Here is a 144,179-nt window from a genome sequence, read left to right on the forward strand (position 1 = left end):
CCATTCTAGACACCTAAGCACCAGACACATCAATGAGTCCATCTTGGACTTTCTGGCCCAACTAAACTCCCAGCTGAATGTAGACACATGGGTGACCCCAGCCAACACCATGTAGAGCAGAAGAACCTCCCAGCAGAGCTCAGCCAACCCACAAAATCGTAAGAATATAAGTGGTTAAATCGAATGGTGGTTGCCAGGGGATGGGAAAAGGGGGAAATGGGGATTTGTTGTTCAGTGCGTATAAAGTTACAGTTATAAAGGTGAATATGTTCCAGAGATCTGCTGGTCAACATCATGGTATAGTTAACATACTGTGCTATGGACTTAAAAATTTGTTAAGAGGGCAGATTTCATGTTAAGTGTTCTCAAAACAACAACAAAAATGCAAAGGGGCACAAGGAAACACAAGAAAACTAACGTTTTAAATATATTTGTTACTTTGATTGTGGCAGTAATGGTATCACAGGTGTATGATATGTGCAAACCTATCAACTTTTATACTCTAAATATGTGCAGTCTTTTTAAATCAATTATACCACAATAGAGCAGAAAGAAAGAGGGAGGGAGAGAGACAGAGAGTGAAAGAGAGAGAGAGGAAGGAAGGAAGGAAGGAAGGAAGGGAGGGAGCAAGGGAGGGAGGAAAGGAAGGCCTCCATCTTTCAGACAAGCCTCCCCAGTGCCACCTGCAACATCATTTACAGGAATACTTCAGTACCTTCCAAATAAAGCAGTTCAAAGAGGAGATGTCTTCTGAATGTGAAATGATCCAGCTATTTAATGCAGATTGTTTTATGGTATTAATAAAATTGAGTGTTCTGGGAAGTGCCTTTTAAGTGCACCAGGTCTAAGTCCAAGGTTCTAGAAAGCTTTTCATTTAAATGCAAACCCACTGGAAATGTGAGCCATGCCAGCATTAAGGAGATGTCCAGAAGAATGGGTAGGGTCCAAACAGCCTAGTTCCCCTGGTCCATGCATCCCTATGGTCCATTTCATCCAGGAACGCTAGATAACATTCAAAAGCTTAGGGGGTGGAGAGCTGGGGAGGCCGGGTGGGAAGCCAAAAAGGAAAGGAAGGTAACTACTGCTTGCCTGCAAATGAATTCAACTCAAGAAAAGCTGCAAGGTAAAAAGAGGAACTGGAATTTTTTTTTTTAATTAGTTTGGAACCCAGTCATCTGTGACGAGCTATGACTGTGGGCAAGTCACTCTCCTTCCGTGAAGTCACTGGAGATAACAGTACTTAGCCAACAGAGCTCTTGTGGAAAACAAGCGAGGAAAGGGGGCCGGCAGTGTTTTGTGAAACACGAGATGCTGTACGAATATGAGGTATTGTTATCACCCGAGCAGCAGCTGCTGCTATAGCCTTAGTGATCAAAATAGCAGCAATAAAACAAGGTAATACTCCTTAGTGGAACACTTTGGATTTTCCCCACAAGTAATAGATGCTCTCTGATTTAATTCCTGAGAATTCCATGTGAGCATGCGCCAAGTTCCCATCAGGAGACAGAGATCACACCCGTATTTTAACAGAGAAATTTTATTATAAAGACTTGTTATCTTGATATAAAATTGTTAAGGTGGTAACTAAGTGAGCTACCTGACTGGCCTGGAACCAGGCTGGTTGCTAGGATGTGGGACCTTCAGTACTAGGAGGTTCTGCTCTCTCGGCTCCTGCCCTCTGACCCAGACGAAGGGTGGGACCACTTCTCTGCCCTCCCCAGCACCATGACAACGCCCAGGAACCGTCCAGGGCACTGACAGTGACATCTGCAGGCCTGATAGTCGGTTGTGTCTGTGGCCCTCTCCCAGGGAGCCTTGCTGCCTGTTTTGCAAACTTCTAGACAGCTGGGCTGAGCGGAGCATTAGGCAGCTTTAAAAATTGACGTGGGTGATTATTCCTTCATGAGCCACCCTAAATCCAACAGCACAAGGCCAAGGGCAGACACGTGGCAGCCGCCGACTCCCTCTGCTGTTCCTTGTGGATTAGAGCCCCTAAAAGAAGGCGCAAAGAACGTCCAGCGGACAGCACACACCACTCGCCACCGAAGGAGGCGCCACCAGACCACGGCAGCAGACGTGTGCCGGGACGTGTGGCTCCAGATGGCCCGCAGCAGCCCCTCGTCCTCCCCCCACAGCAACAACCCTGCACGCACCTCCGCCTGAGGACCAGCAACAGGCACGGAGACGAAGAGCCGGTGGCTGCAGCCCCAGCCTCCATCCCTGCTGCCCTGAGAGGTGGGAAACCTCCCTCCAGGGGCTTTTATTCACTACTTTCCCAATTAGCACATTATTTGATCTTATTTTCTCCCTTCCTCCTCCTCCTTCTATTCTTCTCTTTGTCTATTTGTCCTTCCCTCCATTTATGCCTGTTAATCTGTTTTCCCCTTTCTAGTGGGTCCAACCCCTCTCGATCTGTCTGTTGACATTTAGATTCGTCTCTGTGTGTGTGTGGATCTGTCTGTCCACATTTCTCTGCATGTGTATACATAAGTGTGTGTGTGTGTGTGTGTGTGTGTGTGTGTGTGTGTGGATACACACAAGTGTGCCCTTCCCTGATGCTTTCTGTCTCTTGTGGCTTCTGTGCCTCTCCTTGGTCACCACTTGCAGCTCTAATCTTTCTGGGTAGAAGAGTGCCCTGGAGTAGGGGAGGACTTGGTTTTATTCCCTTACTGCCTCTGCCAATGAAAAGAGGAAGTGGAGCAAAGATTAATTCAACTCAGGACAGAAGTACAGGGTCCCAACCATGTGCTAAACAATGAACTGCAGATGAACGGTTCAATCCTGTGCATTACTTACTAAGTGCCTACTATGCACCGGGCCACAGGCTCACTCATTACTAGAGACTCAAAGAGGAATCAGATGGGGCACATGTGCTACAGATCCCATGGTCTGGTGAGGGAGGCATACCTGAGAAAGATGCTGCAAAAAAGGAATCTAGGCTCAGGATAAAATCGCCTTCCCCCAGAAGACTGTGAGCACTCGGACTCTGAATACTCCCGTACCCCCCTTTTTGCTGCTCTCTGCTTTGTTGCCTGGAACTTCAGCTCCACGGGTTTCCCTTCAGTACTTGAAAAAGCAGGCACATGGAGGAGACCTTCAAGATGGCGGAGGAGTAAGATGTGGAGATCACCCTTCTCCTCACAAATACATCAAAATTACATCTACACCTGGAACAACTCCTACAGAACACCTACTGAATGCTCACAGAAGACCTCAGACTTCCCAAAAGATATATATATTTTTTTTTTCCTTTTTCTCTTTGAGTGTGTATGTGTATGCTTCTCTGTGTGATTTTCTTTGAATAGTTTTGCTTTTTACCATTTGTCCTAGGGTTCCGTCTGTCCGTTTTTGTTTATTTGTTTGTTTTTTAACTATAGTTCTTAGCACTTGTTATCATTAGTGGATTTGTTTTTTGTTTGGTTGATCAAGGGATCAATCCAAGAAGAACACGTAACAATTGTAAATATTTATGCACCCAACATAGGAGCACCTCAAAACATAAGGCAAATGCTAACAGCCATAAAAGGGGAAGTCGACAGTAACACAGTCATAGTAGGGGACTTTAACACCCCACTTACACCAATGGGCAGATCATCCAAAATCAAAATAAATAAGGAAACACGAGCTTTAAATGATACATTAAACAAGATGGACTTAATTGATATTTATAGGACATTCCATCCAAAAACAACAGAATACACTTTCTTCTCAAGTGCTCATGGAACATTCTCCAGGATAGATCAAATCTTGGGTCACAAATCCAGCCTTGGTAAATTTAAGAAAATTTAAATCATACCAAGTATCTTTTCTTACCACAGTGCTATGAGACTGGATATCAATTACAGGAAAAAATCTGTAAAAAATACAAACACATGGAGGCTAAACAATACACTAATTAATAACCAAGAGATCACTGAAGAAATCAAAGAAGAAATCAAAAAATACCTAGAAACAAGTGACAATGAAAACACGACAACCCAAAATCTATGGGACACAGCAAAAGCAGTTCTAAGAGGGAAGTTTACAGCAATACAATCCTACCTCAAAAAACAAGAAACATCTCAAATAAACAAACTAACCTTACACCTAAAGCAATTAGAGAAAGAAGAACAAAAAATACCCAAAGTTAGCAGAAGGAAAGTAATCATAAAAATCAGGTCAGAAATAAATGACAAAGAAATGAAGGAAACAATAGCAAAGATCAATAAAACTAAAAGCTGCTTCTTTGAGAAGATAAACAAAACTGATAAATCATTAGCCAGACTCATCAAGAAACAAAGAGAGAAGACTCAAATCAATAGAATTAGAAATGTAAAAGAAGTAACAACTGACACTGCAGAAATACAAATGATCATGAGAGATTACTACAAGCAACTATATGCCAATAAAATGGACAACCTGGAAGAAATGGAGAAATTCTTAGAAAAGCACAACCTTCTGAGACTGAACCAGGAAGAAATCGAAAATATAAACAGACCAATCGCAAGCACTGAAATTGAAACTGTGATTAAAAATCTTCCAACAAACAAAAGCCCAGGACCAGATGGCTTCACAGGCGAATTCTATCAAACATTTAGAGAAGAGCTAACACCTATCCTTCTCAAACTCTTCCAAAATATAGCAGAGAGAGGAACACTCCCAAACTCATTCTACGAGGCCACCATCACCCTGATACCAATACCAGACAAAGATGTCACAAAGAAAGAAAACTACAGGCCAGTATCTCTGATGAACATAGATGCAAAAATCCTCAACAAAATACTAGCAAACAGAATCCAACAACACATGAAAAGGATCATACACCATGATCAAGTGGGGTTTATCCAAGGAACGCAAGGATTCTTCAATATATGCAAATCAATCAATGTGATAAACCATATTAACAAATTGAAGGAGAAAAACCATATGATCATCTCAATAGATGCAGAAAAAGCTTTTGACAAAATTCAACACCCATTTATGATAAAAACCCTCCAGAAAGTAGGCATAGAGGGAACTTACCTCAACATAATAAAGGCCATATATGACAAACCCACAGCCAACATCTATCTCAATGGTGAAAAACTGAAACCATTTCCACTAAGATCAGGAACAAGAAAAGGTTGCCCACTCTCACCTGTATTATTCAACATTGTTTTGGAAGTTTTAGCCACAGCAATCAGAGAAGAAAAAGAAATAAAAGGAATCTAAATTGGAAAAGAAGAAGTAAAGCTGTCACTGTTTGCAGATAACATGATACTATACTTAGAGAATCCTAAAGATGCTACTGGAAAACTACTAGAGCTAATCAATGAATTTGGTAAAGTAGCAGGATACAAATTTAACACACAGAAATCTCTTGCATTCCTATACATTAATCATGAAAAATCTGAAAGAGAAATTAAGGAAACACTCCCATTTACCATTGCAACAAAAAGAAAAAAATACCTAGGAATAAGCCTACCTAAGGGGACAGAAGACCTGTATGCAGAAAACTATAAGACACTGATGAAAGAAATTAAAGATGATACAAACAGATGGAGAGATATGCCATGTTCTTGGATTGGAAGATTCAACGTTGTGAAAATGACTATACTACCCAAAGCAATTTACAGATTCAATGCAATCCCTATCAAACTACCACTGGCATTTTTCACAGAACAAGAACAAAAAATTTCACAATTTGTATGGAAACACAAAAGACCCCAAACAGCCAAAGCAATCTTGAGAAAGAAAAATGGAGCTGGAGGAATCAGGCTCCCTGACTTCAGACTATACGACAAAGCTACAGTTATCAAGACAGTTTGGTACCGGCACAAAAACAGAACTACAGATCAATGGAACAGGATAGAAAGCCCAGAGATAAACCCACGCACATACAGTCACCTTATTTTTGATAAATGAGGCAAGAATATACAATGGAGAGAAGACAGCCTCTTCCATAAGTGGTGCTGGGAAAACTGGACAGCTACATGTAAAAGAATGCAATCAGAACACTCCCTAACACCATAGAGAAAAATAAACTCAAAATGATTAAAGACCTAAATGTAAGGCCACACACTATAAAACTCTTAGAGGAAAACACAGGCAGAACACTGTACGACATAAATCACAGCAAGATCCTTTTTGACCCACCTCCTAGAGAAATGGAAATGAAAACAAAAACAAAAGTGGGACCTAATGAAACTTAAAAGCTTTCGCACAGCAAAGGAAACCATAAACAAAATGAAAAGACAACCTTCAGAAGGGGAGAAAATATTTGCAAAGAAGGCAACTGACAAAGGATTAATCTCCAAAATTTACAAGCAGCTCATGCAGCTCAATATCAAAAAAACAAACAACCCAATCCAAAAATGGGCAGAAGACCTAAATAGACATTTCTCCACAGAAGATATACAGATTGCCAACAAACACATGGAAGGATGCTCAACATCACTAATGATTAGAGAAATGCAAATCAAAACTACAATGAGGTATCACCTCACACAAGTCAGAATGGCCATCATCAAAAAATCTACAAACAATAAATGCTGGAGAGGGTGTGGAGAAAAGGGAACCCTGTTGCACTGTTGGTGGGAATGTAAATTGATACAGCCACTATGGAGAACAGTATGAAGGTTCCTTAAAAAACTAAAAATAGGACTTCCCTGGTGGCACAGTGGTTAAGAATCCACCTGCCAATGCAGGGGACGCTGGTTTGAGCCCTGGTTCGGGAAGATTCCACATGCCGCAGATCACCTAAGCCCGTGTGCCACAACTACTGAGCCCACGTGCCACAACTACTGAGCCCATTCTCTGCAATAAGAGAAGCCACCACAATGAGAAGCCCGCATACCCCAACGAAAAGTAGCCCCTACTCACCGCAACTAGAGAAAGCCCACGCAGCAACGAAGACCCAACGCGGCCAAAAATAAATAAATAAATAAATAAATAAATAAATTTATAAAAGCTAAACATAGAACTACCATATGGTCTAGCAATCCCACTACTGAGCTTATACCCTGAGAAAACCATAATTCAAAAAGAGTCATGTACCACAATGTTCATTGCAGCTCTACTTACAATAGCCAGGACATGGAAGCAACCTAAGTGTCCATCGAGAGATGAATGGATAAAGAAGATGTGGCACATATATACAATGGAATATTACTCAGCCATAAAAGGAACGAAACTGGGTCATTTGTAGAGATGTGGCTGGACCTAAAGTCTGTCATACAGAGTGAAGTAAGCCAGAAAGAGAAAAACAAATATCGTATATTAACGCATATATGTGGAATCTAGAAAAAATGGTACAGATGAACATATTTGTAGGGCAGGAACAGAGATGTAGACGTAGAGAACGGACATGTGGAAACGGGGGGGAAGGGAAGGGTGGGACGAATTGGGAGATTAGGTTTGACATAAATACACTACCATGTGTAAAATAGATAGTGGGAACCTGCTACATAGTGCAGGGAGCTCAGCTCGGTGTTCTGTGACGACCTAGATGGGTGGAATGGGGGGTGGGAGGGAGGTCCAAGAGGGAGGGGATATAGGTATACATATAGCTGATTCAATTCACTGGACAGCAGAAACTAACACAACATTGTAAAGCAATTTTACTCCAATAAAAAAAAGATATTGATACATGCACCCCTATGTTCATTGCAGCACTATTTACAATAACCAAGACATGCAAGCAACCTAAAAGTTCACTGACAGAGGAATGGATAAAAAAAATGTGGTACATATACACAATGGAATATTACTCAGCCATAAAAAAGAATGAAATAATGCCATTTGCAGCACCACGGATGGAACTATAGATGATCATACTAAGTGAAGTAAGTCAGACAGAGAAAGACAAATATCATATGATATCACTCACATGTGGAATCTAAAATATGACATAAATTAACTTATCCACAAAACAGAAACAGACTCACAGACATACAGAACAGACTTGTGGTTGCCAAGGGGCAGGGGGAGTAGGGGAGGGGTGAATTGGGAGTTTGGGATTAGCAGATGCAAAACAGTATATATAGGATGGATAAACAACAAGGTCCTACTGTATAGCACAGGGAACTATATTCAATATCCTGTAATAAACCATAATGGAAAAGCATATAAAAAAAAAAAAAGAAGAAGAAGGGCTTCCTGGAAAAGGTGATGATGAATCTGGAAAAATATGTAGATGTTAACCAGATGGAGAAATGAGAGAAGGGCATCCAAAGCAGAAGGCATATCATGAGCAGTAGCACGAAGGCAAACAATAACCAGCTGGGCTGTGCAGGAACCCACAGCAGCACAGGGACTGGTGCAGGTAGAGGAGCTGGCAAGTCGGGAAATGGTCGCGTCATAGAAGGCCTTAGGAGCCAGGCTGTGGGGAATCCTGTCAGCCCCTCCCACTGCCCTCAGCACCCGCTGTGCCACATAAAGCTTCTCCCTGCACGTACCTGTGCTCTCTGCCCGCAGGCACCCTTGGACCAGTGGAGCCTGCTGGGTGCTGTGTGGGGCAGGCCACAGCGGCAGGTAATTACCAGCCCTGGGAGCGCACTCAGCCAATGACCAATGGGATTTTGGAGAGAAAACCTGGGTTTATAACCCCTTCAGTTGGGCTTCCCTGGTGGCTCAGTGGTTGAGAATCTGCCTGCCAATGCAGGGGACGCGGGTTCGAGCCCTGGTCTGGGAGGATCCCACGTGCCGCAGGGCAACTGGGCCCGTGAGCCACAACTACTGAGCCTGCGCGTCTGGAGCCTGTGCTCCGCAACAAGAGAGGCCGCGACAGTGAGAGGCCCGCGCACCGCGATGAAGAGCGGCCCCCGCTCGCCGCAACTAGAGAAAGCCCTCGCCCAGAAACGAAGACCCAACACAGCCAAAAATAAATAAATAAATTAATTAATTAATTAATTTTAAAAAAATCATAAATTATAACGCCTTCAGTAACAATTCTGGGGCACATGCTACGGTCTCCCAGGCACCCTGCAGGTGATCTGCTCACAGGCACATCCTTCCCTGTCTCAAGTCCCTACCCCATCTTGTGTTCCCTTCACCCCCCAAATAAACTGCTGGTGTTTGGTTCTTCGTCTTAGGGTTTGCTCTGACGCACCCCAACATGACTCAGGCTGACGCAGCCTCCTATGGGCAAGAGAAAACCCCCAAAAGCCTCTGACAGGAGCGACACAGTCAGACCCACATTCTAGAAGGGCACTCTGGTGGTTGGTTTGGAGACTAGGTAGGAGGTGACTGGAACGGTCTGTCTAGAGATGAGGAGGGTCCCAGCGGGATGACCACAGGAGGGGAGAAGAGTCAGGGTCAGGTTCAGAAACACAGAGAAGAGAGGGCTCCGATTGATGAGGTGAAACCCCTTCCTTCAGGAGTCAACAGACTCCCATAATACGTGTGATGGAAACCAAGAAAAGGTGGGATTTGGCACCAAGGGGCCTCAGAGCGAGACAGCTGCCTCACCTAGGCAGGGGGCCAGGAAGGAGGTGGCCAAGGCATCCCCGAGATGGTAGCACCCAGATGAGCGGTGAAGAATGAGTCAGAGCCTAGCAAAAAAGTGGGGGAAAACGGGGGCAGGGTGAGGAGTGACTGCTCAAGAACCACCAGTAATCAAGACAGTTGGGGTGCAGAACAAATGGCGGGGAGCCCCAGGTGAGGGCAAGAGGCACACGCCACAGGACCCCCTGCTGTTCGTGCTCTGAGTCCAAGCCTGCACTGGGCTCCACCAGGACACAGGCCCTATCCTGAGGGTCAAGTGCCAGGAAGCCACAGACCAGACCCCCAGAGACGTCTGAGGCTCCCCCAGCCCTGTGTGGGGACATGTGTGCACAGCTGGGGTGCTGACTTCTCCCCACAATTTCGCCAGTGGCGAGAGCTCCATCCCTCGTTTTGCTGGGACAAGGATGCCAGCAGATGTCAGGGAAGTTCACACAGCTCGAGATGGAGGTGAGGAAGAAATTCCAAAAAGGCAGCCCACACAGTGCAAGATACTCAGGCAAACATGTAAAAGCCCTGCCCACCGAAACTTCCCTCTGGCTAAAATAGAGCAACTTTGATTTATTGATTTCTCTCTTTGCTCAGCATCTGTGCAGGTGGCATAATAGACTAAAAAGATGGCCAGGAAAAGGGAAAGCAAAGAGAAGGCTGGGTGTGGATGAGTCGAGTACAGAAATCATCCCCTGAAGGAAGCTCTGTGAGGAGCACAGCTGGCTCATTTTCTCCCCCGACTGGAGCGCCACCAAATGGCTCTTCACTTTGACCAGCACCAGAAGACTTGCTTCTGAGAAGCAAGGAATTCTGAGGAAGGAAGGAATTAGCATCTGTTGACAACTTTCTGCACTTAACAACTGCCAATTCTGCAAAGTGGGGGTTATGATTCCCATTTTACAGATGAGGAAACAGCATCAGAGAGGCCCAGGAACTGATCTTAGGCCATTCAACTTGTCAGCTGCAGTCAGAACTCACACTCGCAGCAATGATTCTATATTGTTTTTTACCTAGAAGAATAAATCTGACTTGCCCTGGGTTTGGAACATTCTTAACTATCCTTCCTACCCTGTTTAAAATTGCTTGTGTAAACCAGCTCATGGTTTAGTGGATATTTACAAATTTTATAAAGTCTTTTGTTTTTAAAAATAAACTTTTAAGAAGTACTTCAAGGAGTATTCTCTACTTTAAAAAGACAGAAAAGCGATACAGAAGATATATTTTGGTATATAAACATATCTCCTAATGTCCTCCAAGAGGAGGAATCCTCAAGGAATTTATTCTAAACCCCTCATTCTCCTCCCTATAGTATTTTAGGAAAAGTGGGCTTTTGGAGTCAGACTTGGTTAAGATATTGACTCTGCCACTTCATAACTGTGTGGGACACAGGACAGTCACCCACTCATGTAAATCTAGTACTTCATAGGTTTTGTTATAAGGATTGAATATGATGACATAAGTACGATGCCTGGCACATAGATGACAATCCATTAATCCCTTCCCAGTCTCCCCCCCTTTTCCCCCACACAACTTTCCCCTCCCTGGATGCTGTTACCACCTCCACAAACCAGCAACCTCAAAGATGACACAGCTCTTCGTTGGCTTATCCACAAACCCCCTGTTCCACTCTGTACCTAAATGTGTCTAGAGGGTGTTCCCTTAAATTCTGTTTGAATGACCTAATCTTGGTGGTGGGGGCAGAAAAGAAGCAGATGTCAGCCTTTGCGGGGGGTGATGGAGTCCCTGTTGCAGAGAATGCCGTGCATCCCTAGTGGACCACACTAAAGTACAGGGAGCAGGGAATAAGCAGGCTTTGGCGTAAAATAGAAAATGAATCATATAATTTTTTACTACACAGTACAGTAAACTCTAATAAAGAAAGTTTTAAGTCATTGGTCAAATCCTGCTTGATTAAGTAATGTAAATAAGCTGGGTCCAAGGAAATGAAGTTCTCCATAAAGGTGTGCTGGCCTCGGGAGGACAGTGGGGATACTGGTCTTGCCTGGTGAACCGGAGGGTCAGGAACACACTGGATGAGGGCTGAGCCCCTGGCAGGGGTGGAGCTCTGCTAGGCACAGCAAACTTGTGCAAAAAAAGGCCTGGAGGCCCAGCTGAACCCAGATAACAGCCCCAAAAAGTTGGCCAAAACTTAGGAATCTAGCAGCTTACAGGTCACATTGCAAAAGGGTCACTCTGTGGCTCTCAATACTGCCTGCAAGTCAGCATCACCTGGAGACTTGTTCAAGCCCTGATGCCTCAGCCACACCCCAGGCCAATTAAGTCTGACTTCTTGGAGGTGAGACCATGCGTCACGATTTTCAAACACCCCACGTGATTAAAGATGCTGGTTTCGTGCAGCCAAAGCTGTGAACCACTGCCCTAGAAGCCAAAAGAACAATAAAGAAAGGGAGCAAGTAAATGTGAAGGAAACAGGGCAGTAACACTGACCATGATCCGCCCTGCCCTTTGGCTGCCCTGGGCCCTAGGATTTTCTCTCAAGCAAATGCTTCTCCTGCTTAAGAGTCGAAGTTTAAAAACAGCCTCTGATCTAAAGGAATAAGAATATGATGCTACAACACACTACCAAGTCAAAATATATGACATTCCTAATTAGATATTTAAGCTAGGGGAAAATGGTAACCTGTTGAAAATGATAACACAATTCTAAATACTGTCTGTTTAAAACTTTATAATAGTTTTGTATGAAATTGCAAGAAAAGCCCTTAATTCTCCTTTTTACAGAAAGAATCAAAGGAATAGTTTCTTATATTAAGTAAAATAAAAGTTCAGTGCTTTATTTCTCAAAAAAAAAGGGTCACTCTGCCACCTCACATCCGCTCTGGTAGGGTCGCTAGCCATCCCGCTTTATCAAACCTTGGGAGCACCCAAAACTAGTCAAGACTGGGAGATCATGAAGAGCAGAGGTTGGGTGTACTTCCATCTCTCACTTTTCATCAGCAATACCTAAATAAACAGGCCTTTTTCTCTTCTCAGCCTAAGTCTGGGGGACCATGCCGGCAGGATGAGAGCAGGGGACACATCTGAGGCTGTCTGCAAATGAAGCAAACTTCAAGGCTGTGCCTATCACCTCCGGCCCCAGCTAAGCTCCGGCACGCACGTCCCTCAAAACATCTTCTACATCATTTCAAACCGATCCTTAGGAAAAGTCAACGTCGGAGAGGTGGGAAAACAGCACTTTGGGAACCAGAGAGGCCTTAGTTCAAACCTCAGCCCTGGAACTTCCAGGCTTGTAACCTGACGTAATCACATAGCCTTCGGGTAACCAACTGTCTCTGTTTGCCCAGGACTAAAGGGGTTCCCAGGATGCAGGACTGTGAGTGCTAAAACCAAAAAAGTCCTAGGAAAACCAGGATGAGCTCGTCCCCCTACTTAAACTCAGAGGTCCCATCTGCCCGTCTGTAAACATGTACCGAGGTGACCTAACATGCATGGAGACATGGAGATGGTGAAGACAAGAGGACTCACTGGTGCCCGAAACATTCTAAATCCTCACTACTCCATCCGAGAGATGCTGCCTTGCTTTTTCAAAGAATCAAAAATAATGAGCGAAAGGAAAAATAAGCAGGAAAGCAACAGAGCTGGTGAAAGAAACGAGGAACAATGAGAAAAAGGGAAAAGCAGAGGCAGCAACCACAGCCAGCAGCCCATTAACATGGGGCCCTTCTGAATCCTGCAGGAATCCCACATGGGCATAGCAAGAGGCATGGGACAGAGTGACAGAATAAAAACGGCTCCTTCGTGGGGCACTCAGCTCAGAAATGATCAGAAACGATGCTCAGGGCACCGTCTGCTCTGAGACCTCCTTTTCCTTCTTTTTTTTTTTTTTAACATCTTTATTGGAGTATAATTGCTTTACAATGGTGTGTTAGTTTCTGCTGTATAACAAAGTGAATCAGCTATACATATACATACATCCACGTATCTCCTCCCTCTTGCATCTCCCTTCCACCCTCCTTATCCCACCCCTCTAGGTGGTCACAAAGCACGAGCTGATCTCCCTGTGCTATGCGGCTGCTTCCCACTAGCTATCTGTTTTACATTTGGTAGTGTATATATATGTCCATGCCACTCTTTCACTTCGTCCCAGCTTACCCTTCCCCCTCCCCGTGTCCTCAAGTCCATTCTGTACCTCTGCATCTTTATAAGAAAAAAAAAAAAAAAAAAAGGTTATGAAGAACCTAGGGGCAGGACAGGAGACCTTCTTTTCATCTTTCTCCCTAAATACTGGCATAGCCCCCACCCCCACCAGCGCCTGCTCCTGAGCCGGCAGGAAGGGGGCTGCGTCCTGTCCCGGTTGCCAAGCCTCCTGGAGCCAGGACCACGGCACTGACAACATGTGTGTCCAAGTGTTCTTCCAGGTGACATCTACACTGCGTGTTCTCACTCTCTGCCCATGTCCGGCAGCCATAAGCTTCGGCTACAACTGCTTAGTCTCCGGGCACTGTCAAGTGGAGGTTTCAGCTGCTTCCTTTTGAAAGAGACTCAACTGTTGTCGCTACCTGAGTGTCAAGTGCATCTCTCTATGCTGAAAGGCTACTGGGGACACGGCACTTGTTCAAATAGGAAACGGGTTCCAGATAAATGAGAGGCCTCAGCAGGGTCTCAGCAATCAGGAAGGCAGCTGTTAGCATTATTCCAAGGAGCAAAGAGGTCCCCTACCTTGGTCCTCTCAATGCTGAGAATTTCAGGGCACTGCTAGCAGGGATCTGGGAAAGAGCACTGGACCAGCAGTCAAGAGATCCAAATTCTGGTCCTGGCTCTGTCCCTACATGGTCATGTGACCTTGGGTGAGTCCTTGAAATTCCCTATGAAGGTTCCTCACCTATAAAATGAAGATAAAGATAAGGCTAACAAATTCCCATCCAGTCTACTGTTCAGGTTTCTTGTGGGGAAAGGGGTATTAAATCAGTTTATAGACACTAAGACAGTTTTGATAACATTAAGGTAGCCAAAAATTGGAAGCAATTCAATAAGAGTGGAATGCATAAATAATTGTGGTACATTCATACAATGAAAAACTATGCAGAAATTTTAAAATAACAAACTACTGCAGAATTTACCAACAAAATAATGGATCAAAGAAGCCAGATATAAAAGACTACAGATTGCATGATTTCATATATATGAAGTTCAAGAACAGGAAAACTAATCTATGGGGATAGAAATTAAAATAGTGGTTACTTACAGTAGGGACAAGGATTGAGTGGGAAGAAGCACAAGAGAACCTTCTGGGATGTTGGAAATGTTCCATATCTTGATCTCGGTAGTGGGTACGTGGGCATTCACGTATGTAAAAATATGTAGTTGTATACTTAATATCTGGGCACTTTAGTGTATGTCTGTAATACTTCAATTTAAAACTCTCTTCAATAAATGGTGTTAGAAAACTGGACAGCCACATTCAAAAGAGTGAAACTGGACCACTATCTTACACAATAGACGAAATTAACTCAAAATGGATTAAAGACTTGAACATAGACCTGAAACCATAAAGCTTAGAAGAAAACATAAGCAATAAGCTGCTTGACACAGGTCTTGGTGGTAATTTTTTTAATCTGACACCAAAAGTAAAAGCAACAAAAACAAAAATAAACAAGTAGGACTACATCAAATTAAAAAGCTTCTGCACAGCAAAGGAAACCATCAACAAAATGAAAAGGCAACCTACTGAGAGGGAGAAAATATTTATAAATCATGTATCTAATAAGGGGTTAATATCCAAAAAACATACAGAACCCACACAACTCAATAGCAAAAAACGAGCAATCCAATTTTTAAATGGGCAGAAAATCTGAATAGACATTTTTCCAAAGAAGACGTACAGATGGCTAAAAGGTACATGAAGACATGCTCTACATTATTAATCATCAGGGAAATGCAAGTCAAAACAATGAGACATCTCATACCTATTAGAATGGTTATTATATAAAAAGACAAGAATTAACAAGTGTTGGCAAGGATGTGGAGAAAAGAGAACCATTGTGTACTGTTGATAGGAATGTAAATTGGTACAACCACTATGGAAAATAGTACGGAGGTTCCTCAAAAAATTAAAAATAGAACTACCATATAATCAAGCAATTCCACGTCTGGGTATTTTTCCAAAGAAAATGGAAACACTAATTCAAAAAGATATATGCACCCCTGTGTTCATTGCAGCGCTGCTTACAATAGCCAAGATATGGAAACAATCTAAGTTTGCACCAATGGATGAATGGATAGAGAAATTGTGGCATATATATATATATAACAGAATATCATTCAGCCATTAAAAAAAAGAATAAAATCTTGCCATTTGCCACAACATGGATGGACCTCAAGGGCATTGTGCTAAGTGAAATAAGTCAGACAAAGAAAGACAAATACCATATGATCTCTCTTACACATAGAATCTCAAATATGAAAAAAAAAAAGTTCATAGATACAGAGAACATTGGTGGTTGCCAGAGGTGGTAAGGGGGTACGAAATGGGTGAACTGTTTCATTTTTCTTTTAGATAAATTGAACAAAAATAAATAAATAAAATATAAATAAATAAAAGTATAAAAGACTAGCCAGATACCTGAATCACTATGCTGGGTAGATTCACAGTTAGGAACTTTGTTCTATGCTGATTTGTCCTTGTCTGTGACCTCAGTAAAGCTTGAAAATTAAAGTGCAAAATATACAGCATTTCAAAATGAGAGGCAGTGCCATCTACTATTTAAAAGCAAAAGGCACACGTGTATTCACACACAAAAGATGCTGCCAGCTCTTGGCTACTAATAAAGATGAAAATTTCTAAATGATCTACTGCCAGGCTTGATCTCGCTGATTTGTTTCTGATCCAAGCGGAAGGAAAGCAGAGGCTCTGCAGTAAGATGGAAAGTACAGCTCGGTTTGACAGAGGGAAATATGATTAGAATGCACCCAGGCGGAAGTAATGACTTGCCTCCGCCCCCAGGACCAGCCTGCCCTCCCGCCTGTACCCACAACAAGCCTTGCATTGCTAACAACAGGATGCTGGGAGGCTGGTGGCATCTCAAATCCATCCTGACTCATCATGTAATCAGGTAATACACAACCTGAAGAGCCCAGACATTTCCAGAAGGATGGTGCACACAAGCACATAGCACAAACACCTCCATGCTCCAGGAACTAAAAGAAATTCTCTCATTAGATTGGTTCCCCAGATGAGCCTGGGAGAGAGATTCGGAATGGTGTGGTTTATTGAGAGGGTGCTCTTGGAAGTAACCCACGGGGAGTGAGGAGAGCAGAGAGTTCAGGAGAAGGGAGGAAGGGTGTCTGTGGTCTCAGCTTGACAAAAGATCCAGCTTGTGGAAAGCTCTGGAGCATGAATTACATCACAGTTGGTCAATCATTCACTGCAAACCGTTCTCTGGTGGGGCAGGGATGGGTGGGTTCTTTTACCTACCAGGTGAGGTGGCCACAGCAGCAGAGGGCAGCTCTCCAGAAGAGAGGGCAGCTATGGGCCATTAGCAGCCAATGTTCACAGCAACTAGGGGAGTGGATCTCGGGATCCAGACCTGAAATACCACCTGCATGCTGACAACCCCAGGTTCCTATCTCTAGCCACACCTCTCCCCTGAACTCCAGACTCATAAAACCAATGGCCTTCCCAACATCTCCAGGTCACGTCTGATTGGCCTCTGAAACTGCATTTGTCCCACACTGAACTCCTGATCACCACTCCAAAACCTCTGCATCTTCCCTTGTCCATAAATGGTTGATTCTACTCTTCCAGCTACTCAACCTTTATCTCTCTTTCACTCACTCTCCAGTCCATCAGCAAATCCTTTTGGATCTACCTTCAAAATAGAAGGCAGAATTGGACTACTTCTCACTCTTCCATCACCACCATCCTGATCCAAGCCACTATTGCATCTTACCTGGAATATTGCAGTGGCTTCCTAACTGGTCTCCCTGATTTAACCTTTGTCCCCCTAAGGTCTATCCTCAACACAGTTGCCAGAGGGGTCCTGTTCAGGAAGTGGAACAGTACCACACCTCTGCTCCAATGGCCCCCATCTCATGCAGAGGGAAACCAAGGCCCTTAGAAACCATAAGGCCCTGAGTGATCTGGTGTCTTACCCCTCAACCTCCTCCCTTACTGCTCTCCACGCCAGCCACACCACCCTCCTTGCTGTTCCTCAAACACTCAGGGGGCCCTGCTCCCCCCTCAAGGCCTTTGCACTTGCCATCTCCCCTGCCTGGAAAGCTGTTTCACCAGACAGCCTCATGGCTACTCCTTTACTTCCTTCCCATCTCAGCTTAAAAATCACCTTCTCAGTGACAATTTCCCTCATCATCCCAAACCCTCCCACCTCTACATTTCATATCCCCCTTTCCTGATTTAACTGTTTTAAAAATTTATTTTACTGAAGTATAGTTGATTTACAATGTTGTGTTAGTGTCCGTTGTACAGCAAAGTAATTTTATACATATGTATATTATTTTTCATATTCTTTTCCATTATGGTTTATTATAGGGTATTGAATATATTTCCCTGTGCTATAGAGTGGGACCTGTTGTTTAGTTATTCTATGTATAATCGTTTGCATCTGCTAACCTCAAACTCCCAGTCCATCCCTCCCCCACCCCCGATTTAACTTTTTTATCCTTAGTATTTGTCACCATCTAAAATATTTTACTTATATTCTTGCATATGATCTGTTTCTCCCAGTAGAACATAGGCTCCACGAGGGAGGGGATCTTTGGGAGTTTTCCCCTCCATTACTGTAACTCCGGTGCCTAAAACAGTGCCTGGCACAGAGAAGGCATGCAGTAGATGTTGGCCAAGTGAATGCATGAATGAATAAATGCATGAAGTATATAAATATATTTATACATACATATATAAAATATTTAGAACTGTGAATAATTTTTTAATCTTCTTAGTTTAACTCTCTTTTAGGATTGTTCTAAATTTTCCACATTCAACTTTATCAATACATATATAATTTTAGTGTTTGTTCATAGGATTTTTAAAAATAATCCCATCTTAGAAAGACTCACATTCTATTGCTTCCACTGGCTAACCAGAAATCCTCATCCCAAGAACAGTCGCCCCTGTGACCTGCCAAATATCAGATTAGCCTGTTTCGCCCTCAGCTCTTGGGAATCCAGAGTGATCAGCATGAAGCCAATGGGTGGGAGATGGCAGAGGAGATGGCACTGGGACAGGGGGAGTAATTCCCCTCCCAGGTGCTTGCAGGAACCCATCACATACGACCACTGTTCTCACCATTGGCCTCACCTAAAAACACGTTAGAAAAGCAAATTCTTGGTCCCCATCTGAGACCAATGGAATCAAGCTCTGGGGGAAAGACCCCAGAAGCCAGGGTTGAATAAAACCTGTCGATTCTGATGCAAACTCAGTATTGAGATCACCACACCTAAGCCATTCAACACGGGACTGCAGGCAGGAGCAGGGGGTGGAAAACAATGTGGGGTCAATATGGGTGGGGGAAGATGGGAGAGGAAGCAAGTGTCTTCCTTGGTTCCGTCAGGGAAAATATGGCAACTGCCAGAAATGTGATAGATTTGTCAAAAGTATGTGAAAACGCCTCAAGAATCGGTCTGAGTCTGTGTTTGCTCACACAGTGTACCCTGTGCCTGGCACAGGGCCTGGAGCTTATTAAATATTTGTGACTGAATTAAAAGTGAATGTATGAATAAATTAGCTCTATAAATTATGTAACATGACATGGTTTCGTTTGTGCTATGATGGTAAAAACTGAAAAATGTTCTTCAAAATTGGAAATGACAACCCAGAAACCCTCTGAGCACCTTCTTGCCAAGGTGCCCAGCCCTGGGACCTCAAAACCCTCGGGGTGGCGCAGTGGTTGAGAATCTGCCTGCCAATGCAGGGCACACGGGTTCGAGCCCTGGTCTGGTAAGATCCCACATGCCGCGGAGCAGCTGGGCCCGTGAGCCACAACTACTGAGCCTGCGCGTCTGGAGCCTGTGCTCCGCAACAAGAGAGGCCGCGACGGTGAGAGGCCCGCACACCGCAATGAAGAGTGGCCCCCGCTTGCCGCAACTAGAGAAAGCCCTCGCACAGAAACGAAGACCCAACACAGCCAAAAACAAACAAACAAACAAACAAACAAACGCAAAGTTTAAAAAAAAAAACCCTCGGGGCCTCCTCCATCTCTTTAATCCTGAGATGCCTAAATACTAGGTTGCCAGATAAAAAGCAGGGTACACAGTTAAATTTGAATTTCAGATACACAATGAATCATTTCTTAGGATAAGCAAATCTCGACTATTGCATAGGCTATACTTATTCTAAAAAAAATTATTTGTTGTTTATCTGAAATTCAAATTTAACCGGGCATCCTGTATTTTTATTTGCTAAACCTGGCAACGCTACCATGGACTCAACTCTCTCCTTGGAGCAAGCCAAGAAAAGCTTCTCCACACCCTGTTACTTATGGGAACGGTGCAAGATTACAGGGTCCTGCTGCTCCTTTCTTCACCCCTGGAAATGCATAGGGTATCTCCCTCCCAAGGTTCAAGGCTTTGCTCACTTGGATAACGTGCTCATGTTCTCCCAGGCCTGTGACTTTATTCTCTTTGCTTTGACTCTTTATACCATCCCTACCTCCAGCTTCCCATCATCCTTTTAACTCCCTCTTGCCCTTTGAGCCTCATTACCTCTTGGTGGAAACCTTCCCTGGAAAACACACAGACACACGCAGAGAGTCTGAGTTAAACTCTGCCCTCTGTGAGTACAAGCGCCCATCCTGGCAGTTAACTGCCCCCGCCGGGTGGGAAGCACATGTAGATGCCCGTCTCCTCCTCTGGCCACCTGATCCTTGCAGCGGGACTGTGTTTGTTCACTGCTCCACTCCCCACACTCTTCCCACTACCTGGCTTTCAAAAGATGTTTGATAAATAAGTGAATAAATGAATGTACAGTAAACGCTTCGGGAAAAAGCATCCGGGTCTTTGGAAAGCAATCAAGAACTAGTGGGGAAATGGACTTGAGGACACAGGGAGGGGGAAGGGTGAGCTGGGACGAAGTGAGAGAGTGGCATGGACATACATACACTACCAAATGTAAAATAGATAGCTAGTGAGAAGCAGCACAGGGAGGTCAGCTCGGTGCTTTGTGACCACCTAGAGGGGTGGGATAGGGAGGGTGGGAGGGAGACACAAGAGGGAGTAGATATGGGGATATATGTATATGTATAGCTGATTCACTTTGTTATACAGCAGGAACTAACACACCATTGTAAAGCAATTATACTCCAATAAAGATGTTAAAAAAAAGAAAGAACTAGTGGGGAGGGAGGAGTCCTCACAGGTGTCTGGCCTTGGAAATCTCTCTTCCTCAGGACAGGTCAGTGGTCTCCAAGCCAGGGACACCCGACTCACCAGGAGGACACACAGGCCCCTGCACGGCAGCCCAGGGTCTAGCCAAGCACTTGGCAGACAGATATGCCTGCGGTGATTCTCCCTGACCAGTCAGACCGTGGGCCTGAGACCTGGCAACCAACCTTGGCCATGCCCATTGGCCAGCAGCTTTGCCAGGGCCCTCTCAGAACTGGTCTTGAACCACCTGGGTTTTTTTTCCCACCATTTTGCAGGTCCTGCTCCTCACTCTACGTTTGGTCTAACTTAGTGCCCATTAAACAAGGAGCCAAATTCTGCTCTTCACTCAGCCTCCTCTGAACTCCCAGCCCAGGAGAGCATCTCTTTGTTTGATGATAACCTGGGTTTCCCTCCTACTCGCTGTGTGGGTCCTGAGCACCTGTGCTTTATGCCATTCCATGAAGCATTCCCAGTTAAAGCCTGGAGAATAATTCTCCACCTGCAAATGGAGAATTATTCATTCAACAGCAGTAGCAATACTAGATCACAGGATGGGTCATTAAATCACTGAACATGTACATCCAGTGCCAAAAAAAAAAAAAAAAAACACGCTTCTGAAACATTTATGGCTGAGATTTAAAACTGCTGGAGTTGAGACATTCAGAGGTAAGTGTCCCAGGACTGCCTTCAGTCTGACTCTGAGGCCTCAGCTCAGAAGCAGGGAAGGCAGCTTTCATCACTCTCCAGGTGATACCCAGGAAAGAAATTGGTCTCGAGAGGCGACAGAGCAATCTGTGTGGCTTCAAGATGAGGCTAGAGAATGCAGAGAAATTTTGCTTCCTCTTCTAAGCTTTGAATGTTAATTCTCATCTATAGAGAAGAAGAAGGGCCTAGTTATCAGTAAACAAAGTCGGACTCACCCTCTTTTGTGTCTCTACCATGGTTTGTTGGTGGTGGTGGTGGTGGTTTTTTTTTGGCTGCGTTGGGTCTTCGTTGCTGCGCACGGGCTTTCTCTAGTTGCGGCGAGCGGGGGCTTCTCATTGCAGTGGCTTCTCTTGTTGCGGAACACGGGCTCTAGGCACGTGGGCTTCAGTAGTTGTGGCACATGTCTCAGTAGTTGTGGCTCACGGGCTCTAGAACACAGGCTCAGTAGTTGTGGCGCACGGGCTTAGTTGCTCCACGGCATGTGGGATCTTCCTGGACCAGGGCTCGAACCCATGTCCCCTGCATTGGCAGGCAGATTCTTAACCACTGTGACACCAGGGAAGTCCTCTACCAAGTTTAGAATGTGGTATCAGTGAGATGGTCTTGCTGCTGAGGGTGGCTCCCATTGGAATTGAGGAACTACTCTGCACTCTTTTTAGATAAGTTGGCCCCAAGATTAAGCAACACGACAGCCACTTCCTGGTCACCATTCCTTTGTCACTAGAACCACCTGCTGGTGGTCCACCATCTCCTTTTCCTTGGCATCGTCCACCTTTATCTTTTCACTGGTTGACATATGCAAACCATGTAAGTCCAAAATTCACTTGCTCTAAGATCAAGACAAGAGAAGATGAATCCAAGCAATACCACTGATGGCAAGATGTCTAGCAAAGCCCTCCAGGGCTACAGTTGCCAAAGACAGATGAACTCAGGTAGGGGGACCAAAGGGACCCAGACCTCTGGCTGCAAGTCAAAAGCCTGTGCCTCTCACAGTCATCCTATAGATTCCCATGGTAGAAAAGGACCTAAAATTAGTAGGGAACTGATGGAGGAACCATCAGAGCTGGGTCCTTTGCTTTCTTCTCCGAGTCTTGTTCAGAACGTGGTGGGGGCCTGGGGAAGCAGCACACGCCCTGCTCTCTGCGTGTATCAGTCACCAGGACATCCAGAAAGCTCCTGAGGATCTTTTAGTTGTACGACCTTCCTTTTCTCTTCTCCGTACAACTTTAAGACCTTAAAAGGTCACGGCTGCTAAAGACGGGTGCAGGTATCATTCATCCTAATGAGGTGGGTCCGGGGGGAGAAATCCCTCAGGCCATGTCCTGCTCCAAAGGTGGAAATCTCCTGCCATCCTAGAGTCCAAGCCAGACACAGGTCACGTGCCTTCTCACAGAAGCCTCCTCCTCCAGCAAGAGCCAGATGGAAGTTTGTGGAGTCACTTGCTGAGACATGAAAACCTCCACAAATGACGCAACCCCCCAAACGACAATTCAGGTAGAGGCACTTTTTTCACCCCTAAATAAGTATAAAATTGCTTCAAATCTCCATTTACTCGGGGATACGCATTCCTCTTGTTCCAGATTTTGGGGAGGGAGCGTCAGTTTTCTCACAAAACTAGGCTGTACCTTTCGGATGTCAGAGCTTCCAGAGAAGAGAAATGGCTACTGATCCCTCATCCCCAGAAAACCCCCTGCATCCCTACTCCAACTTCCTCATGCTCAGCAGAGGACAAGACACGTGGTTTACCCTCCAGTCCCCCAGGAAGATATTCTTTGGCTCCTTCAGAAGGTGGGAGAGGGACTTCCTTGGTGGTCCAGTGGTTAAGACTCCACGCTTCCAATGCAGGGGGCATGGGTTCGATCCCTGGTCAGGGAACCAGGATCCCACATGCTGCACAGCCAAAGAAAAAAAAAGGTGGGAAGGGAGGTAATACTGATGGGGCACTTGCAATATGCCAAGCACTGTGCTGGTACCATCATTCCTCTACCTCACTAAATGCCACACAACGCCAAGAAGTAGGACTTACTGTCCCATTTTACAGATGAGGAAACCGAGACAGAGAGGCCCAGCACCCCCAGCTCACAGTGGTAGAGCCAGATGCTGATCTGAGGCTGGGACATGAAGAGACCCTTTCCTGGATGGCTCACAACTTGTTTTGTGATTTTCAAAAACTCACTTAAACTCCCTGTGGGAGCTATTAATATTATCAACTCTCCTAAATTGGAATAATCTTGTCTGTTCATCTCCCTGTTCCCCATTTCCTGGTCCTGCAGTGCTGCTGAATTAGATAACATCTACAAAGCTCTCTGAGTTCCTTAAAGGGAAGTTTTGATAAACACAAGTTATTAATCTTCAAAGCACCCAGAGTTTTGAATGAAGAAGTTATAAAAATTATGATAAAGTCCTGCTGGGGCTGGATAATGAAAGGAAGCTTTATTGAATTTTCAAACACTTCCTTTTCTGCCAGAGAGTAAAGGTGAACCCCTCCAGCTAGAATGGGCACTAATTCCAATGCTCATCCCCGGCTCTAGCTCTTCTCTCTTCTCATGTAAGGGAAGGTCAAGTGCCTCTTTCCAGAGCCTTCCACAGTGGCTACATGGCAATTCGGAGCAGCAGGTGCCTCAGGCTTCTGAACAACGCAGCTCCATCATTCTCCGGCTCTGCCTCCCAAGGTGCAGCCGAAATGATGCTTCAACAAGGCTTGACAGGAGAGAAGATGCCACCGCTGATAAGATCCAGAAACTCAGTATTCAACAGGTGTCCACTCCTCAGCATCCCACTCTCCTCATGCTGACAGTGTGATTATCGTGGGTCAGAAAAGGACCTAGCGTTGTCCACCCAAGCCCCACAAGCGAGTGGGAACCAAGCTGTGCCTCGTCTCTGAGTTTGTGCTGTGAGGGGAAGAGGGAGGAGAGACAGAGGCGGGAGGACGGATGACGGAGACTCCTCTGGGGGTCCAGACGGCACGGTTGGTCCGGATCATGCAAATGCTTGCCCAGGGGCAAGAATGCAGGGGAGGGAAGGGGCGCTCAGTGGCAAAGCCGTCATCTCACTGTCAGTGACCCCCTACTACATCCCTTACCTTAGCCTTCACCTTGGCCCTGGGTTCATGATGCAACCACATGGACAGTGGCTACTGGACATCTCCGAGCACAGCCCAGCGCTCAGAAGGCCCTAGTTACCTCCCCTACCTTCAAGGTCCCATCAAGCCAGCTGAGATAATCCTCCTGAGGTGAGGGTGTAAAAGAAGGCACCTAATCAACACACAAGACTCGACAGGTCTGACCCACCTGCAGGAGCTACCAAAAGCCTCATTTTCATAAAACCTATCTGCCCTCCTAGGAAGAATGGCAAAGGGCAATTCTGGGGGATCGGTGTGTGAACTCCAGGATGAAGACTCTTGAAAAAATAGAAAGAACAGAGACATCTCCTGTCTTCGGGAGAAATATAAACAGGAGAAGGGACTTGTCCAGAGGGAGGGGAGAACTGAATTAAGCGGTCTGGGCTCTTTCCTGAAACAGTGGTTTAAGTTTGGCAGAGATGACCATCTCTGAGGACAGTATTTGGACCAAGTTCCTTGAGAGAGAGGAAGCTATAAGAAAGTCTAAGGGTCCAAGGCTTTCCCTTTAGAAGCCAAAACACTTAAGAGGAACAAATCCTTTGCCATAGTCCAACTAGACCTTCTACGGTCCCCACCAAATGGGGTCCCCAGGCCCCTGACACAGAGATCTGCACCCACAGTAGCTATAGGAAAGCTTCCTGGTCTCCAATAAAAGTGCAGGTGCTTTAGAGACAGAAGGGACTGGGGCCTAAATCTGTCTACCTGGGAAATGATTCTACCTCAGAGTCAAAGATCATTGTTGCTAAACCTTCTGTCATGCAAAAATGACCGTGCCATGTGGCTTCTAAAGCAAATAACTTATTTTCATTACCATTATGATTATTATTCATCCTTGACTGTGCACGTTAAAACCTAAGAATTTTAACAACACACACGGATGTGGATCCAGATGTTTCTGTGCCCTTGAGCAAGGTGCTGAGCCTCAGTTTCCTTGTGGATAAAATGGAGGTAATAACGGCACCTCCTTCAGGGTAACATTGTGAGCTTTGACTTTGTTAACTGCATGTGAACCACTCAGCCCAGGGCCCCCAGCACAGGAAGTGCACCCAGTAAAGGAGAGTCGCTCTAATTAGTGACGAAACAGCAAGCAAGACAGTACTAACAGTGTGAGAGGAATCTGGAGGAAGGAGAAAGATGGTGGCTGAAAAAGGATCCCCTTTCTCAGGTGAGGGCAGCTTTTTAAGGTAAGAAGAAAAGGATGACCAAAAGCCAGAAAATAAGGTCACCTGGCTACGTGGAAGATGAGCCAGGCCAGAATAAAAAGGATTAAGAGGCCAGAGAAATGAGGCTGCCTTATAAAAAGGACCTTGAACTCAGGCAGAAGGGTTGGGCCAGCTACAGTGGGCCATGGGAGGCCCCTGCTGAGGTCCAGGCTTTGGGCCACCTGTATTCACCAGTACACATCCTAGGTGGAAGGGCCCACCTCTGTGGAAGGACCCCATCCTCTGTCCTCTCTTCAGCCCTCCTGGCAGTGGGTAGTGCCCACAGCACATCGTGCTACCCAAGCTCTGACTCATCTGGGGACAGGAGGACCCCCTAGGATGCTGTGCAGGTCCAAGGCCAGAGCTCCCAGCGGGAGTCTCAGAGATCTCAAAACCCTGCGGTCATTGCTTGACCCAAAAATAATTGCCAAACTACCTTTTCTACAGCACCAGCCCAGGGAGTGAGCCCTGGCTCTCCTCCACTAACTACACAGCTCACCTTGAAAGCCCACTCCTGGAGAAGGAGCCAGTTTTTCTCCACCTCCAATAAAGAAAGCCTCGATCTATTAAGAGAAACGTCCTGCAGACCAGGGTGCTCGGGAGGGGCTGCCTTGATTAAAGCAGGGTGTTCTGTCAACACCCTGAATATGCTCTCTCGGTTTGGGGCTGTTAGTGCAGCGCAGAGGCAGCAGGCGACATGAATTGCCTTTTATCTAACTGGAAAACGCCCACCAAGTTTAGAAGTACTCATTTAGACAGGGAGATCAATAAAAGAAATGGGGAGCGGATGGCCGTGGAGGTGTTTGGAAACGAGCTGGTCCTCTCTACATCTGCTTAATAAAGATTAACTCATCCTGGTTGTAGCACAAACCCGGGCTACCCTCTTGGCTCCAGACGCCAGCAAGTTCCATTTGTTTTCCACGAGCAGACATTTCTCAGGAGCAATGGGCAAGAGACCCTTTCCCTTGCCTTCTCTTTATCTGAATTCAAGAGTTCTGGTGGGAGGGAGGGCAGAGGCAGAAAGAAGGGCCTTAGGAATTAGACTAGGATTTTTCTAGCATCTTCCCCAAATGGTATTCCCTTGACCCAAACTCAAGTGGAATAAAACAAAAAAGCAGAGATCCACAGGAAATGGATAAGAAAAGAAAGGAGAGATAAGTGAGGAGAGACATCAGGCCCCCTTGCCATTTCACATCATTTTACTGTGTATAAATCCCACTGCACAATAATGAATACTTTCTGAGCTTCTGTGTTAAGAACTCCTCAGCTGAAACCCTCTTTTCCTCCTCTCTCTCTTAGTTGTCACTGAGTTAGGAGCTCTAAAATGTCTTCCTTATTCCCACATTGCCACCCTTGTGACCTTTTCTCCACCCTTGTCCCTGCTGTCACCACCCCCACCCCTGCCTTCCCCATCCCCATCCCCATGCTATACATAGGAGGCTGAAACTGTGGAGCCCATCTCTCATTTCAAACACAAGCTTTTGTTCCAGGCCACAGCACTGAAGCCGAGTCCCTTCAAAGGGAAAAATGCTCTGTGGCTGAAGGTCCAGAAATAGAAGTGCTCTGTGTGTGTGTGTGTGTGTGTGTGTGTGTGTGTGTGTGTGTACATGCACACGCACTTGTACATGTGCTAGGCTGCAGGTATTTCACTTACCCTGGGGAAATTGTGAGAAAGCTGAGAACCCTGCTTTTGATTTATGTGCCCCCCTTTGACCCCTGCAGAAGTTCCTCCCTGGGCAAGGGCTGCGGGAGGGAACCTGCTGGCTCTCAGCTTTAATAAAGGCCTTTTATCTTGCACAGTCCTTGCACAGGCTCTCATACTTGGGCCATGGGTCGGTTGCCATGGAAATGACTGCAGAGTCACAAATAAGGCGGTATTATGTTCTCTCAGCAGGACCAGATGAGAGCTAGAAGCTAGAGAGAGAAAGAGGGAGAGGGAGACAGAGCTAGAGAGAGACAGAATAAAAATACCTCCTATTGGTAGTGAGCCAGAAAGAAAGCACAAACAAAGCAATGGGGAGCTGCTTGGGAGAAAGCAGGTTTCAGACAGGGTAGGAGAAATGGCATTGTTTCCTTTGAGGGAGGGTTCTCATTTCTAGAGGGAGGGAGGAAACCCTGTTCCAAAGGAGCCCATGCACCTCCATCTCTTCTACTGGCTTCTTTCTCTCCCTCTTCATTGGGTAATGTTGCAAAAAACCTGGAAAGGAAGGACTGGGGTGATACAGAATGAGGCAGGAGTTGAAAGGGGGTAGTAGGAGGTGAGTCAAATTATTTCTCTTTTCCTCTCTGCTCCATGATGCAGAAAGGCCCTGCCCTGATTCTCAACAGAAAACTAAAAGCCTCTTGGTCTGTGACACTCTAACAAGTTTCATGCCAAACGTCCACCCTTCTAAAAAGCCGTACGCCCTCCTGGATCTCAGCACCCTTATTAAGATATTTCTCCTGAGCCGAGTGCCTCTGGAGAGAGTGATCACATTGTCCTCCCAAGGTCACTTGTTCATTCAAAGCTTCATTGGTTTCCTCACTGTGGACAGCAGTTTAAGAATCAAGACCTAGATTCAGACTCAACAAGCTAATAAAAAGCACCAAGCTTATTCCAGCTAAACCATGAGACTTTCTATAAGGCAAATTCTCCTTTTGCCACACTTGTGTTTTTAATGGATATGTAGGTATAGATTTCAATAAGCAACAATGCTTTAGACAAAATATAAAAAGGTTTCCTATGATCTCTTGATCCATTATCAAAATAACCAGATTTTTAAAATTATTACAATCGTACATGCTTTCTCTGAGCCTCACTCTTTTCGTGGTGGCCACTACAGCTAGCTCTGCCTCGGTCTGGGGTCTAGACAAACTGAGCAGCTTCCTCTGTAATATGGTTTGGGTAGCGCTAAAAGTCTTGCCAACCTAAAATTTTCTCCCCTACCAACTAATATCAGTGCCTAAAACCCCACATTCATGTTACCCCTTTCTGTCTTCAAAAGATCTGTCTATTCAAAAACACAGATGTTAGGACAATCTTCCCTAACTTTTCCCTGTGAATGTGTTTTCAGATTAGCTGAGGAAATGGGACATGGATGAATAAATTCTGATGCATACAAGGGGGGACAGATAGAGGAGTATTTCTGTCCCCCGTTGTATGCATCAAAATTTATTCATCAGAATACTCACATCTGTCCCCTTGATAGTCAAGGAAATGATACTATTTGTCCCTAAGGTATAAAGCTGCTCACTCCTGGGCCTTCCCAGGATGGGACCAGGAGCAGCCTCAGTCAACATGGAAGCATAAAGAGTTTCCAAACAGCTGAAAGAGCATGAAACTTTCTTATCTCTCTAAAGATTCCCTGGCTTGGCACAGTGACTCCAGACCCCTCAGGATCCCTACCCCATCTACTTATTTCCCTCCACTGTGGAGTGGGAGATGGAGGGGTAAGCCTTGAGCTAACTCAAAAGGTCAACTGCAGAGTCGGGTGGGGGAACCCCAGGCAGGTAGCCAGCAGCCAGCTTAACTAAGATCTCCCTAGGTTCCTGAGCAATGGAAGAGTAGAGAAATTACTTTTCTGATTGGGACTGGGAATAATTTGGTCAATCAAAAACTTAGCTAAGGCAGGGAATCATAAAAAAATAAAGTGATGCATAACACCCTACACAGTTTGTTGTAACTTAAAATATAAGCATGCATTTTTCTGCTAACTTTTTATGTGGGGCCAAGATGTGTTCTTTGAACATTAGAACATTGATAAAAAGTTCTCCGTCATCGTTCTTCAAAAGCCACATTCATAACTCACATTTTCCATTTCTTTCAAGCAAAGTAAAATTTTAAGGACAATTATGAGGTAATCTGAGCACAAAATCCTTCCAAATTTTTCTGTATTTCTGCAGTCATTTATAGTTGTCTCACCCACACCTAATTCAATAGCGGGGGGGGGGGGGGTTGGGGTTTTTTGTTTGGTTTTCTTTTAAATATTTATTTATTTTTATTTTGGGCTGCGTTGGGTCTTTGTTGCTCCGTGTGGGCTTCCTCTAGTTGCGGCGAGTGGGGACTACTCTTCGTTGTGGTGCGTGGGCTTCTCGTTGTGGTGGCTTCTCTTGTTACGGAGCGTGGGCTCTAGGTGCAAGGGCTTCAGTAGTTGTGGGGCACGGGCTTCAGTAGTTGTGGCGCACAGGCTTAGTTGTTCCGCGGCATGTGGGATCTTCCCAGACCAGGGCTCGAACCCATGTCCCCTGCGTTGGCAGGAGGATTCTTAACCACTGCACCACCAGGGAAGCCCCATAGCAGTTTTTTTAGCACCTCACATTTATTGAGTATTTTCAAAGCATGCAGTTTTGTTTTCATAGAAACAGCTCTCTTTCCATACTCAATGTTCATTGGTTTACATAATATTTAATTAAATTGCATGTTAATGTAATGAATTGGTTTAGTAGAGATTGGTTAAGAGGCTGATATTTTTTCTCTGAAGGCAAACTCTCATCCTAAGAAGTTGCCTAGAATTGACCTTTAAGGCAAAACGCATTTTAAATATCAGAGGTCAATTATTATAGATTGAGAATTCTTTGTGTAACAAATAAGAAAATAGCTTCTCGGGATACAAAAATAATTGAGGTAAGGTGGACATCTGGGGTGAGAGAAGGAGGTCACCAAAGCCTCTCCCTGAAAGCAACTAAAATACAGGAGGATATTACCAAAACAGCTATTTCAGAACCCTGGAAACCAACCAAAAGCATACAGCAAACTGAGAAGATTTATTCATCAAAAACCACTGGATTTTCTACAAACAATAAATGCTGGAGAGGGTGTGGTGAAAAGGGAACCCTCTTGCACTGTCGGTGGGAATGTAAATCGATACAGCCACTATGGAGAACAGTATGGAGGTTCCTGAAAAAACTAAACACAGAACTACCATATGACCCAGCAATCCCACTACTGGGCATATACCTTTAGAAAACCATAATTCAAAAAGAGTCATGTGGGCTTCCCTGGTGGCACAGTGGTTGAGAGTCTGCCTGCCAATGCAGGGGACACGGGTTCGAGGCCTGGTCTGGGAAGATCCCACATGCCGCGGAGCAACTGGGCCCATGAGCCACAATTACTGAGCCTGCGCGTCTGGAGCCTGTGCTCCGCAACAAGAGAGGCCGCGATAATGAGAGGCCCGCGCACCACGATGAAGAGTGGCCCCCACTTGCCACAACTAGGGAAGGCCCTCGCACAGAAACGAAGACCCAACACAGCCATAAAATAAAAATGAATAAATAAATAAGCAAAATATAGTTAAGAAAAATATATTAAAAAAAAAAGAGTCATGTACCACAATGTTCATCACAGCACTATTTACAATAGCCAGGACATGGAAGCAACCTAAATGTCCATTGACAGATGAATGGATAAAGAAGATGTGACACATATATACAGTAGAATATTACTCAGCCATAAAAAGAAATGAAATTGAGTTATTTGTAGTGAGTAGGATGGACCTAGAGACTGTCATACAGAGGGAAGTAAGTCAGAAAGAGAAAAACAAATACCATATGCTAACACATATACATGGAATCTAAAAAAAAAAAAAAGGTTCTGAAGAACCTAGGGGCAGGACAGGAATAAAGACGCAGACGTAGAGAAAGGACTTGAGGACACAGGGAAGGGGAAGGGGAAGCTGGGACAAAGTGAGAGAGTGGCATGGACATATACACACTACCAAATGTAAAACAGATAGCTAGTGGGAAGCAGCCGCATAGCACAGGGAGATCAGCTCAGTGCTTTGTGACCACCTAGAGGGGTGGGATAGGGAGGGTGGGAGGGAGACAGACGCAAGAGGGAGGGGATATGGGGATATATGTATATGTATAGCTGATTCACTTTTTTACACAGCAGAAACTAACACAACATGATAAAGCAATTATACTCCAATAAAGATGTTTAAAAAATCTAAATTAATATTTATTTTAAGAAGTTGTTTCAAAATAAAGCCTCATATTTGAAAACAAACAAACAAACAAAAAACCCACTGATTTTGGAGAAGAACAGTTGGAATCTACAGCATATTTGCCCAGGGCTGATCCCATCAAGCTCCCTTACTCTCTCAGATCAGTTAGCATAGTAGTTCTAACAGGTAGAACAGACTGTATGACCAACAGCTTCAGTGCCAGAAAAGGATGACTTAATTTGGAGCTGGAGGTGAAAATCTGGTGCTTGGTGAATAATAAGCAGCAATCTCAGTGGTGACCAAACAAGGAAGGTCAGTCATTACAACAGTCTGAGGTGGTGGTCCTATTTGGAGCAAACATCAGCCTAGAGGACTAGTCAGAAATTTAATAGGGAAATGCAAGAAATGAACACTCATAGAGGCACCTGATAATCTTTCCACCTATCTCTGGCAGACCTGGAGTTGGCATACACGTGCAGGAGGGACCAGAGGGAGCTTTATAAAGAGTAAACGCCAGGGCGACTTTAAACTGCCTGAACTTTGGATGCATCCTCAAAACAACACACAGATCCATCAGCATTGAGTGGAAGCCTGCTGGCTAAAAGTATATAAACACAATCTCTGAAGAATCATTGGCTGGCCCCTAAGCTATGCTGACACAAGGACAAGACCTAGGAAATCAGGCTTAAAAATAATATATTAATATATTAATTTATTATTATACTTATATATGTTTTTTAAGTGAGCAAAGACATAAGCAGCCACATACCACAAGGGAGATAGATTTCATAGGAAAGTTACTAAACAAACAAAAACCCTGAGGGGGAAAATTCAGAATCAAGATTTGCCACTATATAGTACCTAAAATTTCAAGGTTTCAACAAAAAATTATGAGACATAAAAAGAAATAGAAAAGTGTGACCCACATGCAGGGAAAAAGCAGACAAAAAGAAGTTGTCTTTAATTTATAAATTTATATATACATATAATTAATAAATTTACAGTAATCTATTAAATCATGGATTATGGATGAGCGAGTGTCACCAAATAACAAAATATAAACTTTTACTTGAAATTTAATTTTCAGCTTCATGTGAAATAGAATGGTGTGGATTCCTATAGTCGTATATGTAACATGGAGAATATGTTGAGCTAGATATTTGGAACTCTATAAACTTTGCGAGAAAATTAAAATGAAGCCAACACTTTCTTTCCTTGTGAGTTTGTTATCCTGGGTTTTTTCAAGTATTTTTATTCCTGTACTTTCAAACTCTAGACCTAGATTTTTTTTTATAACCTGACTGCAAGTCAAAGATATACACATACTCCTACAATGAGCCTCCCTTGGAATATGCAAGAAGATTAAACAGCTTGTGAAATAAAAACCCCATGTGTGCCAAACATGTGGGTGTATTCACTTCTTAATTCGGCATAACCGACATGATTTTGTCTAAGGCATAATTTCAGTGTGGGGAAAATACCAATGAGAACTTCAAAGATACTCAGTAAATTCTCATCAGTTTACTAATAGTATTTCTTATGCTTTCCGTTGCCTGGAATAGGAAGACTTCAACTTTCTTTGTAGCATGTGTTGGCAAAGAAGAGAATATATTCTAATCACATCCATCAAAAGCTTTGAGACCGAGAGTGGGCATACAGATAGTGCTTCCAGGTCCGGCGCAAAGCTCAGGCCCACCCACCCTGAGACTGCCCCAAGAGCCACAGTGGCTGGCCGCAGTCTCCAGTCAGCTTCTCTTTACCAACAGCCCCTGACGGTGCCCTGCGGGCCTGGCCCCACCCTGTCCACTTCCACGGCATCCCTGCAGAGAACAACTCCCTACTCCTGCCAGAGACCTGAACGTGCACACAGGTCCCCAGGCTGACTTCCTCACAAGCCTACCAGCGGTAGCATCCATCTACAGCTGCTGATAACTCAACTATGGTAGAGAAAAAGTTTCTCTTCTGTGATTTATGATGATTGATGAAGACTGTTCTAAAACACAAAACTGCCAGGCAAATGGTTAAGAACACGTTCATCTGTAAGCAGATGAAGAACATCCATTTGAATTCAAAAAGTCAAGGTACTCACATCAAATAAGTCCCAGGGATTCATTAAAGGAAGCCCGGCAGCTCTCTATCAGCTATCACGAATGCCTGCAAGTTGGAAAATTCAACTTTTTAACAGGTGTCTCGTGGTTCAGAGTGTTGACCCAGGTGGGCCCTTCCCACAGCCGTCTGAACTAGCTACTCAAGTCACTGCGCAGCCCCCAAGACTGGGTGAGTCTAGGGCTAATAAATTAACTAGTCTGGTGGGTGAGAGCCTTCCTCAGTCCCCCCGCACATGCGTTACCCAGTCTTATGCTTGCCAAGCTCACGGACCACTTATATCCAGGAAGCTCTCAGAAGTCTCTTCAGACGTCAGGCAAGCTGCCAGCTCCAAACAAATAAAGCTTGCATATGCAATCTAGACCCATGTTTTATTTAAATTCCAGTGTTCTGCTCAGAGGTCTCCTGGTTCCCCTGGGCCCACTAGGGCACTGTTGCTCTGGGGCACTTCATCCAAGTTTCTACCTCTGTCACAGCTTCCACAAACCTTTGAGGTAAGGTGAATTTACATGGGCATTTCAAAAAGCAAAATTTTTATACTTTTCAGAGGTCTTTAAAATTCTCATTTCAAATATTCTCTGAGAAGATTAATCGCATTCATTTGCAGATGGAAACTGTAAAAAGCTTTAACCCTTTAAGCCTACAGGACTCCCAGGAAGGAAGAGGCGAGGCGGGCCTGGGAGACAAACCAGGCAGGGCTGTCTGCCCACCCCAGCCTCCTCCGCTTCTGTCACAAGACCTCTGGCCTCTCCACACAGGCCCATATCTCCCACAGGCCTCTCCCCAACTTTTCTTGGAATTAAACTGGAGTTGAATAGTTTTCTGATGTATAAAAGAATGCATGGACATTGTTCAAAACTGAAGAAAGAAAAGCCATAAATATGCCTACCATTAGCAATAACCATTATTGATATTAATGTTAATAATGATTCATTTAACAAATAAAATTAATATATTTACTATTTCATTCCAAATGCATACATGCATTTTATATATTCTGTTATGTAGGAAACCTACTGTGTTTTACGTCCTACTTTGTTTTACGTCAGTATTATTTTCTAAGCGTCACACAGCCTATCAAACATTCTTCAGAATCACAGATTTTAGTGGCCACAAAAAATTTGATCCTATGGACATACTGTAATAATTAACTTTATTTAATTACACAAGCAATATATGAAGTACAGATTTAAAAAAAAAAAGAAATAAGAATCACCCACTCTGCCAACACCAAGTTAACATATTGGTGATTGCCTCTCTAGATTTTTTAAGAGCATATAAGTACAAATAAAGATAAATGTGGATTCTACTATATTTCTTACTTTGTCATCTGATTTTTAGTTAATAATATGTACTAAACATTTTCCATTTCTAATAGTTATTTTTCTTTGTTATTATTTTAATTATCATATTTCATTGCATGGATAGACCATGATTTCCTGTTTTAAATATTTAACTGACTTCAATTACTAGCCATTATTAACAATGCTTCTTCATCTTTATACATAAATCTTTTTCTTAATAAATTTATTTATTTATTTTTTGGCTGCATTGGGTCTTCATTGCTGTGCACGGGCTTTCTCTAGTTGCAGCGAGTGGAGGCTACTCTTCACTGTGGTGCATGGGCTTCTCATTGCGGTGGCTTCTCTTGTGGAGCATGGGCTCTAGGCACGTGGGCTTCAGTAGCTGTGGCACGTGGTCTAACTAGTTGTGGCTCACGGTCTCACTAGTTGTGGCTTGTGGGCTCTAGAGCACAGGCTCAGTAGTTGTGGCTCATGGGCTTAGCTGCTCCACAGCATGTGTGATCTTCCTGGAGCAGGGCTCGAACCCATTTCCCCTGCATTGGCAGGTGGATTCCTAACCACTGCACCACCAGGGAAGCCCTATACATAGATCTTTACATGCATACCTAATTCATTTATTAATAAAAATTCCTAGAAATGATAGTGCCAAAGAATACTTTTCATTTGTTAAGGTTTCTCGGTCATATTGCCCAACTGTCCTCCCAAAAATTGACCCTCAGATCTGCCATCAACAGTGTTTGAGCGTTCATTTTCCCACATCTTAAACAACCCTTAACATTATAATTGTTTTAAATTTTTTTTCATTCTGATAGCCAAAATAAGGTCTTTCATTATTTGAATTTGCATGTGTTTACCATAAAGATTGAGTTTTTTCAAACCTTTCTTCTTATTAAAATCATCCAATTTGTGGTTAGGTTGTTCGTTGTTTTCTTGTTGGATTATAGGTCTCTTTATAAATTAAAGATATTAACATTCTATCATATATATTATACTTTCTCTAATTTGTCATTTGTCTGCTAATTTTTTACTTTTTTTTTTTAATATTTCCATAATAAAAAATAAATTTCAGGACTTGTGGGTTCTGGAAACATGGTAGACTGAGCCATTTTCCCAGCTCTATTCAATACAAACACATAGAAACTATAGATCGAAAGAAAAAATATTAAATATATAGCTTAGGTTAAAAGAAAGGAGAAATTGCTTGGTGCCAAAAGCAAAGGAGCAGGATAAAACCATGTGCCAATGTCATGACACTCGAGAGGCATGTCAAACTGAACACAGGCCCTAAGGATCTTGTGCTTTAATAGTTCCATAGGAATGTGAGGTACGGCTTTAAATCCACAGAAGGTAGAGAGCAAAAGCAGAAATGATTCCCTAACGTCAGACCATGGAAAAGCTATTATCTTCATAAAAGAAAAGACTGGCTCTTAAATCAAATGAAAACCCACTCTGTAGCAACTCTTTTCACAATCCAGCATCCATGAAACTGCTACAGGAAGAAAGAAAGGAAATGTAAGAAAAGCTCTGCTGAAAATGAACTCACAATCCAAAATTACAAGCCACATTCACTAGTCACTGTGACAGTGACCCAGTATACATAAAAAATGGGCACAATAGAACTTGTGATAAAGAACAATCTTAAAAGACTCTTGGATGATTATCTTTTAAATGATTAAAAAGATAAAAGAAGAAATACAATCATATGAAAGCAGAAAATATGAAAAAATAATTGGCAAATGAACTTTCAGAAATTAAAATTTCACTGCACAAGATTAACATAAGATTAAACATAACTGAAAAGTTAATTAACTGGAGTAGAGAGAGGAAGAAATTAATGAGACAAAGAGGTAGAAAATGTCAAACAGAACTTTTTAAAAGGAGAGTAGAAAAGCAAAGTAATATTCTAAGAGATAATGAATGAGACTCTTCTCAGATTAATGAAAGACATGAATCTTCAGTTAAAGTATAATGAGCTCTACAAATGATACATTTTTAAAACCCTACCCATAGGCTCATATTGTGAAAATTGAACATCAAAGTCAAAATGCAACACCATAAAAGGGACTTGAGGGAAAAAAATAGATTATCTATAAGAACAACAATTAAACTGACAGCAGAGTTCTCACCAGTGACAACAGAAGCCAGAACACAATAGACTAAAACCTTTAAATGACTAAGGGAAAATAAATTTCGTCCCAGAATTCCATATGCAGCTAATACATGACTCAAGGAGGAGGGGGAAATAGTCACTTTCAGATAAAGGCTGAGACTTACATGTCATAACAGAAATATCTATTAAAGTAAATAATACAGGAAAAAGAAAATTGAACCCTAAGACACGAGTGAGAGGCAAGAAGCAAGGGTAGGGCTTCCCTGGTGGCACAGTGGTTGAGAATCTGCCTGCCAATGCAGGGGACATGGGTTCGAGCCCTGGTCTGGGAAGATCCCACATGCCGCGGAGCAACTAGGCCGTGTGCCACAATTACTGAGCCTGCGCGTCTGGAGCCTGTGCTCCGCAGTAAGAGAGGTCGCGATAATGAGAGGCCCGCGCACCGCGATGAAGAGTGACCCCCACTTGCCGCAACTAGAGAAAGCCCTCGCACAGAAACGAAGACCCAACACAGCCATAAATAAATAAAATAAATAAATAAAGATACATGAAATTGCTAAAATTAAAAAAAAAAAAGGAAACAAGGGTAAGCAAGGAAACTGGTAAATAAATAGGTAAAGTTATGCAAGCACTGAATGAAAAAATAAAATTAGTAACAACAGTAAGGACTTATTTGGAGGACTTAAAACAAGTAGAACTAAAATTCTATAAAAAAGAAACATGGGCATGGGAAAAGGGAAGATCAGAATTAAAATGTTCTAAAGTGCTTGAATTATTCAGGATAAGGTTATTGTTGTAGTTGTTGTTTTAATTAACTATGCACGTTAAAAATTTAAATGTAACCAATAAAAGAAAAGAAATAGAATAAATAAATTTCAAAAACAGTTGAAGTTAAAAAGGGCAATAGAGAATATTTTATTAACCTAAAAGAAAGTAGAGAAGAAAAAAAAGCAGAGAAAAAGCATGGTAAATAGAAAACAGAAAATAAAATGGTAAGTATAATTTTAAATATAGTCATAATCTTATAAATTAGTTGGATTTAATGTGTTAAAGAGAAATCCTCTGATTGAATATTTATAAATTTGGCCATATGCTATTTACCAAAGACTCATCTGAAACATAATGAAATATAAATGTTAGAAGTATCAATATATGTATGGGAAGAGATATCTGGGTATACTGAACTAAAGAAAAAATAAAAAGCTGGTAAAACAGCATGAGTATCATAAAAGGAAGACTAAACAAAAAAATACAGATATAGATATGTAACTATGTAGATATAGTTGTAATCATTACATAAGGATAAAAGAGGCAATTCACCAGTAAGAATAATAACTCACACTTATGGAACACTTACTATGTGCCAAACACTGTTTTAAGTGCTTTTTATATGTATTAATTTATTTAATCTTCACAATGATCCCCAAGGCACAGCCCATCTTACAGATGAGAATACTGAATTACAGGAAAGGTCCAGAGCTAGTCAATGGCATAGGTATGATTCAAACCCAGCCAGTCTGCCTCCAGCGTCTAAACCCTGCACTTTTTGCTAACAGCACAGCTTCAAAATATATGAAGCACCCATTTACAGAACTGCAAAGAAAAATTAGCAAATTCACATCATAATAGAAATTTTAATATGCATATCTCAGTACCTAATTAAGCTAATAAAAAATTAGTGAAGATACAGAACACAATTAAAATACTTGATCTAATGGCTCTATATAAAACACCATTCCCAACAATTAGAAAATACATATTCTTTTCAAGAAGCATAAAACATTTATAAAAATAGATCACAGAAAATGTTGCAAAGCAGTTCGCTATATAAATCCCAGAGAATGAAAAGCACAGAGGCCATGATCTCTGACTACAGTGTAATTAAATTAGAAATCAATAACAAAAAGATAACCCATATATTTGGAAATTCTGAAACACACTTTTTAGTACATTAATGGTCAAAGGACAAATCGTAATGTACATAATAAAATCTTTAGAAAAAATGATGCCAAAAATACTGCATATCAAAGTTACAGAAGGTAGTTAAAGTACTAAGTAAATGGTAATTTTATATTCTTAAAAGTGTATATTAGAAATGAAGGAAGATTAAAAATTTATGCACTTCATTGTGCAACTAAAGGTAGGAAAAAACTCAAGAAGATATAAATGGAGAATTGATAAAGTAAGAGTAACTAATATAATACACAAAAAACCTCTTATAAGTTGTTTCTAGAAGTTTTTATAAAATTAGTCCTGAGGAAGAAGAGTACAAGCCACCTCAAACACAAACTTGGGAGATCAGGGTCTCCCTCCATTCACCACTGTGTGACCCGTCAGTGGGTTTCTTAATCTCTCTGGGCAGCAGTTTGTACATCTATAAAATTAGTCAGTTAGATCAACTCAGAAACTTTACTCTTCCAAGACTCACAGCGACCATTTACTAAGAAGAATACATATGGAATTATAAAGCAAACGGCAGCTATAGGAGAAATGTCTTTGGTCCTGATGCAAACAACTTTACAATATATATAACCAGGAGGTGAGGAGACACAACCTATGGGCAGCTCCTCCCTTGGTGCCACCTGAGATTGGGCTAGGAAAATGGTAGCAAATTCCCAACTGAGCAAGGAAACAACTTAATTCAAAATCCTGCTCCTGGAGAATTCATAACTACCAGCTGTAGAGGTTCTAAGATTATTGGATCCATGTGAGTCTGAAGTCCCAAATGTATGGCAAGTTCAGGACGTGCACAGTAAAGAGTAAACACTCAAAAATATTTTTGAATAAATGAACTAAGATGATGCATGAAAGGAAGTACTGATCTAGACTTTACAGTAAAGCCAGTTTAATTAATCACTCAGTTCACTTATTTAAAAAAAAAAAAAAAGTTGGACTAAATGCCTAAGAGCCTAAGTCTTTAAATTAGACTAAATCGTGGCTGACAATGATGGATACATATCCTGACTAACTAGAAAAATGGACTCCAGCCTTTCTCATGTGCCTGTGGATATTAGGGCAGGAAAGGGCCACAGAAATCACAGGTGGTGTGAATGCAGCCCAAAAGTTTCTTACGACTTCTCTACCTAGCGAATGACAGATTGAATGCAGTCCACGATTTGACAAAAAGACGCTCACCATGTGGACAGGTTCCTTGATAAGTGGAAGTGTGCTCTCTCTTTTTTTTCTTTTTCAGAGTTGCAAGGATCTTTTTTTTTTTTTAATTTTATTCGAGTATAGTTGATTTACAATGTTGTGTTAGTTTCAGGTGTACAGCAAAGTGAATCAGTTATACATGTACATATATCCACTCTTTTTTTAGATTCTTTTCCCATATAGGCCATTACAGAGTATTGAGTAGAGTTCCCTGCGCTACAGAGTAGGTCCTTATTATGAGTACACCATAGCATCTAATTTGATCTGTCTGTGTTAAATCAGGTTTGTGATGAGTCTTGTTTTTAAAGGGATGAGGGGGTAAAAGTGTGCTAACAGCACTGAAGGTAACCAATGCCCTGTTACACAGATTGGTGCACAGGTGTGCAAAAAGCTCCAAAAAGTCAATCTATAATCTTAAACTCATAGAGTAATAATAATAAGCATCAAAAATGTAGGAACCTATACAGATTCAAAAAAGGACTTCCTGCCCTTTCCAAAAACATGAGGAAGCCCAAGTCAACCCAAAAAACTTCAGCTAATGGGGTTCTTCCCCTGCACGACTTAAACATGTGTGTCCTCCCAGAGCAGACCACTCCCCAGTGGTCAATATTAACCACGGAGGGGAGAGAAGCCCAGTTCCTTGTACCATTAATGCCACTTTCCCCGTGTCAGTGCTCCCCTCATTACAGGTGAACTAACATTAGAATGGAACATTTAGGGTAGATCTAGAAGAATAAATTTGACAGTTTTCAGTTTCCTGTCTCAGACCAGAACCGGAAAGTCAGAAAACATCTCTCTGGGGAACAAGGCTGTGTAATTCTTTTGGAGATGGTGTGGCAGCCTCCCAAAGACCTAACTGTTTAAAAGATCATCTCCTATCACTTATATGTGGAATCTAAAATATGACACAAATGAACCTATCCACGAAACAGAAACAGAACCATAGACATAGAGAACAGACTTGTGGTTGCCAACACAAGTTGTGGGGTGGGGGGGGCGGGAGGGATGGAGTGGGAGTTTGGGATTAGCAGAGGCAAACTATTGTATATAGAATGGATAAGAACAAGGCCCTATTGTATAGCACAGGGAACTATATTCAATATCCTGTAATAAACAATAATGAAAAAGATTGTATATATGTATAACTGAGTCACTTTGCTGTGCAGCAGAAATTAATACAACATTGTAAATCAACTATACATCAATAAAATTTTTTAAATAAATAAATAAAAGAACATCTCTAACATGCCTTGGCTGTGCTGAGCTTTCCTGAGCACTCAGTCTACAAATGGTCGGTGTGTTTGGAACATTAAGCAGGGGCCAAAACCTTGGGCATGTCACCCACTGACCCTTCCAGGAGCCTGAGGACCAGCTGCTTCTTGGTGACATGGGTCTTGGCTGAGAAACGGGTCCCTCTTTTCCTTTATGAGATTGTCTCCCTCTTGCTTCCTGCCAGCTTTGTCCAGCTCCCCAAGAGGAGGGCTCCTTCTGCCCAGTGGTAAACCATCTCCTCTGAAATTCGGCCAAGCCAGCCAGAAAAAAACAAGATCCAGGATTTCCTCATTCAACGGAGACAGAAGACAAGAACTTTCAAATTTGCTTCTTCAATAAAAGCCCATAAGGGGACTTCCCTGGTGGTCCATGCTTAAGAATCTGCCTTCCAATGCAGGGGACGTGGGTTCAATCCCTGGTCGGGGAACTAAGACCCCACATGCTGTGGGGCAACTGAGCCCATGTGCCTCAACTACTGAGCCCATGCGCCTCAACTAGAGAGACCACGCACTCTGAAGCCCACACGCCGCAACTAGAGAGAAGTGTGTGCACCACAACGAAGAGCCCACATGCTGCAACAAAAGGTCCCGCGTGCAGCAACTAATACCTGACAAAACCAAAAATAAATAAATAAATATATATATATATATATATATATATTTTTTTTTTTTTTTTTAAAGCCCATAAGTCACCATTTGCCCTCAATTCTCTACGCATCCCTTCAAAATGCTGGAAACTAATGGGAATTCATCTTTACAAGGCTCGTGTTCTTACGCTAAGAAAAAATTTAAATGTGAAAACACAAAAGAAGGATGCTTCTTTTTGTCTCTGTTCCCTTCCTTGAGGCTCTTATTCTGCCTTCCTCTCTCCCCGCCCCTTTGACTTCCAGATATGCATTGGGCAGTCAGCACAGCTCCAAATTCCACAAAGTCATGTATTTTTTAAATGTCGGTCTTTAAAGGGCACCACTGCCAATGGTTCAGTCGCATTGCAGGGATTTAATCACCTAAATGAAGTACACTCAAAGAAATGCATGTTGGGCTTTTTTTCTTTCCACAGCTCCACTTCAATTTCTATTTTTCCCCCTCTAATTGAAACTAATTTCCCTTGCTGTTTTGTGTTACAAAACACCTGGATGGGGTTATTATTCTGGAAAGGTAATTATAAAATCAGAAGGCTAACCACGATGCGGATTTCCTAAATCGCAGGTGGCAATGGTAGTAAGTGCCAACGAAAGGGAAAATATTCACAAATGCAGGCTAAATTCTCTTGCAGAGAAACCCCCACAGGCCTAGCAATGCCCCAAATCAGGTGATGCTTGAAGGCTTTCATTGTGACACACTGTCCAGATCCCCCTGCAGGACTAATGAACCTAAACCTGCACCTGCACCTGCATTGAGAGCTCCTGGCAGACCACCTCATCTCTCAGCGCCCCCTGTGGTGACTGACTTGTCCAAGGTCACATATACTTCTGCAAGCAACTGGCTCCATTGACTGGTCCTCCCGGACCTTCTCATTCCAACTTGGGACAACTCTGAAGGGCCATCCCAGCTTCAGAGCTCCCCGAGGCACCATCCTGAGGATTCCATTGACACTGACACTTCACTGAAGCTGGACATCACAGCCCAGCTTCGCCCTCTGCCCTGTCCTGCTCCTGCCCTTTCAAGGTGTAGATTCCAAGAGCACTTCCTAGAAAGCCCCCTGCACACTCAGTCAGCATCAGGGCAGGCTTCCTGGGGAACCCAACCTGCAAAGAGGGGAGACAGAGTTGGATAAAAAAAAAGCTGACCTGACATTCACTGTATCTTCCAATCAAGTCAATCAACACTAATCCATTTATTTCATGGCTAAGAGTTTTTTAAGACTCATCAGTACCAGCTCACTAATGGCTGCTCACATTAGTCCCAGCCTAAAGTCCAAGAAAAAACAGATGACAGCCCTGGGAAGTCATCAGGAAAAGGAAAGCTAATTGGCAGCATGTACGAACAGCCTCAAAAACATTCACATGCTTTGACCCAATAAATTACATTTTTATGGGATATGCTTGTATCCCATCTGGTTCCCCAAATTGCTGGAGGTGGCTTACAAAAGTGCTTATTATTCAGCAAACCAAACTAAATAAATCAACAATGTGAGGCAAAATAAAGACAACATAAAGGCAGCGGTGAGGTGAGTTTGCAAGAGTGGCTATAAGAACAGGCCAGATAAAGGCCTTTAGAGGCCCCCATCCCCATGCAGGCAACTCAAAGGCAATACTAGACCAAACACAAAACATACATCTTGCATAGAAATGAAAATAGCTCTTTTTCTAGACGTCCTGCTATTAAATTCTCCATGGGTATACGGAAAATGAAAAAGTATAGCAATAGTGTTTGAGGCACCTCATCGTGTGTTTGAACCACCTGGTGGTAACCCAGCCTGCTGAGGTTTTATACCACTGCTGAGGATGATTTGGCTTTGGGAAGAACTCTGGCTGGTTAAGCAATACCATGTTGTATATAATCAATGAAAACAAGGCAGTGGCTGAGAAGCGGTGAAGGTGCACCTGGGACTGTGGCCTGAGGAGGTGGAGGAGATTCGGTCCCGCCATTTAGTTCCTAGAGCATCTCTCCCCCCAGGGGGCTGAGAGCAACACTCCAAACACAGCTCAGAAATAGTCATTTTAAAGGGACCAGAACATAAACAACAAGGTCCTACTGTATAGCACAGGGAACTATATTCAATATCCTGTGATAAACCATAATGGAAAAAATATTAGGAAAAGAATGTCTACATGTGTGTAACTGAGCCACTTTGCTGTACAGCAGAGATTGGCACCACATCGTAAATCAACTATACTTCAATACAATTTTTTTGAGAAAAATAAAGAGGCCAGAACATGTTGGTCTAAGTTGTCGTGGTCCCACTCGATCCAAGGATAAAATGGAGAAGGTCTAAAGGAGTGGAAGGCCTGAATCCCTGTCTGAGCCAGCTCAGGCTGCTCTGACAAAATACCATAGACCAGGTGCTTAAACAACAAACATTTATTTCTCACAGTTCTGGAGGCTGGAAAGCCTGAGATTTTGTTCTTGGTGAGGGTCCTTTTCCTGGCTTGCACTGTATCCTCACATGGAAGAAAGAGTAGGCTCTAGTCTCACTTCCTCTTCTCATAAGGGCACCAAACCCATCATGGGGGCTCCACTCCCATGACCTCATGTATACATAACCACCTCCCAAAGGTCTCACCTGCAAATACCATCACATTGGGAGCTAGAGCTTCAATATACGAATTTTGGAGAGACACAGACATTGAGTCCATGACAATATCCTTTGAACAGTCCTCTAAAGGTTATTTTCCACACCAGACCTTTGACAAAATTTGGGCAGCCGAGTTTTCAGTTACATTCTCTGCCAAATAGCTGGAGAGCAGATGCCTTCTGTCTGGGCAGAGCCCTGGGCACTGACATCAGTTGACACACAGGAGGGCTTGGAGGTTCCAAGGAGAAGAGCGCCTGGCTAAGAAAGGGTTCTCCCTTTTTCCAATTTTCCCAATAGAAGAATGAACGGGCAAAGTCTTGACATATTTGGTCATGGAGTTGTATGTTACCGTGATTCTTAGTCTAAAAAAATCTTTTTAAGCAGGAACCACAAATTGTTAAATATAGACTTTAATGTTATTTATTTAATGTTATTAAGAACTTTAATGTTTTTGATGTATCCTCTAAGAAACCCTCCTAATGCTATTTAATGTTATTAAGAACTTTAACGTTATTGATGTTAAACACCAGTAAAGCACCTATAACTCACAGAATATTATTGAATTTTTAGATCTAGGAATATATCCTTTAAAAATCTTCCTAAATGTCATAAAATAGTGTACACAAAGACATTCATTACAGGTTATAATAATGATAACCTGGAAACAACTTGGATAACCTTCAATAGAGGAACACTTAAGTAAGTAAAGTAGTAGGAATCAAGAACAGTCAATAACAAATATTAATTACTAATTATGTTACAGTGTTTAGTAAAAAGCTTATAAGGAAAATTGCATTTGCTGTGGAGATATAACTGTTTTAAAAGCTAACAAAACCCATGCACATAAAAATGACTAGAAGGATATATATAAAAATGATGATAATGTTTGGTAACAATAACTGTATAATTGTATTTCTTTATTTTTTTAAATTTTACATTATCTTTCTTAAACTTTTATTGTAATAATAGTTATATAATAAATTTGCAAGAAAAAAAAAAGATGTGGAGAATATTCAAAGGCCTGACAGATTCATAGAATTTCCAAAATGGCATCCAGAATGGAGCACAAGGTAGAGTTCAGGAAGATCCACTGATTGATTAGGGCCAGCCCCAGTGCCTCCGAGGACCCCACCACAGTGAAAGAACCCACACTCAAGTGAGAGCTGACATCCTGACCAAGTGAGGGACCTTCCTTCCCAAAGAAACAACCCCAGGATTTGATTCAAACTCAGCTGTTTCCTGAGTCTCCATTTATTTCCTAAGCCAATGTCTGAATTGAACCACTGCTGCATCTCAGTCTCACCAAAGCCTCTGTCTTCAGCAAAAAAAAAAAAAATGCAGTCACTATAGAAGAAAAAATAATAAATGAAAAGGGCAAGTCTCACTTTCCCTGCGTGAAATCTCACAGCAATTTCTGGAATGGAAGTGGTACTGCCTCTAATTTCCCCTGGGGAGCCTGAAGCAGGGACGAAGTCCTTGTCCCTACAAAACACTGACTGCCTCTCAGCTATGGAGATATATTTTCAAAACTAAACTTCAGAACCTATGCTTTTGAGCGTCGGGACGGAATATTTGAAGTTGGAGCTGTTCTGAACAACCAGGACTTCTGGTTCACAGTAAATGGCCCTTCCTCAGCTGGTGACCCAGGCGCTGCCCCCATGGTACTGCATATGAGAAATCCAGTAGCTGTATTTTTCAAAACCCTTTGGAACATAAATGGACAAAATAGTTTTTAAATTACTTCTAGGTATGAGACAATGAACAGTAGGACGCAGATGCCAAAATGGTAGAGTTTCTAAAATATTTTAATGGTTTGCGTGGATGAGGCAGCAGAACGTTTGAAAGCAGAGCTGTTGAAGGAAATCCTAGCTGAGAAGCTGTGTTGGTCACGGCTATCACTGTGGTGCCGTGTTTGTGAAGGGAGCAGGGAACTCAGGAGATACTTGAAATGCCTCCTTAGGGCTGAATTTCTGAGGCAATAAGTACACCGTGAACAAAATTTATCCCACAGGCCTCCACATTTTACATCCAGGGTTCTCCTACAAACAAGCTATTCCCTCCAAAATCCTCTCCTAACCACTGAGAAGCCAGTCTTGGTGACTGGATCTTTCTTGTGATGTAAATCCCATGGATAGGGTACTAGCTTAAGCTGTCACTAGCCCCTTTTGCATAAGTCCCAGAAGTTTCCTGATTCAAGTTTTGTGAGACGAAAAGAGGAGGTACAGTGAGGCCACTGATTGCCTGAGAGGCTTGTGGACAGAGGATCATTGAGGAGACACAAGGGGTCCCACGGTGGGCGGGCCCAGGGCACTAGGCTGAGCCTCACCCATCCTGCTGCTGGGATCCAGCTTCCCTACCCCCCTCATCACCAGCAGGGAAAGGACCACTGGGCCTGCATTCATCACCCATCTCCACCAAGCCTCTGTGCGGCTTCCCTGAAACCCAGAAACATCTGGGGCAAAGTATATAAAGGACAGCTAAGGGACTTCCCAGACAGTCCAGTGGTTAAGACTCCACGCTTCCACTGCAGGGGTCCCAGGTTCGATCCCTGGTCAGGCAACTAAGCTCCCACAAGCCCCACAGCGCAGCCAAGGCAACTAAGAACAACTCCAAGGATTCTGGAGCGGGTCAGTGAAGGAGACGAGGACCCCGTCCCCAAAAGATGGAGCTGAGGAGGACTAGATGGTGGGACCACAGCCTTTCCTGGAGTCCTATGATCACAGGCCCACCTTCTCTCAGTCACATATGAGGACACATGTAAACTCAGTGGACATAAACTAAACCGTAATATCCGTGAGAGCAGGCATCATGCCTATTCACTCACCACTGTACCCGCAGCTCAGGGCCCGCCATGGAGCAGAGCCTCTAATGAGTTGCTGCATGAAAGGATAAGCCCTCTTGGCCTTCAGGGTCGATTACGGCTTCCCTGTCGTCCCTGTGGTCTCTGCACACCCTCCAGAAGCTGCTGGTGTTGCAGAAAATAGATATCTTTGCAGAACACCAGTCTGCTTTGCTTCCCCCCAAGGAGAGACAGAGTGTTCTTTGGTGGATCATAGAAACTCAAGAGCCATGATGTGGAGTTACAGGGACAGGCAGATGGTCCAGACCCTGCCCAAGCCTAACACAGGACCTGCAGCCTTCAGAAGATAGAGGTGGTCCCGCCACAGCTCACCTTTAGGTTGCCCTAAAAATGTCCCCTAGGCTCTGATCTCCCGTTGTCTCAAGGGTCGTCCCTGCAGCCATCATCCGGCACCCTACCTATGCTCTGCAAAGTTCACTTAGCAAGACTTTGCCTTTTCTGTGTTTTCCCAATTTTTTATAATAGGCCTGCACTGATTTTATAATGGGAAAACCCACTCTATTTTAAATTGTTTAAAATAAATTCAAGTTTTCTAAGGTGAAAGAGAAATTTTGCTCCAGTTACTGCTCATGGCTGTGAATCCGGGGAGTTTATTTTGGTACCATCAACACCCACTCCGAAGTCCCATATGGCCTGTGCATAAGTAAATACATTCTACTTTTTTAAAGGGCTGTACACAGTTTCACTCTGCATTTCAAATAGAAATATAAACTTCTCAGTTGTTATGAGAAAAAAAAAGAAAAAAAAACCTACCCAGGATCCGTGGAACTAACCCTTCCTTTCTTCCATGTTTCATCCCAAGGACATGGAGATCATTTTTCAAGGATTTAGCCATCGATTTATCTGAGCTACTTCGCTCTGCCCCTTACAGAGCCATTCACAAATTTGTGAAATACCCAAGATTTGCTCTCAGCGCTCCCCTTCCGCACCTGTCCCCCTTATGATGCCCCTTCATTCTTATATTCATGAAACAAATGATCCAGTGCCAGCTATTTGCCAGCCTCTGGACTAGGCTCTGGGGATACAGCAAGGAACAAACAAATCAAAAAATTCCCCGCCCTGAAGAAGCCTGTGTCAAAAACAAAGGGAATTTCCCGGGGATAAATCCTCAGGGATATTCAAACAGGACAGCAGGCAGCTGGGCAAGACCCAGGTCTGTCCAAGGGGGTTGGGGTGTTGGGAGGAACCCTTACCCAAAAAGCTGAGTCTGCAAGGGAGGAATTTCAGGGCCAGCATTCTCCCACCAGGGCCAGCACTGAGGACAGAGGGCCTTGCTCACAGCACCAGATTACCCTCCAGGCCAGCCAAGCCCAGACCTAAGTCTCCCACAAAGCAAGGGCACCAAAACTTCATTTTTGAAAACATTCACAGTTTCTATTTTAAAAGAAGCATCAAAGTGTCATGGGAAAAATCAGAACTTTGCTTGACTTCTTAACACTAATTTTACAACTTAATTTTTTTCTTTTTATTCAACTACCTAGGGGTAGAGGAAGAACCATAAACATTTTAGTTCTTAGGGCTTCCAAAATTACTCCTGATGTGGCCTTGGCTTCATATTACACTGGTTGTGTGTCACCCTCCACTCTTAAGTGTAAAATCAATGTCCCCAACCACTGACCCCAAAAACAACACTCCCCGGTCTGCCCGACCAGACCCCCTCCCAGCTGAAGCTTTGCCCTTAGCCTGGCCTGAGCAGCTGCGTGTCTACCAGCCTGAAATGAGGCCTGTAAACTCTTCTCCCTCTCAAAGTCCCTCCTCTAAGGAGCTTACATCCTGGCTGTTTTCATTTGCATGCAAATCTTAAATAAACAGCTTTCGTAGAATAAACTTGGCCTTTAAAACACAGATACTCACACTTTTTCTCAGTCTCTCTGCCTCATCCCTCTTCCTCTTCCAAATACCTTTGTCTCCTTCTTGTCCTCCCCACACGCATGCCTCACTGCCCCTGAGCCATTTCCCTGGGAGAACCATCCTCCTGACGGCCTTGCCGCCCTGCCCCTGCTCACCCACAGTGACTCGCCAGTTTCTCTCTGTCCTTCTGCAGTTGAACTTCTCAAGCCCATGTGCTGCCTTTCTGGAGTTGCCACCAACTCACCCCTTACCTCCTGCACACTGGCCGCCCCACCTCGACCACAGCCATGAAAGCAAGGCCACCGCTGTCTCTATAAAATCACCAATGGCCTCTTGGTCATTGAATCCAGCACCATTACTCAATCCCGAATCTCTCTCTCAGAATTCTGACACTACCTCTAATCATGTCAATAACTACTGTTTACTGAGCTCTTAAGATGTCTAGATGGCATGCTAAGCCTTTCGTGTTCATTATATTATTTCATCTTCACCAGCTAAAGAGGACCACAGAAGAGGGACACTCCACTGAGAGTGGGGGGAGGGGGGGGTCTGTCTCCTTGCCCTGACTCTAGAGCTACTTTGGCCAATAAAACACAATGGAAGCACAGCTGTGCCAGCTGCCAGGCCTTGACCTTAACAGGCCGGCAGCCTCTGCTTTCTGTCTCCTAGAACACTCGCTCTTGGACCTCCGAGCTGCCATGATGGAGAGAGCACACAGAGCAGACCTCATGCAGAGGGATGTCCCGCTGGCCCCAGCCCCTCGAGCCATCCCAACACAGGTCCCAGACCTTCTGGAGCAGAGACATGTTGTCCCCACCTGGCCCTGCCCAAAATGCAGATTCACGAATACAACAAGTTGTAAGACATTAAGTTGTGAGTAGTGTATGCTGTAATAGATACAGAACATAGAAGTTACTATTACTATCACTTTTATTTTTTATTATTGTACTATTTTTTATCACTACTATTACTCATTTTATGCTGAGGAAATGGAGCCTCAGAGATGTTCAGTTCGCTGCCCGAGGTCCCACAGCTAGTCCTCTCAACACCTCAACCCTGTCTCGGCACGAGGATGCTCCACCTTGAAGCTTTCCCTCCCTTCAGTCATCTTTCTTTGCTGGTGTGCTGCCCTATAGGATGAGGATAAAGCTAGATAGTGCATGCAAAGTATTCAGCACCGGGTACCACATAATAGGCAATGAACAAAAGGTCTGCCAATAAACGCTATCTTTACCCTTGTTGATTGCATACCATTCCCTGGCCATTTGATTCTAGGGAGAGATGATCTAGGTGCCAGTCTGCCTGACCCTGCTGACCAGTCAGGGAGTTCCATCCAGTCCCACTCTCAGCTCCATCCCTACCCTCTACTGCCAACTTCCCACTGAAAAGATCCCCTGAGGGTGGTCAGGTCTCAGTGCACAGACAAGAAACTCCAAATTGAAGGCATCAGCCCCCATCCTACTCAGACTGGAGCCCGCCTCTCTGGCCCGTTTCTCTCAGTGGCAATGCCGATCTTCCCATTTCCATGCATAAAAAGAAGGCAAGTTAATCCTTATTAGTTATCTATTGTATAAGGACCTACTGTATAGCACAGGGAACTCTACTCAGTACTCTGTAATGACCTATATGGGAAAAGAATCTAAAAAAAAGTGGGTATATGTATATGTGTAACTGATTCGCTTTGCTGTACAGCAGAAACTAATGCAACATTGTAAATCAGCTATACCAGCCGACCCCAACCTTTTTGGCACCAGGGACTGTTTTTGTGGAAGACAATTTTTCCACAGGTGAGGGTGGAGGGGATGGTTCAGGCAGTGATACAAGCAATAGGGAGCGATGGGGAACGGCAGATGAAGCTTCGCTTGCTCGCCCACCACTCACCTCCTGCTCTGCGGCCTGATTCCTAACAGGCTGCGGACTGCTAGCAGTCCGCAGCCTGGGGGTTCAGGACCCCTGAGCTATGCTCCAATAAAAAGTAAAAAAAAAAAAAAAAGAAGAAGAAGAAGAAGGCAAGTTCAGCTCTTACATCTTATTCAGCCCTGACATCCAGCCACCAGGTTCCTTTTGTAGCTTCCTTTGCAAAGTCCATCCTTCCCCATCTCTCCACTTCATAGATACCACGCTGCTCAGGCCATCTTCACCCCACCTGCGGAACCAAAGCCTCCATCCTCCTCTCTCTGCCCCGCCTGAATCTAGTCCCTTCACACTGTCACACAACTAGTCTCACTAAAATATTGGGTTGTCCAGAAAGTTCATTTGGGTTTTTCAAAACATCTTACGGAAAAACCCGAATGAACTTTTTAGCCAACCCAATATAAGACTCTTAGCTTGCAGCTGTCCTCTAAAATCCCTAAGGCCATGCCCACAGGTTCAAGTACAAAGTCCTCAGCTTGATGCTAAAGTGACTCCACTATGTAGGCCCACCTTACCTCCCCTGCCCACCTTGGCCATCACTACAGCTCAGCAGGCACCCTCTGCCCCTCTGGAAGTCCCTCATTTTCTGTCATGATGCCCTCTCCCACCAAGACAAGGTTATGGTGGAGAGAAGGTAAGAACGGGATGGAGCCCAACATCCAAGAGGACTGTCTACCTCATTCATGAGGCCTGCCACCCCTCCACAGCTCCCTGATCAACCTGCCCTTGAACCTAGGGAATGTGGAGCGCCTAAGAGAACTTGTTTTGCCATTTGGTTTGCACCTTCTTGCATTGTTAATTACCTGGGCCACAGTATCTTGGACAATAGAACTAGGCAGACAGCAGGTTGTTTATATCAAATGAAATGAGAATTGAAATAGTCCATCCCAGTCTTGCCCTCACCCCTATTCTTTCTCATTTGGGAATGTGGAATAAGTAAATGGATGCATATGCACCCAGTTGAAACATAGATAATTGAGTAAGAATGAAGGATTCTCGAGGAAGACCTTCAAGATGGCGGAGGAGTAAGAAGTGGACATCACCTTCCTCCCCATAAGTACATCAAAAATACATCTACATAGGGAACAACTCCTACAGAACACCTACTGAACGCTGGCAGAAGACCTCAGACTTCGTAAAAGGCAAGAAACTACCCACGTACCTGGCCATGTGGCTGACAGGGTCTTGGTGCTCTGGCTGGGTGTCAGGCCTGCCTCTGAGGTGAGAGAGCCAAGTTTAGGACATTGGACCACCAGAGACCTCCAGGTCCCATGTAATATCAATCACCAAGAGCTCTCCCAGAGATCTCCATCTCAACGCTAAGACCAAGCTCCACTCACTGACCAGCAAGCTCCAGTCTTGGACACCCCACGCCAAACAACTAGCAAGACAGGAACACAACCACACCCATTAGCACAGAGGCTGCCTAAAATCATAATAAGTTCACAGACACCCCAAAACACACCACCGGACGCAGTCCTGCCCACCAGAAAGACAAGATCCACTCTCAGCCACCAGAACACAGGCACCAGTCTCCTCCACCAGGAAGTCTACAAACCCCACTGAACCAACGTTACCCACTGGGGGCAGACACCAAAAACAACGCAAAATACAAACCTGCAGCCTGCGAAAGAGAGACCCCAAACAGAGTAAGTTAAGCAAAATGAGAAGAAAGAGAAATATGCAGCAGATGAAGGAGCAAAGTAAAAACCCACCAGACCAAACAAATGAAGAGGAAACAGGCAGTCTACCTGAAAAAGAATTCAGAGTAATGATAGTAAAGATGGTCCAAAATCTTGGAAATAGAATGGAGAAAATACAAGAAATATTTAACAAGGACCTAGAAGAACTAAAGAGCAAACAAACAATGATGAACAACACAATAAATGAAATGAAAAATTCTCTAGGAGGAATCAATAGCAGAATAACTGAGGCAGAAGAACGGATAAGTGACCTGGAAGATAAAATACTGGAAATAACTACCACAGAGCATAATAAAGAAAAAAGAATGAAAAGAATTGAGGACAGTCTCAGAAACATCTGGGACAATATTAAACTCACCAGCATTCGAATTATAGGGGTTGCAGAAGAAGAGGAGAAAAAGAAAGGGACTGAGAAAATATTTGGAGAGATTATAGTTGAAAACTTCCCAAATATGGGAAAGGAAATAGCCAATCAAGTCCAGGAAGTGCAGAGAGTCCCATACAGGATAAATCCAAGGAGAAACACGCCAAGACACATATTAAACTATCAAAAATTAAATACAAAGAAAAAATATTAAAAGCAGCAAGGGAAAAGCAACAAATAACATACAACAGAATCCCCATAAGGTTAACAGCTGATCTTTCAGCAGAAACTCTGCAAACCAGAAGGGAGTGGCAGGGCATATTTAAAGTGATGAAAGGGAAAAACCTACAACCAATATTACTCTAACCAGCAAGGATCTCATTCAGATTCGACGGAGAAACTAAAACCTTTACAGACAAGCAAAAGCTAACAGAATTCAGCACCACCAAACCAGCTTTATGACAGATGCTAAATTCTCTAGGCAGGAAATACAAGACAAGGAAAAGACCTACAATAACAAACCAAAAACAATTAAGAAAATGGTAATAGAAACATACATATCGATAATTACCTTAAATGTAAAAGGATAAAATGCTCCAACCAAAAGACACAACCTGGCTGAATGGATGGATACAAAAACAAGACCCGTATATATGCTGTCTACAAGTGACCTACTTCAGACCTAGGGACACATACAGACTGAAAGTGAGGGGATGGAAAAAGATATTCCATACAAATGGAAATCAAAAGAAAGCTGGAGTAGCAATTCTCATAGCACACAAAACAGACTTTAAAATAAAGACTATTACAAGAGACAAAGAAGGACACTACATAATGATCAAGTGATCAATCCAAGAAGAAGATATAATAATTGTAAATACTTATGCACCCAACATCAGAGCACCTAAATACATAAAGCAAATGCTAACAGCCATAAAAGGGGAAATCGACAGTAACACAATCATCGTAGGGGACTTTAACACCCCACTTTCACCAATGGACAGATCAACCATAATGAAAATAAATAAGGAAACACAAGGCTTTAAATGACACGTTAAACAAGATGGACTTAACTGATATTTATAGGACATTCCATCCAAAAAAACAGAATACACTTTCTTCTCAAGTGCTCATGGAATATTCTCCAGGATAGATCATATCTTGGGTCACAAAACAAGCCTTGGTAAATTTAAGAAAATTGAAATCATATCAGTATCTTTTCCAACCACAGTGCTATGAGACCGGATATCAATTACAGGAAAAAAACTAAAAAACACAACCACATGGAGGCTAAACAATATGCTACTAAATAACCAAAAGATCACTGAAGAAATTAAAGAGGAAATCAAAAAATACCCAGGGGGCTTCCCCGGTGGCGCAGTGGTTAAGAATCCGCTTGCTAATGCAGGGCACATGGGTTCAAGCCCTGGTCCGGGAGGATTGCACATGCTACAGAGCAACTAAGCCTGTGCGCCACAACTACTGAGCCTGCGCTCCAGAGCCTGCGAGCCAAAACTCCTGAAGCCTGGGCGCTTAGAGCCCATGCTCTGCAACAGGAGATGCCACCGAAATGAGAAGCCCACACACAGCAACAAAGAGTAGCCCCCGCTCACTGCAACTAGAGAAAGCCGGCCCACAGCAACAAAGGCCCAACACAGTCAAAACTAAATAAATTTTTTTAAAAATACCTAGAAACAAATGACAATGAAAACACGACGACCCAAAACCTATGGGATGCAGCAAAAGCAGTTCTCAGAGGGAAGTTTATACCACTACAGTCCTACCTCAAGAAACAAGAAAAATCTCAAATAAACAACATAACCTTACACCTAAAGCAATTGAGAAAGAAGAACAAAAAACCCAAAGTTAGCAGAAGGAAAGAAATCATAAAGATCAGATCAGAAATAAATGAAAAAAAAATGAAAGGAACAATAGCAAAGATCCATAAACTAAAAGCTGCTTCTTTGAGAAGATAAACAAAATTAATAAACCATTAGCCAGACTCATCAAGAAAAAATGGGAGAAGACTCAAATGAACAGAATTAGAAATGAAAAAGAAGAAGTAACAATTGATACTGCAGAAATACAAAGGATAAAGAGAGGTTAGTACAAGCAACTCTATGCCAATAAAATGGACAACCTGGAAGAAAGGGACAAATTCTTAGAAAAGCACAAACTTCTGAGACTGAACCAGGAATAAAAAGAAAATATAAACAGACCAATCACAAGCACTGAAACTGAAACTATGATTAAGAATCTTCCAACAAACAAAAGCCCAGGACCACATGGCTTCACGGGCGAATTCTATCAAATTTAGAGAATAGCTAATGCCTATCCTTCTCAAATTCTTCCAAAATATAGCAGAGGGAGGAACACTCCCAAAATCATTCTACGAGGCTACCATCACCCAGATACCAAAATCAGAAAAAGATTTCACAAAAAAAAAGAAAACTACAGACCAATATCACTGATGAATATAGATGCAAAAATCCTCAACAAAATATTAGCAAACAGAATCCAACAGCACATTAAAAGGATCATACACCATGATCAAGTGGGATTTATCCCAGGAATGCAAGGATTCTTCAATATACGCAAATCAATCAACGTGATACACCATATTAACAGGTTGAAGGATAAAAACAATATGATCATCTCAATAGATGCAGAAGAAGCTATTGACAAAATTCAACACCCATTTATGATAAAAATCCTCCAGAAAGTAGGAATAGAGGGAACTTACCTCAACATAATAAAGGCCATATATGACAAACTCACAGCCAACATCATTCTCAATGGTGAAAAACTGAAACCATTTCCACTAAGATCAGGAAAAAGACAAGGTTGCCCACTCTCGCCGCTATTATTCAACACAGAACATAGATTTGGAAGTTTCAGCCACAGCAATCAGAGAAGAAAAAGAAATAAAAGTAATCCAAATTGCAAAGAACAAGTAAAACTATCACTGTTTGAAGATGACATGATACTATACTTAGAGAATCCTAAAGATGCTAACAGAAAACTATGAGAACTAATCAATGAATTTGGTAAAGTAGCAGGATACAAAATTAATGCACAGAAATCTCTTATATTCTTATACACTAATGATGAAAAATCTAAAAGAGAAATTAAGGAAACACTCCCATTTACCACTGCAACAAAAAGAATAAAATACCTAGGCATAAACTGACATAAGGAGACAAAAGACCTGTATGCAGAAAACTATAAGACACTGATGAAAGAAATTAAAGATGATACAAACAGATGAAGAGATATACTATGTTCTTGGATTGGATGAATCAACACTGAAAATGACTATACTACCCAAAGCTATCTACAGATTCAACGCAATCCCTATCAAACTACCAATGGCATTTTTCACAGAACTAAAACAAAAAATTTCACAATTTGTATGGAAACACAAATGACCCAAAATAACCAAAGGAATCTTGAGAAAGAAAAATGGAGCTGGAGGAATCAGGCTCCCTGACTTCAGACTATACTACAAAGCTACAGTAATCAAGACAGTATGGTACTGGCACACAAACAGAACTATAGATCAATGGAACAGGATAGAAAGCCCAGAGATAAACCCACACACATATGGTCACCTTATCCTTGATAAAGGAGGCAAGAATTTACAATGGAGAAAAGACAGTCTCTTCAATAAGTGGTGCTGGGAAAACCGGACAGCTACACGTAAAAGAGTGAAATCAGAACACTCCCTAACACCATACACAAAAATAAACTCAAGATGGATTAAAGACCTAAAGGTAAGGCCAGGCACTATAAAACTCTTAGAGGAAAACAAAGGCAGAACACTCTACGACATAAATCACAGCAAGATCCTTTTTGACCCACCTCCTAGAGAAATAGAAATAAAAACAAATATAAACAAGTAGGACCTAATGAAACTTAAAAGCTTTTGCACAGCAAAGGAAACCATAAACAAGAAGAAAAGACAACCCTCAGGATGGGAGAAAATATTTGCAAATGAAGCAACTGACAAAGGAGTAACCTGCAAAATATACAAACAGCTCATACAGCTCAATATCAAAAAAACAAACAACTCAATCCAAAAATGGTCAGAAGACCTAAATAGACATTTCTCCAAAGAAGACATACAGATTGCCAACAAACACATGAAAGGATGCTCAACATCACTAATCATTAGAGAAATGCAAATCAAAACTACAATGAGGTATCACCTCACACCAGTCAGAATGGCTATCATCAAAAAATCTACAAACAATAAATGCTTGAGAGTGGAGAAAAGGGAACCTGTTGCACTGTTGGTGGGAAAGTAAATTGATACAGCCACTATGGAGAACAGTATGGAGGCTCCTTAAAAAACTAAAAATAGTACTACCATACGACCCAGCAATCCCACTACTGGGCATATACCCTGAGAAAACCATAATTCAAAAAGAGTCATGTACCACAATGTTCACTGTAGCACTATTTACAATAGCTAGGACATGGAAGCAACCCAAGTGTCCACTGACAGATGAATGGATAAAGAAGATGTGGCACATATATACAATGGAATATTACTCAGCCATAAAAAGGAACGAAATTGTGTTATTTGTAGTGAGGTGGATGGATCTAGAGTCTGTCCTACAGAGTGAAGTAAGTCAGAAAGAAAAACAAATACCATTTGTTAACAGATATATATGGAATCTAAAAAAAAAAAAAAAGGTTCTGAAGAACCTAGTGGCAGGACAGGAATAAAGATGCAGACGTAGAGAATGGACTTGAGGACACAGGGAGGGGGAAGGGTAAGCTGGGACAAAGTGAGAGAGTGGCACTGACACATATACACTACCAAATGTAAAACAGATAGCTAGTGGGAAGCAGCTGCATAGCATAGAGAGATCAGCTTGGTGCTTTGTGACCACCTAGAGGGGTGGGATAGGGAGGGTGCAAGGGAGACACAAGAGGGAGGGGATATGGGGATATATGTATACGTATAGCTGATTCACTTTGTTATACAGCAGAAACTAACACACCATTGTAAAGCAATTATACTCCAATAAAGATGTTAAAAAAATAATAAAATGAATGAAGGATTCTCTCTCTTACAGGGAAGAGGGAGTGAATAATTAAGAACACTGATCACAGACCCAATATCCTTAAATTTGCTGTGTTGTGCTGGCACTATATCCAGCCAGCACATCTGCATCCCAACCAGCAAAAATGAGGGAAGGAAAAAAAGAGCATGCCCCTTCCCTTTCACTTACATCTCATTGTCCAGAACTTAGTCATATACATATATGTGATAGAGGCCAGAAAATGTATTCTTTATTGCAGGAATCCATATGTCAAAATAAAAACTAAGGGTCTTAGAGCTAAGAAAGAAGGTGAGAGCAGATATTGTGGAAAAACTAGCACCTCTGCTACAGAATCCATTCCTCTCCTACAGAAATCACACGGTATGTGAGGGAAATGACCATCCTTCTAGCTGTGCCACTAGAAAGACCTCCAATGCTGGAAACCAAATTAATCACATTGTACTCACAAATTTAATAAACATTTAATAATAGACACGTATTATGTTCAAGAAGCTTATAATAACTAGAGAATCAGACATGAATCTTTCACTCAAGAAGCTCACTTTCTTGTGATTCTATCTGTATCAGCTAGCTATCGCTGCATAACAAACCATCCCAAACTTAGTCATTTAAAAAATGAGTATTTACTATTGCTCATAAGTCTGTAAGTTAGATGGGTGGTTGTGCAGATCTGAGCCAGGCTTATCTGACCTCAGCGACACTCACTCGTGTATCTGTAGTCAGCTGCCGAGGAAAGCCTAGTTGATCTTTGGTGGCCTTGTCTGAGATGTTCAGACTGACATGGTTCTGGTCCACATTCTCTTTCAGCCTCCAGCAAGCTAGCTTGGGCTTGATCACATGGGTGGAAGATGGAATCCCAAGAGAGGTAGCAGAGAGCACAAGAACTCTCAAGGCCTACATTCAAAACTGGCAACTGTCATTTCTACCAAATCATACAGGCAAAGCAAGTCACGAGGCCAGCCCAGATTCAGAGACAGGGAAATGGACTTCATCTCTTGACAAGAGGAGATGCAAAGTCACTTTACAAAGGACATAGACACAGAGAGGTGGGTAATAGAGAGCATTTTTGCAATCTACCCCAGGACTGTATTTCTTCATTGTAAAGGCCCTCCACCATAATAATGGAATAGAATCAAAAAGCTTGTCTCTCCCTCTAGGAACCAACCCAACAACTGTTTTTGTTTTTGTTTTAATCTGTTCTGTCCTGTACATAAGAGTTCCTAGAATTCTCAGGGGGCTGTAAAACAACAACAATAAAAAATTAAGAATCATTGTTGTATCGAGTGTGAGCTCCTATACAGGAACAAAGTACACTGGAGTGGAACTAACAATTTCTTCTGGAAGTCACTTAGATATTTCAACCAAGACACTAATGTTCCACCAGGGAACAGTTTTCAAGTTCATATATTTTATGCATGCTTATTAAACATATTTTGTTCATGTACATATATATATAAGTAACCATATTCAGTACAACAATACAAATATACAATCAATATAAAGGCCAAAGGAATAAACAGAAAATCATGGGCTTCCCTGGTGGCGCAGTGGTTAAGAATCTGCCTGACAATGCAAGGGACACAGCTTCGAGCCCTGGTCCGGGAAGATCCCACATGCCGCAGAGCAACTAAGCCCGTGTGCCACAACTACTGAGCCTGAGCTCTAGAGCCCGCAAGCCACAACTACTGAAGCCCACGCACCTAGAGCCCGTGTTCCTCAACAAGAGAAGCCATGACAGTGAGAAGCCTGTGCACCGCAACTAGAGAAAGCCCGCGCACAGCAACGAAGACCCAACACAGCCAAAAATAAATAAATAAATTTATTTTTTTTTTAAACCCAGAAAATCAATCTTTTGTGCTAAATCTTGGTCCAAATAACTATTGATAAGATTCTGGAATAAAGAGGAATGAAAGCCTGGCTTCAAGATCTGCTTTGTTGCTGTACAAATACCACTGAAGTTGGCATCCATAATAAAACATTCATTCCAGTTTCAAGGCTGTTTCGAGTTTCCTCATTATCCATTCCAGTTTTCAAGGGATAATCACTTTTCCAAAGAAACGATGCCTAAACACTAAGATTAGCAGGCCCAGCACAACGCCCATATAAGCATTCCAGAGAAAATTCTTTACCCTGCTTCATCCTGGGTCCCACTGTCCTCATTTTTGATACTCTATTAACTGTAAAAGAAAAAGACAATATATAAATTTTAAACCTGGAAAGGATGAAGTCTGCTTAGAGAAGTGAGTGGCTTCTGAACACAAGAAGTATTTGGAGAATGAATTTTAGGGGGAAGAACTCTAGCCCAGAGGAAAGAGAAGGGACAGTAGTATTTGCAGGCTGACCTCCAAAACAAGGCCCAACATGCCCCAAATCAAGAGTCCACTAAACCACAGAGGAGTGGAAGTTTGGGGAAAGACTCTGAAGTCACCTATGTTAACCAGAACTAGGCACTTGCTTGGATCCTTTCTTGCCGCCTACCTGATGAGAGTGGAGTAGTCCAGCTGTTAAAAAGAATCAAATAATGCCATTGGCAGCAACATGGATGGACCTAGATATGATCATACTAAGCGAAGTAAGTCAGACAGAGAAAGACAAATACCATATGATATCACTTACATGTGGAATCTAAAATATGACACAAATGAACTTATCTACAAAACAGAAACAGACTCACAGACATAGAGGACAGACTTGTGGTTGCCAAGGGGGAGGGGGGTGGGGAAGGGATGGATTGGGAGTTTGGGATTAGCAGATGCAAACTATTATATAGAGAACGAATAAACAACAAGGTCCTAGGGAGTTCCCTGGTGGTCTAGTGGTTAGGATTCGGCGCTTTCACTGCTGAGGCCTGGGTTCGATCCCTGGTTGGGCAATGGAATAAGATCCTTCAAGCCCCATAGTGCACCAAAAAAAAAAAAAAAAACAAGGTCCTACGGTATAGCACAGGGAACTATATTCAATATCTGGTGATAAACCATAATGGAAAAGAATATATATATGTACAACTGAATCACCTTGCTATATAGCAGAAATTAACACAACACTGTAAATCAACCAAACTTCAATAAAATTTTTTTAATTACAAAAAAATTAAACTATCTTACTTATTTGTTTCCATACTTAGGGTGTGTCTCTCCCCACTAGAATGCAAGCTCTGTGAAGGCAGAGATCTTCGTGCCTTTTTCATAGCTATTTCCCAGCACCTAGAATAGAGTGGGCTCATAGTAGGCACTCAATATGTAAATGCTGAATGAATGACTATTGATTAATATAAACACGGATCCAGTAAGAGGTCTGGAAATTTACATTCTGCAGGCAGCTTTGTGTGTGTTATCTCAAAAGAACTTAATATGATCCCGTTTTACTTAATGAATGTGTATTGCATGAATGAATGAACGAATGAATGAATTTGCACGTCCACATCTGAAGGGAAACTGTCAAAGACTGTAAATACCAAACTCCAAATGGCTTCTGGTGCCAGGTGCTCTGTTTCATCCCCACGGTAATAAAGGACCAAAGAATTTCTGACCAGGACAACCAACCCAGTGGTGGTCCAATCAGTGGCCTTGGCAAAGAGTACTAGTGAGAACCAGAGAGCTTGGCCACCAGCTGCTTTGAAACCTCAGGCAAGTTGCATCTCTCTGTGAGCCCCGTTCCTCCCTCCACAACTAGCGCATTTGAACTCGATTATGTCTGAAATTCTTTGCACCACTAGAAGGAAATTTTGTGATTCCAACCACTCACAAAATCCCACTCTTTGGAAGCTGCTCACTGTTCCTGAAGGACCCCCACCCTCAGCCACCTGCTCCTCCCACAGTTGGAGCCTTGGAGTCCCAGCCTCCCTGCCTGCCATTGCAGCAGGGGTGCCCCAGATGTGCAGAGCCCTCCCGACTCAAGCACAGCTCCGGCTGCCTGAGCCCCATCACCTCCAAGTTAATTCACGCGTTTGTTTGGCTTTGTATCTCCTTTGTGTGTCTCTAAAGAGCACTTAAAAGAAAAGAGTCAAACTCATGTCAAAGTTTTCTTGCTCTCCAGTGCAGGAAGGCTGGCTCCTTGTTTTTCAGCTGACCCAGAACTGCTAATCTTGCTGATTTCCTACTGTAACTGCTTCCTCACTTACCACACAGTGGAGATCTGATTCCTTCCTACTGAGACAAGTAGTTGTGGCTGCTCCTTTGGGTTTTTAGTATTCTTCCAAATTATTCTGATTGATATAGACCTCTATCCATGCTAATTATGCACAGCTTCTCTTATAAAGTGTGGTTTCCACGGCAACAGCAAAGGGAGAACAGGTGTGCGGAAAGCTGTGATGTATTAAATGACAGTTACCCTCTGCCTCTCCAAGGCAGATTGCTTTTCTCTGCGTTTATATATAGCAGACAGTAATTAATCTGTGTGAATCTCATTGCTGGGGGGTGGGGGTGGGCAACGGGATACAGAATGATTAACGAGAGTCCTAATTATCCTCATACCTTTGAATCTGAGAATTTCGTCACCATCGGATAATTCCAAAGTAGAATTGTTGAACTCTCACTCGCACAGAGATGCTGTTGCCTAAACTCGAGGTGATCATTTGGAAAAGGAAGCATTCTTCTAGCTGCCATAGTGCTGACGTGGGCACCTGTATCACGGCATTTTGCAGAGGGCTCCAAAAGTGGACCCCTGGGCTCTCTCAAATGACCTGTCAAGGTAGAAAATTAGAGCAGGTCAGCGACCCATACTCCAGGGACAGCCTGGCCTCACACATTCTGCAGCAGAAATACTACCACAAAACAGCGAGGAAAAGCAGGGCAGCATCATGCAAGGCTGGCCGCGTGCAGGACCCAGGGCTCTGCTGGGGAAAGTGTCCAAGGAGTCAGCGAACCTGGGCTCCAGTCATGTGCCAAGACTGACTCTGTGTGACTTAGGCCATTTCCCTTGTCTGAGTCTCAGTGTCTCTATCTGTAAAACGATGGTGTTAGATCAGAGAATCTCCCAGAAATGGAAATCTACATCTCCAATTGAGCTAAGGTTTGCTGCAGTAACAGACCCAAAATGTTAAGGGCTGAAAATAAAGTTTTTTTTTCTCACTCCCACTTCATGGCCATCATGGGTCACTTGGGGGCTTCTCTGTGTTGTGATCTCACTCAAGGACCAAAGTTGATGGAAGTGTCATGGAGAGAATGCTCTGAGGGGTCAGCAATGAATTGATCATCGGCCAGTTCTGGTCATACGTCCTCACTTAACTGCAGGGAGCTGGGAAGTACAATCCCACTAGGAAGGCAGAGAGCTGGAAAAATTTGGTGAGCAACATTAATTGCTAGGATGTAGCCCTTGCTAAGAAACCCTGTGCTCTGGGTGGACCACTGGGGTAACAATAACAACTTTGTAAACCTCACCTAAAAATAGGAACAGGGAAACTCATGAGAGAATACACCAAAGTGACTGGAACAGTGTGCTGGAGTGGTAGATTTGTGATTTTTTTTTCCTTTCTTCTATTTTTCAAAACTTACAACAATGCAGTCTAACTGTACCTGTGATTTAAATTTTTTTTTTTTTTTACTATTTTTTTTTTTTAACATCTTTATAGCTACTTTATTTATTTATTTATTTATTTTTGGCTGTGTTGGGTCTTCGGTTCGTGCGAGGGCTTTCTCCAGTTGCGGCAAGTGGGGGCCACTCTTCATCGCGGCGCGGGGACCGCTCTTCATCGCGGTGCGCGGGCCTTTCACTATCGCGGCCCCTCCCGCTGCGGGGCACAGGCTCCAGACGCGCAGGCTCAGCAGTTGTGGCTCACGGGCCCAGCCGCTCCGCGGCATGTGGGATCCTCCCAGACCAGGGCTCGAACCCGTGTCCCCTGCATTAGCAGGCAGACTCTCAACCACTGCGCCACCAGGGAAGCCCTGTACCTGTGATTTAAAGGATTAATTTCTCTGAACTCAACATGTATGTATAGAAGACCTATTTAACCTGAGCACGGCGCTAGTTGCTGTGGGAAATGCAAATGTGATTAAGTCAGCCTCCCCAAGGACTATTTTCAACATGTGAGTGTGTGGAGCTGGCAGACAGGTGGAAAAAAGTTAGGATGCTGGAAGAAACAGTCCAGGGTGAGGGCTTAGACAGTGTAACAAGAACGGTAGAGGTGCTAGAGGTGGACCCAGAGGCAAAAACATTAAAGAGGACCATTGAAGGGGGAAATAACAGGAAGAGAAAGCAATTTGGGGAGAAAGATTTGACAATCTTGGTTTGAGTCCTATTGATACACCAAAGCCAGAGCGAAATTCGGCCTGGAGTACACGTTACAGCTGGACGTGCAGATGTTCACAAATGGTAGATGCACGAGGCTCCCGAGGGGAGGAGGAGGGTGGAGGGTGCCCATGGGCAGGACTCAGGCAGGGGTGGGAAGAAGAGTCAATTACGTGGCCAGGAGAGGTGGAACCAGGAGAGTTCCCCACCACTGAAGAGGGTAGATGGATAGAGGTACAAGTGCCATGGCATGGTTTTATTTGCTTAAAGTCTTGATTCTATAAAACCCTCTATTTCTGTGGCTTCTTTAATTTGGTTCCAGAAATGTAAGTAAAGTTTACATATACCCTCTCTGAGATTATAAAGGTTCTTGTCTTTGAATTCTCCAAAAAATCTTTCGGGGCTCATTTCTAAATGCTCTCCATATATTCTCTCTAGTTTTAAAATAATACCCATGTAGTTATCAATTAATTATATAGAATTGATTGACTGCATTTACTTTTCCAGGATACGTGTCATGAGCTCTCTTGTAATATCTTCTGTGTTGTATGCAACTGAAAGGAGAGATGGGTTGTCATTTTATACTTCAACTTTAAATGGAGTGGATATGGAATAAATCAGTAGGATTCAAAAAAAAAAAAACTCACGCCATGGAAGTCACGGAAGGTGAGAGTTTCAAAAGAGGGTCACCCCAGCGTTTTCATGCTGCAAGAAAGTCCAAGAAGGTGAAGAACAGGATCAGCCTGAGACTGGAGCAATTCCAGGGCTGCCTAAAAACAACTGAAGCAGCTTCAGGAGAGGAGAGAGAGGGAGGATCAGATGGCAAAAGACTGAAGCACGAGTGGGTGCTGCGGACGTGGAAACAGTGAATATAGCCAGCTCTTTCCAGAAGTTCAGGACTCAAGGGAAGGCAGTGTCAGAAAAAGGAAAGGGTGTGTTTAGGATACGTAGGGGAAACCCTTGGTTTGTAAAAGCAGAAAGGAAGGAACCCAGGAGAGGAACAGATTGAAAATGCTCACGGGAATAGAAAAATATACATTTGAAATGCTGGTATTCAAGCAATTTTCACTTAGGAAAACAGCAATTTCGTATGATTCAATCTAATAAAAAAGCAATGAAAGCTAACTATTCACTTGGAAAAGAGCGCATTATCCAGGTTTGTCTGGCACTGGCAATGTGCCAAACGTATATCAGAGCTCTTCCAGCCACTCAGGAGATGCTAGATTTACAGTATCCAGTCCAAGTCCTAGAGAAGTTTAGGAAACAGACATGAAACGAATCATTTGGATTTGCCATGGTAAACACCCCGTGGGTGTCACTTTCGACAGAGAGTAAGGACTTCTGGGGAACCAGGAAAAACCTAGAAGAATGTCAAGAGAATGCCCAGGCAGGGCATCTGGTCAGTCTGGAGGGGCAGAGAACATTGCCAGGTGAAGGATGGGGAAGGAGGCCAGCATCCCAGGCAGCAGGAGAGCATGGGGACCTCAGGAAATACACATTTTTTGACATTGCTGAAGTTAAAAGTCTAAGGGGAGATTGTTAAGAAATTAACGTGGAGATCAGACAGGAGCAGACTCTGAGGTCCCATGAGTAACAGGAAGAAACTGCTACAATATACTTGCTCCAACAGCATATTCTCAGGGGCCCTCCGAAGATTCTGCTCTCAAAGCTTCTGCAGCATTCGTGACCCACCACGTCTACAGCTCTGACTCAAGTCACTGAATGGGGCTTAGACTAGTGGCAGAAATATGGACCACTGGTCAGTGTTTTAATCCCTGTGATCCTAGTGGTCAGACACAGACGGCCATACGTGTTTGTGGACACAGCACAACACAACATTTAAGAGGAAGACTCTCGAGGCCAGCTGATTCACTTCAAATCACATCTCTACTACTGACCAGCTGGGTAAAGAAGACAAAAGAAGCCCACTGCCTCAATTTCCACATTAGCCAAATGAGGACAATGATGCTACCTATAGTAAAGGGATGTTTTCAATATTAAGTGAGATGATAAATGTAGATGTACCTTGCCTGCCCCCTAGCAAGTACTTAACAAATGGTGGTTAACGGTAATAGGCACGGTTAGAGTTGTATCAGCAGAAAGGGCAAGAGCGTGGGACATTATGTTTCCTGGACTTTGGGGCACAAGTTCTAATCTCCATCCAGGATAGTAACCCATGGACGGGCCAAGACATCCCAACAGTGTAAGGAGGCTGTGAGGTCCAATCACAAAGAGCATTCCTGCCCACAAACATCTTTTGGAATTCTCCCAGAAAGTGTGCTAATGGTGTTCCTCCCTCTCTAGACAAATTTTAAAAACTATAATTAATTGCCTGATTCCCCTGTTCCATACCGCATAGATTCCACTTGTCACTCATGTTTTGGACTGGGGCCCAAAAAAAGTAGACTGAGTAGTGGAAATGAGTGGTCTCACCCCAAAACGCCCAGGGAGCATCCCTAAATGACAGGTGATGCTACTTGTGCCATCAATATGCACATCAGAGAATTTGGACTCGAAGAAAAATGAATCTGGGCTTCCCTGGTGGTGCAGTGGTTAAGACTCCGCCTGCCAATGCAGGAGACACGGGTTCGAACACTGGTCCGGGAAGATCCCACATGTCATGGAGCAACTAAGCCCGTGCACCACAACTACTGAGCCTGCGCTCTAGAGCCCGCGAGCCACAATTACTGAGCCCATGTGCCACAACTACTGAAGCCCGTGTGCCTAGAGCCCGTGCTCCGCAACAAGAGAAGCCACCACAATGAGAAGCCCGCGTACCACAACGGAGAGTAGCCCCTGCTCGCCACAACTAGAGAAAGCCCACGCACAGCAACGAAGACCCAACGCAGCCAAAAATAAAATAAATAAATAAATTTACTTTAAAAAGAAAAGAAAAATGAATCTACTACTATAGCCAACAAACACATTCAGACCCACATAAAGCTTTGACTTTTATTCTCTCCCCCTCCCCCAACCCCTGCACCCTGGATCTCCTGCTTGTTCTGTAAGACCCATCAGACTCATCCTTTGTTAGATAAGTGAGGGTCCGGCAAGACCTCAATGGTTCCCAGTCTGGGATCTCAGTACCTAGAGTTCATCCAAGGAGGAAGTGGGCTTCATGGGGTGGAGAAGACATGTATGACTTTCAACATTATCAAAATCTCTATATCAATGGTATTTATTTATAGTAAGACCCCACAGAACCCTTAATAGTTCTTAACCTAAGATCCATGAAGTGAGAGATTCTTTTTAGGTCTGAAATGGAAACATTTTACAGGTAACTTCAGGAAGCAGCTTCCTCTTTAAGGTAAAGGGAGCAAGAGAGGTGAAGCAGGTTTTCCAAGGTCACCCAGCGCCTTAGTTGTAGAACTGGGCCTTGCGTCCAAATGCTTTCACGCTCCTTCCAAAACATGTTCCACTCCTTTGCATTGCTTGCTTTGACGATGAAGTTGGAGGTCCTGTGATATGATAAGAGCACTACTTGCAATTCCTCTGTTACTCTCAAGCTTTTGGGAGTCAATGCAATAGAGCTGATAAAGTTTTGATGATCCAGTAATCAAATAACATCAAGTGAAAAAAAAAAACACTAGCATCCTGTTCCAGCCACAAGAGTAATTCTCATGGGGAGACAACGTTCAGATTGTCTGAAGCTCTGACTCCAGTGGTTTTATTCCCACATCTTTTTTATTTCTGAAGTGACTTGGGAAAAAGTAATAAAGAACACTATAGCAATAAGAACAAAAGGAAAAAATAAGGACCTGATACAGACACTTGACTAAAAAGGAAACTTGACTTCAAAGTTAGCCTGCTTTGTGCTTTAAAAAGAAAAAGAAAGAAAAAGAGAGAATAAAATTCATGTATAGTTTTAGCACAGAGTTTTAGCACAGAATGGGGAAACACTGAAAATACACAGATCATTCTCAGAGGGTTTCCCAAGCACCACAAGAGACATCAAAAAATTATTAAATTCCCAATTACTGCCGTCCGTATAGATGTTTTTCACAGTTGGAAAACAAAGTTGAAAATCAACCAGGACAAGTGAGCAGAATATAGATGCGCTTGAAGCCTTTACCAACCCATGGCCCCCAAAGGGGTCAAGAAATTCAAAAGCTGAGTTAAAGGGAGATTTCCCACAGGGAAGTGCCTGCCTCGGTGCAGGGAACACTGTCTGCCTGCCGGTCCTCAGCTCCTTCAGGGAAGCAAGGGTCCAGGCTCAAAGCTGCCCTGGACAGCACGCGAGCAAACCAGACAACAACTTTACTGATGGAAGTGGCTGGTACTAGGGTCCCTCCCTCCCCAGTCACTGATACACGCAACTGCAGAAACTCACGAAGGTCACCTCGTTTTTTTGCATCTGTGACTCTAGTGCCCAGAATAGAACAGACTTAATAAAGTTTCTGGGGAACCTTGGGATAAAAAACTGAGGTTCTGACAGGGTAAGTATTTCATCCAAGGTCACACAGCGAGCAAGTTGTGATTCCTTGTGTAGTGTTCTCTCTGCTGTTTGCACCTGTCTTTCCTCTTGGCTAAAGTCATAACATAGGCAGATCACACCCAAATCACCACATTATTAATCACTTATCTTCCTTAGAGATCCCAGAATGAAAACTAACCCAGTGTAGATTGCTTGTGATAATTCTCCTCTCTGTTTCCTTATGTCTTCACAATGTTATTTCACAGCTCCTGGCGTTGGGCCGGCCTTGTGATTTGCTTTCACCAATGGAAAGTGACAGAAGAGGCATTAAGACCTGGCTGCTTCCACTCACTGTCATGGAACCCTGTGCCTACCATGTGAACGAGCCCAGTTTAGCCTGAAAGCCTACCACTTCCACCAAACTCAGATTTGGTGACTCAATTTCCAGAATCAGAGAGGTTAAGTGACTTGCCCAAAGGCACACAGCAAGTTTAAATAAAAGCAGCACTCAGTATAGGAAGCTTTTCTTGACTCCCTTTTAGTGCTTCTTCCACTGCGACCAATAAAAAATGCCAGTTAATGAGGTTAAACAAAGAGCACTGGATTTAAAAAATGAAGCTGCAAACAGGAGACTCTCACAATTAAATCTCTACTCTGCACTTGTCATGCAAGTTCCAGGTCTACACTTCCAGTTCAGTAGAATATCATTACTCAAATTACCCTCCATTCCTCCAATCCAAGTCAAATCAATATATCCAAAAATCAAGCACCTTTGTTTTTGTTTTGTTATTGTTGTTGTTGTGTTGTTGTTTTTCATTTTCCTTTTATTTCCCGGAATGTATGGTGCCAGGAAGACCCAGGTTCAAATCCCAGCTCAGTCACTTAAGGGGCTGTTGTAACATTCCTAAGCCAAGGGCAGAATTTTCTGCAAAGAAATACAAATCTCTTTGACCTTAACTTCCCTACCATTAATTTACTGCCTAAAAATAGTTTCCTCTAAGAAATAAAAAAAAAAAAAAGAAGAAGAAGAAGAGGGTGTTAGCCTAACCTACATCTCTGGAGAAACAACCAGTGCAACTTCATGGATTCAGTTCCTAAAAATGTATCTGCAAGTTACAGGATGTGGCTTTATTCAGATGTGACATGCCATAGAAAAAGCACCGAGAGCCGTTGTGTTTCTGCAACTTATAATATTGTTTAATTAGAATTTGTCTGTCAAAGAAGCAGCTTAAGCAGCAGTTATTAAAAGGGTGTAAATATCTCAGTATCAACCCTTCTGCCCCAGAATTTAAATAGAGCTAAAAAAAAAAAAAAAAAAAAAGGCAAGGAACATGCCAGGGTGTGGTGGTTACCTTATCATATGAGCTGGTGGGGTGTGGTCAGCAGCTGGGCTCAAAGACCAACCCAGGATACAGGCATGTCAACAGATGTCTGTCTGGGGAGATTCACCCCCCCTACCACCAGGGCAATTATTTTAATGTTTTACTCTATTGGCCCCTACTTTTCCTTAAAATTCATTATCTGTTATATTCAAATTTACCATAACTTCTCTGGCCAAGAAAATCCACAGGTGACAATAACAAATGATCTTTTGCCTACAGTGACAACTTTTTACATTTAGTAGCTATAGCAACAATAAACAACAGAGCCAGGTATGTTGTACCGTCATGGCTGCTCCTTCAACAGGGAAGTGGATCTTCTTTGCTCCACAGTGCATCATGGAAAGGGCTGTCTAACAACATTCTGTGGGGTTTTTTCTCTTTTTTTAAAATATTTTAATTTTATTGGAGTACAGTTGATTTACAATGTTGTGTTAGTTTCAGATGTACAGCAACGTGATTCCATTATACATGTACATATACTCATTCTTTTTTATATTCTTTTCTCATATAGTTTATCACAGAATACTGTAGAGTTCCCTGTGCTATACAGTAGGTCCTTGTTGGTTATCTATTTTATACATAGTAGCGTGTATATGTTCATCCCAAGCCCCTGATTTATCCCTCCCCAGCCCCTGATTTATCCCTCCCCACCACGTTTCCCTCATAAGTTTGTTTTTGATATCCGTAAGTCTGTTTCTGTTTTGTAAATAAGTTCATTTGTATCTTTAGATTCTACATGTGAGTGATATCACATGATATTTGTCTTTGTCTGTTTTACTTCACTTAGTATGATCATCTCTAGGTCCATCCATGTAGCTGCAAATGGCATTATTTCATTCTTTTTTATGGCTGAGTAATATTCCATTGTATATATGTACCACATCTTCTTTATCCATTCATCTGTTGATGGACATTCAGGTTGCTTCCATGTCCTTGCTGTTGGAAATAGTGCTGCAATGAACATTGGGGTGCATGTATCCTTTAAGATTATGGTTTTCTCCAGATATATGCCCAGGAGTGGGATTGCAAGATCATATGGTAGTTCTATTTTAAGTTTTTTAAGGAACCTCCATACTGTTCTCCATAGTGTCTATAACAATTTACATTCCCACCAACAGTGTAGGAGGGTTCCCTTTTCTCCCCATCCTCTCCAGCATTTATTGTTTGTAGATTAACAACATCTTATATTTTGAGTAACTTAGCAAAAGCTGCCACCTTACTGGGTTTGCAGAGCTGGATCCTAAAGATCAAGTTTAAATAAGACTGGGGCATTCTAGGTAGGAAGCAACCAAGACCCCAACCCCTGATGCTCCAGATACAAAGATAGGACAATTCATTAGGATATCTTCAGGGGCTCCAACCAAGACCTATAGCAGGGCAAGTCAATAGATCTGAGAGAAAATTTTGTCTGGGAAGGGAGAGGTCAGTGTAACACAAGAGCCAGAGCGTGACTGGGGACACACTGGTCCCAGCACAGTTAGATCCAATCCTGGACATCCCTCCCCACAAAGAGCCATGCCCATTCATGTGCTTGTTGTCTGTGGATGCTTTTGCTCTACAAAGACCAAATTGGATAGTTGCAACGAGACATCATGACCAGCAAAGCCTAAAATATTTACTACCTGACCATTCCAGGAAAAATGTGTTGACCTCTGCTTTAGGAAATGGTGGCTGAGCCTCTGAAATGATGGGAAAGCTGTAACTTTGGGGTACCGTTAGGCACACACTGGCATCTGAACTACCAAGGACATCATTGCAGAGTGTCCAAATCATACAGCTGGTGAGTGGCAGAGCTGGGGCTCAAGCCCGTGTCCTCGTGATTCCAAGTCTGAAAACCAAATGGATATAAACTCCCTTTCAGCAGAGAAGGACTGAGTACAAACGATTGCTACCAACCCAAGCGTGCATCCCAGGGCTTCCTCTTGGAAGGGCTGACAAGGGAGTCATTCTCTCTAAAGGATTTGCTTTGAAGGAACCCTTTGTTAAACTTTCCAGCTTCGCAGCCCATGAAGCCTCTTTGGGGATGGTTGTGAAAGTCAAATATTTTCAATGATTTTACAAGATAAACCAGAACCCGGATGGTGGGCCAGTTATTGATTTACTGCTTCTCAGCTCCAAATTTACCCTTCAATACCTGCCCTGTGATAACAGAAGCATTTCTCCTTCACGGTGAGCACAATATTAGGTTTGTCAGTAGAGGGCGCTGGCGGGACATCACAGGAGGCGGGGACTTCCTGATTCATCTTGCTCTGTTTTGCTTTTCCTAGCTCCACCTGCGCGTTCTGTCAGCCGTGCAAGGTGGGACAACCAAAGGCACTCTGCCCCGGATGCATGCCCAAAGTAAGCCGTCCCCCAGCGACCTCGCCTTCCCCACCAAGGCCCAGAGACCGCCTTGCTGTAGCCCTCTGGTTGCAGACACTGAAAGCTCCCAGCTGCCACCCCACAGTGACACCTCCCCAACTCCCTCTGCACTCCGAACTCCCAGCCTCAGCTCACCCACACCCCATAGGGTTGTTGCTGTTTGCCCAGTTACCATGAACTAGGGCTCCTATAACCCAGCAAACTCTCCCATTGTCCAGGGTGCTGCAACCAGACCTCCTCCAGTGAGGACTGGACACCCCCTTCCACATCTGTCATTCCATGGGTACCTTTGAGAGTTCTTTTCCCATCTTTACACATACTATCTTATCATAGCTTTAAAATTCTTTACATTAAATTTCCCCAGTGTCGAAATCACTGAATACAGTGATTGAATGTAGACTAATTCAGAGAGGAAAGTCAGCCAGTAGCAAGGATGTGCCCCCGCGCTGATGAAATCACCCTGAGAGACCACATGCTTTACTTCTTTGAATATCCCTCAGAATGTGGACACATATGCTACCAAAAGCTACTTACTGATGAATGGATGAATGAATGAATGAATGAATGAACAAATAAGCTATCTCGACTATGACTGAGAAATAAAATACAATGGGGATTAAACGGGTAACCTAGCAAACAGAGGCCAGTCTGACACAGAAACTCAGGAAATTTTATCGATACCATAAAACACTCTCCACAACATGTCAAGCCTGTTTCTAAAACGCAGTACTTTTTTTTCTAAGTGTGTATAAGCTATGCCTGTCCATATTAGAATATCCACTTCAATCCTCTTCTCATTCAGCACCCTCATGTCGCCATAGCAACCCACAGCCCAAACAACAAACAATCAGCTTTTATTAAGAGAATTATAAAAAGGAAGCTTTTGATGTTTTTCTCTAATATTCTTATTTTTCCATTATGAAAATCTGCTATTTTGTAAGGTACACCTCCACGAATGAGGCTATATGAGCTCTACGTGTAGCCAAGAGTGCAGTATTTTGGTGCTGGAATATACAACTTCAATTCAATTTCACCCTCTGCCAACATCCGGCAACTACACATCAAAAGTGTCGATCGGGGGGCTTCCCTCTTGGCGCAGTGGTTGGGAATCCGCCTGCCAATGCAGGGGACACGGGTTCGAGCCCTGGTCTGGGAAGATCCCACATGCTGCGGAGCAATTAGGCCCGTGAGCCACAGCTGCTGAGCCTGCGCGTCTGGAGCCTGTGCTCCGCAACGGGAGAGGCCGTGACAGTGGGAGGCCCACACACCGCGATGAAGAGTGGCCCCCGCTTGCCGCAACTGGAGAAAGCCCTCGCACAGAAACTAAGACCCAACACAGCCATAAATTAATTAATTAATTAATTAATTTTTAAAAAAAAGTGTCGATCACATGAACACTACACAGCAAATAAGGGCAAGTGAGGAATGCATCTTGCCCTCACCACACACTAATTACAATCCCCAGAGGCCGTCATCGTAAGAACCTTCTTCCAGGTTTTAGATAAGGAAGCGTAATGGCCAGGGAGAGTAAATGACTCTGCCAGGCACAGAGCTGTCACCAGTGACACAGCCACGTTGCCCATATGCACCAAGACTCCACATTGGTAACAAGTATTTTATTTTCTTCCCTTGAGATGAAGAAAACTGATATTTGTTGGGGTCTTACTAGATCATAGGCACAGCACTTGGTATTTTACATGATTACTTCTCATCTTCCCAATCATTCTTCAAAATAGGTACTGTTATTTCCATCTTACAGATGGGAAAATAGAGATTCAGAGAGATTCAAGGACTCTCCCGATGAGAGACATCTGAAGAGCCCTGAGGCTCATTTTCCCCTCCATTCTTGGTGACTTAGAATAACGGGTCAGCAGGACCGAGTTATTTCAACTGAAGAACACGTCACTACCGGCCCAGTTCCTGAGCTCCCCAGCCTTCCCCTTCCTGGAAACACCAAGGAGCTCTTATTGCCATAGAGATGCATTTGAACTGTTGGGCAGTTTCTGATAAAATTGAAGATATGCCTACCCTTTGACTCCACAATCCCATTTCTAAGTATTGACTCAAGAGAAATGAAAACTTAAATCTACAAAACGATGTGTACCAGAATAGATATAGCCACTTTTTACACTAGCCAAGACACGGAAACAACCTAAATGTCCATAAACAGATGATTGGTTTAAGAAGACATGGTACATATACACAATGGAGTATTACTCGGCCATAAAAAAAAATGAAATATTGCCATTTGCAGCAACATGGATGGACCTAGAGATTCTCATACTAAGCAAAGCAAGTCAGACAGAGAAAGATAAATATTACTTGATATTACTTATATGTGGAATCTAAAAAATAATACAAATGAATCTATGTGCAAAACAGAAACAGACTGACAGACATAGAAAACAAACTATGGCTACCAAAGGGGAGAGGGAGGGAGGGAGGGAGGGAGGGACAAATTAGGAGTATGGGCTTAACAAATACAACTTACTATACATAAAATAGATAAGCAACAAGGTTTACTGTATAACACAGGGAAAAATATTCAACATCTTGTGATAACCTATAATGGAAAAGAATCTGAAAAAATAAATATATATATACATATAAAACTGAATCACTTTGCTGTATACCTGAAACTAACACAATACTATGAATCAACTATACTTTTTAATTTAAAAAATAATTAAAATTTTCAATTATAAATTTAAATTTTAAAAAAAGAGTAGCTATAGCAACTATACTCATAATAGCCAAAGTTTGGAAACAGCCCAGGTGTCCGTGAACAGGAGAATGGATAAACAAATCGTGGCATATCCATACAATGGAATACTACTCAGTAATGAAACAGAAAAAAATTACTGATAACATGACACCATGGATAAACCTCACAGGCATTTTGCTGAGCAAAAGAGCCAGACACAAAAGTGTACATGTCATTTGATTCCTTTTATGTGAAATTCTAGAACAGACACAACTAATTCATGGGGTCAGAAGTCAGAATAGGGGTTACTGATTGGGAAGGGGCACAAGGGGGCCTTCTGAGGTGGGGAAAACGTTCCACGTCTTGATCTGACTGATGCTCACTTGGAGTATATATTTGTAAAATTTCATCAAGCTGGACACTCCAGATAATCCATTTTACTGCATAAATAAATGTGTCAGCACCAATTACAGGAAGGGCTCTGAAGAACAGGTGAAAAGACAGAGCCCACAGCCAGTGCTAGAGACAAGATAGGAGCCCAGGTCTCCTGGACCACTCTCATTCTCTCCACACCAACAGAAAGCAGGGCTTTCTCATCACACAGAGCAAGGCAACAGCAAAGCAAGCTTGTTTCCCTACTGTTGTCCAGAGTAGGGACAGCAGTAGCGGACTGTTGTCCGCTCAGCAGGCCGTGTGGAATTTGGGGTGTTTGTTTGGAGAGTGAATCATAGCTCGGGGGCTGAGAGTCCTCCTGCAGCTCCAGATTTAAATAATGATGTGTCAACATCTGCCTCCAATGACTCATTTAATCTTAACAGTGACCTTGTAAGCTTGTAGGATTATTAGAGCCAGCAGACACAAAAAAATATTAAAGTTGTTTGTCAAAAACCTCTCTGCTTCTGTCAAGAAAAACTTCCAGAACAGAAGAACACACATGCTCAAAACAGAAGGAAAACAGGAGGAATAAGATGCTATTTAAGCCTATTTTTGCCAAGAACCATCAACTGGAAGGAGTAAACTTCTGGTGTTTGCAGCTTTAAAAGAATTCAATATTTTTCATGTTGTTCAAAGAGTCACTACATTGCAGTGCTTTAAGATTAAAATGATATGCCTCTTGAATACTCTGTTATCTTCCCCACCTTGTGCTGAGGTCAAAAATTCTAAGTGATTGCCTCAAATCACATTGGACTTGGTGTCCAGGAACCTGATTTCTTACTCTAGCTCCATCACTGCTAGCATAGGTCCTTAGGTGAGCCACACCAGTTCTCTGAGCCTCAGTTTCCCCATCTATAAAATGGAGATTAGGATTAAGGGAATAACACAGAGGTTACAGAGAGGTTTGGCACACATAGTAGGTACTAAGGAGCCACAAGCTGCATTTGAGGCCTCCACACTATGCCGTCTTTCCCCTCCCCATCCTGAAAGCCGGCCCCAGCATACATCAACCTCCAGTACTCCTGGGAGCTAACCCCACCAGGGCTGCAGGATTGACCAGCAGGTGTCCCATAGAGCCTCAGAAGGTTCCTTGATTCCCAACTAATGCCTGGCAGACAGTAAGGGCCAGACACACTGCAAGCCACTTGCAATTGAATGGGATCATTGCAGTCTCACCAGAACTCTGGGAGGCCCTGTATTAGGTCAGAAAGCTGAAGTTCAAAGCGTTACATGAACACACAGCTAATAGGTGGCTGAGTCAAGATTCACACAGCAGACCACCTGGGCTGGGAAAGCCTCTGCTTTTCTCAGTTCAGCACAATTAGCAAGGCTTTGGAGAAAAGACACACAAACCTGGAAGAGGAACAAAGGACTGTTTCATTTTCTACTGCTGGGTCATCAACTACCCCCAACACTGCATATCTTAAAACACAACTACTATTTTTTTCACAATTCAGTGGATTGGAAATTCAGGAATTGAGTTGGGAATTCAGGAGACTGGTCTGGAAAAATCCATCTCCAAGCTGGCTTCTTCACAGGATGACTAGTATACCCTTCTGCTCTTGGCCTTTCTTTCTCTCCAGGGGGAACATCGCCTGGCAGTCTCAGGACAGTCACACCTCTTACCTGGCAGCTGGCTCCAAGAGGCAAGGGCAGACTTCGCAGGCTGGCTACACCCAGCACTGACACAGTGTCACTCTGCCATATTCCACTGGCCAAAGCAGCCAAAGGGGTCATGGGGTCAACCCAGATCAAGGGGATGGAGAAATAGGCCACACTTCTTGAGAGGGGAGTGGTGAGGTCACATGTGAGGTGGGAGGGGTGTTGTGCCTTCTTCGGAGGACATAATCTGCTATAAACCCCCTAAGCGCCCTGTATGTGCAGAATGTGAGAATCAAGGACATCATTACAACGACAACCAACAGCAGCAATCATTCCAGTGGCCTAATGATTATAAAATACTTTTTATGAGGCATGTATCATTAAATGCTCATAAAACCCTGTGAGATCAGCACAGTTTACAGAGGAATAGAGGAGAAGAGGCCTGTCTAAAGAGCTCACAGCCAGAAGGGTCTTTGGGGCTCCCAGTGGCTCTGTCTGCTGCGCTGGGACAGTGGCAGGTAAGCAGGGGCATGGGGTCCTAGAGGCCTTTCCTTTGTTACTACAGGACATTGGGAAGAGCTGCACGTATCACCTCCTGCAGGTACAGGTTCAATCACCATAACAAAGACACTGAAGAATAAGTGATGTCTGTGGCTCTTTCTACCTTACTTCAGACATAAAATGTCAGAACCTCAGCCTAGCAGGAGTAGGTCTCAGGTTTCAAGGCAAGGACTTGGGAATGTGACAAGATCACTGAAAGCAATGAGAGCAGGAGTCCCAACTGTGGCTACAATTCGCTGTCCCCAGCTGGCCTTTGGTTTTCCAACAACACAACTCTGGAGAGCCCCTCTTACACAGCACGTTAAATCTGCCCCCACCCTCCACCACTGACCCCTTGGGTCTCCTTGGTGACAAGGAAAAGCAGCCAACAAGGGTGCAAGACCTTAACTTGAGATCTGTGTTTCCCAAGGAAGCCGCCCCCTCTTGCGAAAGAATGAAGAAGGAAACATACACAATTGTTACACACACAATTATTCTAACACATAAATGTACATTTCCACAGTTCAAGGTTGAACATATCCATGAAACTTGAAGCAATGAGGAAAGATACCTGTGTTCACTGGACCACTAAGCATCCTCCAGACTAGGTCATTATATTTTTATTTTATGAACTTCATTGCTTGACATCTCTCCCCACCCAGATTATAAACTGTGCAAAGGCATGGGCCATATCTCTCTTTTTCAACCCTGTATGCCCAATGCCTAGCACAGAGACTATCAAATAGCAGGCACCGCAGGAATGTTTATTGAACAAATAAATGAATGAGGAACTTCTCAGCTCCCACCATATCGACCCTGGGCAGATATGGACCGTATCTGTCTTGTTTACCTGTGTATCCCAGCTGCTGCATAGTAGATGGTCAATAAATGTTTGAGGAATAAATGAGGAAGGGCGGGGAGGGAGAAACCAAGGACCTTGGACTAAGAAGAAAGAATCGCACTCACATGTGCAGCAATAATGTTTTGCTGAAGTCCACACTCCTAAATTTCCTCAGTTTTGAGAAGCCCAACGGTCACCAGCACCCTGAGTGAGCTGCCTACTTGATACGTTGAGGGTCAAGATCGCAGCAACTGAGAAACAGCATTACTGGAGAATTTAGTCTGTTCTGCAAAATTTCTCAGCAAGGACAAATATAACCAAGGCAACAATCAGTTTCAAATAAAATATGGTTTTAAGAAAAAGCCACAAAGCTATTTGCATGTTATTTCGACCTTAATAACTGCACCTCTGCCTCCGGGTTCCTCCCAGGGTCTCATCTTGCTCCTCCCTCTCCACTGCCCCCCCACCCCCCCCCAACAAGTCACGTGAAATCTGGATTTTTTTTTCTCTTCTGATTTATCTTGGAGCTGCCTCTCCTCGCCATTTCTGTAGCATCACTGCAGCCCATCCGTGTCACTCGCCTCCCACCTTTCCTAACTGCCTCCTGCGCAAAGATGCAATGATCCAGCTAAAGCTTCCTGCAATACTGAGCCTGGGAGGAGTTTCAAGATGGCGGAAGAGTAAGACGCGGAGATCACCTTCCTCCCCACAAATACATCAGAAATACATCTACACATGGAACAACTCCTACAGAACACCTACTGGACGCTGGCAGAAGACCTCAGACCTCCCAAAAGGCAAGAAACTCCCCATGTTACCTGGGTAGGGCAAAAGAAAAAAGGAAAAACAGAGACAAAAGAATAGGGACGGGACCTGCACCAGTGGGAGGGAGCTGTGAAGGAGGAAAGGTTTCCACACACTAGGAAGCCCCTTCACGGGTGGAGACTGCGGGTGGCGGAGGGGGGAAGCTTCAGAGCCACGGAGGAGAGCGCAGCACAGGAGTGCGGAGGGCAAAGCGGAGAGATTCCCGCACGGAGGCTCGGCGCCGAGCAGCACTCACCAGCCCGAGAGGCTTGTCTGCTCCCCCACTGGGGTGGGCGGGGCTGGGAGCTGAGGCTGGGGCTTCGGTCGGATCCCAGGGAGAGGACTGGGGTTGGCAGTGTGAACACAGCCTGAAGGGGCTAGTGCGCCACAGCTGGCCGGAAGGGAGTCCGGGAAAAAGTCTGGAGCTGCCGAACAGGCAAGAGATTTTTTCCTGCCTTTTTGTTTCCTGGTGCGCGGGGAGAGGGGGTTAAGAGCGCCTCTTAAAGGAGCTCCAGAGACGGGCATGAGCTGCAGCTATCAGCGCAGACCCCAGAGACGGGCATGAAGCGCTAAGGCTGCTGCTGCCGCCACCAAGAAGCCTGTGTGCGAGCACAGGTCACTATCTACACCACCCCTCCTGGGAGTCTGTGCAGCCCGCCACTGCCAGGGTCCCGTGATCCAGGGACAACTTCCCCGGGAGAACGCACGGCGCACATCAGGCTGGTGCAACGTCACAAAGGCCTCGGCCGCCACAGGCTCGCCCCGCACTCCGTACCCCTCCCTCCCCCGGGCCTGAGTGAGCCAGAGTCCCCGAAGCAGCTGCTCCTTTAACCCCATCCTGTGTGAGCGAAGAACAGATGCCCTCAGGCGACCTACACGCAGAGGCAGGTCCAAATCAAAAGCTGAACCCCAGGAGCTGTGCGAACAGGGAAGAGAAGGGGAAATCTCTCCCAGCAGCCTCCGAAGCAGCGGATTAAAACTCCACAAACAACTTGATGTGCCTGCATCTGTGGAATACCTGAATAGACAACGAATCATCCCAAACTGAGGAGGTGGACTTCAGGAGCAACGATATATATATTTTTTTCCCTTCTTCTCTTTCTGTGAGTGTGTATATGTATGCTTCTCTGTGTGATTCTGTCTGTATAGCTTTGCTTTTACCATTTGGTCTAGGGTTCTGTCTGTCCATTTTTTGTTTTTTTCTTTTTACTTAAAAAATTTTTTTCTTAATAATTATTTTTTATTTTAATTTTATTTTATCTTCTTCTTTCTTTATTTTTTTTCTCCCTTTTATTCTGAGCCGTGTGGAGGACAGGCTCTTGGTGCTCCAACCAGGCATCAGGGCTGTGCCTCTGAGGTGGGAGAGCCAAGTTCAGGACACTGGTGCACAAGAGACCTCCCAGCTCCATGTAATATCAAATGGTGAAAATCTCCCAGAGAGCGCCATCTCAACACCAAGACCCAGCGCCACTCAACGACCAACAAACTACAGTGCTTGACACCCTATGCCAAACAACTAGCAAGACAGGAAAACAATCCCATCCATTAGCACAGAGGCTGCCTAAAATCATAATAAGGCCACGGACACCCCAAAACACACCACTGGATGCTTTCCTGCCCACCAGAAAGACAAGATCCAGCCTCATCCACCACCACACAGGCACTAGTCCCCTCCACCAGGAAGCCTACACAACCCAATGAACCAACCTTAGCCACTGGGGACAGACACCAAAAACAATGGGAACTACGAACCTGCAGCCTGTGAAAAGGAGACCACAAACACCATAAGTTAAGCAAAATCAGAAGTCAGGAAACACACAGCAAACGAAGGAGCAAGGCAAAAACCCACCAGACTTAATAAATGAAGAGGAAACAGGCAGTATACCTGAAAAAGAATTCAGAATAATGATTGTAAAGATGATCCAAAATCTTGGAAAAAGAATGGAGAAAATACAAGAAACGTTTAACAAGGACCTAGAAGAACGAAAGAGCAAACAAACAGTGATGAACAACAAAATAAATGAAATTAAAAATTCTCTAGAAGGGATCCATAGCAGAATAACTGAGGAAGAAGAACAGATAAGTCAACTGCAAGATAAAACAGTGGAAATAACTATTGCAGAGCAGAATAAAGGAAAAAAAATGAAAAGAACTGAGGACAATCTCAGAGACCTCTGGGACAACATTAAATGCACCAACATTCGAATTATAGGAGTCCCGAAAAAGAAAGGGACTGAGAAAATATTTGAAGGGATTATAGTTGAAAACTTCCCTAATATGGGAAAGGAAATTGTTAATCAAGTCCAGGAAACTCCTAGAGTCCCATACAGGATAAATCCAAGGAAAACCACGCCAAGACACATATTAATCAAACTATCAAAAATTAAATACAAAGAACAAATATTAAAAGAAGCAAGGGAAAAACAACAAATAACACATAAGGGAATCCCCATAAGGTTAACAGCTGATCTTTCAGCAGAAACTCTGCAAGCGAGAAGGGGGTGGCAGGACATATTTAAAGTGACGACAGGGAAAAACCTACAACCAAGATTACTCTACCCAGCAAGGATCTCATTCAGATTTGATGGAGAAATTAAAAACTTTACAGACAAGCAAAAGCTAAGAGAATTCAGCACAACCAAACCAGCTTTACAACAAATGCTAAAGGAACTTCTCCAGGCAGGAAACACAAGACAAGGAAAAGACCTACAATAATAAACCCAAAACAATTAAGAAAATGGAAATAGGAACATACATATTGATAATTACCTTAAATGTAAATGGATTAAATGCTCCAACGAAAAGACATAGATTGGCTGAATGGATACAAAAACAAGACCCGTATGTGTGCTGTCTACAAGAGACCCACTTCAGCCCTAGGGAAAAATATAGACTGAAAGGGGATGGAAAAAGATATTCCATGCAAATGGAAATCAAAAGAAAGCTGGAGTAGCAATGCTCATATATGACAAAATAGACTTTAAAATAAAGACTATTACAAGAGACAAAGAAGGACACTACATAATGATCAAGGTATCAATCCAAGAAGAAGACAGAAGAATTGTAAATATTTATGCACCCAACATCGGAGCACCTAAATACATAAGGCAAATGCTAACAGCCATAAAAGGGGAAATGGACAGTAGCACAATCATAGTGGGGACTTTAACACCCCACTTTCACCAATGGACAGATCATACAAAAGGAAAATAAATAAGGAAACAAAAGCTTTAAATGATAGATTAAACAAGATGGACTTAATTGATATTTATAGGACATTCCATCCAAAAACAACAGAATACACATTCTTCTCAACTGCTCATGGAACATTCTCCAGGATAGATGATATCTTGGGTCACAAATCAAGCCTTGGTAAACTTAAGAAAATTGAAATCGTATCAAGTATCTTTTCTGACCACAATGCTATGAGACTAGATATCAATTACAGGAAAAAATCTGTAAGAAATACAAACACATGGAGGCTAAACAACACACTACTTAATAACCAAGAGATCACTGAAGAAATCAAAGAGGAAATCAAAAAATACCTAGAAACAAATGACAATGAAAACACGACGACCCAAAACCTATGGGATGCAGCAAAAGCAGTTCTAAGAGGCAAGTTTAAAGCAATACAATCCTACCTTAAGAAACAAGAAACATCTCAAATAACCTAACCTTACACCTAAAGCAATTAGAGAAAGAAGAACAAAAAATACCCAAAGTTAGCAGAAGGAAAGAAATCATAAAGATCAGATCAGAAAAAAATGAAAAGAAATGAAGGAATGATAGCAAAGGTCAATAAAACTAAAAGCTGGTTCTTTGAGAAGATAAACAAAATTGATAACCATTAGCCAGACTTGTCAAGAAAAAAAAGAAGACTCAAATCAACAGAATTAGAAATGAAAAAGAAGAAGTAACAACTGACACTGCAGAAATACAAACGATCATGAGAGATTACTGCAAGCAACTCTGCCAATAAAATGGACAACCTGGAATAAATGGACAAATTCTTAGAAAAGCACAACCTTCTGAGACTGAACCAGGAAGAAATAGAAAATATGAACAGACCAATCACAAGCACTGAAATTGAAACTGTGATTAAAAATCTTCCAACAAACAAAAGCCCAGGACCAGATGGCTTCACAGGCAAATTCTATCAAACATTTAGAGAAGAGCTAACACCTATCCTTCTCAAACTCTTCCAAAATACAGCAGAGGGAGGAACACTCCCAAACTCTTTCTACAAGGCCACCATCACTCTGATACCAAAAGCAGACGAAGATGTCACAAAGAAAGAAAACTACAGGCTAATATCACTGATGAACATAGATGCAAAAATCCTCAACAAAATACTAGCAAACAGAATCCAACAGCACATTAAAAGGATCATACACTATGATCAAGTGGGGTTTATGCCAGGAATGCAAGGATTCTTCAATATATGCAAATCAATCAACGTGATACACCATATTAACAAGTTGAAGGAGAAAAACCATATGATCATCTCAATAGATGCAGAAAAAGCTTTTGACAAAATTCAACACCCATTTATGATAAAAACCCTCCAAAAAGCAGGCAGAGAGGGAAATTTCCTCAACAAAATAAAGGCCATATATGACAAACCCACAGCCAACATCATCCTCAATGGTGAAAAACTCAATCCATTTCCACTAAGATCAGGAACAAGACAAGGTTGCCCACTCTCACCACTATTATTCAACATAGTTTTTGGAAGTTTTAGCCACAGCAATCAGAGAAGAAAAAGAAATAAAAGGAATCCAAATCAGAAAAGAAGAAGTAAAGCTGTCACTGTTTGCAGATGACATGATACTACACATAGAGAATCCTAAAGATGGTACCAGAAAACTACTAGAGCTAATCAATGAATTTGGTAAAGTAGCAGGATAAAAATTAATTCACAGGAATCTCTTGCATTCCTATACACTAATGATGAAAAATCTGAAAAAGAAATTAAGAAAACACTCTCATTTACCACTGCAACAAAAAGAATAAAATATCTAGGAATAAACCTACCTAAGGAGACAAAAGACCTGTGTGCAGAAAATTATAAGACACTGATGAAAGAAATTAAATATGATACAAATAGATAGAGAGATATACCACGTTCTTGGGTTGGCAGAATCAACATTGTGAAAATAGCTCTATTACCCAAAGCAATCTACAGATTCAATGCAATCCCTATCAAACTACCAACGGCAGTTCTCACAGAACTAGAACAAAAAATTTCACAATTTGTATGGAAACACAAAAGACCCTAAAGAGCCAAAGCAATCTTGAGAAAGAAAAACGGAGCTGGAGGAATCAGGCTCCCTGACTTCGGACTATACTACAAAGCTACAGTAATCAAGACAGTATGGTACTGGCACAAAAACAGAACTGTAGATCAATGGAACAGGATAGAAAGCCCAGAGATAAACCCATGTACATATGGTCACCTTATCTTCGATAAAGAAGGCAAGAATATACAATGGAGAGAAGACAGCCTCTTCAATAAGTGGTGCTGGGAAAACTGGATAGCTCCATGTAAAAGAATGAAAGTAGAACACTCCCTGACACCATACACAAAAATAAACTCAAAATGGATTAAGGACCTAAATGTAAGTCCAGACACTATCAAACTCTTAGAGGAAAACATAGGCAGAACACTCTATGACATAAATCACAGCAAGATCCTTTTTGACCCACTTCCTAGAGAAATGGAAATAAAAACAAAAATAAACAAATGGAACCTAATGAAACTTAAAAGCTTTTGCACAGTAAAGGAAACCATAAACAAGACGAAAAGACAACCCTCAGAATGGGAGAAAATATTTGCAAATGAAGCAACTGACAAAGGATTAATCTCCAAAATTTACAAGCAGCTCATGCAGCTCAATATCAAAAAAACAAACAACCCAATCCAAAAATGGGCAGAAGACCTAAATAGACATTTCTCCAAAGAAGATATACAGATTGCCAACAAACACATGAAAGAATGTTCAACATCTTTAATCATTAGAGAAATGCAAATCAAAACTACAATGAGATATCACCTCACACCAGTCAGAATGGCCATCAGCAAAAAATCTACAAACAATAAATGCTGGAGAGGGTGTGGAGAAAAGGGAACCCTCTTGCACTGTTGGTGGGAATGTAAATTGATACAGCCACTATGGAGGACAGTACGGAGGTTCCTTAAAAAACTAAAAGTAGAACTACCATACAACCCAGCAATCCCACTACTGGGCATATACCCTGAGAAAACCATAATTCAAAAAGAGTCTTGTACCAAAATGTTCATTGCAGCTCTACTTACAATAGCCAGGACATGGAAGCAACCTAAGTGTCCATCAACAGATGAATGGATAAAGAAGATGTGGCACATATATACAATGGAATATTACTCAGCCATAAACAAGAATGAAACTGGGTTATTTGTAGTGAGGTGGATTGACCTAGAGACTGTCATACAGAGTGAAGTAAGTCAGAAAGAGAAAAACAAATATCGTATGCTAACACATATATATGGAATCTAAAAAAAAAAAAAAAGTCATGAAGAACCTAGGGGCAAGACGGGAATAAAGATGCAGACCTACTAGAGAATGGACTTAAGGACACGAGGAGTAGGAAGGGTAGGCTGGGACAAAGTGAGAGAGTGGCATGGACATATATACACTACCAAACGTAAAATAGGTAGCTAGTGGGAAGCAGCCGAATAGCACAGGAAGATTAGCTTGGTGCTTTGTGACCACCTAGGGGGTGGGATAGGGAGGGTGGGAGGGAGGGAGATGCAAGAGGGAAGAGATATGGGGACATATGTATATGTACAACTGATTCAATTTGTTATAAAGCAGAAACTAACACACCATTGTAAAGCAATTATACTCAAATAAAGATGTTAATAATAATAAAATAAAATAAAATAAAATACTCTGTAATGGCCTATATGGGAAAAGAATCTTAAAAAAAAAAAAGAATAGTAGATATACATATACGTATAACTGATTCACTTTGCTGTACACCTGAAACTAACACAACATTGTAAATCAACTATACTCCAATAAAAATGTAAAAAAAAAAAAAAAAAAAAATACTGAGCTTGGTCAAGATGTAATGATCCAGCAAAAGCTTCCTGCGATACTAAGCATGGGGAAAGGACATCCAGCACAATAAAGCCTGTTCTCAGTGAGTCACCACTCCGCCGAGACCCTCGCCCATGCCCGAGGCAGCTGACCAGGTCTGAGCAGCGAGTCCATCTACCTCCCTGCACAGAGCTCCAGCCATGGGCCGGCACACAGTGGGTGTCCACTTCCTGGGTGCTGAGTGGAGATCAGGGTGGAGAGGCCCCCGTGAAGCTGCCCAGTCAGCGACGCTACTCAAAACCTGGGGGGATTCAGTAGGCTCGTAATTCTAGATACTAAACTCTGTGTCCTGGTAAGGACCATTCACATTGACTCAGATTATTCCCCAGGTTTCAGGGAGAAAAGGGAGCCAGATAGAGAAGCTATGCAGCTCCACTAACTTAGGCCAGAAGCCATTAGAGCTCCTATTCCTAGTGCCCAGGCTGGGGTCTCCCCGAGAGGCTGGGAACTCTCCCCTGGGTGAGGGGAGTGCCCCGCGTAATCACGCTCAGGGTCCCTTGGACAATGGATGGTGTACCTGTCAAAGCCCGGCAAGCCCGCCTCCACCCCACTGTGGTGTCTTGCTCTCCTCCCTCTGCAATCCTCAGCTGGGATGAGCCCCGCTGTGGGTGCAGGTTGTGCTGATGGACCCTCCCGTTTCCTTTCTGATGACACACACAGACATCGTAAATCCACCAGAAACGAGAGATACAGACACATCTCTGGGACTCCTCTGTGACTGCTCGGTAAGGCTGGAACTTTCTTCTTTTAATATCTTGACCTCAAAGAACAAAAACTCATACTCATTTCAGAAGACCCAACTCCTTTCGTTCATTCATTCAGAAGATGTTTGCAGGGTGCCTCTTCTGGATTCCTGCTTTGCACTCCTGAGCGGCCCCTTGTGATCAACATACACAATTCTCTATGGGTTTTCACCTGAAGTCACACCTTCCCTTGGCTCCCTCGCCCCTCCCCATCCCACTCTCCCTCAGTGCCGTGCACCCAACTTAAGACAGCACGTCCCTGCAGAGCCCCAAGAGAAAGAGTCAGAAAGGACGCCAGCCCGTCCACACCTGAACCAGCTGTCAACTGAAATAAAAATGCACAACACAAGAGCTGTGAGTTTCAGTTTCATTTGGGGACTTACTGAGGACTGTAGCCTGGGAGACAGCCGCTCAGCTGCTCTGAGGACCTGCTCCCAAGGGGTGGGCAGGCAGGCCAGTATATATGTGATTTTGGCAAAGGGGTATGTGCACTCAAGCACGCATCTGGGTAGAAGTCGCTGCTAGTCACAAGGAACAGATGCCTCAGTTAATGATTTTAGTGGTTTTCTAAGTATAGAAAGATAAATCCAGGTTCATATAAAATTTCTCCTTAAATATTTCTAACTGTCTAAAGGGCCTGTTTTGCCTGTTTTCCCAGAGTACAGATTGCCTCAATTTGACCTTCACCTTGAATTCCTTTCACGGTGTGTTGTAGGTCAGTAACTGCAGTGGCCTAATGACTTGATTCTTATAGAACTGGATAGTGGGCAACATTCTTTATTTTTTCACAGCCAAGTAAGATGCTCCTGTACCCCTTACCTCTTCTACCTCCTCTACACCCCAGACCTGTGGGAACTGTGATTAACGAGTTGGGGCAGGGAAAGTAGTTGCGGAAGCCACGGGAATCAAGAATTGGAAAGCCACAGCTGACTTCCAGCTTTCTTGTTTTCAGCAGCCCTTAGCTGGCAGAATGGAAAATGCAAAGTGGAAAAGAGATCGCATTAAACCAAGTTCAAAGTTTTGACTCCTACATAGGAAATGGACATTGCATTGCTAACCAAAGGACCTTGTACTACCCAAGAATGACCAGAAGAGTCAGGAAGCTTACCATGGAAGCCCTATTTTAGTTCATGGCACTTTCCTTTCCACCCTCAACACCAATCCTATTAACACACTTCCCCAGGAGAGGACTCCACGTTAGCTAACCCCCAGCTTCCCCACATCCCAGCTGCTGAAGGCACACCACAATCTGGGTTTGATTCACCTTTCCAGACTTCTCTCCCATAGCCCCTCCTCCAGCCACACCCCACTGCACTCCAACATCCCTTTAGCTCCTCTGCTTTGAGCTTTTTGTTCTCGCCATTCCCCACCTCCTTCTCCCGTCCCAGTCACATGGATCCCTTCTCCCCAGGAGTCGAAGAACACACAGCTTCATTGACAGCTGAAGAGGCTCAACTCAGTCCCTCTGGACATGAAAAAATGGAAAGTAGGCAAGATGAGGAGCATTTGGGGCAAGGCCAGCCCAGGGAGCTGGTAACTTCATGTCTTCTCCAAGCTCCCACTGTTCTGCTGCTCTTTGCTTATGTGTCCAGTTGTTTTCAAACTTCACTGAGCATCAGAACATCCTGGGAACTGCTTAAAAATGCCGATGTCCTGACCCCCAGAGATTGAGAAAGTCTAGGGCTGAGGCACTCTGTGCTAGATGGATGGCATTAGCAGCCCCAATTCTTTACCCCTTCTGGTATCCTGCCCTTTGCTGTGTGACTTTGCAGTCCCCCCACCAAAGAAGAAAAGTCTGTATCCTGCCAGCCCCTCTAAATCTGGGCTCAGCCATGTGACTTTCTTTGGTCAATAGAATAGACAGAAGTGAGGATGAGCCACTTCTGCACTCAGGCCCCAGGATGCCGTGTAGATTTCTCTCTCATTCTTGCATCTCTGCAGTGTCCTAATGACACCACCAGGCAAGCCACCTGGAGGACGAGAGACAGTGGGCCGAGCTAAGCCCCTCCAGCCATCCCTTCCAAGGACAGCCTACGTTGTTCAGGAGCAGCTCACCTCAGACATGAGGACACACCCAGCCGGGGCCAAGGAACTACCCAGCCGAGCCAGGTCTGGATCACCAATCTGCAGCCTCTTCAAATAAACGCCATTATTTTAAGCCACCAAGTTTTGGCTTGGTTTGTTACACGGCATTATCATGGCAGTAAATAACTGATACACAGAGGAACCTGCATTTGGATCCCCGTTTATTATATGGCTCATCAAGAACCCCACAGCCTTGCGCTCGCCAAGCCTGTCACACTCTGCCTTGAACAGTGGTCGCCTGTGGCAGGGAAGGGGATGGTCTCTACCCTTCCTGCACAGATAGGAGGCCCTGGAGGGTGGAGACCCACCTGGGGTGTTTCCTTGTGTATCCTCCAGAGCTTTTTCAGGTAAGCCCGGAGACACCGTTTGCCAACTTATGGAGACTAGAATGAGTACAGAGAGAAAACAGAAGGTGCTGACTTGTAGTGACCCTTGAGCAGTGAGCAACTCTGAACAATAAACGCACTAGAGAAAAAGGAGGAGGGGGGTCACAGAGAGAAATTAAAATGGAAATTTTTAAGGGAATTTTCCCCCTTTATTGGCAGCACAATTAGCCAGAAGAGCCCCAACTGATGCTGTTATGACTACTCTGATAGGAAGCTGAAATCGATTGGAGGAGAATCAGATGGAAAACAATAACACTTAGCATTTATATGACTTTTTACAGGCAGCACTTTTTGTTCCTTTTGTTCCTCAGAAACATGAACGAATTAATTGCCATAGCACCCCAGAGTAGATGGTAGGATTTCCTGCCTGCATCTTACAAGGAATAAAAACCAGCACTTCCTAAGCAAGGCAGAAGCCAGTGCCAGCACCAGGTACCCATTTTGTGTCTTTGCATCTTGCGACAACCCTCAGGGCTCACACTTTTTTATGTCTTTCGATCCAGAGTTCTGGAGATTCCTATTTATAGACTTAAAATATTAGTATATTTGAACTAGAAGGGACATTCAGGAAGTGCTGATCCAAATCTCTTATCTTACACATGCTGAAAAGAGGCTTATTTCAGCCAAGGACTGTCTAAGGTCACAAAACAATTCAGGGAAGAAGCAAGATCAGATCTATTTTTCTCACCCTAGGTCAACCCTCCACATCCCCCAAATTCCAGAAGATACAGTTATTAATGTCAGACCCACAAATGACTTTCACCCAACCTGTGTTCACAAATGATTTGATGTGTACAAGTCATTCAGTCATCAAACCTTTATGGAGCATGTGCCCTGGGATTCCTGGAGCACGAGGGATTCAGGAATGAATTCGGCTAGTGTGGAGCTGGGTGTGGTGGGCAGTTAGTCCCGGCAATGAACAGAGCTCAGAGAAGCTCTGACCCAGTGGAGCCACAGAAGTCCATGAGCTAGGGCACCATGGTATTTCTCAGCCATACATATTGTTCTGAGCATATAGTAGTTGCTCAGTAAATATACAGTGACTAGTCAAAGTGGGTATATTCCAGAGCTAGCTCAGAAGAGCCGAAAGCAGGAGCTGGGGAAACGTCCCTGCCCAAGAGAAAACTCACCAGCCGGTGCTTTGACTCCTGCAATCCCATCATTGGGTGTTTTAATTCACTAGTCATCGCCACTCCCAGAAATTACAATTACGATTACGACTGAGAAACATAACACTTACATCTCATTGTGCCTTCACCCTTCATATGGCTGATCTTCTTAAGGCCTTTATGGCAGGGTCTCCTCAGCCACATCCCTGACCTCAAGCCAAGTCCCTACACCCTGACTTCACTCTCTAGCATATCAAAATGCTCAGACAGCCCTGAACCTGATGTTTAGACCTCCCAGCCTTTGTACAGACCGTTCCCTCTGCTAGAAAGCCTTTGCCCGAACTGTTTGCCTGTCAAACTCACCAGACTCTCCTGACCAACCCTGGAGAGCACCTTCCTCCTTGATATCTGGTGTCACATGCCCACATCTGCTCTTAACGGGTCTGTCTCCTTTATAAAACTGTGATCCCTGAGTCTCCAGCAATTAGCCAGGGACCTCGCACATAGAGGTGCCTCACACATCTGAACTTCATTTTAAAACTGAATCCTACTATAGGAACAATCTTTAAGATGGAGGGAATGAAGCACAGGGAACTATATTCAGTAGCTAGTAATAACCTATAATGGAAAAGAATCTGAATAAGAATATATATATATGTATGTATGTGTGTGTGTGTGTGTATATATATATATATATATATATATATATATATATATATATATATATATATATACACACACACATATATATCTGAATCACTTTGCTATACACCTGAAACATTATAAATCAACTCTACTTCAAAAAAAAAAAAGATGCAGGGATTGAGTGTAGACGGAAGACCCCTACGGGCATTGACAAAGAAAGAAGAACACAGGGGAGTCCAGAAGCCCCTGCAGGACTCATTTTAGCTCCTCCTTACTTACCCTGAGTGTCCCTTATATAAGATGAACAACATGTGGTCCCTCAGATTCCCCAGACCCTCGTTTGGCTGTTTACTGGGCGTACTCATTCATTTACCACCTTGCAGCTGCAGAGCCCTAAGAGGCAGCCAGGAGAAGTTTATGCAGGTCCCCAAGTTGCTTGTCATACAGACAAGAGGAGATGTTCACCTGGGGAGGCTGTGACTCAACCATCACTCACCACAGGAAGCGATCACAGCGTGTCCCCAAAAGGCTGACGCATCCTGGGTCTTGCCGGCTTCTCTGTGGCTCAGAGCCTAGTGGGGAGGGGGAGCAGTTGCCAATAAACACTGGAACCTCTCAAGTATCACCCATTCCCCAGCCTTCCGAGATGCTGCCACTTCTCTCCTTTTTCTCCACTGACCTTTCTTTCAGTCCCTAACTCCCAAAGTGATCCTCCCAACATCGAATGCATGCAAATGGCATTTCAAGGAAATTAAAACAGTCAGACTCTCCCAGTACCTGCTCAGTTCACACAAAGAGTACTGATTTCCTGCTGATGGAAATAACTCAGCCTTAAGATCTCATTTCTCTCTCTCTCCAAGAGGGGCACAGCAAAACTGTCTTCCACTGAGCCATTTGGGAGGTAGGCAATAAACAAATTATTGCCATATAATTTGTTTTAAATAAATTTTTTAAAGGCATATATAACCAAAAAAAGGTTGGGGGGGGGGCGTTGCTGAAGACTCTCCCTTCTGCTGATGATTGCCTGATTTTCACATGGGGCTCATCAAAGTCTCCTAAGGTCATTCTTTAGTCAATGATCTTGACTTGAGTCCATGGAGTGAGCACAGACAAGGAGAATCACTGAGGCAGGGGACCCAGGACACTGGGGAATGTTTCACTTATCTCCTCCGTGCCAAAGACAGTGCCAGCCTCTGGGGCTGAGAGGGACAACAGATGGGCAAGGCCAGTTTCCTGCCTCAAGGAGCAGGTGGGGGAGACAGGCAAGTAAAGAGTCAATGACAATGGTAGACATAGAGAAAAGACTCGTGGTTGCCAAGGGGGGCGGGGAGGGAGAAGGATGGACTGGGAGTTTGGGGTTGGTAGATGCAAACTATTACATTTACTGATAGAATGGATAAACAACAAGGTCCTACTGTATAGCACAGAGAACTATATTCAATATCCTGGGATAAACCATAATGGAGAAGAATACTAAAAAGAATGTATATATGTGTATAACTAAGTCACTGTGCTGTACAGCAGAAATCAGCACAACATTGTAAATCAACTATACTTCAATTTTTTTAAATGTGTATAAAAAAAAAGTCAATGACAATGGGATGGCAGTGAGACGGCCAAAGGACTAAAGGGAGGGAGTGGCCAACTCAAGCTGGATGGCCCAGAAAGCCGTCACACAAGAAGGAAAGGTGGGACTGGCCTGAGGGACATCCCCTCCAGGGACAGGAGCCCTCATGGATGTGCTGGTGCTTCACCCAGATCCTTTTTTTCTACACAGATGCACCCATGCCCCTGCTGCTGTGAATACTGGCTGCTAACTGCTCACAGCCACCCCTCCTCCAGAGACTTGCTCTGGGTCAAAGGATTTGCCCTGTCTGGCGGTTTACAGCCTTAGCTCCCCACAGAGACAACCTACAGCCAATGGCTGACTGACCGAGGGGTACAAACTACTGCCTCAAGAACCGTTCAGAACACAATGCCACATTCCTTCCCGTCACCTCTTCCTGGCTTGGCACCTCCAAGGACGTTTTTCTCTGCTTGCCTATGAAGATTATCGATATTTGGTTCAGAGAGGAAGGAGGAGAAGAGAATGTAGGAATTCTCTGTCTGCTTGCTTCTGGTGCTGGTTCTGTGACATCCCAACACAAAGACAACCCTAGAACTACATCCTTCAAAATCCTGCCAGGGACAAAGCATGCACACTTTCTGCTGAGGCGCCAGAAGAGGAGGTGGACGCCTGGGTCCAGATACACTCCGAGTCTGTCATCATGTGACTGTCAAGAGATCAACTCAGCTTCCTTGCAACCACTGAAATTAATAATATAATTAATAATATAATAATATAATAATAATATATATATATACATATATATATGTCTGAATCATTTTGCTATACACCTAAAACTAACACAACATTGTAAATCAATTAGACTTAAATTAAAAAAAATTTTTAAATGTGAAGGTACTATAAGGTCTGTCCATTTTCAGACATGGAATACTCACAGTAAAATTTCTATCATTTCTCAGAAAGCTACTGGAGGATGTGCTCCACAAAAACAAGAGAGTACGCGGAGAAAGAGTAAGAGATAAAAACCCAGAAGGCAAGAAAGAAGGAAAGGAAATCCCCAGGATGATGGTGAAGGGAGATCTCAGATGACTGATGCATAGCATCCCTGGAGAACAACTAGTTCAGTTTGGAGCAGGACAAAAATTTGAAGATATTTCTTTAGGAAGAGAAAACTGATAGAATGGCTAATGTTTCTGAGCACTCTAAGAATAAAGTCACACACTGTAGGAGAAGTTTAAGTTGAACTGGTGGCAAATACATAGAAAACTATGCACTGCTAATGAGAGTGAATAGAGGTATAGAATTTGGGATATCAAACTAGCAGTATTTAGTGAAACTAAACAATGCTTATATTTTATGAGTCAACATTCCCACTTTTGGGAACACATCCAAGAGTATCTCTTACTGGAAAGCACATGTACAGTGTTGTTTATTGTGGTAAATAACTTGAGCCAACTTAGGTAGCCACCAATAGCGATATGGATAATTGAAAGGTGTAGATACATATGATGGAATGTTATGCAGCAAGCAAATGAAATTAACTAGATATATAGCAATAGGGAGAGACCTCAAAAACTTAAGTTGAATGAAAAATTTAAAAAAACAGAGCAACCATCTGATCCAGCAATCCCACTCATGGGCATATACCAAGTCAAAACTATAATTTGAAAAGATATATGCACCCCAATGTTCACAGCAGCATTATTTACAATAACCAAGACATGGAAGCAACCTAAATGTCCATCAACAGATGAATGGATAAAGAAGATGTGGTATATAAATACAATGGAATATTACTCAGCCATCAAAAAGAATGAAATAATGCCATTTGCAGCAACATGGATGGACCCAGAGATTATCATACTAAGTGAAGTAAGCCAGACAGAGAAAGACAAATACCATACGATATCACTTATATGTAGAATCAAAATATGGTACAAATCAACACATCTATGAAACAAAAACAGAGTCACAGATATAGAGCACATACTTGTGGTGGCCAAGGGGGAGGTGGGTAAGGGAGGGAAGGAATGGGAGTTTGAGATTAGCAGAGGCAAACTATATATATAGGATGGATAAACAAGGTCCTACTGTATAGCACAGGGAACTATATTCAATATTCTGTGACAAACCATAATGGAAAATATGAAAAAGAATGTATATATACATACATTTCATATATATATACAAAACAGAAACAGACTCACAGACTTAGAAAACAAACTTATGTTTACCAAAGTGAAAAGGGAGGGAGGGATAAATTAGGAGTTTGGGATTAACAGATACAAACTACTATACATAAAATAAACAACAAGGATTTACTGTATAGCACAGAGAACTATATTCAGTATCTTGTAATAACCTATAATGGAAAAGAATCTGAAAAAGAATATATATATAACTGAATCACTTTGCTGTATACCCGAAACTAACACAATATTGTAAATCAACTATACTTCAATTTTAAAAAATCAAAGAACAGAGCAAGATCTATTGGACAATACCATTAATTAAAATACTTTAAAATACAGGGGCTTCCCTGGTGGCGCAGCGGTTGAGAATCTGCCTGCCAATGCAGGGGACACGGGTTCGAGCCCTGGTCCGGGAAGATCCCACATGCCACGGAGCAACTAGGCCCGTGAGCCACAATTACCGAGCCTGCGCGTCTGGAGCCTGTGCTCCGCAATAAGAGAGGCCGCAACAGTGAGAGGCCCGCGCACCGCGATGAAGAGTGGCCCCCGCTTGCCGCAACTGGAGAAAGCCCTCGCACAGAAACGAAGACCCAACACAGCCATAAGTAAATAAATAAATAAATAAAATTAAAATACAACAAAACATGAACCATGTATGTAAATAGATATGTGGAAAGTAGAATGGAAGAACATATACAAAAGATAAATACACAAAAATGGAAGTATATAAGAGGTAGGGGAATTGGATTAGAAATTAAAGATATATTAATTAAGATATATTAATTAAATATATTTTAAAATGTAAAAGAGAGCAGCCACAAACCAGCAATGATAGGGTATAATAAACTGAGGAGAATGATCAATTTAATTTTGTGCACCTAAGATACAAATAATCAAATCAACAAAGGCACACACATCTACCTCACAAATTTATCTCGTCCGGTGCCACCCTCTTCACTCACTGCTCCAGACACTTATGCCAACTTTCTGTTCCTTGAACATCCCATGCTCATTACCACTCCAAAGCCTTTTTGGACTTCTGGTTTCTTCTTCCTGAATCGTTCCTCCCCTGGCTCTTTGCATAATCCACCCCTTTTCATCTTTCAAGTCTCAACTCAGCATTTCACCATCTCAGACAGGATGTCCTGCACCCTTCTATGCAAACTCATTCCTTCAACCCTATTGTTCCCTATCCACAATATCCTGTTTATTCCTTTAATAGCAACTGGCAAAATGAGATTTTCTTGTTTGCTTATTACTTGCACCTCTCCACCCTTACAATGTAAATTCCATGAGGGCAGAGATTACATCTACCCCATTACTCCTGTAGCCTTTGGATCTAGAATAGTGCCTGGCAAGTCATCAGTGTTCCATCATTTATCAGGAAAATTAAAAGGTCAATGAAGATGAGATCAGGAACTGAGAGGCCATGGCGTTGGATGACTCATCAATATGGATGTTAAAGACACTGAGAATGAGGACAGTGTTCAGGAGAGGAATAAGAGGGTCAGCCAGGTACTGAATTCTCCCATGAATGAGGGAGAAAGATGGATCAGTCAGTGGATGATGCATCAAGAAGTTAAGAAAGAAGAGCATTACCAGATGGAATGAGTTTCAAAGGATCAGATTTTTGTGGGCAGGATAGAAAATGCCTGTTTCAGTGCAGCAATGGGAAGCAAGGAGGACCACTACTTCACCTCCTGGCCTTTCAGTAGGTAAGATGTAGGAGAAGAAACAGTCCCCCTTTGAGACAACCAAGGGATAACCAAGTTTCAAACAGAGAAAGGAGGCAGGAAAATCCAGAGAAAAAGGTAAAGATGAGGTTCCTGATGACATTTCCAGAGGGCACAATGCGAGGTGTAGGTTATGTAAGAGCAGCAGTTCTCAACCAAGTGCAATTTTGCCTGCTAGGAACAGTTGGAAATGTCTAGAGACATTTTTGGTTGTCATACTGAGGGGGTATCACCGATACCCAGTGGGTAGAGGCCAGGGATGCTGCTGACATGCACAAAACTGCCCTCCATAACAAAGAGCTATCCAACCCAAAATGCCAATAGTGCCAGAAACGCTGGGTTGCAAAACCCAGGAACAGAGGATAAAAAGAGCCAGAAGGGATGAAAGTCCAGTTGAGAGAATGCCAGGGAACTTAGGCATTTAGCAGTTACTGAGGCAAACCAGGTTGGGTGGCATGATGAGACGAGTCCTGATAGGTTCTGGGATGGGAATGGGAAACCACACCGGTTGGTGAAGTTGAATCCACATATCTAATGTGATGGCAGCTCCCCAAGGAATCTCCATACAGCATGATGGAGATTCTGGGCAGAAGCTCCCCAAGACCAGCTCAGTGTAACCGAATGCACAGGTGGCATCTCATGTACATTCACCTTGACCCAGGATGCTCGGGCTCTAAATGCTTGAGTGTTGTCTTCTGAGGAACTGAGAAGTCCTTGGAAATCATTAACATTCAAGATGCCTTGTGCCCTCTTATTTGCTATATTGTCTACGGTAATTTTCTTTAATTACTTCTCTTAACAAAATGGCAGGATGGGGAGGTCATGGCAAGCTCCACTTTAAAGTGACTTTTCTTAAAATTTCCTTAAAATTCCTGATTCAGTTAATCAGGAACTAGATAATGAAGAGTGAATCAAGGGAAACAACTAATATTTATGGAACCCTTAGGTACCAGGTATTGTTCCAGGTACATAAGAGCCCTGTGAGGAAGGGATTTGGAAACCTTAACAGCTGAACAACATGAGGTTGCCAAGATTGAGTTTTGTAGATCACACACCAGCATAAATTTGTAGCTAGGATTCTAACTCAGTCCAGTGTGGCATTAAAGCTTGTGGGATTTCTACTCTGATATGCAGCTCTCAGAATCATGCCTTGAACATGTAGGCACATTAAACATTGGATGGATGGATGGATGGATGGATGGATGGATGGATGGATGGATGGGTGGATGGATGGATAAAGAGACTGATGATGGACAAAGCACCTATATGGTTCATTCACTTTTTTTCCCTCCTACCTTGTCCCCTAGTTGTGGGTTTTTTGTTTACTTTGTTCTGTTTTGGCTTGGGTTTTTTGGAAATATGATCAATTTCTGATTACCCATGGTAATAGAAGAAATAGATAATAGAAATAATGAAAACAGAAGACGATCCAGAAATAATTTCTATTTAGTCTGGGGATTTTGTTCATGCCCTTTTAAACAGCAGATTTACCAACCTAATTATATTTTACCTTGGCAAATATTAAAATTATTTTTCATTCCTTAAACACACACCAACCGGTGATGGGTAAGGTAAAGTGAGACACAGCCGGATGGCAGAAAAAGGCAAGAGGGGACATAAGTCTTCAGAGCAGAAAATTTACAAGCTTTATTACCTTCAAGTGAGTGATGAAGAATTTATTTATAACCCCAGAAAGAGTCCTGTAAATGTAATAAGAAATAATGAGTCATTTCTCTCTGGATGTTTTTCTATAGTATCATCTGTAAAAAGATATTATTCAGAATCTCTTTAGAGAGATTTTGACTTGCCGGGTTCCTTCATAATGGGTCCCATCTCCATCTTTGGGTGAGCACATGGAATCATGAAAGAAGCCAAGTTGGTGCAAGCTGTCTTCATGGGTCCTCTGGTTCTCCTGATCTCTGGGCATCAAGCCAGTCCCTCTGGTAACACTTCCCACTCCCTCTCCCATCAAAGTGGAAATCAAAAGCCACCCAGCTTTCCTAATCGATGGGCCAGTAGAATGTAGTTAGATCCTGGGGACAAAGGCTGGAAGGGCTTCCTCTTTGTGGACAGGCTCTCAATGGCCACACAGGGGCCCTCAGGAAAAATGAAGCAATGCCATCAGTGAGGTGCAGTGTGGAATGGAGATGCTGGAACACAGACAAAGTAAGCACTGAGGGTGGAGGACTCGTGGTTCCCTGGGAAAGCAGTGAGGCACTCCTACTAGAGAAAGGCAGCAGAGCATCGTCTGCATTCTGAAGGCTGGTGTGCGGTCCAGCGGGCAGCGTGGTCATTGCTCCATTGCCCACACTGCCCTAGGGAACTTTCCCCACTCCTTTCCCAGCACCTCTGCTCAGGACACTTGACAGTTCATATCACATCACCACCACCAGGCCATGCAGCCGTGACCTGGCCTCAGAACCAGGGAGGGAGGAAACTGGTCCCCTCTGGAGCTGCTTGGGTCCAGGCACAGGGCTTGAGTGTTGACGTCATCCTTTTATTCCCCCATGGCACCTGCCCCATCCAAGAGCCTGACCAGGGTACGGGTTCAGTGAAAATTTGCCAAATGTGCGTTACAAATATGGGTCTTGGCCCTGCAGAGTTAATTTCATCTTTGGGGGTGGTTGCTCTGAATGTGTGGCTCAGCCAGAGTGAGCTAGCCGGACCCAGAGCGGGAATGAGACGATTCCTCTCTCCCCCTGCTCCTTGGAGACGAGATGTGGTCTGAGACACACACTAACTCACTCGCTTTCCTGCTCGCGGGAGAGGAGGAGACTTGCCAGGGCCAAGGCAGGTTAACGATGAACACTCCAGTGGAGCAAGGCTCCTGGGGTCCAAAGAGGCCATCTGTAGGAGGCTGGGGACTCCAAGGAGGCAAAGAGACAAGAGAGAGAGCATGCCAGCGGATGTTCTGTCTGAATGGCATACACACTATTCCTGATCACATTTTTATTCTGTTGATCACACTTGATCTTCAGGTTGAACATGATCAGGGTGCACGCCACGGCAGGGGCTGCTCCTGCTTGAGTTCCAGACCTCTAGGGGCAGCAGCTGCCTCCTGCCAAGCCCCTCACCTCTCAGTGCTGTTGACGGCGGAACAGCAGCCTCTGCCACTCAGCCAAGCAGCCATTCATTAGAGAGATGCTCCAGTGGAGAAAAGATGACGGACAAAGATGTGGCCAACCTAGCCTGGGAATGGAGCCAGGGCGTGGGACTGGGCGTGGCCTCGTCCGTTTCTGCAGCTGTGCGGCGAGTCCCCCGTGTTCCTAAACTGCTCATTTGCTCTCACGATGGGAGAAGGGTACACAACCCCTCTCCTCTCCCGCTTTTGTTTGCTTCCTTCTTTCTTTACGTTTACGTCTTCTTTATTTGGCTCCTACGCTTCCCCTTTCCTCACGGCCCAACCTCACTAAACAACAGAGCACATCCCAGATGTGACTGCCCTATATAAAGAACAGTACAGTGAGAGCCCTGAGTGTGACTCTGTGGGGAAATGTGCATGGGGCAGGCGTGGGAGCGAAAAGAACCTGGAGTTTGGGGTCAGAAAACCTGCCTCCGAGTGTCCCCTTGACTGACTGTGTGACCCTAGAAAACCCCTGTCCCCACTTCCTAGGCCTGGTTTCCTCATTTATAAACTGGAGATAATAATACCCATGAGCAGGTGACGTCCTGCAGGCAGCTGAAAGGCTGGGCTAAATTATAAAACCAATAAATAATGTATGAGGTCACTTGCAAACGGCACCTCAGAGGCTAAATGTTTCCTGTGCCAGCTGCAAAGAGAGAAACAAATTAGCTTCATTTCTATCCATGGCCTTAATTCAGAACACAAACAATCACATCAACAAAAAGAAGTGTCTGAAGGCAGGGGGCAGGAGGCACTCCACTTGGAATCCAGAAAAGGGAGCTTCAGAGAGACAACAGTTGATAGCCCATATCCCAAGATGGGGAGACCCTGGCCCTAAGGGTCCACCAACCCAGTGGCTGCTCAGCTATTAGTCCAATGCCATGAAACACTGGAACTGGGGTCCATTCTCAGCAGGGAAACTTATGGTGAATTGATTACCACATGCTTTCCTCTTAGGGAGAGAAGGGGCTAGTTGGGTGATAGGTCTGTATAGTCTTCTTCAATTTCACTCTAGAGAGTCATTATAAGGCATGAATAAGACCCCAAGAGGAAGCACTTTATACACTTCCCAGTGCTGGGTACTGCATAGACATCCTCAAATGCTGAGTGTCATGGGGCCAGTGTAAGGCCAGGTTTATCCATCAGCCAGGACATCTGGATGCATCTGACTTGTTCCTACAGGAGCCCAAACACCTCAATGAATCCTGAAAGTGGAGAACTACAAAAAGGAGTTGTTGAGTCAAGGTCTGCTGGATGCAGGAAGAGCCATCTCTCTGTCCCCAGACCCTCCTTGCCCACGCCCCTTTAATCCATTCTGCCACAGACACACCACCAGTTTATCTCCGGTTCAGCTAATCATGTGCCGGCTAGCTTTAATCCCATTCTTCTTTAAGGAAAGGAAGTATGATTAAAAACCCTACCAACAATTAGCTGCTAATTCCACCTTCCAAATTCTGCTCTAATATTCCTCTTGAATTTGTGGCAATCTCTCCTATAACTCCATAATCTCTGATCCTGGGTCGTAGTGTTCTAATTTCCGGAATATCCTTTGGAAGTTCTCAGTAGTAATGAAGTCTGCTTTGTGCCACATGAGAACAATTTACAAAACCCCATCTCCTCTCTTGGACCCTGCACCTGAAATTCAGAGCTCTCCTCAATAATTAAATATAATTCAGCTTTATCTAACCACATGGTAGTTTATTTATTATTTAGACTGGATCAAGGACTAGGACCAGAGTTTGGACAAAAGCAGTTACAGTGTGACCCAGATCTAGATTCACTCATTCATTCATTTAGCTGTTACTCAGTACCTACCAGGCTCCTCTGGTAGGAGGAAAGCCTGTGCTGAGCTCTAAGAATGGAGAAATGAGGAAGCTGGCGCCTGTCCCAAGGCTTAGGAGCCTGACAACCAGGGCTCAAACCCTGCCCTTGCCACTTGCTAGTGACTTAACCCTTCTGTGCCTCTAGCAACTTAAACTTTCTGAGCCTCAGAATGAAGATGAAAACATTGTCAACTCAAAAGAATCATTTGTGAGGATCGTATGGGAAAGGTCTTAGCAGAATGCCTGCTGCATAATACGTATTCCATACATGTTAACCATAAATACCATGTGTGGTCAGCAGCTTCTGACATGGCCCCCAGTGAGCCCCACCTCCTGGTGTCCATGACCTTGTGTAACCCTCTCTCCTACAGAGTATGCTGATCCTAGTGACTTGCTTCTAACCAACAGAAACAGCAAAACGTGATGGGATTAGATTACCAAAGACTATGACTTGCATGCTGTTGATATTCTCTCACTTGCTCTCAGTCTCTTTGATGAAAGGCCCACTTGGCAACGAATGGAAGGTGATCTCAGGCCAACAGCCAACAAAGAGCCAAGTCCAAGAGGAAACGAATCCTGACAATGACCAAGTGAATGAGCCTGGAAGCAGATCCCGGTCCAGCTGAACCTTGAGGAGATCATAGTCTCAGCCGATACCTTGACTGCAGCCTTGTGAGAGGAGAGACCCAACTAAGCCACACCCAGATTCCTGACCTACAGAAACCAAGGAATAACGTCTGAAGCTTTGGTGTAACTCCTTACACAGCAACAGATAAGTATGACACTATTGCTCTGAAAGTTTCTGGTGTACTTGAGGGACAAGTAGGAAACACTGTACAGCAAGGAGCAACAAGAAGGGATGTGGAAAGGAGATAGATTTCCAGCTAGATCATCAGAAGCTGAGAATCCCATACTATTTGGGGATTCTCATGGGGACAATGAGAAGGCATAAAATGTTCTTTAAGAAAACTAAGGGGGCTTCCCTGGTGGCGCAGTGGTTAAGAACCCGCCTGCCAGTGCAGGGGACATGGGTTCGAGCCCAAGTCCAGGAAAATCCCACAGGCCGCAGAGCAACTAAGCCCGTGCGTCACAACTACTGAGCCTGTGCTCTAGAGCCCACAAGCCACAACTACTGAGCCCGCATGCCACAACTACTGAAGCCCGTGTGCCTAGAGCCTGTGCTCTGCAACAAGAGAAGACACCACAATGAGAAGCCTGTGCACTGCAACGAAGACCCAACACAGCCAAAATAAATAAATAACATAAACAAATTTTAAAAAAAAGAAAACTAAGGACTCGATTTCTCGTTAAATAATAAGACAGATATGAAGTTATAATGAAAATATCTTTCAAGAGAAAGAGCCAGAATGACTTTTTTTTTTTAACATCTTTATTGGAGTATAATTGCTTTTCATTGTTGTGTTAGTTTCTGCTGTATAACAAAGTGAATCAGCTATACGTATACAAATATCCCCATATCCGCTCCCTCTTGCGTCTCCCTCCCACCCTCCCTATCCCATCCCTCTAGGTGGTTACAGAGCACCGAGCTGACCTCCCTGTGCTATGTGGCTGCTTCCCACTAGCTATCTGTTTTACATTTGGTAGTGTATATATGTCCATGCCACTCTCTCACTTCGTCCCAGCTTACCCTTCCACTCCCCATGTCCTCAGGTCTATTCTCTACATCTGCGTATTTATTCTGGTCCTGCCCCTAGGTTCTTCAGAACCATTATTATTATTATTTTTTTAGATTCCATATATATGTGTTAGCATACGGTATTTGTTTTTCTCTTTCTGACTTACTTCACTCTGTATAACAGACTCTAGGTCCATCCACCTCACTACACATAACTCAGTTTCATTTCTTTTTATGGCTGAGTAATATTCCATTGTATATATGTGCCACATATTCTTCATTCATCCATTGATGGACACTTAGGTTGCTTCAATGTCCTGGCTATTGTAAATAGAGCTGCAATGAACATTGCAGTACATGACTCTTTTTGAATTATGGTTTTCTCAGGGTATATGCCCAGTAGTGGGATTGCTGGGTCATATGGTAGTTCTATTTTTAGTTTTTTAAGGAACCTCCATACTGTTCTCCATAGTGGCTGTATCAATTTACATTCCCACCAACAGTGCAAGAGGGTTCCCTTTTCTCCACACCCTCTCCAGCATTTATTGTTTGTAGATTTTTTGATGGTGGCCATTCTGACCAGTGTGAGGCAATACTTCATTATAGTTTTGATTTGCATTTCTCTATTTTTTTATATAAATTTATTGTGGTTTTAATTTATTTATTTATTTTTGGCTGTGTTGTGTCTTCGTTTTCTGTGCAAGGGCTTTCTCCAGTTGCGGCGAGCGGGGGCCACTCTTCATCACGGTGCACGGGCCTCTCACTGTCACGGCCTCTCCCATTGCGGAGCACAGGCTCCAGATGCACAGGCTCAGTAGTTGTGGCTCACGGGCCTAGCTGCTCCGCGGCATATGGGATCTTCCCAGACCGGGGCACGAACCCGTGTCCCCTGCATTGGCAGGCGGATTCCTAACCACTGACACACCAGGGAAGCCCGCATTTCTCTATTGATTAGTGATGTTGAGCATCCTTTCAGGTGTTTGTTGGCAATCTGTATATCTTCTTTGGAGAAATGCCTAGTTAGATCTTCTGACCATTTTTGGATTGGATTCTTTGTTTTTTTAATATTGAGCTGCATGAGCTGCTTGTAAATTTTGGAGATTAATCCTTTGTCAGTTGTTTCCTTTGCAAACATTTTCCCCCATTCAGAGGATTGTCTTTTCATCTTGTTTATGGTTTTCTTTGCTGTGCAAAAGCTTTTAAGTTTCATTAGGTCCCACTTGTTTATTTTTGTTTTTATTTCCATGTTTCTAGGAGGTGGGTCAAAACAGACCTTGCTGTGATTTATGTCATAGAGTGTTCTGCCTATGTTTTCCTCTAAGAGTTTTATAGTGCCTAGCCTTACATTTAGGTCTTTAATTCATTTTGAGTTTTTTTTGTGTATGATGTTAGGGAGTGTTCTGATTTCATTCTTTTACATGTAGCTGTCCAGTTTTCCTAGCACCACTTATTGAACACACTGTCTTTTCTCCATTGTATATTCTTGCCTCCTTTACCAAAGATAACGTGCCCATATGTGCGTGGCTTTATCTCTGGGCTTTCTACCCTGTTCCATTGATCTATATTTCTGTTTCTGTGCCAGTACCATACTGTCTTGATTACTGTAGCTTTATAGTATACTCTGAAGATAGGGAGCCTGATTACTCCAGCTCTGTTTTTTTTTCTCAAGATTGCTTTGGCTATTCAGGTCTTTGTGTTTCCATACAAATTGTGAAGTTTTTTGTTCTAGTTCTGTGAAAAATGCCATTGGTAGTTTGATACGGATTGCACTGAATCTGTAGATTGCTTTGTGTAGTATAGTCATTTTTACAGTGTTGATTCTTCCAGTCCAAGAACATGGTATATCTCTCCATCTGTTTGTATCATCTTTAATTTCTTTCATCAGTGTCTTACAGTTTTCTGCATACAGGTCTTTTGTCTCCTTACGTAGGTTTATTCCTAGGTATTTTATTCTTTTTGCTGCAATAGTAAATGGGAGTGTTTCCTTAACTTCTCATTCACATTTTTCATCATTAGTGTATAGGAATGCAAGAGATTTCTGTGCATTAATTTTGTACCCTGCTACTTTACCAAACTCATTGATTAGCTCTAATAGTTTTCTGGTAGCATCTTTAGGATTCTCTATGTATAGTATCATGTCTTCTGCAAACAGTGACAGCTTTACTTCTTCTTTTCCGATTTGGATTCCTTTTATTTCTTTTTCTTCTCTGATTGCAGTGGCTAAAACTTCCGAAACTATGTTGAATAACAGTGGTGAGAGTGGGCAACATTGTCTTGTTCCTGATCTTAGAGGAAATGGTTTCAGTTTTTCACCATTGAGCACGCTGTTGGCTGTGGGTTTGTCATATATGGCCTTTATTATGTTGAGGTAAATTCCCCCCATGCCTACTTTCGGGAGAGTGTTGAAAATGAATGGGTGTTGAATTTTGTCAAAAGCTTTTTCTGCATATATTGAGATGATCATATGATTTTTATTCTTCAATTTGTTAATATGGTGTATCACATTGATTGATTTGCATATACTGAAGAATCCTTCATTCCTTGGATAAACCCCACTTGATCATGGTTTATGATCCTTCTAATGTGCTGCTGGATTCTGTTTGCTAGTATTTTGTTGAGGATTTTTGCATCTATGTTCATCAGTGACATTGGCCTGCAGTTTTTTTTGTGTGTGACATCATTGTCTGGTTTTGGTATCAGAGTGATGGTGGCCTCGTAGAATGAGTTTGGCAGTGCTCCTCCCTCTGTTCTATTTTGGAAGAGTTTGAGAAGGATAGGTGTTAGCTCTTCTCTAAATGTTTGACAGAATTCACCTGTGAAGCCATGTGGTCCTGGGCTTTTGTTTGTTGGAAGATTTCTAATCACAGTTTCAATTTCAGTGCTTGTGACTGGTCTGTTTACTTTTTCTATTTCTTCCTGGTTCAGCCTGGGAAGGTTGTGCTTTTCTAAGAATTTGTCCATTTCTTCCAGGTTGTCCATTTTATTGGCATATACTTGCTTGCAGTAATCTCTCTTGATCCTTTGTATTTCTGCAGTGTCACTTGTTACTTCCCCTTTTTCATTTCTAATACTGTTGATTTGAGTTTTCTCCCTTTTTTTCTTAATGAGTCTGGTTAATGGTTTATCAATTTTGTTTATCTTCTCAAAGAACCAGCTTTTAGTTTTATTGATCTTTGTTATCATTTCCTTCATTTCTTTTTCATTTATTTCTGATCTGATCTTTATGATTTCTTTCCTCTGCTAACTTTGGGGTTTTTTTCTTCTTCTTTCTCTAATTGCTTTAGGTGTAAGGTTAGGTTGTTTATTTAAGATGTTTCTTGTTTCGTGAGGTAGGCTTGTATTGCTATAAACTTTCCTCTTAGAACTGCTTTTGCTGCATCCCACTGATTCTGGGCCACTGTGCTTTCATTGTCATTTGTTTCTAGGTATTATTTGATTTCCACTTTGATTTCTTCAGTGTTCTCTTGTTTATTTACTAGTGATTGTTTAGCTTCCATGTGTTTTCTTTTTTAAAGATATTTTCCTGTAATTGATATCCAGTCTCATGGCATTGTGGTCGGAAAACATACTTGATACGATTTCAATATTCTTAAATTTACCAAGGCTTGATTTGTGATCCAAGACATGATCTATCCTGGAGAATGTTCCATGAGCACTTGAGAAGAAAATGTATTCTGCTGTTTTTGGATGGAATGTCCTATAAATATCAATTAAGTCCATCTTGTTTAATGTATCATTTAAAGGTTTTGTTTCCTTATTTATATTCATTTTGGATGATCTGTCCATTGGTGAAAGTGGGGTGTTAACGTCCCTTCTTTGATTGTGTTACTGTCGATTTCCCCTTATGGCTATTAGCCTTTGCGTTATGTATTGAGGTGCTCCTATGTTGGGTCCATAAATATTTACAATTGTTATATCTTCTTCTTGGATCAATCCCTTGATTATTATATAGTGTCCTTCTTTGTCTCTTCTAATAATCTTTATTTTAAAGTCTATTTTGTCTGATATGAGAATTGCTACTCCAGCTTTCTTTTGATTTCCATTTGCATGGAATATCTTTTTCCATCCCCTCACTTTCAGTCTATATGTGTCCCTAGGCTGAAGTGGGTCTCTTGTAGACAGCATATATTTGGGTCTTGTTTTTGTATCCATTCAGCCAATCTATGTCTTTTGGTGGCAGCATTTAATCCATTTACATTTAAGGTAATTATCGATATATATGTTCCTATTACCATTTTCTTAATTGTTTTGGGTTTGTTATTGTAGGTCTTTTCCTTCTCTTGTGTTTCCTGCCTAGAGAAGTTCCTTTAGCATTTGCTTTAAAGCTGGTTTGGTGGTGCTGAATTCTCTTAGCTTTTGCTTGTCTGTAAAGGTTTTAATTTCTGCATCAAATCTGAATGAGATCCTTGCTGGGTAGAGTAATCTTGGTTGTAGGTTTTTCCCTTTCATCACTTAAATATGTCCTGGCACTCCCTTCTGGCTTGAAGAGTTTCTGCTGAAAGATCAGCTGTTAACCTTATGGGGATTCTGTTGTATGTTATTTGTTGCTTTTCCCTTGCTGCTTTTAATACTTTTTCTTTGTATTTAATTTTTGATAGTTTGATTAATATGTGTCTTGGAGTGTTTCTCCTTGGTTTTATCCTGTATGGGACTCTCTGCACTTCCTGGACTTGGCTGACTATTTCCTTTCCCATATCAGGGAAGTTTTCAACTATAATCTCTCCAAATATTTTCTCAGTCCCTTTCTTTTTCTCCTCTTCTTCTGCGACCCCTATAATTCGAATGTTGCTGTGTTTAGTGTTGTCCCAGAGGTCTCTGAGATTGTCCTCAAGTCTTTTCATTCTTTTTTCTTTATTCTGATCTGTGGTAGTTATTTCCACTATTTTATCTTCCACGTCACTTATCCGTTCTTCTGCCTCAGTTATTCTGCCATTGATTCCTTCTAGAGAATTTTAATTTCATTTATTGTGTTGTTTATCACTGTTTGTTTGCTTTCCAATTCATCTAGGTCCTTGTTAAACGTTTCTTGCATTTTCTCCATTCTATTTCCAACATTTTGGACCATCTTTACTATCATTACTCTGAATTCCTTTTCAGGTAGACTGCCTATTTCCTCTTTGTTTGGTCTGGTGGGTTTTTACTTTGCTCCTTCATCTGCTGCATATTTCTCTGTCTTCTCATTTTGCCTAACTTACTGTGTTTGGGGTCTCCTTTTCACAGGCTGCAGGTTTGTAGTTCCCGTTGTTTTTGGTGTCTGCCCCCAGTGGGTAAGGTTGGTTCAGTGGGCTGTGTAGGCTTCCTGGTGGAGAGGACTGGTGCCTGTGTGGTGGTGGATGAGGCTGGATCTTGTCTTTCTGGTGGGCAGGAAAGCATCCAGTGGTGTGTTTTGGGGTGTCTATGAACTTATTGATTTTATGCAGCCCTCTGCTAATGGGTGGGGTTGTGTTCCTGTCTTGCTAGTTGTTTGCCATGGGGTGTCCAGCACTGGAGCTTGCTGGTCATTGAGTGGAGCTGGGTCTTAGCGTTGAGACAGAGATCTCTGAGAGAGCTCTCGCCAATTGATATTACATGGGGCCAGGAGGTCTCTGGTGGTCTAATGTCCTGAATTTGGCTCTCCCAACTCAGAGGCTCAGGCCTGACACCTGGCCAGAGCAGCAAGACCCTGTCAGCCACACAGCTCAGAAGAAAGGGGAGGAATAAATGAAAGAAAGAAAAGGTAAATAAAATAAAGTTATTAAAATAAGAAAAAGAATGTTAATATTATTAAAATAAAAAATTTTTAAAGTAATTTAAAAAAAAACAGAGCAACCAAACCAGTAAACAAATCCGCCAATGATAACAAGCACTAAAACCTATACTAAGATAAACATATAAATCAGAAACTAGTCAGTCACATACAGAAAACCCCAAGTCTACAGTTCCTCCCAAAGTCCACCGCCTCAATTTTGGGATGATTCGTTGTCTATTCAGGTATTCCACAGATGCAGGGTACATCAAGTTGACTGTGGAGATTTAATCCGCTGCTCCTGAGGCTGCATGGAGAAATTTCCCATTTTCTTCTTTGTTTGCACAGCTCCAGGGGTTCAGCTTTGGATTTGGCCCCACTTCTGCGTGTAGGTCACACTGTGGCATCTGTTCTTCGTCCAGACAGGAGGGGGTTAAAGGAGAGGCTGATTAGGGGGCTCTGGCTCACTCAGGCCAGGGGGAGGGGGGGGTAAGGAATGCAGGGTGAGCCTGCAGCGGCAGAGGCCAACGTGACGTTGCAACAGCCTGAGGGGCACCATGTGTTCTCCCAGGGAAGTTGTCCCTGGATCACGGGACCCTGGCAGTGGCGGGCTGCACAGACTCCTGGGAGGGGATGTGTGGATAGTGACCTGTGCTTGCACACAGGATTCTTGGTGTCTACAGCAGCAGCATTAGCATTTCCTGCCCATCTCTGGCATCCACGCTGATAGCCATGGCTCGTGCCCATCTCTGGAGCTTGTTTAGGCAGTGCTCTGCCTTCTGTGGGCAGACAGGGAAGGAATCCCCTCTCCTTGCGCACCCCAAAACAATGGTCTCTTAACTCTTAGGCAGTTCCAGGCTTTTTCCCGGACTCCTTCCCGGCTAGCTGTGGCGCACTAGCCCCCTTCAGGCTGTGTTCACGCAGCCAACCCCAGTCCTCTCCCTGGGGTCTGACCTCCGAAGCCTGAGCCTCAGCTCCCAGCCCCCACTTGCCCAGGCGGGTGAGCAGACAAGCCTCTCAGGCTGCTGAGTGCTGGTCGGTACCAATCCTCTGTGCGGGAATCTCTCCGCTTTGCCCTCTGCACCCCTGTTGCTGCGCTCTCCTCCGTGGCTCCAAAGGTTCCCCACCACCACCCCCCGTCTCCGCCATTGAAGGGGCTTCCTAGTGTGTGGAAACTTTTCCTCCTTCACAGCTCCCTCTCAGAGGTACAGGTCCTCTCCCTATTCTTTTGTCTCTGTTTTTTCTTTTTTCTTTTGCCCTACCCAGGTACGTGGGGAGTTTCTTGCATTTTGGGAGGTCTGAGGTCTTCTGCCAGCGTTCAGTAGGTGTTCTGTAGGAGTTCTTCCACATGTAAATGTATTTTTGATGTATTTGTGGGGAGGAAGGTGATCTCCACGTCTTACTCCTCCTCCATCTTTAAGGTCCCTCCCAGAATGACTTCTTGAACTCGTATATTGCCCAGGATATAAAACTGGAAAACTTCCAGAGAACTGAGATCTCTTATTTTTTAGCCCCTTCTGCTGTTAGGCAAATCAGTTTGGGATTTATATCATCAACTTTAATGGTGAAGAAAAGAAACGAAAGTGAAGTTACTGAAATAAACAATTTCATTAACTTAAAAATCAGTGAGTTCAAAATCAATTAAATTTGTAATATCCTTATTTAGGACACAAGCAGTGAATTAATAACAGTGAAAATTAGTTTTTAGGAATATAAAGGGAGTGAGACTTTTACAAATAACTTTTGACACTGCAGTTTCCTAAATCAATAAAGATGTATAATTTTTTTACTTGCACATTTCTTTTTAAATCCTGAATCATGATTTTACATACACCTGCACTTGGACCAGTCCCATAAATCAGTTTGAAAGTGACCCAGTTTTTTCACATGAGCTGTAATATCCATGTATCTAGGTCTTGTCATTATAAGATAATGGAACTGAGATAAGAATATGGTCCACAAAATAAATAAAAGGAAAATATCTCTGAGATATTTACAGAAAGAGGTTCAAAAGAGAGGGCATAGGGGATGAGGAATTTGACGTGGAAGAATTGTTGCTAACTTGGTATCCACAAGACAAATCTTAGACCTTACTACTGAAAGAGCTGGTAACATCTCATAGAACTTCACACATTCATTTCTTTGACTAGTTTTTATTGAGCACCTGCTATGTGATAGGCACCATGCTAGGCCTCACCTCTGACAACCTCCTACTCAATATTAGCATTGGAAATCTCTAGAACTTTGATTTGTTGTTGTTGTTGTTTTTCCTGGAAAGCATAAACCTACTATAGGAGAAAACGCTCAATTAAAAGTGGCCAGTCTGGGGGCTTCCCTGGTGGCGCAGTGGTTGAGAATCTGCCTGCCAATGCAGGGGACATGGGTTCGAGCCCTGGTCTGGGAAGATCCCACATGCCGCGGAGCATCTAGGCCCGTGAGCCACAATTACTGAGCCTGCGCGTCTGGAGCCTGTGCTCCACAACAAGAGAGGCCGCGATAGTGAGAGGCCCGCGCACCGCGATGAAGAGTGGCCCCCACTTGCCGCAACAAGAGAAAGCCCTCACACAGAAACGAAGACCCAACGCAGCCATAAATAAATAAAAATTTTTAAAAAAAAAGTGGCCAGTCTGAGTTTAACTATTAATTTGCTAAATTATTGTTCATTTCACCTCTCTAGAGCTCATGAGAAAAATGAAGGAGTTGTGCTCCTTCTGTCTATAGTATCTATAACATTGCCTCTGATTCTAAAAGACTCAAAAATCAATAGCACCTTCAGAAGACCTAGATAGACATTTCTCTGAAGGAGAAATACAGATGGCCAATACACACATGAAAAGATGCTCAACATCACTAATTATTAGAGAAATGCAAATCAAAACTACAATGAAGTATCACCTCACACTGGTCAGAATGGCCATCATAAAAAAGTCTACAGGGGCTTCCCTGGTGGCGCAGTGGTTGAGAATCTGCCTGCTAATGCAGGGGACACGGGTTCGAGCCCTGGTCTGGGAAGATCCCACATGCCACGGAGCAGCTGGGCCCGTGAGCCACAATTGCTGAGCCTGCGCGTCTGGAGCCTGTGCCCCGCGACGGGAGGGGCCGCGATAGAGAAAGGCCCGCGCACCGCGATGAAGAGCGGTCCCCGCACCGCGATGAAGAGTGGCCCCCGCTTGCCGCAACTGGAGAAAGCCCTCGCACGAACCGAAGACCCAACACAGCCAAAAATAAATAAATAAATAAATAAATAAAAATAAGAAAATCCTTAAAAAAAAAAAAAAAAGTCTACAAATAGTAATTGCTGGAGAGGGTGCGGAGAAAAGGGAACCCTCCTACACTGTTGGTGGAAATGTAAATTGATACAACCACTATGGAAAATAGTATGGAGGTTCCTTAAAAAAATAAAATTAGAGCTAACATATGATCCATCAAACCCACTCCTGGGCATATATCTGGAGAAAAATGTAATTCAAAAAGACACATGGGGCTTCCCTTGTGGTGCAGTGGTTGAGAATCTGCCTGCCAATGCAGGGGACATGGGTTCGAGCCCTGGTCTGGGAAGGTCCCACATGCCGCGGAGCAACCAGGCCCGTGAGCCACAATTACTGAGCCTGCGCATCTGGAGCCTGTGCTCCACAGCAAGAGAGGCCGCAATAATGAGAAACCCGTGCACCGCGATGAAGAGTAGCCCCCGCTTGCCGCAAGTAGAGAAAGCCCTCGCGCAGAAACAAAGACCCAACACAGCTAAAAATAACATAAATAAATAAATAAATATTTTAAAAAGAAAGATACATGCACCCCAATGTTCGTTGCAGCACTATTTACAATAGCCAAGACACGGAAGCAACCAAAATGTCCATACGCAGATGAATGGATAAAGAAGATGTGGTACATATATACAATGGAATATTACTTGGTCATAAAAAAGAATGAAATAATGCCATTTGCAGCAACATGGATGGACCTAGAGATTATCATACTAAGTGAAGTAAGTCAGACAGAGAAAGATAAATATGATATCACTTATATGTGGAATCTAAAAAAAAGATACAAATAAATTTACTTATAAAACAGAGAGAGACTCACAGACATAGAAAACAAACTTACAATTACCAAAGGGGGAAGGGAGTTGGGGAGGGATAAATTAGGAGTTTGGGATTAGCAGATATAAGCTACTATATATAAAACAGATAAATAACAAGGTTCTAGTGTATAGCACAGGGAACTACATTCAATATCTTGTAATAAACCATAATGGAAAAGAATATGAAAAAGAATATATATTATATATATATATAACTGAATCACTTTGCTGTACACCAGAAACTAACACAACATTGTAAATCAACTATACTTCAATTAAAAAATGTTTTTAATTCAATGGCCCCCCTTGAGTGCCTAAATTTGGCTCATTCTCAAATTACAGATTTCCTGACCGAAAAGCAGGCTCTATCTCACCATCTTGACAGCCCCCTTCAGGAAACAAGAGTCCACAGCACCACCAGGACCATGCTAAGTGTGTTCTCTCACCAAAGTTTGGCACTGCCCAAGTAATCCCATAGGATTCTTGCTCAGGATTGCTGCTGATGGAAGAAACATCTGGAAGCAGAGGACCTAGAGTCAGAAAAGCAGTCATCTCCTCTTCATTCTAAGGACAAGTCAAGTGTGGTCCAGAGAAGGTCTCTGAGCTGCACCAGCCATCCTTCAGCCTCTCTAGGGTTAGCATCAGCTATAGCCTGTGTGAGAAGAGAACTTTCTTACACAGGGGAACAGGGACTTGGTTACTGAGAAATCATTTTTCACGGCATTCCCTGGAGTTGTTTATCCATGATGGGAACTGTTCCTGCCTCAGAAATTACTGAAGGGGGAGAGACTGATGAGTGACCTCAGGAGGAACCCTTGAACTAGAGATATGGTGGTTCTAACGTGTCTGTCAATCCCTTGACACTACTCCTTTAAGAAGGTGAAAGCTAATTCTCCCCCACTTGAAAGCAGGTCACAGCTGGAGGTTCACTTCTAAGGAACAGCATGAGGAGGAAGTGATGCTATGTGACTTCTGAGGGTAAAAAAGATAACTGCCACTGGCTCTCACTGTCTTGGCTTTCTTGCTCTGGGAGAAACCAGCTGCCATACCATGAGGACCCTGTACAAGGCCCTACTGGGGAGGACGTGGCCTCCCCCACAACAGTCGGCACCAACTTGCCAGCCCTGTGACAAGCCGCCTTGGGAGGGGATCCTCCAGCCCTAGTCAAGCCTTTAGGTGACCCCAGATGACATCCTGACGCTTTCTCATGAGAGATCCTGATACAGAACTGCCCAGCTTGGCCACTCATCCATTCCTGACCCATAGAAATCATGAAAGATAAGAAATATTTCTTATTGTTTTAAGCCACAATGTTTGAGAAGAATTTGTTACACAGAACTAGCTGACTAATACAGTAGTGACCCTGACTCACTCTCACCTTGGGAAGATCCTACGCCTGAGAGGAGTAGAGGATGAGAAGAGGTTGGATATAGACTATGAGAATAGAATGGAGGACAGGGAAAGAGGGAAAGGAGGGAGGGAAGGAGGGTAAGAGGGAGAAAAGCAGCCCCCTCCATCTCCTCCAGCCTTCACTTATCTCTTCCTTCTCTGAATTTCTATCCCTCCCTTTATCTCCCCATTTGGACAGCTGTCTTCTGAAGACAGGAACAGAGATCCTATTTCTTCTATATTGCTCATAATACCTGGCAGTGTCCTGCACAAAGGGAACCAAGACCAACAGGTAAAACTGGGAGGCCAATGATGAGTCAGTATCAGAAGGAACATTCCAAGAGACTTTGGCAAGGAAGTTGTGGTGGAGCTTGAGGCTTCAGACGGGGCTGAGCTGTGGACAGTGTTTTGTGGACAGTGGTTGCAGAGCAGGTTCTTAGAGATGGCAGGAGACTGTTACTGTTGCTACCACTTTGGTGGCCCCCAAAGAACCACACCTCCCAGTATTTATGTCTTCAGGTAGCCCCCTACCACATTACCTCTGAATTTGGCCACATGACTAGCTTTGTCCAATGGGGCAAGCATGATGCCTGTGGAGGCCTGATAGGTGCATGCCCACGTTTCCCTGCCCTCTAGTGCCTCTACCAGGACAAGGCTCTATCAACTCATCTGCTTCCTTACAAGGAAACTGCAAGTTCAGATCAAGCAATATTTGAAGTTCATTTGTGAATTGAGAAAAGGTGAGCCATCCTGGACCCTCTCCCCTTTCCAGAAAAAATAATCATGTCCATTTTCCATGACCCCAGAATACTAGTAAACAGAACTCTCCTTTCACTCAAAAGACAGAAGATATTTTGTGACATAACAATAATGGGAAAGGAGGAGGGAGAGATGCAACTAATAACAGATATATTCACAACAATCTATATTACAAATATATATGTATATTTATATCTCAGCAGGCCCTGCAGAGTTACAGATGAGATAATTAAAATGCTTATGCTTTTAGCAATGATGCTTACTGAAATCATTTTATAACCATCCAAACTGAGGTTTGTTTTCAGCTATAATGCCATGCTACCTGGAATATTCTGACCTAAATTATTTACGTGCCTAAAAATAGGGCTTCCCTGGTGGCGCAGTGGTTGAGAATCCGCCTGCCAATGCAGGGGACATGGGTTCGAGCCCTGGTCTGGGAAGATCCCACATGCCGCGGAGCAACTGGGCCCGTGAGCCACAACTACTGAGCCTGCGCGTCTGGAGCCTGTGCTCCGCAACAAGAGAGGCCGCGATAGTGAGAGGCCCACGCGCCGCGATGAAGAGTGGCCCCCGCTTGCCACAACTAGAGAAAGCCCTCGCACAGAAACGAAGACCCAACACAGCCAAAAATAAATAAATAAATAAATTTAAAAATAGATTGCCTTCCCCCATTACTGACTTTGTGGATATAGTTCAGGATGTGGAAATTTTTGGTGAGCTCAAGTGGCTCCTAAGGCTTTCTCTGCATCTTCTGTGCCTATGACAGGGACTGGGCATTCTGTAGGAATCCTGTGAAGGGCCAAGAGGTTGAAATAAACCGCTGGGAAAGGCTGGGCCTTGTTAGATGCTCCTGAGTACAGAAGGACTATCAGTAACACAACTGGGATCCAAATGGATAACTGTTCTGTCTGGGTTCAGTTTCCCACCCTTCCAGCTCCATCAGGCATGGAGGGGGAGGGTGTGACTACAAAAGAACAGCACAAGGAGATTTTTGTGAGGGGTGATGAAACTATTCTGAATCCTGAGTGTGAGGCTAGTTACATGAATCTATAGGTATTAAGATTCCTAGACCTGGACACCCTACAAAAGTCAATTTTATTGTATGCTAATTTAAAATTTTTTAATTAAAAGGAAAAGATAAATAACACTTGGTAGGTTCCATAAATGATCATTCTACCTGCAAATTTTATCTTGAACGGGTCCACTTCCCTCTGTCTCCATTACAAGCAGCATCTCTCTCCTGGACTTCTACATAGTATCCCTCCTTCCATGTTTGCTCCTATTGCCCATTCTCCCTGCTGCAACTAGAGATTTCAGGTCACTTCCAGGCTTGAAGCTTTCAAAGATTTCCCAGTGTGCTTTGGTTTAAACCCAAGACCCTCCCCTGCCTGCGGGGATTGCCATGATCTGGCCTCCACTTCCCTCTGCAATCTCATCCACCCACAAATCACACTGGACTCACTACGCTCCTTTAAACAGCCAAGCTCGTTCTGGTCACAGGGCCTTCACACCTGCTGTTTCCTCCTCCTGGGATGCTCTTCCTGCTTCCTCTTCCACCTCCTCATTACCTGAGTAACTCCTCTTCAATTTTTAGGTCTTAGCTTAACTGTCACATCTTCCCTGACCAGCCAGCTGAATTAACCTCACCAACATCACTTTTGCATGATGTCCTGTTCTTTGCCTTTATAGCACTTGCTCAAGCCTGTAACCGGGTGACTATGTGTTTGAGGACTGCCCCACCCACCCACTCCCCCACCCTGGGCTGGCAAGGCTGCATGTCATTTGTGTGCTGGTGTCAACTCACAAGAGCTCACTGTAGAGCATTCAGGGAGGTCACTTGAAATCAGCCACGGTGGGAGTATTAACACCACAGAAATTGGCAAATGCTACAAATCAGGGCTTTTCTTTTTGGAAAGCTGGCTTACCAGCCTCTCTGTTGGTTTCTAGTGCTTGACATGGAGCTGAGAACTTTGGCATTTCTTAGTAAGTATTTGTTAAATAAATGATGGTTACTGTTATTGATGCTGGTTTCTTAGAGCAACCCTGTGATGAGTCAAGGAGGGACGATTTCAGTCATCATGTTACAGATAATGAATTTGAAGCCCAGGAAAGTTATCCAACTTGCCCAAGGCCATGCAGCTAGTTAGAGAGATATAATGATCTAACTGAGTTTCTCTGACTCCCAGGTTAGTGTTCTTTGAATTGCACCCCATGAAAACAAATCGCGACTATGTTGGGAATGTGTAAAGTGAGTAGACCTGGGCTTGGCGAAGCAAATTTTGAGAAGGAAGCAGAATCCTAGACCCCAGCTCGTAAAGACAGAGATTAGTTAACTATCCTGTTCTCCATTCCTCCATAGAAAGGACTCTCCAAGCTATACCTAAAAGCCAGAGTACAATATAAGAAACAGAAACGACTCTAGTTTTCTAAAACTAAAAGGTATTTAGAGAACAATATGAAATTTCCTTTAAAAACTAAAAATAGAGCTACTGTATGATCCTGCAATCCCACTCCTGGCCATTTATCCCAAGAAAACCATAATGCAAAAAGATACATGCGGGCTTCCCGGGTGGCGCAGTGGTTGAGAATCCGCCTGCCAATGCAGGGGACACGGGTTCGAGCCCTGGTCTGGGAAGATCCCACATGCCGCGGAGCAACTAGGCCCGTGAGCCACGACTACTGAGCCTGCGCATCTGGAGCCTGTGCTCCGCAACAAGAGAGGCCACGATAGTGAGAGGCCCGCGCACCGCGATGAAGAGTGGCCCCCGCTTGCCACAACTAGAGAAAGCCCTCGCACAGAAACGAAGACCCAACACAGCCATAAATAAATAAATAAATAAATATTTTAAAAAAAAAAAAGATACATGCACCCCAGTGTTCGTTGCAGCACTATTTACAATAGCCAAGACACGGAAGCAACCAAAATGTCCATACGCAGATGAATGGATAAAGAAGATGTGGTACATATATACAATGGAATACTACTCAGCCATAAAAAAAGAATGAAATAATGCCATTTGCAGCAACATGGATGGACCTAGAGATTATCATACTAAGCGTAGTAAGTCAGACAAAGACAAATATCATATGATATCACCTATAGGTGGAATCTTTAAAAAATGATACAAATGAACTGATATACAAAACAGAAATAGACCCACAGACATAGAACACAAACTTATGGTTACCAAAGGGGAGGGATAAATTAGGAGTTTGTGATTAATATATACTACTACTATATATAAAACAGATAACCAACAAGGACCTACTGTATATAGCACAGGGAACTCTACTCAATATTTTGTAATAACCTATAAGGGAGAAGGATCTGAAAAAGGATATATATATATATCCATGTGTGTGTGTGTGTGTAGATATATATATAGATATATAACCAAGTCACTGTGCTGTACCCCTGAAACTAACACAACATTGTAAATCAACTATATTGAAATATAAATAAATAAAAATAAAAGGTATTTAATATATTAAGTATTGGGTGTTTACCAAATATCAGAAGTGCTGGGGAAACAGAAGATGCAAGCCTGCTGAGTTCAGTGACACACCACTGAAGTGCAACCCAGGGGTCAGGAAGCTGCTACCCTCACTGCTTCTGCCACAACAGCCTGAGGGACCCAGGAAGCTGAGGACTAGATACCGGACCACTGAGTTCAGCTGCCACAAGTGCCTCTAGACATGCGCAATTTATGACCTCACTTGCCAGGAGCAACACCAGTAGGAAAATGGACTCTGAATCACTTCCACCTTCTAGTTTTGCGTGACTGCATCTAATCAGCAGAACCTAATTGGTTCACAGAACACGGACTGCAGAAGAGTCTTAGGAATGGGGGGTATGACCTTTCCAACCTCTACATCTGGGAAGAAAGTAAAACGGCGGTTGAGAGAACCAATCCACCCTACCGACCATAGCCCATATCTTCAGCACTCATCATCCAAATACACCCGACACATATGTAAGCTTCCAACAGCAACAATGTCCAATACAAGCAACTACCTCTCATACAAATAGAAGCATCTCACCTCCCCCCAAAAGGAGGGAGCCAAAGTCCTGTCTGTCACTGAGTGATCTTCAACCATCCTTCTAGTTCTGTCACATTCCCACCTTGGATTAAACTGTAATCTAAGGATTAAATTGTGCAGTTCACCACCAACAAGACATCTTAAAATAGTAAAGGAAAGAAAATGGTTAAAAAGTAAACACATATAAATATATATACAAAACAGAGCAAGAAAGAAAATTTGAGAAGCTACTATAATCCTTGTTTCTGCCACTGGTCATGAAGCCAGAGAGGGACTTTTAACTTATTTCCTACACCACCTATTCCATGTTCCCTTACTCTCCTCCAGCACCAGTTGTGGGTGAGATTACTCTACTGCAAAATATATACTTATATATATATAACATATATATATATTACATGTAATATAGATGTAATATACATATATGTATACATATAAGAGTATATATATATATTTATATTCATACATCTTTTCCTTTCTCTGTTGTGTACATGTCTTAGTTTATTGCTTAAACTCTGGACCAAAGTACCCCAAGGCCCCCAAAGAATCCTCTAGTTTACAGACCTACTCTGCCCTGGCCCCATCCTATAACTATTTTCCCTGTACAAACTGGGTCAATCACGCAGCCAACCCATCTGCCCAATCACTGAAAGGCTGAGGGAAGGATAGAACAAACCCACCCTCTCCAGGCTCAGTATGTGAGGGTGAAGGTACAGGTTGAGGGCACCTTGGAAACAGGTCCTCTGCCTCAAAATACTTCCCCTACAACCCTTGCCAATACCTGAAATTCCACCATGAAGAAACAGCTGCTTTTTCAATGTCTCTCTTTGTTCATAAACTTCCTAACAGAAACAGCTTCTAAAAAGGAGCTGTTTTGTTGCCACAGGATTCTTTCACCCCAAAAGTTCAAACTGCAAAATGGGCAGGACAGAAACTCAGGAATGGCTTTACACAGTTAAACAGAAGAGTAGGGGGCAGCTGCGTGCCCCTTGGGGCAGAACCCCACGATTGGAATAACAGTGAGAGCAGAAAAGAAATCCTTCCCTTTATTTCCTTGCAGACAGCTGCTCAGAAGCCTGGAATTAAAGGTGGCAAGCCCAGGTGTCAGATGGCAGACTACCTTTGTTCGAGGGATCCAGCAGGACTAAGGGATTTACGCAGAGTGACAGTCCGCGGGCAGTGGCTGGTACCAAATGCCATCTAGAGCTCTTGCTATCTTAAAAGCAGACTCCAGGGACAAGCCTACAGCAGGAAGCCTGAACATCAATAACGACTACAGTAATAGGTTATAGTAGGCTGGGTCCTCTGTGAGCTCCTCGTGTTTGAAACGCTTAGCATTCATCCAGGATGTGATCAGAAACTCCAATTCCATTGGCCTAAGACATTTCTCAAACTAGTCCTGATAATCCTGGAAGTTAACTTCCTGATTAAGATTTTGTTTGGCAGATGCAATTCACTGACATCTCTCAGTATGGGAAAGGTGACAGTCCTAGTCAAGTGATCCATACATCAGAAATAGGGAACCTGCACCAAGAGCTTAACTTTTTCCCTTGGTCCCTTGCCCAACTGTTCTACTGCCAAGGGAAACCGAGTCTGTTCTGATAAGGGAAACCTCACAACTCCTACAAAACCTTCCTATTTGGTAACCCCAGTTGGCCCAGATTCTGCTCAATTCCCTGCCCTAAATCACCTCTGTAATTTTAGATTTGCAAACCCCCCTCGCTGGATTGTAATGTAAAAAGTGCAGAGCAGAGGCTACCTGATTCTCTACAAGGGCCCAGCCACCTCCACATTTCCCTAATTGTTTTATCTAAGTATAAATATAACAGAATGATGAAGCACTCCCTATGCTCCTCCCCCTCAAAGTATATTCAACTCTTCTCTCTTCTAGAAATGCAAATCTGACCCTTTAAGAAACATGACATAGGAGAAGACCCATACCCAAATCTGGTTTGCTTCTTACCTTTGGCAAAGTTAATTTGAGAAACAGTCCAACACAACAAATTAGGCCACTACTTAATGGCCTGGAATTCCAATTAAAGGAAGGAGCTTTATGAGGCTGCTTGACAGTGGGAAGGAGTGTCTGACCTAATCTTGGATTCCAGAAAGGCCACCTTAAGAGGGAGAGCAATTGCCCATCAGATTTGCCGTGGGTGAAAGGAAGCCATAAACTACAGGGAGACTGGGCTCGTTAAAATGGTAATGCTCCTGTCTCCACCATGAAAGTGCTCCCTAGATACCTCCAGAAATGAAATTTGGAAGAATCAAAGAACCTAGCATTTCCTCCCCTCATCCAATCTCATTACTGTCATTTTATGTACTGATGTGCAACAAGGCCATTAAATTCAGACTCATCACTCCTGAGTGCGTGCAACACTTTGTGGACAACTGCAGGCAAACAAAAAACCTGGAATCTCAACTCTAGGTGATTAGACGGGGATGTCAGGGAATAGTCAACAGATCTCATCCTCACTGACACCGCCCCATAATTCATTTGAAATGCCCTGAAATGCTAACCTCCAGGAAACCATACAACATGTACTTGGGGGATAGGGAACAGGGCATTGAATCAGGCCGAAGAAGAAAGCATAGGATGAGGCAATAAATGCAAATCAGAGAACCTGTAATATCTAAAATCATCCTATTTCCCCCAGTGATCCATCATCTGATCAATATTCAAAGCCAGAATCATGGTCATCATCCTTGATTTTGTCAAATCCATCATTCATTCATTCATTCATTCACTCACTCAAGTATTTAGGGATCACCTATCATGTGCCAGGGACAGTGCTGAGCGCTGGGAGTGCAGCAGTGAACACGCCCACTGGTTCTGTCCACAGGTCCCACTGATATCTGCCTTAGATTGGGTCCTGTAGAATCAGATTCTTAGATAAGGAATTGCATGCAGACATTCCACTGGGGAGAACTCTCAGGAGATACATCTAAAAGGAGGGAAGATGACAGGATTGGGCAGAGAGAGAGAGGCTGACGCCCAATCAAGTTGAAGTGAGGCCTCAGCTGATCCTACACGGGGCTCTGGAGCCCGGATGGCCCTTCAATGTTGTCCTAAATTGAAGACTTTGTATCCCCACATCTGCCTAGCCATGAGTGGATGCCTAGGAAGGGGTGTCACCTTGGGCAAAGCAGTTCTCTGTCACTGAGGGTAATTCCCAGAGGACACAGCAGTAGCCATGGACACCAGATAATCCTAGCATCTGTGTCGGCCTAAAGAGGGACCCAGCTGGAGCACCATAGTAGCCCCTGCAATAACGCCATCCATCCATTGCCACCCTGAGCGCAGTCCCTGTTCGCCTTTAGGGTGCCTTGTCTCAGACTCCTCGCTCTTCTCTGCCTTCTGTCTGGGCCCCTCCCCTGGTGACCTTCCAGTCTTGTCACTTGAAGCATCCTAAATACCTAACTCATCTTTGGAAGAACATTTGAGTTCCCAGCTGGAGACTGTGGAGGTCTTCAGACATATTAAGGAAGGACTTCAAAATCTCTGTAAGAATAGTTTTCCTCTTTTCATTTCACTGATATCTAAAATTTTTAATATAATTATATACTGGATCATCTGGATTTCCACCTTAAAACCAAGTACTACCTTGAAATTTTAGTGCCCACATTTGCATTTGTTAACAACTACATGGGTTCCAGGTAGTAGGATTTTAATTTCCCCAGGCTAATGAGGGAAAGTCCAGAAACAAACAGTGAATAAATGATGCCTCGGGGCCAAATGAAGTTTGAAGTACTTCACATCCCTGTCCAAATTAAGCTTCTGCAGTGTCTAAGTAGAGAAAAATGGTGAGCACTTGAGTCATTTCTAACAAACAGTACAAGTAGGTCAAATTCAAAACACTCTACCTGATGGCAGCATCATTGTCACATTAAGAGTGGAAATTTTGCTTCCCCAAAACAACTTGATGTGACACACTGAATTCATTTTTCATTTCCCTTTCTGTTTAGTTTGCAGTTTTATTTGAATACAATTTACAAATTTGCTTTGGTTTCATAGTTGTGTAAGAGGTATAAATATGACTCTAAGCCTGGTTTTAGGGTTGTATGTATTTAGGTAAAATTATAGTGAAATCATTTAAGTCAACACTAAGAGATTCTGAGAATTTTTTACCCAAAAGATAAAGTCAGGGGGTATCATAAATTATTCAGGTGGAAAACAGGGATCTGAACCCCTTCACGTGGTCCTCATGGTCTGGTCCCAGCTCACCTATCCAAACTCCTCATCACACTGCTTCCAGCTGACAGAAGGGTAAGGAAATTGTTCTATGATGTCTAAACTGACTGGAGCCAATTTTGCCTTCCAGTAGGAAAGGGAGCTGCATTTTTTGTAAAATAAGGAATTAAGCATTTGTTCTATTCCATGTCACTTACAAAAGCCAAGGCTGGATGAAAATGGAAAGATAAATTTCAAAGCCCCACCTATGTTTTTCTGTGCTTCTACCGGGTGAAGCTCTGAGGATACAGACCATTGGGTCGAGCTCAGTAAGTGGAGTTTCCATACGGAAAAGTATATACTCCAAAAGACAAAAAAACTGTAACGAATAATTCATGATAATAAGTGTATTATCAACATGCAGGAAAACTCTCAATAGAAGCAATAGCGCTACATAGATATAACCAGATTCAACATGCATGCAGAAAGCAACTTTCTTCTTTCTTCCTTGCCTCCCTTTAAAGTCACTCAAAGGTGAATTGTTCCTCTAGTGGGGAGGGAAGGGTGCCGAGTGGCTGACTAATGTTCAGAAATGACTCTCACGTGGGGTTCTTCTATGGGTTTCAAGGAGGTTTCCCCACTAGGACATTTGATTGCACCTCCCTTAGTGCAAGCAATACCCCTTCTCCTCCTAGTTGCTTGTGACTCCTTCCTCCACCCCTGGGCATCAGGCAGTCTGCCCACACCCTGCCCAAGCTTCCACAGCCCATCCATGAACCTATTCATCCTCTTGAGTGAAATCCAAAGTTCCACTCCCATATCAAGGCACCTTTAATTACCATTGACTTTAATTACCATTTGTGGAAAGGTTGCTATTTCCCAATACCACCACCTTTCCTTCCTCCAATGCCAAGCGGGCTGTTCCACCTAGCTCTCTTTTGTTGCCCTTTCAGGCATGAGTCAGCCACCAGTCTACTGGGGCCCCTAAACTCCAAAGAATACATATCAAGGCTCCAAGGGGTCTCCTTCAATTACCTCTCACTACACATAAGCATCTTCTCCCTTCCCCCCATGGAGATATAGTGCGGAAATGCCAGAGCACTCCATCACCTTTCTTCAAAGATATTCTCTCACTTAGCCTTTTCAAGCTCAATTGTATTTTATCCTCAAGTTGGAGGTTGATTAAGGATCACAACACTGGTTCCCAGTTACCTCCTTCACAACCCTACCTAGGTGGTCTAGCACCTCATTTTAGAAAGTAGGTGTAGCGTCTATTATTTTTATGATTAGATTTTTGCCGCCTCTACTGAAAATAAGAAAGAAAGAGTCCTATTTTAACACCCTGTTAACAGAAGTGTAAATTCTACAAAGCCTGGGTATAAACTGAGTAACAGAAGGCTGTCCTCTATAATTAAATAGAAGATGATTTCAGAAGGCTTAAGATTCCTTTCTTTAACTCAAGATGAGAATTCTGTTTCTATGAAGACATGAGACCCTGCCATGAACAGTCAGCATAAGGACCCCATCAGATCATCTGGAAAGAGAAAATTATACTAAAATGATGGTGGGATAAGGGAAGGAAAGGAGATCATTTGAGCAGAAGGTAATTTCCTGCTGGGCTGAGAAGGAGGCAACAAGTATGGCACATAAGCAACAAGAACTCAACACACAAGCAGCACTTCTACACACAAAGTGACTTATAATGATGCACAAAACAGAGTAGAAAGAGATTGATGGCTGAATCTGGGAAGACAGAAAGCAAAATAGGCTTGGCGAAGTATGTTCACAACAGCCCTAAAGAAATGAGTCTCAACAACAGATGTTCCTCTGCACAAAAAAGTAAAATAAAATAAGAAATTGAACTTTACACAATCTCAAACACACAACTACACCCATTAGGATAAACGAGACCCTTGACTTCCCTGAACTATTCATCTGAGCTGCAAATATGTTCATCAATTAAACTTTTTCACAGTTCCTGGGGACCATTAAGGTTTCGGTTTTTTGAGAGGACAAATTTCTATGTGGTCAGGGTCTACATGTCAGAGTTTTACAGCAGAAGTAAAGGATATTTAACTTTATTTTTCCTATTTCTGATAGATTTCTTGTCCACTGATGTTACAAAGAACTATGTGTTTTCTGTAGAAGATGCTTCTGTGCCCCCATTTCTTTGGGTTTCTAAGAAGAGACAAAAGTCTTACTAAATTTTAATGCGGGCCCTTCTTCAAAGAATCAGATAAGCTAGAAGGAATCTGAAAGTTGCAGCCCAATTCCCATCATTTTGTAATCACATTATCATATCATTTCATAAATCACAGGGCAAGTGACTTATCCAGGAACATAACATATTTGCTTGCAAACTATTTTCTGAAAAGAGAGACATGCTTCAAACAGAGACTCCGTCATATGTTTCCAAGATGACAGCATCAAGAGAAAGGAAGATGGAGAGCCATCTGGCTCTGAAAATGTGTGCCCAGAAGTGACACATGTCCCCTTACATTTCATTGGCCAAAACAAGTCACATGGCTATGTCAACTTCAAAGGGAGTGGGAAAGTTCAGTTGTACCATGTGCCCTTCTTTGAGGGTCCTCTACAATGAAAGGGATGCTGAATTTCACCTTACTACTCCCAAGTGTGGTAGTAAATGCTCCTGGCAGAAGGGGTCAAAGTCTTCTCCAGCCTTGAGCCAATGGTCTCTCCTTAACCTCCATTCATTCTCCTAAGCCCAATTTAAATCCACTCACCAATACATCTTCCTTACTATATTCAACCCAAAGTGCTTTCAGAAGCCGCTAAACTCTTACTCAGTGTATATGCTCTGCACGCTTTCATCAGGTTGTTTCTGCAGACTACTTTATTTGGGTGTGTATGTCCATTGCCCAATTAGACAGCAGGCTCCTTGAGGGCAAGATGCCTTCTTATGCTTAAGGCAGCCATCCAGTGAACAGAGACAGTGAGTCAAAGAGGCATGTCCATGAGAGACTCCTTGGAAGTACCTAGTTCACAATTAATGCAGACAACCATAGGTATTAGACCAAAGTTTCATTCAAGTGTATTATGCACTAAATTAACAGTCATCAAGACCAGAGAGGTTGCAGTTGTCCTCAAGCACACATTTAAACTGAACTTTAGGACAGTGTGGAATTAACTACAACCCCTTCACTCTGAGAACAAATCACTCCCTGCAAGGTCATTGAATCAGCTTGAGATGGACCTGGTGAAGTTGGGTTTCCTAAAAGCAAAGACCGAGACAGGGATTTGTGTCCAAGTGATTTATGGAGGAAGTGCTCTCAGAAGAAACATACAAGGGAGTAAGAGGATAAAGATGAGACAGAAACTAAGCAAAAATGAGGGTTTCAGATGAAGTCTATCCTTAACTCCATCCTACAGGGAGCTGTGGAACACAAATTCTACCTTGGAGTCTGCCCTACGTTGAGACAAGAGAGAGGGGTTTTGTAAACTCCCACCCACCCAACCCCAATGGTCAGTCCTTACTATTTGCTGCCCCAAAGTAAGGGAGGGGGTATAATTCCAAGGCATCTCCAGGTGAGGTGGCTCTACTCATCCAAGAGCAATCCTCAGGCTAGCAGCTGGAGATGGGCAAACCAAACTGATAAAAATGGAACCCAGGGAATCTGGAGAGGACAGCATCACTGTCTGCTGTGTCCTAAAAACCAGACTACACATAGAGAGGCTTGACCATTATCCTTCACCTCCTTTACCTCCTCACTGGGTAAGAGTTTAGTGGCTTCAGAAACCACTTTGGGTTGAATATAGTAAGGAAGATGTATTGGTGAGTGGATTTAAATTGGGCTTAGGAGAATGAATGGAGGTTAAGGAGAGACCATTGGCAAGTACACGAGGATGAGTAAGACGTACACGAGGATGAGTAAGGGACCCAGCCGTAGGCTATGTGCAACGGCATCACTCTCCTATAAAAAGATCCTCAGTAAGTTTGTTCTTTATTAAAGAGAGTCGTTAATTCGAAATCACTGTGTCAGACTGACTCTCCTCTCTGCTCTCTTCATCTCCAGATAACCACAGCTGGCTAAGGTCATTCTGACCCTGATATTCCATCCTAATCACTAAGATGACAGCAGAGGGTTTTCTATGGGAAATTTGGTGAAAAGTGGGATGAATTTGCCTTTGGGCAGTCACAGAGGATTAGCTTCCATCGCAGGGCTGTGCTGAGGGATGATATTTTGAGAGAATGCCTTGAATTGATACCTCAAAAGGCTTCTTTCAAAGGGATGATTTATATATCACAAGACAAAGAGGATTCGTATTCAAGAAAATGGATTCTTTTTCTGAACTGTTTTAAAGAAGATGGATAGCTTCTGGTAAACTGCAGTTCGGTTTCTGTGAGCTGAGTGTTTCCTAGAAAATTACTAAGGTAATATTGCCTCTGGGACCCATACAGCATCTCTGCCACCACCCATCCTGTGTGTGCGTGTGTGTGTGTATGTGTGTGTGAACGCGCACATATGTAAAAGTGGCCACACAAACAGTTACCTAACCAGGCTGCCCTCTACTAGATAGCCCTCCAGAGAAAAAAAAAATATTATCCAAACTACATATGCATATATAAGTTGATGATAATAATGATGAAGGAAATGTTTAGCTTAGTAGTTTTATTACTGTTTACATATGTGCTCACCAAATTCCTCCTGCAAAAGCACTGTCCTTGTCAACTAAAAACTTCATTATAAGGGTCATTCTCCATACCTTAAATAGCTCTGATGGATTCCCACATGATCTTGATACCAGCTTTCATGTACATGCGATGAAGAAAATCCCAGAGTCTAAGAGTTGTCCAAATTCGAGTAAAGAAAGGCTTATCGTTGCTATTTGGGCCTCAGATCCCTGACCGCTGGGGTGGCTGTAAGGAATAGAGAAGAGACAAATGAGGTCATAGATAGTGAAAAGGTTTCCCTGAGAAGTGAGAACAACTTCCATTGAGAAATCTAGAAAGCTGCCTGAGGGGTTCTGGAAGCCACGGCACCAGCCTTGAGAAATCAGCTAAAGCCCCTTTCATTGAGGAACCAGTTACTGGGTCCTCAATTTCATTCAATCTTAGGGTGACTCTCATCTAGTGTGGTGCTGGTAAGCCAGGTCAGGAGAGGCGGGGAAAGCTCTGATTTGTAGTATTTGCTGACTTCCGTGGTGTAAATACTCTCATTGTGGCAAATTAGAAGCTACCAATGTGATGTCACCAAACAAGGAGTTGAGAAGAAATGCACACAATCAGCTCTCACCAGTCGGAATAAGCTGGCTCTACACGACCACAAGGAGAGGCACAAAAAGATGGAAGGTTGGACTGTGCAAAAGCATCTCTTCCTGCCTTTGCATTTTCCACCTGCAGACATAGAGATCACCCAAGAAAACACCCTCGAGTCACTTGCCCCTGGTGCAGAAAAGTTGTATCACTGCAGGTGTGAAGCTTTGTAAGACCCAAGGAATACACTAAGCCCATCTTTGTCCAACATAGGAAAAAGCTCCTTGGACTGTGTGTCATCCAATCCCGTGTAACTCACATGCCTAGCACAGTGCTTTGCCCACACTGATTGCTCATTGATGGTTACTGAGGGAATGGTTTGGTGACCCTTTTTTCTGAATGTCTCATGAAGTCTGATCACCCAAATCCAGCATTCCCAGACCTGGCAGTTTTCTTCCAAAATTATATGAAAAGTTAAAGATCCTGAAATTTGGAAGGGACGATAAACCCCTAAACTCCATTGAACACAGCCCTCTGTCCGGTAAACAATCTTTTCTTCAGTCCTTCTAATAAGTGGTTACCAGTATCTAATTGAATATACCCAATAACAAGAAATTCACCAGCCAAAGTCATGGCAACTCACTGGTCATAGTTGACCACTGTGTTCAGTGCTATGAACTGCAATGTGCCAAGAGTTCAAACAATGAAGATTTGATCATTAATGAGACCTACAAGGACAAAGATCTCTCAATATACTTTTGTAGGCTCATTCCTCCCACCATTCCTAACAATATCCCTGCTGCTCCTACTGAGAGGTGAATTTTTATGCTGATAGGGGATGAGGAGCGTGGAGGATGAACTGAAATAAGATGGTGAGATGCCCTGGGTCAAAGTGTGTTCCCTAATACACAAAAATCAGTTGTCTTTCTGTATACACATAATAAGCAACCAAAACAGGAAATTTAAAACACAATTTCATTTATAATAGCATCAAAAATAATGAATACTTATAATAAATTTAACCAAGGAGGCAAAAGACTTGTACACTGGAAAACACAAAACTGCCAAAAGAAATTAAATGCATAAATAAATAGAAAAATACCCCATGTTTATGAATTAGAAGACTAAACATTGTTAAGATGTCAATACTACCCAAAGCGATCTACAAGTTCAATGCAATCCTTATCAAAATCCCAATGGCATTTTTTGCAGAAACAGAAAAACCCATCGTGAAATTCATATGGAATCTCAAGGGAACCTCAACAGCCAAAACAATCTTGAAAAAGAAGAACAATGAGATGAATAAACTCTAAATATCTGCTGTACAACATTATACCTATAGTCAACGGTAATATATTGAACAGTTAAAATTTTGTTAAGAGGGTAGATGTCATGTTAAATGTTCTTTCCACGATAAGAAAGAAGGAAGAGAATGACAAAAACAACAACAGCAAAGTTGGAGGTCTCGCACTTCCTAATTTCAAAACTTACCACAACGCTGTAGAACAGTGTGGTCCTGGCATAAAGAAAGACATATGGAATAGAACAGAGAGGCCAGAAATAAACACTCACATATATGTTCAAATGATATTTGACAAGGGTGCCAAGATTTCAATGGAGAAAGGACAGTCTTTTCAACAAATGGTGTGAGGAAAACTGGATACCCACATGCAAAAGCATGAAATTGGAATCTTAGCTTACACCATATATAAAAATTAACTCAAAATGTATTAAAGACTTAAAAGTAAGAGCTAAAACTATGAAATTCTTAGGAAAAAACATAGGGGAAAATCTTCATGACATTGGACTTGGCAATTATTTCCTGGGTAAGACACTGGAAACAGCACAGACAATAAAGAAACATTAGATAAGTTAGACTTCATCAAAATTTTCAGCTTTTATGGATTTAAACAGGGGTCCCCAACCCCTGGGCTATGGACTGGTACCTGTCTGTGGCCTGTTAAGAACCGGGCCGCACAGCAGGAGGTGAGCGGAGGGCGAGCAAGCAAAGTTTCATCTGTATTTACAGCCACTCCCCATCACTCACATTACCACTTGAGCTCTGCCTCCTGTCAGATCAGTGGCGGCATTAGATTCTCATAGGAGCATGAACCCTACTGTGAACTGTGCATGCAAGGGATGAGAACCCTACTGTGAATTGCGGATTTGAGGGATCTAGGTTGCACGTTCCTTATGAGAATCTAATGCCTGATGATCTGAGGTGGAGCTGAGGCGGTGATGCTAGAGCTGGGGATTGGCTGCAAATACAGACTATCATTAGCAGAGAGGTTTGAATGCACAGGGACCATAATAAATCAACTGCTTGCAGACTCATATCAAAACCCTATCAGTGAGTGGCAAGTGAAAACAAGCTCAGGGCTCCCACTGATTCTGCATTATGGCGAGTTTTATAATTATTTCATTATATATTACAATGTAATAATAATAGAAGTGCACAATAAATGTAATGCACTTGATCATCCCCAAACCATCCCCCCCATCCCTGGTCCATGGAAAAATTATCTTCCACAAAACTGGTCCCTGGTGCCAAAAAGGTTAGGGACCACTGCATTAAAAGGCACTATCAACAGAGTGAAAAAGCAATTCACAGAAAGGGAGAAAATACTTGCAAATTATATATCCAGTAAGGGATTATTATTCACAATATATAAAGAATTCCTACAACTAACAACAACAAACAAAGTTTTTTAATGGATAAAGGACTTGAATAGACATTTTTTCAAAAAAGATATACAAATGGTCGATAAGCACAGGAAAAGATGTTCAATATCACTAATCATGAGGGAAATGCAAACCAAAACCATAATGAGATACTACTTATACCCATTAGGATGGCTATTATTAAAAATAATAACAATTTTAAAACTAAAAAGAAACAAAAAATAATAAGTGTTGGTGAAGACGTAGAGAAATTGAAACCCTTGTGCATTGCTGGTATAGCCACTGTGGAAAACACTATGGCAGCTCTCAAAAAATTAAACACAGAATTACTATATGATCCAGAAATTCCACTTATAAATATACACCAAAAGATTTGAAAGCCGGGACTCAAACAGATATTTATACACCAATGTTCATAACAGCATTATTCACAATAGCCAGCAGATGGAAATAACCTAAATGTCCATCACTCAATGAATAGATAAACAAAGTGGGGCATATATACACTGGAAGATATTATTTAGCCTTAAAAAAAGGAAATTCTGACACATTCTACAACATGGATGAACCTTGAGAACATTATTCTAACTGAAATAAACCAGTCACAAAAAGACAAATACTGTATGATTCCATTTATATGAGGTGTGTAAAGAAGTCAGTCCATAGAGACAGAAAATAAAATAGTGGTTGCCAGGGTTGGGGAGGGGGTGGGGCAGGCGGTATGAGGAGTTACTCTCTCATGGATATAGAGTTTCAGTTTTGCAAATAAAAAAAAGTTCTGGAGATGGGCTGCACAGCAATGTAAATGTACTTAACACTGCTGAACTGTGCACTTAAAAATAGTTAAGATAGTACATTTTGTGTTATGCATATTTTACCACAATTTTTTAAAAAAGAAAAGGAATGAAATTCTGGCACATGCTACAACATGGATGAACCCTGAAAACATTATGCTAAGTAAAATAAGTCAAAAGGGCAAACATTGTAGAATTGCACTACTATGAGATACATAGAATAGTCATAGATATAAAGTACAATAGTGGTTACCAGAGGCTGGGAAGGGAGGGGGTGGGGAGTTATTGTTTAATGGTTACACAGTTTCAGTTTGGGATGATGAAAAAGCTCTGGAAATGGATAGTGGTGATGGTTGCACAATGATGTGAATGTACTTAATGCCAATGAATTGTACATTTAAAATGTTTAAAATGGTAAATTTTACATTATGGATACTTTACCACAATAAAATAATAACAATAAAAAGTGTGTTTCTTGGAATTGGGTTTGAGGCCTCTCAAGTCTTCTGCCATGATAGCCAAACATCAAAAGGTTAACAAGCTTCCCTAAGATTTTGTAAGCAGCAATCACATATTAAATACTCAACAAAGATTATTTTCCTCCCTCAATGTGATACACACTCCGTTCTGATTTATGATAGAGAACAGGACAGATTGTTTTACATTTAACTCATTTATGACTGTCACCCCCACTTACATAAATATTCAGTGATATTCTATGAAAACTGCGTTTGAAAACTCATCAGTCACCATTTTGTTTCAAAACTGCAGTCTAAGTTCTAAACGTGCCATCAAAGACCTCTATGCATCTCCTTCTGTGGGTTTCCTAGTAAGACTAATAGAAACTTTGCGTGTTTCCCAGGAAAGGGGAACAAGGGATACATTATCATATCATCACAGGAGCAAAGTTAAAAGATAAAGGTGTCTTACATAAGACATCTTTTAAGCAGGAAACAATCCATTTGAGATCAAACCAAAAAGGGAATACTTTGTTTTTAGTTTGCAATAATCCCAAGGGGCAGGGGGGAGGGATTGGCTTGTCCTTTTTTAATATCATCATGCCCTATGATATCCAAAATAAGTTGGAATAGCCACCTGCAAGCACACTTACAGCAATTCCAGCAAAATCTAGTCGAACTCAAGTAATTTTTTAAATTTTTATTGGAGTATAGTTGATTTACAATGTTGTTAGTTTCAGCTATACAGAAAAGTGAATCAGTTATAAATATACACATATCCACTCTTTTTTCACTTCTTTTCCCATATAGGCCATTACAGAGTATTGAGTAGAGCTCCCAGTGCTATACAGCAGGTTTTTATTAGTTATCTATTTTATATATAGTAGTGTATATATGTCAATCCCAATCTCCCAATTTATCCCTCCCCCCCCCCTTATCCCCTGGTAACCATAAATTTGTGTGTGTTTGGTTGGTTGGTTGGTTTGGTTTTTGTTTTTTGGCTGCATTGGGTCTTCATTGCTGCGTGCGGGCTTTCTCTAGTTGCGGCGAGCAGGGGCTACTCTTCAGTGTGGTGCGCGGGCTTCTCACTGCAGTGGCTTCTCTTGTTGTGGAGCACGGGCTCTAGGCACGTGGGCTTCAGTAGTTGTGGCACATGGGCTCTAGAGCGCAGGCTCAGTAGTTGTGGCGCAGGGGCTTAGTTGCTCTGCGGCATGTGGGATCTTCCCAGACCACGGATCGAACCCGTGTCCCCTGCATTGGCAGGCAGATTCTTAACCACTGCACCACGAGGGAAGTCTCCATAAGTTTGTTTTCTAGGAACTTTTTAAAAGACAAATCCATCCCAACTTAGTGTCAGATACTTTGCTGAAATGTTCTATTCAATGAATCTGGCTTTTCTCTTCCTCTCTCTCACGTGTTACCAAAAATTCAAATATATTAAATTCATTTTCCCTTTACCCACTAATTTTATAATTCCATCAGTGAGAGGCTATCAGGTTTTGCAGGCATGATTCTTTGCTTACAGCTCTCAACTGCTTGTTGCTGATGATTTCATTATCCTCCATATGACTACAGATTTCTTTTCTCCTGGTGTTTGCTCCATTCTTTTACAAGGAAATTAAAATCTATTCCAATAGATATTCACTTTCAGTTTTCGGCATCTTTGCCATTTTTCAAATTCTGTCATTACATCTTCCTCACTTCATAACTGCTTCACCATGATTGCAGGAGTTGATGAGCTAGACCCAGAAAAACTCAATGCCCCAGTCCCGTACCTTCTTGGCTGTACCCACAGAACTTTGGCGACAGTGTTTTTTTGGTTTTCTGTGGTTGCTGTTCTTTTGTTTTATTGGTTTTTGTTGTTGTTCTTAGGGGAAGGAGTATCCCATAGATGGTTCAAATTCCCTTTTTGTCTTTTTTTCATACAACATGAATCCTCAGTGCTCGGACATTCTAATATACTCATTTATTTCATTTCCTCCATTTTAATATATTTACTTTCTTAATTTTTCCCTTGAGGAGGAAGAGGGAAGATTTACCAGAATTCTGTATTTCATGAGCTTTGGAATTAGACAAACCTGGGTTCACATCTCAGCTTTACCACCTACCAGATGAATAATCTTTGGTAGGTTACTGACCTCTCAAAGCACTGATCTCACCTGTAACACAGGCATGGCACCATTATCCCCTCAGCATCATTTGAGATTACATGAGCCAGCCTATGTGAAAACCCTTAAAACCCTAACCCTAACCCTAATCCTATCTTACCCTCTCTTAATTCTATTTCATCTTCTGTTCCCTCAGTTGCACACAACTCCACCTCATCCCAAAATCCCCACTCCAAGGCAGCAAAGAATCCTTCTAGAAACCTCCAGAAAACCTTGAAAACCTCCAGTCTGTCCACCACCCAAACGACACCTCAATGAGACCTGAAGCCCACCAAATGCCGGAAATTTCTCAGTGACTTCATCAACTGCAGAACATGGCTGCAACCTAGGATTGTGTAAAAAAGATGGTCCAAGGATTTTCCTCAGACAACTTGATCTGTCCTCTCAATTCTTTAGTTCCCTAATCAATTTGTTTGGCCCTTGAGTCATCATTGTCAAATCACCCTGCACAAGGGAATTATGTTTGTTTCTGTTTTATTTTGTTTTTTCAAGAAAATTCAGAGACTTGATTCTTTGTTGAAAAAAATAGTTTTGCTTCCTTCTTGATCCCACTCACCATCATTGAGCAAATACAACCAGGAACCCATTTTTACCATAATTAATCCCAATAGTTCTGTCCAAAAGTGACAGTAGCTTTTTTAAAGCTCCATGATTATTCCCACATTTCCAATTAACTCTTTATCTTTTTGCTGTAAAGTTCAGATGGCTTCCCCTAGGACTGATACTTCCTACTTCTGGAATGTACACTTGCTGTTTTTAGTGCTTATTACTTATAATCTTCTTCTGCTTCCCTAGTTGATGAGCAACAAAATTACTATGGAAGGTCTTCTGGCCATGAAATATCTTAAAATATACTCAAGGGGACCTGAGAATTATGATTTGAAGGAGACATCATGATAGTTACAGTGAGGAACTAATTGAGGAGGGCAGCTTAATTTACTAAATTAGGCAAATGTCACCGGACTCATCCCAGCTTGGAAATAAATACATCACCATCCTCTATCAAATGCTACTCACTATGTCTGGGCAGCCTGCTTTGTATTTTACATGCATTACCTCATTCTATCTTTACAGAAACTTTATGATCTAACTATTATTATTACATCAAGTTTACAGATAAGGAAACTAACACTCTAAAAGGCAAAATAACTTGCCCGGTGTCACACAGCTAGTAGCAATGGACCCAGGATTCAAATTCAGATCAATCTGACTCTAAATCTCAAGCCTTCAAGCCCAGTGCTCTTATGTGTCCCCAAACAACCCAGACCTTTTCATAATGATATTCAGGAATCTCATGGAAATCGATTTGACATTGTATACCAACAACTGACTTGTAGAGAAAACAAATAATTTCACTTTAGTTAATTAGGTGCAAGAGTCTACAAAGCAATTTTAGGAGCTCAGAAATGAATTATAGACTGCCCTCAGAAGACAGAGATTGCATTATGAAAAGTGAGCACCCCATGTGATATGTTAAAAGTAATGCATACAACTCAATAACAAAAAAACAAACAACCCAATCAAAAAAATGGGCAAAAGGCCTAAATAGGCATTTCTCCAAAGAAGACATACAGATGGCCAATACACACATGAAAAAATGCTCATCATTGATAATTTTTAGATAAATGTAAATCAAAATTACAATGAGGTACCACCTCACACCAGTCAGAATGGCCATCATCAAAAAGTCTACAAATAACAAGTGCTGGAGAGGGTGTGGAGAAAAGGGAACCCTCCTCCTACACTGTTGGTAGAAATGTAAATCAGTGCAGCCATATGGAGAACAGTATGGAGGTTCCTCAGAAAACTAAAAATAGAATTACCATATGAACCAGCAATCCCACTCCTGGGCATATATCCAGACAAAACTATAATTTGAAAAGATACATGCACCCCTATGTTCATAGCAGCACTATTTACAATAGCCAAGACATGGAAACAACCTAAATGTCCATCAATAGATGAACAGATAAAGAAGATGTGGTACATATATACAAAGGAATACTACTCAGCCATACAAAAAAGATAAAATTATGCCATTTGCAGCAACATGGATGGACCGACAGATTATCATACTAAGTGAAGTAAGTCAGAAAGACAAATACCATATCATATCACTTATATGTGGAATCTAAAATATGGCACAAATGAACCTATCTATGAAACAGAAACAGACTCACAGACATAGAGAACAGACTTGTGGTTGCCAAGAGGGAGGGGGTGTCGGGGAGGGAAGGACTGGGAGTTTGGGATTAGCAGATGCAAACTATTATACACAGAATGGATAAACAAGGTTCTACTGTATAGCACAGGGAACTATATTCAATATTCTGTGATAAACCATAATGGAAAAGAGTATATATATATATATATATAACTGAATCACTTTGCTGTACAGCAGAAATTAACACAACATTGTAAATCGACTATACTTCAATAAAATAAATTTTTTTAAAGTAATGTGAAGATCTGCCTTTAATGAAATAGGAATATATCTATGATTTCTACTGGTGATGTCACGCAGGTTCTGCGAACACTACTGTGGTTTGTTTCCAACATTTGAAATATAAGGAAATGCTAAATTTTAGTTAGAGATTAGTAAAAATATAAGTGTATTTTCCCCCCAAAAAACAAAAAAAAATAAAAAGTAATGCAATGATCTAACAGAGGACACTCTAGCTGCCAAGTCCAGAAAATTCCTTTCATTACTTTTTTAAATGCTCCCTCTCCCTCCCTCCTCCAAAAAGAAAAAGAAAAAAAAAAACTGTTGGTTTGTAATCCAGACCAAATGAAATGCTAAATGACAAATATGACAAATTTTACTCCGGGCAATGTAAAGTCCTAAGGCAAAAGAACCCAACTTTTTACTGAATACACAATATTTTTTATTCATCTGAGGTAAGGCAAGTGTGAGTGAGGTCAGGAGGCAGTGGCAAGACTAGCAGCCGTGTCCATTCTCCACCAGGAATTCCTAAGGACAAAAGAAGAGGTTATAGACAGAGCCACAAACAGCATCAAGATTAAAGGTAGGTCACAATCGGCCAGCTGAGAAATCCTTGCATCCAGCTGTCATCAGGGACATGGAAATAAAGGGGAATATCTGCTTCTGACCTATGTTTTTCTGTGTCTCTTCAAACCCAAAGTTATATTGAAAACGGTTGTAAATATAGGACACATGTCTCACTGCCCATCTCGCAATAAAGTTTCTGGTTTGTAATAAAGTTCCTAAAGTGTTCTTTATAGAAAATGCCCTTTTTCTGTTGCTTTTCTTTTGTCTTCATAATCTCAGTGGTGACATGTTATGAAAGGGCTGTGTGCACTGCTAATAAAAGCTGTGTGCCGGGGTTTGAGTGACTGTCGTGTCTCCAGGCTGCTGGCGGGTTAACACGGCATGATGCCAACAGTGCCTCAAAAAATAACAATAATGTGATTTAGGTTTAGTGTCATTAAACTTGATTAGCTGAGTGAGCTCATGAAAATCCATAATTAACTAGAAAAACAAGAAGACAGATGTTTTTGCCAGGAAATTGAGAGAGCCTGGTCTTCTATTAGACTGTTTTTCTTCCCACCTGAGGACCCAAGCCACTGCACTCCTCTCTTCCTATTCATATGCAACTGAGTATCCCCAAGTATGACTCATCTCTTATCTAATCAACACTACCTTTCATGGGGAGGTGGGAGAAAAAGGAAATGCAATTCTTTCAAAGGTGCTGAATCTCATCAGACAAATTAGTAAATGCTCTGAAATATATAACCATTGACCAGCCCTCACTCGTACTCTGAAGTCCCCTGGGCCCAGTGGTTCTCATCTGGGGCTGATTCTGTCCCCCGAGGGACATTTGACAACACCTGGAGATAGTTTGGGTTGTTACTACTGGGGAGAGTGCTGCTGGCATCTAGTGGGTAGAGGCCAAGGATGCTGCTGAATGTCCTGCAATGCCCAGGACAGCCCCCACCGCAGAGAATCTGACCCAAAATGTCAGTAGTTCTGAGGTTGAGAGAATTGTCTGAGCCAAAGGCAAGCCCAAGATGGACCATCCTCTGACCCAGACCAGCTAAGCCCTCTCACTGGGGAGCCGCATCCTCGGATCCTCAGGTCAGCCCTGAGCCATGCATATTAGTGATTCTGAGAGACAAGACACACAGGTAACAGTATTCAGTAGCCCAGCAGAGGTTCACACAGTGCCGGAAAGAGTCATCGTTTTAGGAGAGCCGGCATCAGTTCAAGAATGCGTGCTTTACATGAGGACCACTCCTTAAGATGGTATTTGTTATAGAGGCTGTGACCTCTCATATTACACTGCGCTCAACTGCTGGGGAAATGGCTTTTTATCACATTCTTTCTCCAGCTTCTCATTTTCAGCTCAGGCCCTTAAAGAGGAGGGCAAGGTCAAGAAACCACAGACTGAGTAATAGGAGAACAGGTTCCACTCACGGACTTTTATACAACTTGGTACAAATAACCTTTGAAACCTAGATTTCCCCAGGCATTAAAATAAGGTTGCTTACAATCTTTCTGTCTCACAGGGACAATTCAGAGAAGTGAAGAAAGACTTTCTAAAACCTCTTATTAATATATAAAGTTGAACCATATGAAATGGCCATTTTCATAGGACAAAATTGGTTGACTATTAGCATTTTCTTTAGGTTCAACTTCATTATGTCAGTCAGGGTTCTCCAGAGAAACGGGTCCCATAGGATGTATATAGATATAAAGAAGGAGATTTATTTTGAGGAACTGGCTCATGCAATTATGGAGGCAACTTCATCTGCAAGCTGAAGGCCCAAGAAAGCTGGCAATGTAATTCCACTCCAAGCCCACAGGCGTGAGAAACAGGTTAGCCAATGGTGTACATCCCAGTCCTAGCCTGAAGACCTGAGAACCAGGAGTATTGACGTCCAAAGGCAGGAGAAGATGAATGTCCAAGCCCCAGCAGAAAGAGTGAATTTGCCCTTCCTCCACCATTTTATTCTATTAGAACCTCCACCAGATTGGATGATGCCCATCCACACTGGTGAAGGTGATCTTCATTACGCTGTTCATTGATTCAAATACTAATCTCATCTGGAAACACACTCACAGACACGCCCAGAAATAATGCTTTACCAGCTATCTGGGCATCCCTTAGCCCAGTCAAGTTGACACATAAAATTAACCATCAGACTAATACTACCGGTATTTAGGAAGTACTACAGCTATTTATAATTCCCCAAACACTCAATGCTATCCCATCTGAATTTGCAAACACCAGTGAGAGAGATGTTAATTTCAATTAAGGGGGGACCTTCAAGATGGCGGAGGAGTAAGATGTGGAGATCAACTTCCTCCCCACAAATATATCAAAAATACATCTAAAAAAAAAAATCTACATGGGAACAACTATGACAGGACACGTACTGAATGCTAGCAGAAGACCTCAGACATCCCAAAAGATAAGAAATTCCCCACGTACCTGGCTGTGTGGCTGACACAGTCTTGGTGCTCCAGCTGGGTGTCAGGCATGAGCCTCTGAGGTGGGAGAGCCGAGTTCAGGACATTGGTCCATCAGAGACCTCCCAGCCCCACGTAATATCAAACGATGAAGCTCTCCCAGAGATCTCCATCTCAACGCTAAAACCCAGCTCCTCTCAACGACCAGTAAACTACAGTGCTAGACACCCTATGCCAAACAAGTAGCAAGACAGGAACACAACCCCACCCAAGAGCAGAGAGGCTGCCTAAAAACATAATAATTTCACAGACACCCCAAAACACACCACCGGATGCGGTCCTGCCCACCAGAAAGACAAGATCCAGCCTCATCCACCACAACACAGGCACCAGTCCCCTCCACAAGGAAGCCTAAACAACTCACTGAACAAACCGTACCCACTGGGGGCAGACACCAAAAACAACGGGAACTATGAACCTGCAGCCTGCGAAAAGGAGACCCCAAACACAGTATGTGAAGCAAAATCAGAAGACAAAAAAACACAGAGCAGATGACGGAGCAAGGTGAAAACACACCAGACCTAACAAATGAAGAGGAAATAGGCAGTCTACCTGAAAAAGAATTCAGAGTAATGATAGTAGAGATGATCCAAAATCTTGGAAATAGAATGGAGAAAAATACAAGAAATGTTTAACAAGGAGCTAGAAGACCTAAAGAGCAAACAAACAATGATGAACAACACAATAAATGAAATTTAAAATAATCTAGAAGAGATCAATAGCAGAATAACTGAGGCAAAAGAACGGATAAGTGACCTGGAAGATAAAATAGTGGAAATAACTACCACAGATCAGAATAAAGAAAAAAGAATGAAAAGACTTGAGGACAGTCTCAGAGACCTCTGGGACAACATTAAACACACTAACATTCGAATTATAGGGATCCCAGAAGAAGAAGAGAAAAAAAAAGGGACTGAGAAAATATTTGAAGAGATTATAGCTGAAAACTTCCCAATATGGGAAAGGAAATAGTCAATCAAGTCCAGGAAGTGCAGAGAGTCCCACACAGGATAAATCCAAGGAGAAACAAGCCAAGACACATATTAATCAAACTATCAAAAATTAAATAAAAGAAAAAATATTAAAAGCAGCAAGGGAAAAACAACAAATAACATACAAGGGAATCCCCATAAGGTTAACACCTGATCTTCCAGCAGAAACTCTGTAAGCCAGAAGGGAGTGGCAGGACATATTTAAAGTGATGAAAGGAAAAAACCAACAACCAAGATTACTCTACCCAGCAAGGATCTCATTCATATTCAACGGAGAAAGTAAAAACTTTACAGACAAGCAAAAGCTAAGAGAATTCAGCACCACCAAACCAGCTTTACAACAGGTGCTAAAGGAACTTCTCCAGGCAGGAAACACAAGAGAAGGAAAAGACCTACAATAACAAACACAAAACAATTAAGAAAATGGTAATAGGAACATACATATCAATAACTACCTTAAATGTAAAAGGATAAAATGCTCCAACCAAAAGACATAGATTGGCTGAATGGATACAAAAAGAAGACCCGTATATATGCTATCTACAAGAGACACACTTCAGACCTAGGGACACATACAGACTGCAAGTGAGGGGATGGAAAAAGATATTCCATACAAATGGAAATCAAAAGAAAGCTGGAGTAGCAATTCTCATATCAGACAAAATACACTTTAAAATAAAGATTATTACAAGAGACAAAGAAGGACACTACATAATGATCAAGGGATCAATCCAAGAAGAACATGTAAAAATTATAAATAGTTATGCACCCAACGTAAGGGCACCTCAATACATAAGGCAAATGCTAACAGCCATAAAAGGGGAAATCGACCATAACACAATCATAGTAGGGGACTTTAACACCCCACTTTCACCAATGGACAGATCATCCAAAATGAAAATAAATAAGGAAACACAAGCTTTAAATGATACATTAAACAAGATGGACTTAATTGATATTTATAGGACATTCCATCTGAAATCAACAGAATACACTTTCTTCTCAAGTGCTCATGGAACATTCTTCAGGATATATCATATCTTGGGTCATAAATCAAGCCTTGGTAAATTTAAGAAAATTGAAATCATATCAAGTATCCTTTCTGACCACAAGGCTATGAGACTAGATATCAATTATAAGAAAATATTGTAAAACACACATACACATGGAGGCTAAACAATACGCTACTAAATAACCAAGAGATCACTAAAGAAATCAAAGAAGAAATCAAAAAATACCTAGAAACAAATGACAAGGAAAACACAATAACCCAAAACCTATGGGACGCAGCAAAAGCAGTTCTAAGAGAGAAGTTTACAGCAATACAATCCTACCTCAAGAAACAAGAAACATCTCAAATAAACAACCTAACCTTACATCTAAAGCAATTAGAGAAAGAAGAACAAAAAAATGCCAAAGTTAGCAGAAGGAAAGAAACCATAAAGATCAGACCAGAAATAAATAAAAAACAAATGAAGGAAATGATAGCAAAGATCAATAAAATTAAAAGCTGCTTCTTTGAGAAGATAAACAAAATTGGTAAACCATTAGCCAGACTCATCAAGAAAGAAAGGGAGACGACTCAAATCAATAGAATTAGAAATGAAAAATGAGAAGTAACAACTGACACTGCAGAAATACAAACAATCATGAGAGATTACTACAAGCAACTATATGGCAAAAAAATGGACAACCTGGAAGAAATGGACAAATTCTTACAAAAGCACAACCTTCCGAGACTGAACCAGGAAGAAACAGAAAATATGAACAGACCAATCACAAGCACTGAAATTGACACTGTGATTAAAAATCTTCCAACAAACAAAAGCCAAGGACCAGATGGCTTCACAGGAGAATTCTACCAAACATTTAGAGAAGAGCTAACACCTATCCTTCTCAAACTCTTCCATAATAGAGCAGAGGGAGGAACACCCCCAAACTCATTCTATGAGACCACCATCACCCTGATACCAAAACCAGACAAAGATGTCACGAAGAAAGAAAACTACAAGCCAATATCACTGATGAACATAGA

This window comes from Balaenoptera acutorostrata, chromosome 10, assembly GCF_949987535.1.
Source record: "Balaenoptera acutorostrata chromosome 10, mBalAcu1.1, whole genome shotgun sequence".
NCBI lineage: Eukaryota > Metazoa > Chordata > Mammalia > Artiodactyla > Balaenopteridae > Balaenoptera > Balaenoptera acutorostrata.